We start from the raw sequence: 144179 nt of genomic DNA, 5'->3' as shown, positions 1-144179 counted from the left end.
TGAGTTCGGTGGGGCAGGAGCAAGCTGAGACAATAGGTCGGCCAGGACAGGCAGGTTTGTGGATCTTGGGTAGGAGGTAGAAATGGGAAGTGCGGGGTGTGGGAACTATAAGGTTGGTAGCAGTGGATGGGAGATCCCTGAGCGGATAAAGTCGGTGATAGTGTGGGAGACAATGGCCTGGTGCTCCTTAGTGGGGTCACGATCGAGGGATAAATAAGAGGAGGTATCCGCGAGTTGTCGCTGCGCCTCGGCAAGGTAGAGGTCAGTACGCCAGACTACAACAGCACCCCCCTTATCAGCAGGTTTAATAATAATGTTAGGATTAGTGCGGAGGGAGTGGAGAGCAGAGCGTTCCGAAGGAGTGAGGTTGGAATGGGGACAAGGTGCGGTGAAGTCGAGACGGTTGATGTCCCGTCGGCAGTTAGCAATAAAGAGATCCAGAGCAGGCAGAAGACCAGAGCGGGGTGTCCATGAAGAAGTGGAGGGTTGAAGACGAGAGAAGGGGTCATCGGTGGGGGTGGAAGAGTCCTTGCCGAAGAAGTAGACTCGGAGACGGAGACGGCGGAAGAAAGCACAAATGAGTTTTTCTGCTTTTAGTGCTTAAAGTAAGAAATATATTTTTATCTATTTATGGAGATTAGGCCCGTCCATCTACACTGTTCAACAATCCTCCCCCCAATGTAATCTTAGCCTAGTCACAGGACAATTTACAATGACTGTGGGAGGAAACCGAATGTGCTTCTTCACTTTGATGACGATGGAGGCCACGGGTAAAGCGATGGCTATTGCAGTAGCTCAAGGATAGTAACACCACTAGGTTCAAGGTTCAACTTCACTGATCACGAGTACAATGAAACGTGCAGATAAAAGCGACATTGGCGCTAACAACCAACACGCCCAAGTATGTGCTGGGGGCCACCCGCGCGCGTCGCCGCACATTCTGGCGCCAGCATAGCCATGCCCACTGTGCTTGGCAGGGCAGCACAGAGCACAGCAAACCACCACAGCGAAACGAGCTGTCTTCCTCCCACCCAGCCACGCACGTACATGGTCTTTTAACGCCCAAGACCCCGGGACAGACCGTATTCTATGGCCTCCAGCCTCCGTCAGGCTCGGATTCGGAATCACACACAGACGTAGGGACTTCGGCTATTTTGTCTGGAACACGCTGCGCCTGCTACGCACCCCAGGTGGGGAAAACAAATGTTTGGGATGGTGAATATGGTGTCAATCAAGCACTGAATGGAGTTGTGCTGCTTGGCAGGCGTTCAGGTGGAGAGCAGTTTCATCACACTCTAACTTGCTTCTTGCAGATGGTGGAAAAACATTTATTGTGTCAGGCGGTGAGTCACGGATATGAAGGGAAAAAATGAGACAAATATAATCAGATACTTGCATCACCATGTTCTTCGGACGGATTGAGCAGACGCAGCAGATTATTATAATCTTAGATATTTTTCCCTCTATCTGATCACTTTTTTATAATTTAGCAGAACAACGATTCCATGCCGCGCAGTTATACTCGTGACCGACTAACCGATTAACCTTCACAAATTTGAAACGTGGAAGGCAGCTGGAACACCCAGGAGGACATACAAACTCTTTGAGGACAGTGGCAGGATTGAACCCAGTTCACTGACGCTGTACTAGTGTTATGCTAACCTGGCTGCCCATTTTATACAGAGCCTGATCTCAGCATTAAATTACCTCTACCTTCATATTAGTGTTTGCATTAATTTAAATATTGTGTCAATTACTTTCCTGAAGTAAAACTTTAAGCACTAAAAGCAGAAAAACACATTTGAGCTGGATTTACTCATTGAAGGTCTGTTCCTTTCCTTTACTTTTTAACCCTCTTTTTTTACACCATTGCTTTTACAGCTAAATCTGTATAAAATTTCTTGAGAGTTGCTTCGCAAGTTTTGGCTTTATTGGAATTGTGCTACGTTGGTTAGACTGTTTGGAGCAAAGTTGCACATTGTACTTTAAGTAATAGCACGTTCCCCATCTTCTTCTGTACGTGCAATTGCCTAATCATCCAATACATTGTAAGGAATATTAAGCAATAATTGTGTCAAGATTTGCATTTTTGATCTGCATTTGGTTGTTGTGATTATTGGTATTTTTGATGTTTTCCCTGTAAACACTTATAGAGCTCCTGTACAGATTGCTTCATTACCATACAATATACAATTTTATTCTCTTTGTACAGATAACAGAGATAGCTGACTTATTGAATATTTCTGGAAGTTTCCGTACTTTTTTGCTGGGTGCTTTCCTCACGACCCTCACCGAGTAACGGGTCTAATCTGAAGGCTGAACAGATACAATCCCGTTCAGGCAGTATGCAACGATGTGAGAGAAAATCGGCTGATAAAGTCATTTTTAATATCTCAGCACTTTCCTTTGTCAGTTTTAAGCTAGATTTAATCCATGCAGCACAGAAAATATTTTTGCTTAGAATATTGGATTATTTATTTGTTGAGATAAAGCGTAGGATAGGGTCTTCCAGCCCTTCGAGCCACACCACCCATCAATCTCCTGATTTAATCCTCATCGAATCATGGGACAATTTATGATGACCATTTAACCTACTAGTCTGTAGATCTTTGGCCTGTGGGATTAAACCGGATCACCCGGAGGAATTGCATGCGGTTACGGGGGGAACGTACAAACTCCTTACAGGCAGCGGTGGGAATTGAACCCAGGTCACTGGTACTGTAAAGCGTTGTGCTAACCACTACACTACCATGCCGCCCCAATCATTATTATGGTCTTGAGTTAATACTTAGAGAGCATAACAGACACTCACATTTGTTTCGCTTTCAGACTTTCATCTTTGCTAATCAATACGCTTGCCACAAAGAGGGTTTACCCAGAATCAAGACTGTCTACCCACAATCAAATTTTGTTTTTACCAAATTTGGAATTTCACTTCCAGAGGAAGAAAAAATAAGAAGCCAAAAGTGTTTGATCTCATTGGCTAATTGTTTTATTTGTGGACATGTTGTCCTTGGCCTCGAACTGTTACAGGAGTGATGGAAAACCCTGAGTCCGTAGAAGCTGTAGTTGCTGCTCTAGGAATGTTGTGAAACAATAGAGACCACTGCCCCTAAGTGTAGTTGAAACCGCAATGGAAAATCACATGGTTCGGTATAACCCGGGGAAGGTGTGGCACAGTGTCAGTACACCTATGATTCTGGTTCTTCACTTGCAGCAGCAATGAAGCTCTCTGCAGTCCGGCAGAGCACCAGCAGTGACTGGTCTATGGCTTTTCATTGGCTTTCACTTCTTCAAAACAGAAATAATTCTACCTGGGGCGAATGGGTGAAGAAAAGGTCAGTATTGAACCTTTGTTAGGCATGATGCAACAATTATTTTTAAAAGGGGAAACAATGACATTGCACACAGGAAAACACTCATCTTCTCATGCATGTGTAATGGGGTTTCATATGACGTAGGATTTATGTCACTTAAATGAAATATTTCCTGGGTTAATGGTTGGGTTACAACTTTCGACCTCAAGTTACGTCATGAATTTTAAACAGTAATATGCAATGGTTATTCACTTCCTAGGCCATGGGATCGCTCCCTTCTCTTCTGCCAACCTCACCATAGCAGCTGACACCTCCAAAGGTCAAAGGGTTGTTTTTCAATACAATATTTCCAACCAATATTCTTTGTTTAGCTTCTGGTTGTAAACAGGAGCCAGTCTTCAGTTCTTAAAATGTGGATGGAAACCAGTAACTAGTTTGAAATTGAAAGCACAGCTTTGCAAACAGTCACACTATCTATAGCAGGGGTTCCTGGCCTTTTTTTAATGCCATGGACCGATAATATTAAGCTGGGGTTCCCTAGGCTATGATGATGATGTCAACTCAGGCATGAGAGACCTACGTCGGGCATTTTCATGCCTTACTAGGCGCGGATCGGAAGGCTGTGTGGGGCGCCACTTCTCGCACAGACAGTTCACGGTATTTTTCTTTATTTTAAGAGGTCGTGTTGTGAGCTCAACACTCAACCCGGCACGGATGGAAAGCGTACTCGGGAGCGGCCCGAACTGGATTCGAACCCGGGAACCTCCGTTCCGGAGTCTGGCGCTGATGTCACTGCGCCACCATGCGCTAGGAACCCCTGATCTATAGAAAGCAGGATGTTGGGTCTCAGCAGCTGGACTAATTTATCAAGAGAGGCAATATAATATAGTGGGTATGTTAGTTGGATTGTTTCAAAATCAGACAAGCTGGCTAAGTTATTAAGTTCAAGAAAGCTTGCAGAGCAGATTGATTATATCACTTAGCATATCAATTAACTGACACATTAATAGTTGAAAAGCATTAATTGTGGGGTAGCTGGGAACTCTGTATCTAATTTTAGACCATTTGTGTAAAAAGCATATCTGAGGAAATAAAATGTGAAGTCGCCTAAGTGGGAGAAAAAGCATTTATATGTAGGAAGAAGCTCAAGCTTTTTACAAATGGTTAAAGAACATCAAGAAAAATGGTAGAAACACGGGTGAACTTGAGTCCATTCCACTGACTTTGATCTCAGCAATGGACGATTTGTTCATCTGCAACTTGTTGGTATGTCATTTTATTTAATATATCTGTGTCTTGTAAATCCTTTGTGTTTTAAAAATGGTTTGTAATGTGGAAGGCTTGTATATGATAGAAATCTTCTGCAAGTTTTAAATGTGGTTCAAGAATGTTGTTTGGATTTAAACATGCATCACTAAAGATAAATGAACTGCGTTTAATCTACTTTGGTAGCTTGAAGTATCTTCACCTTGGTAGGGAGGAGGGAGCCACTGGTCAATTAGTGGGTATTAGCAGCTAAACTCATCATGGAGGATAAGCAGGGAAGTAAACTAGTTTTTGAAGATTCGGTGTTTACTGTATAACCTCCCTTTAGTGAGGGCACCCATATCGGGTAGGGCCTAAGGTCTTTGTTTGAGTTTAGAACTTCATGGACAGCAAACCCAACACCATCGCCAATATGCCCTAAAAGTTATTAAGCTTGTAGTGATCCATCTACAACAAAGGATGTCCAAGTAGTTTATGATATCGTGCTGAAGTTCATCGATGGAAATTAAAGTTTCCGGTATCACGAAGTGGTGAGAATCAGCTCTACAGATTTGACTGTGGAGGTGGCCATTTCCCTTAGCAGATCATTTTTGGACTCCTCTTTCACATTTCCTGGGGTAGAATCCGCTCAAAGAAGTGGGGATGCAAAAAGAACACAGGGTTTGTGGGAGGTAAGTAAAGCCTTAAAGTGCAGAAAACAGTGGTCCAGAACTGACACATCTGAAAATGCATTTTATATGACAGTTCCCCTTATAAAACTGGAGTCCCCTGAAAGGAATGGAGATACTGTCACTGACATCGCAGGCAGAAGGGCCTGTGGTTGGGCTGTGCTGTTTCATACGCGAACTGATGGAGGCTGTGTTTCAGAGTTTGAAGGGATAAGTGATTACCGCAGAACACGGGCTACACTGACGGTGCAGTGGGACCTTCAGCGGGCTTCACCTGAGTGTTTCAAGGATTCAGGGAGACGCTGGCGATCTAAATTTAAAGACTTCGCCTACTGGCTAATGCTCTCTTGCACGAAGTAGGGAAAGGATCTCCTTGTAATGTATTTCAGTATTTCAACGCTGCTTGCAAGATTTTGCTCTGTGCAAAATTCTTCTGGCTCTGTAAGAGATGAGTAGAAACACATCTGTAAGTTTTGTGATGTTATTAGAAAATTACTTAAAAGTATATTCATCTCAGAATGCTATAGTCACTCCCAATTTTGCATTTAAATTTTCTGCTGTGTTATTATGTACTGTGTGAATCATGAGACACTCTTAAAGTCAAAGTTGAGTGTCTTGTCATCTGCACAAGCACATGTAGGGCACAGGTGCAGTTGAAAACGCACTTGCAGCAGTGTTACAGACACATAGCATCATATAAGCAGCATTCACAAGAGAAACATTAATTAAGTATGTTACACAGAATTTTTACAAGAGAAAACTACAATTAGAAGAGACAAAACACAGAGGCAACTTTGGTGTAAAGTGGCCAAAGTGCTGCGAAACTGTTGTGGTGATTGGGATTTTCATGGCCAGTTCGTGAACCAAATAGTTGAAGGGAAATGGCTGTTCTTGAGCCTCCTGTACTGATGCAGGGGAGGGATGTGTCCGTGATGTATTCAGCAGAGTCCACTGCTCTCTGCAGCTTGTGTTCCTGTGCACTTGAATTTCTACAGCATACCATGACGCAACCAGTCAGGACACCTTCAATGGTGCACCTGCAGAAGTTTGTTAGAATGTTCGATGACAAGCCAAACTCTCTTAAACTAAGAAGGTAAAAATGCTGGCATGTTTCCTTACAATTACATCTGTGTTCTGGTGCCGGGACAGATCACCAAATCTGTTAATGGCCAGGTATTTAAAGTGATGACTCTCTCTACCAGCGATTTCCCACCCTCCCACACAGACTGGCTTTTGTTTGCTCTTCTTCCTCTTCCTAAAGTCAACACTTTAGTTGTGCTGACATTGAGACAGGGGTTAAACTGGTTCATTGCCACCTGTGATTTGCCATTGACGAAGTTGAAGAGGGTGTGGGAACTGTGTTTAGCCATGTAGAGAGTTTGGCCTTTCACCCATGTTCATTCTAATTCCATCTTCCCTGGCTTTACACACTATTTTTCTTTTTCGTGTGGTATCAAAAGACTTTTTTTGTTAATTTATCAGAACTAACAGTGTTCCACTAGAACAATGTCTATAAATAGTTAATTTTTGACACTTGGTGTTAATTGGCAACGAACACCCTGTTGTTACCAATTTATAGAAGCAGGGGATTATTGTGACACAGATTGGAGCTCTTTGTCTGTCGATTATGTATCTGTTCCCTGTCCAGTAGGGAAACAAGTCAGAAGTTTTCAATGTTATCCTTCCAGTAAAATTCTTCCTAGTTAATTTTAACTTTGATTTCTCCAGTAAATATGGTCCTAATTTTCTTAAGCCTCTTATCGAAGCCATCTCCTTTCCTCAGTGTCTTCACCTCAATGTGTTTCCAAGTTATTGTACAAAACTGCTTGCAATTGTCACCTAAGAAAAGAAAATCTAGCATCCCTATGGCATCTTTCATGAATCTGGGACATGTCTAGGTGTTTCACCAGCACTGAGGTACTGTAGCATTTTAATTACGGTCACTGTTATAATATCGGAAACAAATGCCAGTTTGTACACAGCGAGTTCCCACAAACGGCAAAGTGATCACGACCGGATATTCTGCCCGTGATGATTAAATTGGTGCATAACTATTGGCCAGGCTGCTGTGACTTTGAACGAGCCGCACGAAAGGCAGAACTCTGAAAGCAATATGCCTTTATTCAGCACTCGCTGTTATTCAGGAGGAGGTCTGATAGAAGAATCTCCTGGGAGAATCCCTCAGTCACACAGGTGCAATGTTATTCTCCCTTTCAAAGCATGACTGACTGTGATTCAGGTCAAATAGGGCTGTAAAGGCCCTTCACTAAGAATCTTCCCAAGACACCCAGACTGCAAAAAAAAAGCAGGTCCTTATATGGACGTGCATACAAACTCACCATTATCCTTCAGTGGTCATCTAGATAATGTGGGGAAATAACTCAAATCTGTCATCGATAGGGTCTTCCTCATCCTCCTTTGAGTGGGCTTCCTGAATATATTTCATTTCAAAGCTCAAAGTAAATGTATTATCCAAGTATTACAGTACTATGCAAAAGTCTTGAGCACTGGTGATAGCACAGGACAGTTAACATCTTAGTCCACGTGTATTTTCAGTTCTTTTGTTCTGGACACCAGTGACTACCAGGAATAGTCTGGTTGGCAACCAGGAATAGTCCGGTGACAGCGTGGAGAGACAGCGGACAGCCAGGAAGGACTGGCAGCAGGGGTGTTGGGATTGGCAGTATGGGCACCAGCTCAGAAAAGCACCCACCTCTTGAAGCTCCTAGTTTACACGGAGAAACATACCCTCGGGGTCCTCCGAGAGGGAGGGAGAATGATGGACCCAATCAGACTGATACAGTTAATTACAGGGAATGACTACGACCAAGAGCTAGGATAAGAGGCTCTGAGCATCCAGTGTGTTGGTGTGGGAGAGCATTTTCCAGCACTAAAGGCTTACGAGTCCACCAAGCAAAGTTGAAGTGCAATTCCATCTCAATGGATGAAGATGAGATTACTTCACCAAGCACAGATGATGTGGTCTTTTCAACCACTGATTCACAAGCCACAGCAGTTCGCTCTGGAGAGAGTCATCATACTCCAGGTCAGATGAGAGATAACCCAGGTCAGGTTTCAGACCACAGTACCCAAGTAGATCCTTCGTATGATGGCAGCGGTGTGGAGATAGAGAAGAAGAGGAAGGTCAAGTGGCCAGCAATGGCAGATGAGAAGGCTTGGTGTGTATTTGATGAGGATATCAGTATGAAGTTGGAGAACACTCTCAGGGAAACATCAAAGAGAAAGTTGGAAGTGATGGGTGATATGATTTACGATATTGGAAAGTACAGGTTTGGTTTGGTTGAGTTGAAGAAAGCAAAGCCTACACAGCAACCAAGCAGGCGCCAGAAGGAGATTAGTAGGTTGAGGAGAGAGCTTAGATCATTGAGACAGAGGTGGAAGGTAGCAAGTGAGGGTGACAAGCCAGGGCTTGCTGATCTCTGGGAGTATTTTTCGAATAAAGTTAGCATCACTCCGTTGTGCAGAGTCACAATGGAAAAAGAGAAAGAAGAGAGAAAAGGCAAGAAAATCATTCTTTGAGAACTCTCGCGAGTTCACAAAGAAACTGTTTGTACAAAGTAAGAGCAGGCAGCTTAACATCTCTCAACAAGAACTTGAGGATCACCTGGCAACGAACAGCGGGAGGCTCCTTTGCTTGACATTTCAGGGCTTGTGAAGCCTACCAAGCCAGGAGTGAAGTTCGATCTGTCAGAACCCAAACTGGCAGAAGTTGAACGGTTCATCAGAAAGGCAAGGTCAGGCTGAGTGCCAGGACCTAATGGAGTGCCGTATAAGGTGTTCAAGAAGTGTGAACAGCTGAGGAAATACTTGTGGAGATTGTTAAAGGTGGTGTGGAGACAAGGTGTTGTTCCTTTGTCATGGAATGAGGCTGAAGGAGTATACATCCCGAAGGAAGAGAATTCTTCTGCATTGAATCAGTTCCAACCAATTTCACTCCTGAATGTAGAGGGGAAGATTATGTTTGGCATTCTGGCAGAAAGAATATCTTCATTTGTGATAGAGAATGGATTGGTAAATACATCTGTGCAGAAGGCAGGAATACCAGGCTTCCCGGGATGCCTTGAACATTCTGGTATGATATGGCATACCATCCAGGAGTCGAAAAGGTTGAGAGGAAATCTGGCTGTAGTTTGGCTTGATCTGGAAAATGCGTATGGTTCTGTTCCCCATGTCCTGATTGAGTTTGCGATGGAATTCCTATGGATTCCTGCTAAGGTGAGGAACTTTGTTATGCAGTACTACAACGATTTCCAGATGAGGTTTTCCACTCAGCAGTTTACAACTAGGTAGCAGAGCTTGGATGTTGGAATCCCAATGGGATGTACAATTTCACCCATCCTTTTGTGTTAGCCATGGAGGTCATTGTGAGGGCTGCAGAATCAATGGGACCAGGTGTCGCACTGGATGGCGGAGGGGAGTTACCACCAAAATGAGCGTTCATGGACGCTTTCAGGTCCCAGCACGGAGGCAGGGGAAAGTGTACTATCTAGACTCGAGGAGTTAATGGATTGGGGAAGAATGAAGTCCAAGACCAAGAAGTCAAGGAGCTTTGTTCTTAGGAGAGGAAAGCTGGTTGACTTTCATTTCACCCTTTGTGGAGAGGACATTCTATCCATTCAGGACCAACCAGTTAAGAGCCTCGGGCAATGGTACACAGAAGAGCTGAAAGACACCAAGAGGGTTCAAGAGACAGGAGAACAGATCAGCAGAGGTCTGATGTCTGTTAACGAGTGTGGCTTGCCTGACAAGTTGAAGTTGTGGTGTTTGCAGTACGGACTGATGCCACAGATAATGTGGCCACTAACTGTCTATGAAGTGGCAATGTCCCACGTTGAGGCAATGGAATGGAAGATCAACAAGTATGTGAAGAAGTGGCTTGGAGTACCGAGCAGCCTCACTAAAGTTGCAATCCACAGCAGCCAGACAAAGCTTACCATCCCAGTGCAATCCCTTGTTGAAGAGGTCAAGGTAGCCAAGGTAAGATCAGTCTTGATGCTTAGGGACTCAAAAGACACCGTCATCAAGAACACCCAGCCGGATGTGAGATCAGGCAGGAAGTGGTCGGCCTGTGTAGCAGTTGATGAGGCAGAGTCTAGGTTGAAGCACAAGGAGACGGTTGGGGCTATCAAACTAGGCCGCCAGGGACTTGGGTGGACAACCCACAAGTGGTGGTCATCTTCTACAGGTAAGGAGCGCCGTGAGCTTGTAACACAAGGAATACGAGAGGTAGAAGAGGAGGCGAGGTTAGCTAAAACAGCTGGCCTGGCCAAACAAGGGGCTTGGACCCGGTGGGAAAGTGTTGAACAACGACATCTATCTTGGAACGTTCTGTGGCAGATGGAACTGCTCCACATTTCTTTTCTATGCAGAGCAGCGTACGATCTGCTCCCAACACCTGCCAACCTCAGCACCTGGTATGAAGATAAGACAGACAGGTGTGCTGCTTGTGGCGAGAAGGGAACACTTCAACATATTTTGAGTGTATGCAGAGTCAATCTTTCCAGTGGCATGTACACTTGGAGACATAACAATGTCCTCAAAGTTGTGACAGAAGTGGTTGAGCAGAGAGTACTGCAGCACAACTTATCTCATGCCCCACGCTGCACAGAACATCGCATATCATTTATGAAAGAAGGCTCCAAGTCAAGGGTGTACAGTGCAGGCTCATGATCAAGCATACTTTCTTCAGCCAATGATTGGTGAGTCAAGGCTGACCTGGACAGGAAAGGCAGTTTCCCGGAGCAAATAGCTTTCACCATATTGCGTCCAGATATAATCGTATGTTCTGACACCAGTAGAGAAGTGGTTATTGGTGAAATCACAGTCCCCTGGGAAGACAACATCGATGAAGCCCATGCGTGCAAAGTTAACCAGGTATGCAGAATTAAGTTCAGAGTGCAGAGACAGAGGGTGGAAGGTCTCACGCTATCCATTCGAAGTAGGCTGCCGTGGGTTTATTGCGTTCACTTTCCAGAAGTGGCTGCGTGACCTTGGCTTCACTAGAAGAGAGATCAAGTCAACCAGCAGGGCTGCAACTGAGGCAACAGAGAAAGGATCAGCATGGGTGTGGACCAAGTATGTCCAGAGGGGCAGATAGTCAGACAGTGTATACATATCTTGCAAACCCTTCAGTAGTTGCATAGACACCGGAAGAGCAGACTATCTGTTGGATGGAAGCAATCAACAACTCTGACAGAGGCAGATGCCAAGTTTTTAAGCTCACCAGTGGGAGGTGATGCTTTAGCACTGCTGGCCCACCACCTCGAGGGAGCCTTGATCATAAGCGGGCCGAAACTCCTGAAGACAGGTGGCAGATCAACTGATGATAGCACAGGACAGTTAACATCTTAGTCCACGTGTATTTTCCATTCTAGACAGGGGTGCCGAAAACTTGTGCACAGTAATATAACTTTAATTTACAGCTACGATTTCCAATTTATACTAAGAACACTGGACAACAAAGAGGTTGCTTCCTGAATACTTTTGGGTGCATCTTATGGATTTTGGGCTGCTGATTGTGAAAATCACCATGAAATTTCCCTATCACACACCATTTTTTAAATCACCTATATTTGTTATTTCAATTCATAATTCAAGTCAGGATAACTGATGCCAAATTTAGCGAAGGCATTTTTGTTGGTCCGCAAATCAAACAGGTCATCAACGACAGGCAATTCGAAGAACTTCTAGTGGGACCAGAGAAAATAACATGGAAGGCATTCAAAGATGTTGTTGAAAATTTTCTTGGCAACTTCAGAGCACTAAACTACGTGCAGCAGGTTGACAACATGCTTCAAGCATACAAAACCATGAAGTGCAATATGCCACTAAAGACTCACTTTCTGCATTCCCATTTAGACTCCTTCCCCGCAAATCTTGGTGCTGTCAGTGATGAGCATGGTGAAAGGTTTCACCAGGACATTGCGGTCATGGAGAAACATCAGGGCAACTGGAATCCATCAATGCTGGCTGATTACTGTTGGACACTTAAGCGAGAAGCCTCAGACACTGAGTACAAATGGAAATCATCAAAACATCTTTAGCTTAGTTGAACTATTGCAAAGTGTCAGCACCATTATGCAATTAAATTAATTATATACAATAAAAGTTAAATTCTTGCTTCTCCAAGTTCCTGCATGATACAAGTAGTCTGAGATTACACCTGTGTTCAGCTTCGAACGGTCTAACAAAAAAAAAATTCTGAGGAAGCAACAATTTTGAAAAAGAATGTGCTGTCCAGAGGAATTGAAGACTGGTTCTTGCTTCAATTAATACCTGCTACATTCACATAACTGCAGAATACTCCCTAACAGCAAGCACGAAAGGCATTGAGCTCATCAGGGAGTGAGGCCTGTTGACAAATACAGTACTGTGCAAAAGTCTTGGGTACCCTAGCTGTACATATGCATCTAAGACTTTTGCATAGTACTGTATGTGTTACCGTATACTGTACTACTTTCAGATTCATTTCTTGCAGGCATTTACAGAAAAAAAATAGAATTTACTAAAGACTATATATGAACAGACAAAGACTGACAAAGAACTAACGTGCCAAAGAAAACAAACTTCGCAAATAACAAAAGAATAACACTGAGAACATGAGTTGTAAGCTATCCTTGTTTCTGGCCAGCTTGTTGTGGCCATATTTTAGCTCAAGAGCTCCCAAACTTTTTTATGCCATGGACCCTTACCATTAACCAAGGGGTCTGTGGACCCCAAGCTGGGAACCCCTGATTTAGAGCATGGACAGACCCATGCTCTTGGAGGTGCCTACGTTGAAGATGGTGGCCACTTCCTTCATGATGTTTCATAAACTTTGCACCTGCGGGTTCTTTACTATGTATATTACATCCTTGCCTCTCATTCTTCCTCCAAGGAGACCACAGCCTTGTCATAGGGTCTGAAGGCTTGCTTGCCTCAGCGACCTGGAGAGCTATGTTGGCTGGAGTCAGGGCATTATGCTTCGGCTCTTGGTAGGGTCACCCATGCCAAACAGGTCAAAGGGTAGAGGCCAGACTAAGAGTGGTCCACCAGTCTTCCAGGTTCAGGGGTTCAGCTCAGGACTGACAACCCTGACTGGTCAAACAAAACTGTTTTGGAAATAGCAATGAAGAATCCTTCTACATCTGAGTGCGATGGTATTCCTGAGTCTCCATCCCCGGGTCTTGCATGACTGACAGATGAGAAAACTGAGAGGAAGCTACTGACATGATGAAGGAAGCCCTGAACACCGCCAGAGGTGGAGGACCTTCATTGCTGCCCTAAACGCCAGTGATGTAACAGGAAGTAAGTACCTCTCCTTCCTACCTTTGCCCGTTTGGTCCCAGAGTGACTTTGAGACCATCAGTCATGGCCTGTCAAGTAACTGCAATATGGGCAAGAGGAACCTCTTGGTTTCGCCATCACCTCTGTGAACAGAACCCACAACTACATTCAGTCTCTGTGTTTGTGTTTGCTTATAGGAACTAACAAGCTGACAACTGGAGTAACTGAGTACAGATGTGATTCAGTGGAATTCTATTTAGGCAGCGTTTGCAGTCTCCAACTGGGATCCCTCTCCAAAGCCAGGGTGAATGACATCAGAGCTGCACAAACTTGGTACCCTGATCAAAGAAGCAGATGCCAACAGCACAAATATGTAGCAAATGTGGGAAATGGGTTGCTGAGGAGGGAGTAGGAAAAGTCTGCTGTTCATTATGGCCCATTTAAACTGGGCTCCGAGTCCTTGGGGTAGGCATTTTCCCACCTTCCTATGTAAAGCTCTGTCAGCAATCAACCCTCCATACTATCTTACCCAATTCTAACCGTAAGCATCTAAACTCCCCCATTCCGATGTTGCCTGTGGTAAGGAGAAAGGGGCTGGTCGCATTAACATCAACTCTCTTGCACAAGTTCTTCCAGGATCTTCATTGAGGCCATCTACCTTCTCCACAACATTAATTAAATTCAGACTTGCCTTTTTGTTTCGTTGCAATCACTGGCCATACCTGTCAATGCTATTTTCACTCAGGATATTGGCCAGGTTTTACACTACAGCAGCACAGGACTAAAAGGGAAGTGTGTTTGGTGTTTTTAATATCCTTTTATGTAAATTCCTTTGAAAATATGAATAATACTGAAATATACCTACCATACCCATGGGGTATCAATACATTCTAACGTGCGTGACAACTAATCACTTTCATTATGTGGAATTCACAAAATAGACTGAGGACTGGTGCCTGAGAAAGGACACCCACCAATATTAAGGGAGCCCGTCCACCCAGGACATGCTTCTTCTCCTTGCTACCATCAGGAAGGAGGTACAGAAGCCTAAAGGCACACACTCAGCGATTCAGGAACAGCTTCTTTCCCCATGAACACTACCTCACTACTTTTTTTTTAAATTTCTGTTTTTGCATTACTTATTTAATTTAACTATTTAATACTTGCTGAAATTCAGTTTTTTTCCTCTCTGTAATTATGCATTGCATTGCACTCCTGCCGCAAAGTTAACAAGTTTCACAACGTGTGCCGGGTGATATTAAATCTGATTCTGCATCATGGTCTTCCAGTAGAATACATCACAGCGATCTTCAGCTACACTCCGCTCGGCCCCAGAGAGATTCAAGTAGCCAAGTTATATGGTTTTGACCAGACAGGCCTGTTGAGTTCCTGGCTGAAGTTGACCTGGAAGGTCCAGGGGTATGAAGATCAACCTAAGGGAAGAGAAGTGGGCAAGGGGCTGTTTTATGTTTGTGTGTGGGGGGGTGGAGGGAGGAAAGGGGGGTTGTTTTGCTGTTTTCGACTTGTTGGTTCTGCCGAGCATTGTGGGTATGCTATGTTGCCATTGGAACGCCAACATTGGGCGATTCGGTTGTTAAGGCAAACAATGCATTTCACTCCATGTTTCGACGTACACATAATAAATAAACTCTGAACTTGAATCTTGAATCATGTACTGACTTTCTGTCTTGGTAATCCTAATGCAAGCTGAACAACCAGTTGTTTCAGAAGACGCCAGAGATTCTGTAGATGATGGAAATCTCGTGCAAACCACACACACAGTGAAGAAACTCAAGGTCAGGCTGCGGAGGGAAATAAACAGTCAACATTTTGGTCAAGATCCCTCATCTGGACTCTGAAACAGTTGTTTCAGAAGTTTGAGCATTCTTTGTGTAGACATACTTAAAGTGAGGAAGGAGGCCAGAAAACACCCTTTCCCACTTCACCAAAATGCTGATAACAAATCTGTACCGTCTACAGAATGCACCATTGGCCTCGTAGCATTCCAAGCGGACATCTTTAGAAATGATAAGGCTTCAGAGAATGGACAAAGATCAATAGACATTGTCTTTTCATTTTTTTTCTCTCTTTGCTGTTCTTGAGAATCAAGCCTTTCCACAGGGAGATCTAACCTGGTTTTAAAATAAAATTAACATGCAGAAATGAACACAGATTAATCAATGATGCACCAAATTGATATTCTAGGATAGTCTAAATTAAACAGTTAATCAGATAATAGTTTCTAGAGAAAACTGCTAATTATGTTTAAGAGTGTATAATTTGATAAACCAAATAAGGTAAGTAAATTTTAGTTATCTTGTCTGAAACCACTGATAGAATCTTAAGGCTGGATACAGTAATGTTACCAGAACATGCAACAATAACAATGCACAATTTGGGGGAATAAGCCATCAACATTTCGGGCCGAGACTCTGGATCAGTCCTGTCAAGTGTCAACTGTTTATTCCCTTCCAAAGATGCTGCCTGATATTTCCTTCAGCATTTTGTGTGTGAGGTGCTCAAAGTTTTAAGCATCTGCAGAATCTCTTGTGTTTAATCGCAACTCTCCATTTACCCTCAAGTAAGTCGAAGCCAGAGTCACAGTCATACTTTCTGGGGTTGCAAGGTGCTTGAGCATTGCAGAAGGTCTCCAGGTGTCTTATTCAGTTCTGTGCGGAGGAGGAATGAGTCATTGGGTACATTTTCATTACTCTAATTCACCCTAAGTAACACTGACTGTAACTTGCAAATCATTGGTCCAATATGAGTTTAAATTGCATTCATGATATCCAGACAAAAATTTAACAGCTATAGAAGTACCCAAATTGAAAATTATGACTTGACAAACCACAAAAATTCCAGTTATGAATAAATGACACAAATGAGGCTTGTAGTTTGGCTGAATTTGATGAGTTTCACCTCACGCTTTTAGTTTAGTAGCACCTGTATCTTGGTAGTAAGGCTGATATCAGATTAGAAAAACAGTTGTGCCAACTTAGTTTAAAAAGCATGAAATGGAAGCAGAAAATACTGAAAACATTCGGCCCATCAGGCTGAGGGTTTCTGTACTTTTGGCTTTTATTTCTGATTTTCAGAGTTTACACTTGTTCGCTTTTCAACCAAGTATCTACTGTGTTAGGAGCTCGAGGAGATTTGGTATTTTACCAGAGACTTGCAAATTTCTATAGGTGTAAAGAGGAGAGCGTTCTGACTGGTTCCACCACAGCCTGCTGTGGAAGTTCCAGTGCCCAGTTGCTAGAGTCTAGGACCCTGTTACAGGATCACAAGAGGCTGCAGAAGGTTCTGGGCTCAGTCAGCTCCAGCACAGCCAGAACCATCGAGGACACCTTCAGCTGGTAGTGGCTCAAGAAGGCGGCATCCTTCACGAAGGACCCTCACCATCCGGGAGATGCCCTGTTCTTGTTACAACCATCAGGGAGGAGGTACTCACTTATAGCCTGTTACGCCTCTGGCGTTTAGGGCAGCAATGAAGGTCCTCCATTTCAGTGGCGGTGTTCAGGGCTTCCTTCATCGTGTCAGTAGCGTCCACGCGGTTTTTACTACTTTCAGTCATGCAAGTCCCAGATGGAAACTCAGGAATACCGTCGCACTCAGATGTAGAAGGTTTCTTCACTGCTGTTTCCGTAACAGTTTTGTTTGACCAGTCAGGGTTGTTAGCCCTGAGCTGAACCCCCGAACTTGGAGGACTGGTGCACCAGTTTTAGTCTGGCGTCTACTTTTAGACCTGCTTGGCATGGGTGGCCCTACTAAATGCCAAAGCATAAAGCCCTGACTCCAGCCAACGTAGCTCTCTGTGTCACTAAAGTACACAAGCCTCCAAACCCTACGACAACGTTGTGATCCTCTTGGAGGAAGGAGGAGGTACAGGAGCCTGAAAACCAACACTTAACAATTCAGAACTTCTTGCCTTCTGCCATCAGATTTCTGAATGGTCCATAACTACCACCTCCCTATTGCTTTCTTTGTTGTAACTTACAGTAACTTTATGTCTGTGAACTGTGGCACTGCCACAAAATGACAAATTTCATGTCATGTAAGACAGTAATAATAAACGATTCTGATTCTGAAGTAAGCAGACACCATCATTATACAGCTGATTCAGAAGGGTTTGCATTCAAAAGGCCCACTCACGTTTTGTTGTAATGCAGGCACAGTCCCAGGCTGAAGAAGTGAGACTTTGTCGCTGGAGCGATCCTTCCTGTTCAACAATGATAGCCCATCCGAAACGTAATCCAAATCGTGCCTACCGGACCCAAACTGCACGGGATTCAACCTCAGTGGCTGGGTTCATGTCAGATCAACTATACAGTACATTGTGCTCCTCTATAATATCTGGATTCAGGATAGGTCAGACAGAAACAGTTGGAACAATGCTTTATAAGCAACCTTTAATAATAGCTAGTTGTCAAAATGGTTGCTGTGATGTGTCTAGTGTGGTAGTGCTTGCCGCTGTCACTTTCAGTTTCCTCCGCTGGCTAGCAGTCTTGTGAAAAGGAGAGCTGAATGTTCCAACAGCAAGCCTTGTGTAGTGCCTCCTCTCTGGTGACACACAGAAACTGAGCTCCTTTTGGACTCAGGTTGAACTACAGAGGACGGGGAGGAGGTCTGGCCCCTGCACACATAGCACGCAGGCAGTGTGTGGACACGCCCTAGTGCTCGTGAACCAGATCCCCAGCTATGGGTAAATAGCCCCACTGCCTTGTGGGCAGCCTTGGGAGAGGCCTAGGCTTGTGATGATTACCATCACCCATTGTCCTGCAAGACAGACGGGTGCCAACCAATAATAGCTAACCTCTTTCCACTTTTTTGTAAATTCCTTTCAAGCTTACTGCTGGCCATGGCATAACAACCCCAAGAGGATAATAGTTTGTCTCTCATATACACAAGTGGTTGGATCTGGTTTGGATGGGTATGAAAATATTGTAAGTCCTTAGGCCCTGGTCAAATTTAATTTCATATTTGAACAAATCATTAATTCATTACATTCTAAGGTAGCAAAAGACATCGTATTGTTATGATACGCATCCAATCCCACCAGCTTCTGGGGTTTAAATGCTTCAACTCTCCGGAGTATGGATAGCTGACGCGGGCCTTTCGAAGATACAAGCCACCCCACTAATTGGCGGCCATGTTTTGGCACCAGGATTTTAATATTTAAAGAGCACCTGAACTTTGATTCGGTGCTCAGTCATCAGCTCAACTTTGGAACCTCGCCTAGCGTCTAGTTTAGAACCTTGTCCTCATCTCAGTCTCGTATCGTGTCTCGATTCTCATCTCGGATACTCTAGCACGTGGATCCTGACTGTCCGCGCCTGGATCTTTTCATCACCTGTACAAAGTCCTCCTTGTCACAAGCTTGCATTGAAGTTAGAGAGTACATCTTTCCAAATCCACCCCCATTGCAACTGAAGTGTCAAAGAGATATTTCAAAGACTTCACTGCAAAAAACCAACACAATCAAGTTTGTGCTCCTTTGCTCTGCAGTACATAGACTTGTAGGTTCCTTATCAGTGAGATTGACAGGATGCAGAGCTGGGCTGAGAAGTGGCAGATAGAGTTCAACCCAGAAAAATATGAAGTGATTCTCTTTGGAAGGCCAAATTTGAATGTAGAATACAGAGTTAATAGCAGGATTCTTAGCAGCGGCAGAGGGGCCTTGGTGCCCACAGCCATATATAACTCAAACTTGCCACACAAATTTATAGGGTTGTTTCGAAGCCGTATGGTCTGCTGGCCTTCACTAGTTAGGGAATTGAGTTCAAGAGCCGTGAGGTAATGTTGCAGCTCTATGAAACAAGAGTTAGACCACACTTGGAACACTGTCACAAACAAGAGAAAATCTGCAGATGCTGGAAATCCGAGCAACGCACACAAAATGCTGGAGGAACTCAGCAGGCCAGGCAGCATCTATGGAAAAAGGAACGGTGGACGTTTTGGACCAAAACCCTTTGGAATATTGTGTTCAGTTCTGGTTGCCTCATTATGGGAAGGATGGGAAAGCTTTAAAGAGTGTGCAGAGGAGATTCACCAGGATGCTGCCTGGATTAGAAAGTATGAGGATAGGTTAAGTGAGCCAGGGCTTTTCTCTTTGGAGCAGCAGAGGTAATTTGACAATAGTATTTGACGATAAGAGGCATAGATCGAATGGATAGCTGGGATTTTTTTCTCAGGGCAGAAATGACTAATACAAGAGAGCATCATTTTAAAATGACTGGAAGAAAGTACAGGGGAGTATAAGAGGTAAGGTCTTTACATAGAGTGCAAGGAATGCCCTGCCAGAGATGATGGTAGAGGCAGATGCATTAGGGGCATGTAAGAAACTCTTAGCTATGCACATGAATGATAGAAAAATGAGGGCAATGGAACAGGGAAGGGTTAGATCTTAGACATGAGAAAGTCTGCTGACGCTAGAAATTCAAAGCAACACACACAAATTGCTGGAGGAACTTGGCAGGTCAGCATTTTGTGTGTGTTGCTTAGGGCTAGATCTTAGAGTCAGTTAAAAGGTTGACATAACATTGTGTTCCAAAGAGCCTGTACTGAGCTGTATGTTCTTTGTTCATTGTTAAATTTGTTGCATGCATGATATTATTAAATAAATCTCTAAGAATACCAAGTAGAAATGTATCGTGGTTCCAGCACTGGTCACCTGTAACAAACCTCAAATAATGAGACTGAACGTTAAACAGAAATGTTGGAAATCCGAAATAAAACCGAAAATGCTAGTAGAATAAAAGTGTGGAGAGCAAAATAGAGTTAATGTTCTACATCCAAGACTACGTCACGTTGAGCTGGCATACAGTAAACAGTCAGTTATTGTAACTAATTTTGTGTCTGATCTGGAGCCATGCACATCACTCCAGTAGCCACAAGGTTTAATTTGCAAAAATCCGTGTGATTCCCAGTAGATCTTGTAAGGTTAGATCCAATGGGCTAATCCTTGCATCCAAGTGAAACTCAACAAGGGGAAGAAACAATATATTTTTGTGTGTGTCTGTGTTTTACTGCCATCGTTTATGTACTATGTGTACTTTGTGCTGTGTATGACTGTTGGTACTGTGTTTTGTACCTTGGTCCCAGAGTAACGCTGTTCCATTTGGTTGTATTCATGTATGGTTGAATAACAGCTAGACTTGAAATTGAACCTGAAGCAGAAACTCCAATGAACTAGAAGTTCCTAAAAGACACTCCCTCCTGTCAGTTCCTCCTGTCACTTCTCACTATTCTGAGTTGAACTCACTGGGATCCTGACCTAGGACACCTCGAGGAGAACACAGTGCCACAGCACATAGGGCTGCTGTCTCGTAGCTCTAGTAACGCAAGCTCAATCCTGCCCTTTGGTGTTGTCTGTGTTGCGTGTGTTATACTCTGCTGGGTTTCCACCTGCTGCACTGGTTTTACCCCACATTCCAGTGATTTCTGGGCTCATCAATTGATAGCTATATCTTTACCTCCCTCCCTCCACCCACTTTCTGCAGAGATTGCTCCCCACCCCCCGCAATTCCATGGTCCATTCATCCCTCCCCACTAATCTGCCTCCCAGCACTCACCCCAGCAGGCACCAAGACTGCCATACCTGCCCATTCACCTCCTCCCTCACTTCCACTCAGGGTCCCGAACATTACTTCCAGGAGAGGCAACACTTCACCCGCCAATCTGCTGGAGTCGTCTGTTGTGTCCGATGCTCCCCATGCGGCCCCCTCTACGTTGGTGCGAGCCATCGTAAATTGTAGGACCGCTTCATCGAGCACCAACACTCCATCCACCAAAAGCAGAACCTCCCAGTGGCCCAGCATGGGAATTCCAATTCCCATTCCAACTTGTCAGTCTATGTGCCAAGATGGTGTCACCATCAGGGTGGAGGAGCACCATCTTATATTCCACTGAGTAGCCTCCAACCTGAAGGTATGAATATCAATTTGTCCCCTCCCCCTCCCCTCTTCCACTCTGCCCTCTTACTTCTTCTCAACTGCCTATCATTTTCCTCCTGGGTCCCCTGCTCCTCCTCATTCTCCTATTATCCCCTCCTATTTCTTCTCCAGCCCTTGACCTTTCCTACCCACCTGGCTTCACCTGTCACCTTCTAGTTATTCTCCTTCCCCTCTCCCCCACCCCGCCCCAGCTTTTTATTCTGGCATCTTCCCCCTCCCCTTTTCCTTTCCAGCCCAGAACATTTCTCTAGATGCTGCCTGACCTGCTGGGTTCCTCCAGCATTTCCAGCAGCGTGTTATTGAGTCGCCCTGCGTGTGGAGTTGAGCGGTAGACTCTAAGAGGGGGAGAACTGTTATTAGGAATAAGGGGAGAATGAGGTAGGAATAACACAGGTGTGTTCTTGATGACTGACGTGGATTTGATAACTGAAGGACTGTTACTCTTGTGATTTAATGTCCCTGCTTAAAGGACAGGTGCCCTAACCCTCAAACTGGACAAAGGTTAAAGCAAGCTACGTGGAGGTTTCAGATGCTGTGAATAGAAACTCCCAATGAAAGAACTTCTATTTTCAGACAAACCTAAGTGTGAATGCAGCCACCCATGCGTACAATACCACACGACTGAGGCTCCACTTCCACAGAAGTACTTCAGAAAACCCAAGGGCACGCTTTTTGTGCAACACGCGTGGGAAGGAAAAGCTCTGAGGGGCAGCTAGTGGTGATTGCGACCATCTCTGGAATCCCTCATCTGATCTGATCTCATCTGCGTTAGTTTTGTCCCTGGTGTGATGACTTCCACTCTACTACCAAGAAAATCTGCACGTAATCAAGGAAGTCATTTTGCAAGAGGCAGCTTGTCAGTGAACCGTACTGTTTTCCTGCTTCACGACGAAGTACCTTAGCGCGCTATCTGCTGAAGTATCAGGAGAGGACCTGTTTATAGGTTTACAAACAATGGCGCGGGAATCCCAGGTTACTGCATCTAAATGATTCTTGATTTTAATGTAAATAAGCAATGGGACAGACAGCAGTGAATGTTGGTGGTTAGATGTTTTCTCTTATCAAAGGGCAGTGTCCAACAGCAGATTGCACAGGTCAGTGTTGGGACCATTATATATACTGATTGCTATCTCCAAGGAAAGAGGAAAAGGGGACATCCCAAAAAACACGTGGAGGAGAGACATCAAGGCCAAAATTAGATGAGGGGCCCACCTGATCCTCCTTCCAGAACCTGTCTCCGAATAGAGGGTGATGGCGACAGGAGGCCATCGATGACCTATGCTCCGTTGGGAGTCAGGGGCCCAAGAAGAAGAGAGGTGCCCAAGAACTTCAGAATCTTCAAATCTTGCAGAAAGCACTCAAAAAAAAACAACTTTAATAAGAGAATTGCATAATCCCAATAGGGAAAGAAATGGACGTGCCTTTTATACAGATCAAAGGGTGGGATTACCTGCACAGCTCTACCACTAAGCCAGCACAGGCACAATGGATCTAGTGCCTTCCTGCTGTGCCATTTGAGTTGCCCAGTACACGTATTGCTTCTGGCTACACTGTGAGGCATTTAATTGCTCTTATTTTCTGGGCGAGTTCTGCGAATTTCTGGCAGTTGCTATCATCGAGTCGAAGCCACACCAATCTTTCTGGTCACAGCAGCAGAGCCTTCACCTCCTGCTCATTCTGCACTGCGACACCAAGAGCCTCATATTCACTAGTTCATTCACCTTGAAATTCCTCTGCCTGCAAATGACGTCAGTGGTCTCCCTTTCATTCAGTCAACGTTTACCCATGTTGTCACAAGATGAACATTGCACATAGCCACAACGTAAAGCCACAAGAGAAGTAAAGCCGTAAAGCCACAACGTAAAGCCACAAGCGACCACTGCTTGTTTTCTTTGTCCCTCTCCCTCCCCTACCCCTTCCCTCCCTCTTTCCCCTTCCCTCCACCTCTCTCCCCTCCTCCTCCCTCTCTCCCTCTCCCCCTCACTCCCTCCCTCTCTCCCCATCTCCTTCCCTCCATCTCCCTCTCCCTCTCTCTGTCCCTCCCTCTCTCTCCTCCTCTCTCTCTCCCCCTCCCCTCCCCCTCCCTCTCTCCCTCACTCCATCCCGCTCTCCCCATCTCCTTCCCTCCGTCTCCCTCTCCCTCTCTCTGTCCCTCCCTCCCTCTCCCTCTTTCCCTCTTGCTCTCTGTTCCTCCCTCCCTCTCTCTCCCTCACTCTCTCTCTCCTCCCCCTCCCCTCCCCCTCTCTCTCCCCCCCTCTCTCCCCATTTCCTTCCTCCCCCTCTCCTCCTCTCCCTCTCTTCCTCTCCCTCTCCTCCTCTCCCCCTCCCTCTCCCTCCCCCATCTCTCTCCCTCTCTCTGTCCTCCCTCCCTCTCCAGTTTGCTGGTTCTCAAGTCGGGTGAGCTCAAATAAGCGTCGTGTCAGACTGTAATATCAAAACAACAATCCCGTCACACTGTGGAAAGGGTGACAGCTCTCTGTCCCTTGTTATTGAGAGAGAGAAAGACAGACAGAGAGACAGAGAGAGAGAGAGAGAGAGAGAGAGAGAGAGAGAGAGAGAGAGCGAGCCTGGGGCATGTCGAAGTGCTGGGTTATGGACTGTAGTTCTTGTTGGGCCTTGATCATAGTTTCTTTGGGGCTTTCCCATTGCTTGCTTGGTGGGCGCTGGTTCTTCATGCTGGAACAAGTGGGGGGAGGGAGAGGGGAGCTCTGGGATTATAAGATTTTTCCATCACTCATCCTTTGGGGTTTTCTTCCATTTCATGGATGTCTGTGATGAGTAAGAATTTCAGGTTGCATACTGTATACAATCTCTGATATTAAATGGAGCCATTGAAAGTAGATATCAGGGAGCAAAGTCATAGATTGGATGGGACAGATAGTTTGAAGTGTGTGTATTTTCATGCAGGGAGTATTATGGGTGCATCCAAGAGGGTTTCTTTACTCATACGGTCATAAGATGAACACTGCGCGTAGCCACAACAGGAGTTCCAATAAATGCCTCATAATCCCTTGGCTCAAACAATTCTGGCATCCATTGAACATTCTGTGGTTTGTTCATCTTCCCAATGGAAAAGTAATGAAGACTTTACTATAATCTTCTACAGCAGGGGTTCCCATCCTTTTTGATGCCATGGACCAAGCAAAGGATCGGAGGACCCCCTGTTCTACAACAAAAGGCAAAGAGAAAGTTCCACTTACTTCTTTTTGTTTCAGGCGATTGTCAGAAAGATGCACACTGGAAGAACAAATCATTTTTAATTCCTTAACTGGCGCACTGCGAGAAATATTGTGGTTAATTGAACAGAGCATGTGGTGCACAGTGAGTCAGTCACTGCTGATGGTTGAGAGTGTGCTGGATTCACTCTCAGCCTTCAACACGGTCCACAATATCATGATTATAGAGCTCACACACCAGGGTTTAGAGGCAGCCTTCAGCTTACTGCTCGCAAGCACACTTTCCACACAGCGTCAGAGCAAGAGTTGTAAAATTAGTCAGCTCCATCATGGGCACTAGCCTCTGTAGTATCCAGGACATCTTCAAGGAGCAGTGCCTCAAAAAGGCAGCGTCCATCATTAAGGACCCCATTACCCATGACATGACTTGTTCACATTTCTACCATCAGGAAGGAGGTACAGAAGCCTGAAGGCACACACTCAGCAATTCAGGAACAGCTTCTCCCCCTCTGCCATCCGATTTCTGAATGGACATTGAAACTATGAACACTACATCACTACTTGTTTATTTCTGTTTTCGCACTATTTATTTAATGTAACTATTTGATATACATATCTATGCTTACTGTAATTCAGTTTTTTTCTATATTATTACGTATTGCATTGTACTGCTTCAAAGTTAACAGATTTCACGACATACGCCGGTGATATTAAACCTGATTCGGATTCTGATTCCGACTGAAATGATTGTGGAACCTATATTGTCTTTTTAGCTCAAAGTGCAGAGTCTAGATATGTATGATTGGCATTCACTTATTCACTAAAATTAGAAGAAAATTTGAATGCCAAGCTGTCAAAGATAGAAGGTGACAGTCATTATAAAATTGTCTAGGGCACAGCTCATGCACTTATCCTACAGGTACAGTCCTATGCAAAAGTCTCTCACACACACACACACACACACATATGTATATAGCTAAGCTGCCTAAGACTTTTGCACAGTAATGTATGTCAATGTGGAACGGAGAGCCAGTTTGTAAATCTGGCGGGTGCAAAGGATGCTGGGAAAAGGCAAAGGTGGAGCACAGCGGGAGGGGTGTGGGACAGGCAGCAGAAAAAGACTGCCAGGGGCAGGGACCGACACACCCAACCCTGAGACACCAGGCAAGGACACTGGATTCCAAACAATTGGTTTGTTGATCACTACAGAGTATCTCTCTGGTCCTTCCCACTGCCTTCCCCTTTTCTCAACCATGATTCCCCTCTCCCTGCCCCCTTCCCACTCTCAGTCCACAACAGAGAGCCACATCAGAATCAGGTCTCTCATCGTTCACATATGTCATGTTGTTTTTGGTGGCAGCAGTACAGTGCACGTGTTGGCGCGTGGCCAAGTGGTTAAGGCGTCGGTCTAGTGATCTGAAGGTTGCTAGTTCGAGCCTCAGCTGAGGCAGCGTGTCGTGTCCTTGAGCAAGGCACTTAACCACACATTGCTCTGCGACAACACCAGTGCCAAGCAGTACCGGCCCTAGTGTCCTTCCCTTGGACAACATCCGTGGCGTGGAGAGGGGAGACTTGCAGCATGGGCAACTACCGGTCTTCCGTACAACATTGCACCCTGGAAACCTTTCAAGGCGCAAATCCATGGTCTCACGAGACTAACGGATGCCTATGTAAGTACAGTGCAATACATAAAATTACGACAGTACTGTGGAAAAGTCTCAGTTAGGCACCCGAGCTCTCTGTCTCATAAATATATGTGCCTAAGACTTAAGAACAGTACTGTAGAAGAAGGATAAATCCAGATATAAGTAATAAGAAAGGTAGTAGGCCAACATAAACAAGAGAAAAATCTGCTGCTGCTGGAAATCCAAGCAACACACACAAAATGCTGGAGGAACTCAGAGGCCGGGCAGCATCTATGGAAAAGAGTACAGTTGACGTATTGGGCTGAGTATTGGTCCTGGAAGGCCATTGGGTCTTTTGAGCTTGCTTCCCTAATCATCTTCTCAAATCTTTTTATTGTTATATTAAATGAAATCACATGAGTACATTGAAGTAACAACACTTACAATGTCTCAGAAAAAAAACATTATCTTAAAGATTGAAATAAAAATTTGTGATAACAGAAAAAACCTACTAAGCAGAAAAAGTGGGAAAAAACCCATTAGGTGTACAACCTCGGAGCCATGCGTCATACAAAAAGCCTCTAAAAATAAACATCAAACCGCAAACAAGAAAAGAAAATATACCAAAAAATATACAGTTAGATCGTGGAAAGAATCTATCAATTAGCTCAAATGATAATAATGAGCAAATGAGCCCCATCTTTTCTCAAAATCAAATAAATGTTCAAAAATTCGACTTCTAATTTTTTCCAAACTAAGACATAGCATCACTTCAGAGAACCATTGTGACAAAGTGGGAGCTGATGTATCCTTCCACTTCAACAAAATGGCCCTCCTAGCTATCAATGTAACAAATGCAGTAACATGTTGGTCAGACACAGAAGTACCATAAATATTTTGAGGAATTATTCCAAAAAGCAGAGTTAATTTATTAAGTTATAGGTTAATTTTAAGTGCTTTAGAAATTGTTGAAAAAACTGACTTCTAGAACTGTTCCAATATACAAACCCCATTTCCAGAAAAGTTGGGATATTTTCCAAAATGCAATAAAAACAAAAATCTGTGATATGTTAATTCATGTGAACCTTTATTTAACTGACAAAAGTACAAAGAAAAGATTTTCAGTAGTTTTACTGACCAACTTAATTGTATTTTGTAAACATACACAAATTTAGAATTTGATGGCTGCAACACACTCGACAAAAGTTGGGACAGAGGCATGTTTACCATTGTGTTACATCACCTTTCCTTTTAATAACACTTTTTAATCGTTTTGGAACTGAGGATACTAATTGTAGTAGATTTGCAATTGGAAGTTGTGTCCATTCTTGCTTGATATAAGACTTCAGCTGCTCAACAGTCCGTGGTCTCCGTTGTCTGATTCTCCTCTTCATGATGCGCCATACATTTTCAATAGGAGATAGATCTGGACTGGCAGCAGGCCAGTCAAGCACACACACTCTGTGTCTACAAAGCCATGCTGTTGTAGCCTGTGCAGAATGTGGTCTGGCATTGTCCTGCTGAAATAAGCATGGACGTCCCGGGAAGAGACATCGCCTTGATGGCAACATATGTCTCTCTAAAATCCTAATATACGCCTCAGAGTCAATGGTACCTTCACATACATGCAACTCACCCATGCCGTGGGCACTGATGCACCCCCATACCATCAAAGATGCTGGCTTTTGCACCTTTCGTTGCAAACAATCTGGATGGTCGTTTTCATCTTTGGCACGGAGAACTCGACGCCCGCTTTTTCCGAAAACTAGCTGAAATGTGGACTCATCTGACCACAGCACACGGTTCCACAGTCTTTCGGTCCATCTGAGATGAGCTCGGGCCCAGAGAACTCGCCGGTGTTTCTGCATAGAGTTGATGTATGGCTTCCTCCTTGCATAATACAGATTCAAGTTGCATTTCTGGCAACTTGAATCTGTATTATGCAAGGAGGAAGCCATACATCAACTCTATGCAGAAACACTGTGTTGAGTGACAATGGTTTTCCGAAGTACTCCCGAGCCCAGGTGGCTATAATTGTCACAGTAGCATGACGGTTTCTCAGGCAGTGCCGCCTGAGGGCTCGAAGATCACGCACATTCAACAGTGGTTTCCGACCTTGCCCTTTACGCACTGAGATGTCTCTGAATTCTCTGAATCTTTTTACAATATTATGTACTGTAGATGTTGAAAGACCTAAATTCTCTGCAATCTTGCGTTGAGAAATGTTCCTTTTGAACTGACTTACAATTCTCTCATGAATTTTGGCACAAAGGGGTGAGCCATGACCCATCCTTACTTGCAAAGACTGAGCCTTTGATGGAGGCTACTTCTATACCCAGTCATGATACCTCACCTGCTACCAATTAGCCTGCTTAATGTGGAGTCTTCCAAACCGGTGTTACTTGAATATTCTGTGCACTTTTCAATCTTATTTTAACTTTGTCCCGACTTTTGTTGAGTGTGCTGCAGCCATCAAATTCTAAATTTGTGTATATTTACAAAATACAATTAAGTTGGTCAGTAAAACTATTGAAAATCTTTTCTTTGTACTTTTGTCAGTTAAATAAGGGTTCACGTGAATTAACATATCACAGATTTTTGTTTTTATTGCATTTTGGAAAATGTCCCAACTTTTCTGGAAATGGGGTTTGTAGAACAAGACCAAAACATATGCGTCAGTGTAGCTATCTCAGTGTAGCCCCCCTGGCCAGCCTCAGGGTCGCTCGGCTCGCTGTCGTCTAGGGAAACAGCCTCGGCCCCGCCAAACTGGGTAATCAGTCTGTGTGGATGCTGTGTGATGTACCCCACCCCGCCCAAATAACAGACAATACACCAGATATGATTAAATGATTTACAGTTTATAGATATTACTGGAACTATATAATTAATAGAGAATAAATTGTAAAAGGAAAATAAAAGGCGCCACACTTATCAAAGTTCAATCTCTTCGTGCGCAAACAGTTGGAGCTCAAGACTCTTCTTCACCCTGCGACCCCTCGGACCACCTCGATCGGCCACCTGGGACCAACAACGGTGGTCGACCAGACGCTCCACATGTGTCCCTCTCCGTCTCCTCTCCTCGCCGAACGCCCCGCTCGGGGTCCGACCCCGTTAGCGGACTCACAGCACCTGGTCCATCCTCTCTCTCTCTCCCAGCTTTTTCCCCCCAAACTCCGCACATACAATATCCTACAGACACACCAAAAGCATAACAACTATCCCAATTGGTTCAGAACATCTTCTTATCAGTAACGTGATCCAAACAAACTGCTAGTGGGAGGACTTTCTCAGCAGTTAACATAACAAAGAAGCCCTTTCAATTATAACATAACAAAGAAGCCATTTTAATTAGACTACGCAGTGACATAAAAAAAAGAAACCCCCTTACATCAGTTTTACACCTATCACAATAACTAACAACATTAGAAAATACTTTAGAAAGTCTCTCCTTCGTCAAATGATAACGATGTACAATTTTAAATTGAATCAGTGAATGGCTAGCACAAATTGAAGAAGAGTTAACCAACTTCAAAATCCGCGTCCAATCCTCCGTCATAGAAGTCAGATTGAGTTCCTTTTCCCAACCTTGTTCAATCTTAGATAAAGGACGCTTATTCCATTGTAATTGCTTCCCTAATCATCAAGATCGCCTTCGTCTTCTTCAGCAGCATTTCCCAGCGCTGTCCCAGCCTCTCCAGATTTCTTTTTCATTTCAGTTTTATTTAGAGGTACAGCGCAGTAACTGATATCTTCGGCCCAATGGGGCCACGCCGCCCAATTAGACCCACGTGTCCAATTAACCTACCAATCCTGACAACTCCGCAGCACGGGAGGAAGCCCAGAGGGCCTGGAGGAAACTCGTGTGGCCGCAGGGAGAAGGCACAAACTCCTTGCAGACAGCGGCAGAACTGAACTCAGGGAGCAGGCACGGTAATATTCTTACGCTAACCGCCACACCACCAGGCTGCCCCTCATACCCAGAAGTCTATGGAGGTGGCTCAGCCTCCGTAGGTTTCTGAGCCGGTGAATGTGGATGATTCATCACCTTCAACTCAGTTCAAAGTTCAAAGTCAATTTTATTATCAAAGTACATAAATGTCACTGCATTGAACCCAGAGATTCATTTTCCTGCAGGCATACTCAGCAAATCTATTGAGTAGTAACCATAGGACTATCAGTGAAAGATCAACCAGAGTGCAGAAGACAACAAGCTGTGCAAATGGAAATATAAATAAATAGCGATAAATCACAAGAACATGAGATAATGAGATAAAGAGTCCTTAAAGTGAGATTATTGATTGTGGGTTCACTTCAACGGTTGGACAAGTGAGTGTAGGTACCCCCTTTGGTTCAAGAGTCTGATGGTTAAGGAGTAGTAACTGTTCTTGAACCTGGTGGTGCGAGTCCTGAGACTCTTGTACCTTCTACCTGATGGCAGCAGCAAGAAAAGAGCATGGCCTGGGTGGTGAGGATCTCTAATGATGGATGCTGCTTTTCTACGGCAATGCTTCACGGAGATGTGCTCAACGGCTGGGAGGGTAAACCTGGGCTGAATCCAGTGCCTTTGGTAGCCAGAGGAAACATCTTCGCCACATCCAGCCTGGCAAGCATTCTAAGAATTATAAAGTTTCAATAAGGTTTTTTGTCACTACGCTAAACGCTAGGGAATAAATTTACAGTCTACTCAGCTACTCAATAGATAGTGTTACGTAACCCGTAACTGGGTTGCCAAACCAGCAGAAATAGATCACTCAGTTGGAGTCTGGATTACTGGAACTAAGAAAGTTTTATTAAAGAAATAAGCAACACAGTACTCTAATCAAAAGGATAATAAATGCAACAGTTCAGCAATGATAAACACACATGTACACAGAACTAGGATAACAGGATCAATCAAGCTCTATCGTCGTCTAGGGGTAAATGACCAGTTTCAAAGTGACGCAAAGTTCAGTTCAATTGAGTTCAGTTCAGTTCACAGTAATCACTGCCGTGGCAGTGGACGGGGGTGGGGGGGGGCGGGCAAGGAGAGAGAGAGCGAAAGAGAATGAATATTCAAAACGGCTTCCACACAGACCTTCGATATTCTTTGCAGTCAGCTTTCGGGCGAGCCCTTTAAAATGTCTTCTGAGGTCACCGACTGTGACCCCTCCGTTTCAGATACGATCGTTCCTCTGCAGGGAACATGGCACCCAGGCAAGGGCGGACACACACCAGGTTCCCGCCGATGGTACCCTTCCAGCCCGTGCGTCTATGGCTTGGTCCCGCGACCAGCCCTTCAAAAACTCCCACCGACTTGTGGGAGACGCACCGCTTCCAGGGTCTCGTTACCTTGGGGTGTCGTGTGTGTCCTGCCTTAGCGAACCTGTCCCTTTTTATACCCCTGCTGGGGTATCACCTGTCCATCTCACTTCAAACAGTTCAGGGTTCAAAAAGGAGCCGATCGTGACAGCTCTCAGACCGGGTCTCCTTCCGTTAAACTTTCCCGTCTCTTCATTAACATTTCCAAATGCTGCTCCATTGTCTTCCTTATCTTCTTTTCTCCTGAAGACAGGTGACAGATCAACTGCTGATTCCACTGGTGCCAGCACAGGACAGTTAACATCTTAGTCTATGTGTACTCTTTGTAACCCTCTTTCGTCACAACAGCAAACCCCACCATACTTGCAGAAAGTCCACTGAACCATCTCCAGAAGGCCTGTGCTAATTCATCTATTTTTAGGTAAGGAGACTAAAACTGTACACCATAGACAAGGCCTATTTAAATGCAGTAAGACACCTTTACGTCTGTACTCAAATCAGCTTGTAACTAAGGCAAACCAAGCAATTGCTTCCCTAGCTGCTTGCTGCACCTGTGCGTGGACTTTCCAAGTTCAAAGGAAACTTGTTATCAAAGTACGTATATGCCACCCTGTACAACTCTGAGATTCATTTTCCTGTGGGCATACTCCATAAATCCATTATAGAATAATAACCATAACAGAATCAATGAAAGACCGTTCAACCCATGTGCAAAAAGGCAACAGACTTTGCAAATCCATAAATCAATAAATAAATAAATAAGCAAGCAAGATCAAAAACATGAGATGAAGAGTCCTTGAATAGGATGTGGGAACATTTCAGTGATGGGGCAAGTGAAGTTCTCCCCTCTGATTCAAGAGCCTGATGTTTGAGGAGTAGTAACTGTTCCTGAACCTGGTGGCGAGAGTCCTGAGGCTTCTGTACCTTCTTCCTGATGGTAACAATGAGAAGAGAGCATGTCCTGGGGAGTGGGGGTCCCTGCTCTCCGTGTAGATGTGCTCAATGGTGGGGAGGGCTTTAACTGTGATGCTCTGGGCCGTATCCACTATTTTTTGTAGGATCTTCCATTCACCGGTACTGGTGTTTCCATACCAAGCTGTGATGCAGCCAGTCAATACACTCTCCACTACACATCCATGGAAGTTTGTCGAGGCTTCAGATGTCATGCTGGATATTCACAAACTCCTAAGGAAGTAGAGATGCTGCCGTGCTCAAGTGCAATTATGAATTATGTGCTGGATCCAGGACAGGTCCTCTGACTTTCACTGACTTATGTGCAAGGCAGCTAGAATCCGTTGAACATCAGTATTACCCAATCTCTTGCTAGTTAAAAAAAGTTCTCCTTCTGTTTTGTGCTCAGTAATGAATATTTTCCTATTTTTCCACATTATATTCTTGCAGCCTCGCTCAGCTTGCCTATACATTCTTGAAACCCTTTAACATTTTCCTCCCTATTCACAATTCCACCTGAATCCTCACCAAACTTGATGTTTATGACATTCAGGTGACTGAGGTTTGTTCCCCTCAGCTAAAGAGTTGATATTGATCTTGAATAGCTGGGGCCCATGCACCAACCCCCGTCAGCACTCTACTTGCACTAGTCTGCCAACAGGAAAAAATTCCACTTGTTCCCACCTTTCGCTCTCTGACCAATAACCAGCAAACCACAGCAGTACATTATCCCATCCTTCCTCCCCTGCCAACTAACCTCCTGTACGGGACCTTGAAAACCTTCCAAAAGTAATTCAACACACCCACTGACTCCTTCCTCTCTAATCTGGTCTTCTACTTCAGCAGGCCCTTGAAACTGAAGATGACTTTTTTTCCATGGACTCTGCGGTGGCTTAAAAAGTCCAACGTGGAACCATCATCCTTCCCACAGAGAGGACAGGAGATGACAAAGAGGATGAGTAGGTGGACACCTTCTATCGTTTACATAGAGTTTCTGTACACTTTCCACGCAATATCATTCCAAATGCTCCTTCTCCATCATGAGTCGTCAAAGAACTCCAGTAGATTAGTCAAACACAATCTTCCTTTCATGGGTCTAAGCTAACTCTCTCCAGCCCTCATCTTCTTTATTAGCTATTTTTTCATAGGTTCCAGCATTACCCCTACTACTGACACTAGACTAACATCAACAGTTCTCTGGTTTCCTCCTCTCTCCCTCTCTTAAATAATGCGGTCATTCATGCTTGCTAGCCGCCAATCCACAGAAACAATTCCAGATTCTGCAGGACTTTGAAAGTTGACAACCAGAGCGCAGGCCAGTCTAATTTTAATTCAACATCATTGCCACAAGGGCCAAGATTGCCTCTCACCACTCTAATGATCCCGTTGTCTATTAATAGTTTCACATCATCTCTTTGTCTATTCTGCTCATGTCAGACTTCTTTAAACCTACATTCCATGCTTCCATAATGACAATTAGATTACACCTCTTGGTTGCTACTGATGGTGTTCATTCATCTACCCGCTTGTGGACATAGATATAATTCTCATAACATAGGACATACTTGATGTTGTGCTGACATTTTAATCTACTCTAAGATCTAACCCTTCTCTACTACTTAGCCCTCCATTTTTCTCTCATCCGTGTATCTATTCAAGAGTTTCTTAAATGCCCCTAATGAATCTACATCTACAAGCACCCTTGACACCCATCCACTTTATAATCTCTGTGTTAAGAACTTGCCCCTGACATCCCGCCGATACTTCTCCCCAATCACTTTAAAATTAAGCCCCCTTGTATTAGCCATTTCCACCCTGGAGAAACAACTCTGGCTGTCCACTTGATCTATGCCTCTTATCAACTTGAACAGCTCCATCAAGTCACCTCCTTCATTCCAAAGAGAAGAGACCCAGCCCTATCATAAGGCATTTCCTCCTCTGCACTGTTTTTAAAGCTTCCACATCCTCCCTATATTGAGGTGACCAGAAATAGTAACACCCAGGAATTTAAAGTTTATAGAGCTGCAACATTACATCATGGCTCTTGAACTCAATCCCCCAACTAATGAAGGCCAACACACCGATACCTTCTTAACTAATAAAGGCCCAAATACCACATGCCTTCTTAACAACAATTTCCATTCTTTGACATCATTTACTGCTTACATTTCTTTCTGCTGCCTTTTCATTTGGCTCATTACTTTTCTAACATCAGCCCATTGCTTTGCCTTAGTCCTTCCTGTATTCCCATGGAGGTTCTCACTTCCGCGCCAGGCTAGCTTTAAACCATCCCCAAGAGGATTCCGAGCCCAGACCTGCTGAGATATAATCTGATTAGTAGAAGTCACACCTCCACTTAAATTTGTCCCAATGTCTCAGAAATCTACAGCCCTTCCTCCTGCACCGTCCACCCATCTCGATCCACGTATTCCTTTTCCTGCTCACACATGGCAGCCTAATTATCCTGATATTACTACCTGTTTGGGTCCTTTAATCTTTTTCCTAACTTCCTAAAATCCACCCACAGGAACCAAATCCCTTTTTTTTTGGTCTCTGGGCTTGGTGCCTATGAGGTGGGAGGTGGAACAAGAGGACACTAATTTAAAGTAACAGCAAAATTTTACATGAAATCATAACATTATTACATGCAATTACATCCACAGTGACGAAGTGTTTTGAGGAGCCAGTGATGAAGCATATCAACTCCTGCCTGAGAGGCAACTTGGATCGACTCCAATGTGTCTACTGGAGCAACAGGTCCACAGCAGGTGCCATCTCATTGGATCGCCACTCAACCTGGGAACACCTGGACAGCAAAGGTGCATACACCTGTATCAGGGTGCTCAGTTTACTCTACAGCTCCGCATTCATGCCATCATCCCGGCAAAACTAATTAATAAGCTCCAAGATCTCGTCTCAATACCTCCCTGCACAACTAGATGCTGGATTTCCTCACCTGTAGACTCCAGTCGATTCGGATTGGCAATAACATTTCCTCCATGATCTCCACCAGCACAGGTGCACCACAGGGCTGTGTGCTTAGCCCCTGCTCTAGTCACTTTACACCTATGACTGTGTGGCTAAGCACAGCTCCAATGGCGCATTCAAGTTTATTGATTACACCACTGTTGTGGGCCAAATCAAAGGTGGTGATCAATCAGCGTACAGGAGGAAAATTGAAAACTTGGCTGAGTGGTGTCATAACAACAGCATATCACTCAATGTCAGCAAGACCAAAGAACTGACTGTAGAGTTCAGGAGAGGAAAAACCAGAGGTCTATGAGCCAGTCCTCATCAGAGGATCAGAGCTGGAGAGAATTAGCAACTTTAAATTCCTGGGTGTTACTATTTCAGGGGACCTGTCCTGGAGATTCCGCATGCCATCTAAGACTTCGACAAACTTCTATAGATGTGTAGTGGAGAATGCATTGACTGGCTGTATCACAGCCTGGTGTGGAAACGCCAATGTACTTAAATGGAAAATCCTACAAAAGGAAGTGGATTGGGTCCAGTACATCACGGGTAAAACCCTCCCAACCATTGAGCACATCTACATGAAATGCTGTCATAGAAAAGCAGAGATCCTCACCACCCAGACCATGCTCTCTCTCATTGCTGCCATCAGGTAGAAGGCACAAGAGCCTCAGGACTCGCATCACTAGGTTCAAGAACAGTTACTACCCTACAATCATCGGTCTCTTGAACCAAAGGGGATAACTACACTCACTTGCCCGTCCATTGAGCTGTTCCCACAATCAATTTATATTTGCATTTTCACAGTTTGTTATCTTCTGCACTCTGGTAGATCTTTCATTGATCCTGTTATGGTTACTACTCTATAGATTTGCTGAGTATGCCCACAAGAAAATGAATCATGACACACGTGTACTTTGATAATAAAATTTACTTTGAAATTTGAACTTTCAAAAGCCAGAACACAGATAAGTCGTTGTTGAAACCAACATCAGATGTGTGTACCTTTACCCGGACTTCCGAGAGCGTGCTGCGCTATAGACTTGCTTTACATTTCAGAAAGCACACATTTACTCTATCTTTTCCTGATCAGTACAATTTGTTTTCTCCCTCCACACACCCTTACACCCTTTCTATTCTCTGTATTTCAACAGTTAAGGGAGGTCATCAGTGTTTAATAGCATTATGAAACACAACTAAGATACTACCAGATCCGTCCAGTAAAATCAAGGGGGAGAGTTTTAATATATATTTTGTTTATCCTACGAGGATGAAGGTTGAATATTTGTGAATTATACTTTCTACATTCATTTTATGGGAGAATTTCATTATGCTTCAAGGCAAATAACTGTACTTTAAAGCATCAAAGTTGCAGACTCAAGGTAGAGGGATCAGCATGAACTACAATACAATGTATACACTCACAACAGGCTGGAGGAACTCAGCAGGTCGGGCAGCATCCGTGGAAACAATGAGTCAATGTTTCGGGCCGGAATCCTTCCTCAGGTTCCAGCCGGAAACGTCGACTCATCATTTCCACAGATGCTACCCGACCTGCTGAGTTCCTCCAGCTTGTGAGTGTTGCTTTGACCCCAGCATCTGCAGATTATTTTGTGAATACAATGTATACGGCTCTGCTTGAAACCAAGACTTCAGCTGAGATAAAACTTGAAGTTATGGATCTGAAAGTCTTAAAAAAAAAGAGGACACTGCAGACACAGCGTAGCAGCTAATAAACCTGCTGCCTCACAGAGGCAGTGAGACGAATTCAATCCTGACTTCAGCTGCTGTTGTTGTGGAGTTTGCAAGTTCTCCCAGAGTCATGGAGTGATACAGCATGGAGATAGGGACTTAGGCTCCACAAGACAACGCCAGCCATAAAACACCGGCTAATTCGGTTTTCCTCCCCCGTACGCCCATCAACGACACACTTGGGTGCTGTTGTGCGGGTTAGTAACTGGTCCTTTCCGCGCCTTGTGGCATTTTTTTTTTGCCATTTCCGTGGGCAAAAAATGGCTTCGTTTTTTGCCATTTTTACGAGGCTGAGTTGCTAGCTGGATGCTCAACACAGCGCGGATGGAACGCGAGCAAGGAGACAGCCGGATTTGAACTCGGAACCATTCGCCTTGAAGTCCAGTGCTGATGCTGCTACACCACCCGTTTTCTAATAAGTTAATTAGTTACTGTAAAGTAGCCTGAGTGTGGAGGTGATTTGCAGAATGTGAAGTGGGGGCAGGGGGGAGATAAGAAAGAAACAAAATAATTAATGCAAAGGGTGATTGTTGATTGGCATGGATTTGGTGAGCCAAGGAGATTGTTTCTATGCATTATGTCCCATTGGAGCTCATTCATTCTCTGCAAGTGGAATATAAAATTTCACAGTAATACACGTCAAAGTCCTGACGAAGGGTCTCGGCCCAAAACTTCGACTGTACCTCTTCCTAGAGATGCTGCTTGGCCTGCTGCGTTCACCAGCAACTTTGATGTGTGTTGCTTGAATTTCCAGCATCTGCAGAATTCCTCGTGTTTGCAAAATTTCACAGTAAATTTATTACCAAATCATGTAGATGTTATCACATACAACCTTAAGATTCATTTTCTTGCAGGTATTCACTGGAAAAAAATAAGTACAATAGAATTTTACAAAATCTGTACATAAACGGATTATAAGTGTTTTGGAAACAAGAGAAAATCAGCAGTTGCTGGAAATCCGAACAATGCGCACACAAAATGCTGGAGGAACTCAGAAGCCCAGGCAGAATCTATGGAAAAGAGTACAGTCAACGTTTCAGGCCGAAACCCTGCGGCAGGAAGTTTTTTTTTTAAATGTATAGATTCACAGAATCAGAATCAGGATTAATATCACCGGCATATGTCGTGAAATTTAATGTCTTTGTGGCAGCAGTACAATGCGATACAGAATAAGAGAAAAGAAACTAAATTACAGTAAGTTATATATACAGGGCCTTAGGAAAAAATATTCACATACCCCCCCACCATAGAAATGTTCATGTTTTATTTTTCACAACATTGAATCACAGTGGATTTAATTTGGCTTTTTTGACACTGATCAACAAAAAAGACCCCCTCATGTCAAAGTGAAAACAGATCTCTACAAAGTGATCTAAATTCTTTACAAGTATAAAGCACAAAATAATTTATTGCATAAGTATTCACTCCTGCCCCCCCACCCACCCTTTAATATGACACAGCAAATCAACACTGGCTCGGCCAATTGGGTTTAGAAGTCACATAATTAGTTAAATGGAGATCTGTTTTTGGAGACCTGTGTGCAGTCAAGGTGCTTCAACTGATTGTAGTAAACAAACACCTGTATCTGGAAGGTCCAACTGCTGGTGAGTCAGTATCCTGGCAAAAACTACACCGTGAAGACAAAAGAACACTTCAAGCAACTCCACTGAAAGGTTATTGAAAAGCATAAGTCAGGAGATGGATACAAGAAAATTTCCATGTCACTGAATATCCCTTAGAGCATAGCTAAGTCAGTCATCAAGAATTGGAAAGAATATGGCACGGCTGTAAATCTGCCTAGAGCAGGCAGTCCTCAAAACCTGAGTGACTGTGCAAGCAGGGGACTAGTGAGGGAGGCCACCAAGAGACCTATGATTACTCTGGCAGAGTTACAAGCTTCAGTGGCTGAGATGGGAGAGATTGCATACAACCATTTTTGCCCAGGTGCTTGATGGGAGAGTGGCAAAGAGAAAGCCACTGTTGAAAAACAAAATCACATGAAATCTTGGCTAGAGTTTGCCCAAAGGCATGTGGGAGACTCTGAAATCAGCTGGAAGAATGTTCTATGGTCTTATGAAACCAAAATTGAACTTTTTGGCCATCAGACTAAATGTTATGTTTGACGTAAGCCAAACACCACACATCAGCAATAACACACCATCCCTACTGTGAAGCACGGTGGCGGCTGCATTATGCTGTGGGGATGCTTCACTGCAGCAGGCCTTGGAAGGCTTGTGAAGGTAGAGGGCAAAATGAATGCCACAAAATACAGGGAAATCATGGAGGAGAACCTGACGCAGTCTGCAAGAGAACTGCGACTTGGGAGAAGATTTGTTTTCCAGCAAGACAACGGCCCCAAGCATAAAGCTAAAGCTACGTAGGAATGGCTTCAAGAAATTGGATGGCAGAGGGGAAGAAGCAGTTCCTGAAAGATGCAGGGGCTTCATTCCCACCTCACTGATATTCTATTGTTTAAAGAAAATGCAGATGTTTAGCAAAAGAGTGCAGGCAAGTATATCTGATAAAGTTACAGCAGGGGTTCCCAACTTTTCTACGTCATGGTCTAATATCATTAAGCATGGAGTCCATAGACCCCAGGCTGGGAGCTTCTGGTTTATAAAGTTAAAATTGGAACCCACAGTAGAAAATAATCAATATTACTAAAAGAAAATCTATTTAAAAGGAACATATTAAACAAGAGATAGGTACTATCCTATCTTGTGACTGCCTCACTGCATATTGCCTGTGGGAGATTAACAACCAGCATTTATCAGGTAGTAATTACAGAAAGTAGGGAGCAGGACGTCACTATGCTTAAATGCTAAAATTAAATACTTCTCAGTCCAATTTGATAGAGTCTTCTGCTGCAATGAATGTCTAAAGACCTGGTGGGTGTAAATAAAAAATGGACAGGGAGTTGACATTGTCGTCCCCAATTCAAATACCACAGGAAAAACTCTTGCAAATGAAATTCATCAACTACAGAGATGCTCGAGGATACAAACGAAGAGTCATTCTTACTCAGAGATAATATAAAGTGTCGATTATGCCGCTTGCATGTTCTATCTGTAAGCTGATCTGAAGTGCTTGCTCAGCTTGCACGATAGCATATTGCCTTTCATCCTCTATTAGAGTCGGAAGTGGAGTGGGAATCCGATAATCATTTCACCACAATTCAGCAAATCGAAGATAAAGGCTTCAGCTTGTGTGAGACACCATCAGTTTGAGATAAATGTCTTTAACTTGTCCTTCATCAATTTTTTTTCTCTGTTCAATGCCATCCTTTGAGCTTTTGATAAAGTCCTACAATAGGATTAGTTTTCTTTTTCATTAATATCCATGAGCGACAGCAGCCATTAATCTAACAATGATTTAGCTTATTATATTCATACGTTTACAATTTCATGAATGCTACCAACCACAGATTTTGGTTAATAATCTGCAGATTTCAGCATAACCACATCTGAGTGGGACCTCTTATGTAGAGAAAAACATTTAATGCTATCTCTCGCCAAGGGCTCAGACAATCTAGAGATTATGACCAGAACATTTTAAGGGCAGTAGGGTTTCCATGGGAGCCATTCAAAGAAAACAATGAACTCCCAATGCGCAATAAAGATCAAATCACGCAAACGGCAAATAACGAGCGGATAGTGCACAGAATATTAAACATCAAACCACGAAGTCCTTGAAACAGCCCAGGAATGTTCAGTGTAGCTCAGTTCATTTCAGTTTGGTGCTTCATCGTTCACTGACTGCAGACCACAGAGCCAATCTACCCCGATCAAAATCGCACAAAATAACAATAAAAAAAGGATGTAACCAGAAGCTCATAATACATGAACTACAGAGTCCTCTTAAAACAGGTCCAATCCACAAACTGTGCCAGTCACCCATCTCCAGCGGCAGTGAGTGAGAGGGAGACTGGTCAAACATAGGTAGATAGCGTTGAACATCCTCTCGCCTTCCGCTCTTGTCCTCGTAGATTTCAATCTTGATTGGTGCCTTAATCAGCGAGATTTGTAAATAATGAAGCTGATCGTGGGTTTGCGGTCCACCATTAGGCCGTGGACTCCATTCTCTTCTTCACTCTCAATCACACCGAATTCCCTCGGAGGCAGCAAAAGCACCAGATCACTCAGTCGGCCCCAAAACATGTTACCAAAAGGTAAGTTACGGGCTCCAATCGCGCACAGATTAGTAGTAGAAGTATATTTAAAAGAAGAAGAATTAGCTTCGTGAGCTGTCTGCAGGAAGTCACCATTAGTTGCGTTGATTGATGGTGCCATCTTGAACAGGAGGTTTTAACAGTGAAAGTGTTAAAGTTTACCAACAGTTGGCCCATGAGATTGAAACCAGCATCTGGAGTTTCCTTGCAATTAACACAGAAATGCAGTGGGCGGTACCTTTGAAAGCTTGCTTCTCTACTTGACTTACTTCAGTGATCACCATTTGAGAATTCCAACATTTAATGCTGAATTCCTGAAGTAAAAACTCTAGAAAGACTTCTATCTTCTTAGATTAGGTGTGTTTGAGCTTCTTTTTTTTAAAAAAAAGGTCCTAATGTATAAATGTGAACAAACAATCTCTCCAGCCCTGGACTGCAATACCTTCAAAATAATTATTTCAATGATACTGCTTAAAAAATTAAATTTTAACAATGTTTTGATATCAAATTCTACATTACTCCCACATGCATGTCTCAATTGATTTTATATTCTGGGAAATGTTTTAAAAATGATTTGAAATCGCAAACATTTTTTAATTTCAGTTTTGTTGTCCATGATAATTCTACAACGTAACTGGCTGTGCATCTGAGTTGATATCCTCACCACAGAAAAGTGTCAGAAATTAGGGTCAGGAAGGAGGGGAAAAATGCACACCACAGAATGTACCAATGTGAGCAACTTTCCCTCAAGGTCAGTAACTTTAATACTGCCACTTCTTTGCTAGGGCCAAATACTGGCTCATTGCTTATTCAAACCAAAGGGCACGTTTTGATTATGTTTCATTTGCAGCAACTTCTGACTTTGTTTGCAGGGAAAGTAACTTTCAGAAGGGAGCACTTCATTGATTTGGGGACACTACAGCTGAACAACTGCGATGGGTTCATCAGTCAGGAACAGAGATCCCCCGCAATATTCTGATGAAGGTTCTCGGCCCAAAGCGTTTCCCTCTATAGATGCTGCCTGGCTCACTGATTTCCTCCAGCATTTTGTGTGCATGCCTTGGAATACTTCTCACTCCCAATTGCAATCCATTTCCTTGTGCACCCATTACGCCTCGGCATCCAAGTTCAATAAATGGTTTTTCTTCAGTGAACAGGCACTTTCATTTTCTAACTGGTGTACCAAATCCCCTCTGTGTGCCCCTTAACCTGTGTGTGTTCCTGTCCATTCTTCCAAATTGCTCAACCGCCTTAGAGGAGTCATGAGACAAGCCCATGAAAACCAAAAAGCCGCAGACGCTGGGAGTCTGAAATAAAATCCTGGAAATACTCAGCAGGTCAGGCAGCATCTGCGAAGCGAGAAGCAAGATTAATGTCTTGGGTCAATTCAGGCAAAGCCTTTAAAACATTAACTCAGCTACATTCTCCACTGATGCTATCTGACCTGCCGAGTGTTTCCAGCACTTTCTTTGTGGGCCAAAACCACACGTTTAAAAGCTGGTAACATCCAATTCACTCTTATTCTTGTGTAGGAGGTTAGCAAGTGCAGAATGTTATAGAATAAGAGCCTTAGTGCAACAGATGATCTTCCTGGGGTTTCAGTACATCAATCCCCGGTTAATACAGTCCCCTCTCGACCATGAACATCAACTGATGTTCTGCACTCACCTCTGTTGAGAGAATTCCAAGTGCGTTTCCATTGTTTTCGGGGTAATAATCTCTACCCCGTGCAGAGAATGCTCAAACTCTGCAGGGTGGCCGACTGACAACACGCAGATCACCCACAGCACTTTGAAATGATCCAGTGCCCAAACTTCGTGACAGTGGTCAGGTGAATCCCAACAGACAGGATCGCTCTGGCTGTGGGGTGAGGCTGGAACTTCAAACGCGGAAGGTTATAGAGATAGGCAACTGGAAACCTTTAACAATAGGAAGCACATTTGCTGCCTTTAGAAATTATCTGAGCACATTAACCAATCAGTGGACATTTTCACATAGAACTTAACTGCACAGTGCGCGGTCTTCAGCTCACAATGTTGTGCCAACCTTTAACCTACTCCAAGGTCAATGTAACCCTTTCTTTGTCCAAAACCCTTCATTTTTCTATCAGCCACGTGCCTATCTATGAGTTTCTTAAATGTCCCTGATATATCTACCTCTACCACAACCCCTGGAAGGGTGTTCTTGGTTCTTGATTCTTGAACCGCCAAAATATTCCACACGGAATTTAGACTGGAGGTGGATTCTGTGTAAAGAACTTACTCCTGACATCCCCCTCCCCAAAACTTTCCTCCAATCACCTTAAAATTGTGCCCCCTTGTATTAGCCATGTCCCCACTGGAAAAAGAGTCCCTGGTTATCTACTAGAACTATGCCTCTTACCATCTTGTACACCACTATCAAGTTGCCTCCTTCACTCTAAAGAGTTCATTCAACCTACCTTCACAAGAAATGTCCTCCAGTCCGGGCAGCACCTGATGAAGGGTCTTCGCCTGAAACGTTGACTGCTTATTCCCCTCCATAGCTGCTGCCCTGACCTGCTGAGCTCCTCCAGCACGTTGTGTGCATCGCTCTACATTTCCAGCATCTGCAGTAGTCTTGTGTTACCTGGTGAATCTCCTCCACACCCTTTGATCGTTCTTGATTCCACTCACCACTGTTGCCATCGCCCACCTATATTGATGGCTATGTCTGTCCCAAAACAAGGGAGTGAACAGGGAGCCCAGGAAGTTTAAATGAGCCAGTCGTCCCATGAAGCAGGCAAACACTTCGAAAGGACAGAAAAATCTCAGGTCGTTTCAAATCTCTTTTTCCCACCAATTTGCCTGAGGTGATGGGTAGGACAGGGAACTGGAAACATGCTAACCTGACTTATCTAAATCTAATCTGCCCAAAGAACAACAAAATGCTCATTTTCAGGCTGACCAGGGTATATTATAGAAACATAGAGAAACCTACAGCACATTACAGGCCCTTCGGCCCACAATGTTGTGCCAACCATGTAACCTACTCTAGAAGCTGCCCAGAACTTCTTGCCAAATAACAACACAAATTTGCTGAAATTAAAATTTCTTCGTTTCATTGTGCTAACTATAGAACTACAGTGCAACTGAAAAAGAGCAAGAGATTGCATTCTACACGTTACTCTTTGGGTTGTTTCCAGGATCCAGACAACTGCTTATGTCCCCAGCATCTTAAATATGCTAGCCAACTTGCCCCAGCAGAATCTGAAGCTCGGAATTTTTCTCTCCAGGCTTAATCGAAGCTTGTGTGCTCTAGAGGTGTGAATGGTAGATAGATATTGACGAACAGGTCTCGGTGAGCTTGCGTACAGTGAAGATCCAAGAGGTCACCCAGAAAGATCTGGCAGAAACACAAGAAAATCTGCAGATGCTGGAAATTCAGGCAACACACATAAAAAATGCTGGTGAACTCAGCAGGCCAGGCAGCATCTATAGGAAGAGGTACAGTCAGATGCTGGAAGTCCAAAGCAACTGACACAAAACGCTGGAGGATCTCAGCGGGTCAAGCAGCATCCAATAACAAAGAGTCGATGTTTTGGTCCGAGACCCTTCATCAGGATTGAGGGGTCTCTGTAGCTATGAACAAGACTGGGAAGCTCATCCAAACTGAGGCGTTTGGCTGTTTCAAGATTGACGCCCATGTACTGATTTGGCTTGTGCTGAAAGACATCACACGATTGGTTCTGGTATCAGAAGAATCTGACCAATCAGCCTCCACTGTAAAAGCAGACATCACCCGCAGCTGATAGAGAGCCACTGATGCCAAAGGACATTCTACAGACAACAGGGTTTCATTTTCTTGGCCATCGGGCACCAGAATCCATGCTTTGAGTACAGCAGACAGTACTAAGATAACAGCACATAAAGTTACCAAGTTCAGGAACGTCCAACCCATTGTGTCCAAGCCCCAGAAATTTTCACCGTCTTACATAGACCTGATCATCAAGGTAGCTCTATCTTTCAAAACTCCACAGCCCCAAGCTCCTATCAAGCCCAGTAAAGTCCCAAGGAATGGTTGAACAAATGATCTAGAATATAATAAATCACATTTGAAAAGCCTGGATCATTTCAAAGCTTTCCTCTCAGAGTCAGCCTCCCACCTTACTTTCTCTTTAACCTACCTTCTATACCCACTTAATAACCCCTCACCCTCTTCCTCGGTGCCCCTGCACGCTATGGTAGAATCTACACTAGCAAACTAACCTACCAGGGCACCTAGGGGAAACCCACGCGGTCACGAAGAAAATGTACAAACACCGCACAGACAGCATCTGAGGTCAGGATTAAACTCAAGTCACTGGAGATGTAGATGAGTGATACAGTACCCCCTCTTTATACCTACTTACATTTATTGAAATTAAATCTTTTTTTAAACCGGGGGGGGGGGTGGGTGGAGCGAGAACTGTATTCTAGAAACATGCGCAGGGATCGGGACAGCCACAAGTGCGATGGCCCATCAAGTTTCAACAGGAACCACTTTCCCTCTCTCTTCAGCTGGAGTGTGTGAGATTTGTAGCAATGGGTGTGCATCCTGGCTTTTTTTTTTAAAAAGAGAGACCAATTCCGATAACCTTAGCAGAAATAATGCGAGGCAGAAGAGAGAGAAATCGGACAAGATGCAACTACAGCAATAGACGTATTTTGAAAATTGTTTAATGTGGGGAAAAAAAACGTCTAAGTACGAAAACCATTCAAGGAGGCTGAGAGCTTGAACTTCACTAGAAGTCATTTGGAGGAAAAATCCTCAGATAAAAGGGAGTAAATAGAATGGGTGTACCAGTACCCTGAATGGTTTAGGAAGTGAGTAACCACAAAGAAATGTGCTTATCGGGTCATTCAGTTACAAGGAATTTCATTGTGATAAATTAAAGTTAGCACATGCACAGTTGACAAAATTACTTTGTACAGAGTGACTTGGGTTCAGAGGAGGTCAGAGGAGAGGAAGAATATTAAAGTGTGCTAGTGTTGGCTCTCGTTCAGTAGGAGCACTCGTTCCTCTGATTTTGAGAGTTCCTGCTGAAGCCTCATCCTCGAGATTTGCCCCCAAGGTCTAGGCTGGTGGGTGCAGTGTTACTGAAGGCACTGGCATTTGGATGAAGCCCTTGGTACCTCCATAATGAGAAACATACACGTCCAGCCTCCCCGTCCAATCCAGCAGCTTGGACTGTCCGAAGTCTCTACCCATCCTGTCTGGAGCGTCACAGCCAAATGCCCCCAATCAGCTTTCCACCCTGGCCACGGTGCCACTGCTACAGGGGTTCCCAAAACTGGGGGCCCACGGACCCCTTGTTTAATGGTATTGGTCCATGGCATCAAAGAGGTTGGGAGCCCTCGCTCTAGAATAAAAATTCTAACAGTAACCATTACACCCTCAGTGAATTCCCCCTCACCATTCTACTGGCCTGTGACTTTCATGGGCTGAGCAAACCATTCTCTGCCAGTCCTCCCCACTGCTGTTCTTAGAGGGTATACTACACTGAATTGATTCCATTCCTATTTACCTAATTCTACACTGTTCCCGTTTCCTGCCACTGGGGTCACTCCTCCCCCCGCACCCCTGCCAAGGATCTGCCACAACCTCGCCCACCCACTGATGGCTATGCAGCTTCCCGACTTCACCCACACAACGGTGTAGAGCTGGGCTGTTGGATTAACATTTAAATGTTCTCCCTCCGGTTGCAACCTATATTTGCATTCTTGACCTGTTCCTTTCACTGAAGCCCAGTTCTCCAAAGCCATTTTCCTGCTTTGTCCCTGCACTCCGCCACATCCACTCCAGCAACCAGTTCGTGTCCAGCAGCAAAAATCAGGTTTACCATCGCTGACGTATGTTGTGAAATTTGTCATTTTCCAGTACAGTGCAATACATTACAAATTACTGAAGTTACAAAATATTAAAAACAAACAGTGCAAAAGGGCAAAATGGTGAGGTAATTACACGGGCCGTTCAGAAATCTTTTGGCAAAGTGGGTAAGGTTATTCAAGGTTATTTTTGTTGGCTTTGTGGAATATTCTATGTTCCGTGCTTATTCTGGTATCTGTCCCCCACTTTTCCTTCGCTACATCGACGACTGCATTGGCGCTGCTTCCTGCACGCATGCAGAACTCATTGACTTTATTAACTTTGCCTCCAACTTTCACCCTGCCCTCAAGTTTACCTGGTCCATTTCAGAAACCTCCCTCCCCTTTCTAGATCTTTCTGTCTCTGTCTCTGGAGACACTGATGTCTACTATAAGCCTACTGACTCTCACAGCTATCTGGACTATTCCTCTTCTCACCCTATCTCTTGCAAAAACGCCATCCCCTTCTCGCAATTCCTCCATCTCCGCCGCATCTGCTCTCAGGATGAGGCTTTTCATTCTAGGACGAGGGAGATGTCTTCCTTTTTTAAAGAAAGGGGCTTCCCTTCCTCCACCATCAACTCTGCTCTTAAACGCATCTCCCCCATTTCACGTACATCTGCTCTCACTCCATCCTCCCGCCACCCCACTAGGAATAGGGTTCCCCTGGTCCTCACCTACCACCCCACCAGCCTCCGGGTCCAACATATTATTCTCCGTAACTTCCGCCACCTCCAACGGGATCCCACCACTAAGCACATCTTTCCCTCCTCCCCTCTCTCTGCATTCCGCAGGGATCGCTCCCTACGCGACTCCCTTGTCCATTCGTCCCCCCCATCCCTCCCCACTGATCTCCCTCCTGGCACTTATCCGTGTAAGCGGAACAAGTGCTACACATGCCCTTACATTTCCTCCCTTACCACCATTCAGGGCCCCAAACAGTCCTTCCAGGTGAGGCAACACTTCACCTGTGAGTCGGCTGGGGTGATATACTGCGTCCGGTGCTCCCGATGTGGCCTTCTATATATTGGCGAGACCCGACGCAGACTGGGAGACCGCTTTGCTGAACATCTACGCTCTGTCCGCCAGAGAAAGCAGGATCTCCCAGTGGCCACACATTTTAATTCCACATCCCATTCCCATTCTGACATGTCTATCCACGGCCTCCTCTACTGTAAAGATGAAGCCACGCTCAGGTTGGAGGAACAACACCTTATATTCCGTCTGGGTAGCCTCCAACCTGATGGCATGAACATCGACTTCTCCAACTTCCGCTAATGCCCCACCTCCCCCTCGTACCCCATCTGTTACTTATTTTTATACACACACATTCTTTCTCTCACTCTTTTTCTCCCTCTGTCCCTCTGAATATACCCCTTGCCCATCCTCTGGGTCCCCCCCCCCTTGTCCTTCTTTCCCGGACCTCCTGTCCCATGATCCTCGCATATCCCTTTTGCCAATCACCTGTCCAGCTCTTGGCTCCATCCCTCCCCCTCCTGTCTTCTCCTATCATTTTGGATCTCCCCCTCCCCCTCCAGCTTTCAAATCCCTTACTCACTCTTCCTTCAGTTAGTCCTGACGAAGGGTCTCAGCCTGAAACGTCGACTGCGCCTCTTCCTAGAGATGCTGCCTGGCCTGCTGCGTTCACCAGCAACTTTTATGTGTGTTGCTTGAATTTCCAGCATCTGCAGAATTCCTGTTGTTAAGGTTATTCCTAAAATGTCCAAAAATCTTAGGCACGCCACATTTTTACTGTGGCTTCAGATGGTATGTCCTCCACGGAGTCCTGATCTCAACATCGAGGCTGGAGAGATGGAGTAAGCAAGACAGCCAGAGTCTGCAGAAGAACCTTATGAAGTTCTCCAAGATGTTTGCAACAACCTACCAGCCGATTTCCTTATAAAACTGCACAACGGATTACCTGAGAGAAGGTAAAGGGTGGCCGCGCCAAATAGCGTTTTGATCTATTTGTAACTGTTTACTGCTCTTTATAGTAATTTTTTTTTGATATTTAGAAACTTGTCAGTTCAGTATTTTTGAAAGCGGCCTTGCTTTACAGATTTTTTTTAATATATCCAACCCTAAGACTTTTCCACAGCACTGCAGAGAGTACACCTTCAGGCTCCTGTACCTCGTCCTGGATGGTAGTCATGAGAAAGTGGCATATCCTGAATGGTGATGGTCCTTTCATGATGGATAACATCTTCTTGTGGGATTGCCTTTTGAAGATGCCCTCGATGGTGGGGAGGCTAGTGCCCAGGATGGAGCTGGCTGAATCTAGAACCTTCTGCGGCTCTCTCTGATCCTGTGCACTGTCATCTCCATAATAGACAGTTGTGCAGACAGAGTGCTCTCCACGGCACATTTTAGATACTTGCTAAGGTCTTTGGTGAATGCATGGTGTCTGTGCATGGAGGCTCCAGTGCTCAGGATCAGAGACTGCAGAAGCTTGTAGACCAGGGTCTCCCACCCCGGAGTCTACGGACCCCTTGCTTAATGGTTCTGGTCCATGGCATGAAAAAGGTTGGGAACCCCTGCACTAACCCCTCTTCTCAAGATTTGTCTACTTCCTACTTGGACCATTCAAGTTAACTGCGCAATGATCGACATGACGAGCAATCGCAAGGCTACATTTATGGTTATTTGTCACTGCCGTGTGGTTTTCAGACACAGCGTACAAGGACGAAGCAATGTTATTTGATGTGAAGCCAGGTAATACCAGCACTGCTCAGATTAAGCAGAATTTAACGTCGAGGGAAACGATTCATATTTCACCTTGGCGACCATTCATTGTAACTGGTTGCTGTTAGAGATGGAGCTAGCTCCAGGAACGTGGAGGTAAAGAGGGAGAGAAGGGTAGCAGGGAATGTCCAATGAGGTAACAGAAGCGATTACAGTGCAGGATAGAAGGGGCAGCAATGGGCTGATTTCTCCATGTTGATTACATCAGGGTGGGTGGCGGGGTGGGGGTACATCTCTACCAAAGGAGGTGGAACGTGCTCCTTCCCTTTGCTAGCCTGCAGGTCATCCTTGCGCAAGATGTAGCACCTGCTTAGCCTCCCTGGTCAGGATCACGTGGAGCCACAGGAGCAGGTGGTGGATGATCATATGAGCAGCTGGTGCATATCACAAGTCCTGGTTATGCAACCACTGACGCAGACAGGCAATCTCTGAAGAGTATTGCTAATGGCTGGGGTCACCCATCTTGTAAAGACACTGCCCAGAAGGCGGCAATGGCAAACCACTTCTGTAAGAAAGATTTCCAAGAACAATCAATCATGATACAGCACATCGTGAGTGAATGAATGAATGTATCAGGAAAACGTCACAGAAAACAAGTCATTCTAAAGTACAAGTAATTACACTGCATTAGACTGCAGGGCCTTCTGCCACCAATGGCAAATACAATGTCTTAGAGAGCAGAGTAATGGTTGACCAAAATCAAAACTGCCTCTTCGTTACGTGGCAATAATACTTTTACTATAACAGGGTTTAATGGTGGAGGTCCATGGCATTTTAAAAAAACCTGCTATAACACAACTCCTTCTTAAAACCTGTGCCTGTGTGTCATATTTCAAGTTGAAGTATTCAACAACTAAGTGCCCAGCACTCTAAGGAAGATTCCAAAGACTCACAATTGTCGAGCAAAGTTCCCCACCTCAGTCCCAAACCTCTCCAGAACTATCCGGGAGGAGAAACGGTCTCACAGTAACAATTTGCTTTTCATGGGGAATTGGCCGGCTCCTTCAGACTGCCTCCAACAAGGGATCACGCCAGCTCAATTGGCCTTTTAAAATTCCTTGCCCTTTGCAATTTTGGACAAGCAGAGCCAAGGTAGGAACCAGCTCTGAAGGAAGCTCCAAACTCAAGTGTCAAACTGAGCACCAGCCATGTAATGTGGATCCCCAGCAGAGATAAGCTGTACCTTAGACAGAAATAGATTTCAGCAGTAAACATAAAGACCTATAAAACATCTTTCACCATTTTTCAATTTGGAACAAGCGTATCAATGTCCAATAAATTCTCTTATAATGTGGGACAGCTTTTTCCTCTACAGAATACACCCATGATAAAGTATTTTCATATACCTTTACAGAATTGTCTGAATTCTAAGAATTGCAGCATCCAAAGGAATACATAAACTTCTGGTAACATGCACTTTATCCTTTCCTTCACACAGCAACGATGATCATAAGCCAACGTTCTTATCCAAACTTTCTCTCAGTATCCCTTTACCAAGTTGTCCAAATTCTAGGAATCATTAACATCCACATGAATACCCAAGTAACTGTTACCAGAAACTTTATCCTTTTCATCAAGGATGCCTCATGCAGAAGTGATAAGTCACTGCTGTCATCCAGCCATTTTCAGTAATTCACTCCACTGTGGGAGGGAAAACATCAAAGCATGCTTGAGCTCTGTGTTGTGTCGATGACAAAAACTTAAACTCACCTTGCAGCATCCCAATACGATAAGAGAACTTAAAAATTAAGACATACAGTATTAAGACATACGATATCACAGAACAGCAACTAACACTGGCACACAGCCAGTGAAAACTGTCACATCTTCAAAGTTGTGAAAAGGTGCCTTAAAAAGTTGGAGAGTTAAATTGACTAATGCAAGGCATGTTCGTGAAAGCTGTTTTGGTTTGATTTTTAAAAAGCTGTAGATATCAAGAGTGAGTTAAGATGGTTGTAACCTACAGCAATGTTGCAGCTGTATTGGAAAATTAATGTTTTAATGCATCAACTTGCATTTATTTACAAGCCTCAGCAAATAAAAATTGTTCGAGGCATTCCCTTTTTCTGCCACCTGAGGGAGCTGCTGCACAAAATACGAGACCAGCTCCTAGCAAGTTCACAAAACTGCAAGTGCATTAGATGTCATCGCCTGCAGGTTCCACTGTCAGGAAGGTTTTTTTTTCCCCCAGTTGCAATTCATCTAAAATTCCCCAGTGTGAAAGATCAATAAATTTCAAACATAAATTATGCTCAATGTAAACAAACCTTTCTGCAGTCATTCACACCCATTTAAAAAGCTGTACACTCAAACTGGCCTAATCTCCAAATTAATTGGTAATTTTAAGAACAAGATTTCTCAGTCACAGAATTTAGAAATAGTCCTTAAAAGTATCTAATCAGTCATAGTACCTGCTTAAGCAAGTTAAGATCAAATTTGTACTTTTGTATGCCAAGATATTAAAAAGCATTAAAGTTTTAAAAACGTTATTTTTTTTGTTTTTGAATTCAGAACTCAGTAAACTTTATCATTTTTGTTCCAAAGCCTCATAATATCCAAATGAGTTTGACTAGGAAATCATGGGGAGGGGAGATTTCACTTAAAACCAGAGAATAAAATTATTGACAAGTTAAGAAAAAAATAAATTAAATGCTACAAGTAACTCAGAATATTAGTTAGACCAGTTAATGCACATTTCCAATCCTCGTACATTTACTTATTTGAGACAGCGTGGAATAGGTCACCCAGCAATCCTCCGATTTAACCCTAGCCTAATCACAGGACAATTTAAAACGACCAATTAACCTACCAACTGGTACATCTGTGGACCAGGGAAGGAAACTCGAGCACCTGGAGAAAACCCACACTGTCACGGGGAGAAAGCACAAACTCCTCGCAGGCAGCGCCAGGAATTGAATCCGGGTTGCCTGTACTGAAAAATGTTGCGGTAACCACTACACTACATGCTGCCCTAAATTTAGCAGGTGTCCAACTAAATGAATATTTAAGTCGTAAAGAGAAAAACAATGTAGGAAAGGTTTAAAAAAAGATATTATCCAGGAATGAAATTAACAGGAGAGGTGAATGGAAAAAAGATGAAATGAAAGGAGGTTTTTAATCTTCTCTCTTTTTCATTTCACCTTTATCAGTTAGAAAATGTGATACTTTACACGTTCTCTTCACAAATAGGCAGAGACAACTCTACATGAAATTACTTTTGGTTTCAATAGTGGGCAGACAAATTAATAATAGCTTGGGAGGCGAGCAGATGGAAAGATTAAACAGCAGGAACAGTTAAAGTAGGGTAAACCAAGAGCAAAATACCACACTAAAGATATGAAGCAAACTTTTCCCTGCTCTGGCAGTGTTACGAGGAAGCAGGTTCAAAGGTTTAGTAAGCAAGACAGAAGACACCTATTACGAATAAGCACACTCATCATTAAAAGATTTGACCAAACATCCAAGTCCCCCCGATTTACACAAACTGCAAAACCTAACGTTTCAACAGATACTTAGCTAAGAGTGCGTATGGGCCCTTCTGTATCTGCCCCATACTTTCCCACTGGTTCCTTAGCATGGGTTGCACCTCAGTATGAAGCGGGGCCTGGGGGTGAAAGGAAAAAGGCTGAGCTTCCCACATGTGCTATCCTTTTCTCCCCCCCATGAGGTGCCTGAAACCGGACACCGATGCCGTGGTACACGAGGCAACCAATGGGAAAGAGCTGCTGCGCACTTCAAACAGGCCAATCGACCACCGGCACGGTAGAAGCGGCTTTCGACCGACAAGCAAACCAGCCCCCTCACGACAGATGGCATCTGCTCATTCCAAAGGAAGATTGTTCAAGCAAGAACAGTGCCTGAACTGCTGCGTTACTGTAGCTACTTCTGTTTTATTTATAGGGATACAGTGTGGAAAAGGCCCTTCAAACCAATTCCCCAATTTAATCCCAGCCTAATCATGGGACCATTTACAATGCCCAATTAACCTACTGATATACTGGAAGTGTCCCCTTTCTTAGATGATGCATTTTGACATTTCTCAGACTGATTACATTTTCCAAAATAAAATACACACACACACACAATCCTTCTTTAGTAAATCAGTTCTTATTTTAATAAAGACTTAATCCCAAATATCAGTTTACATTTATCCAGCCAAAAGTCTGTCCAGCATTTTAAATCCCAATTCCAGGGCCACGCACTTCATAACATAAAAGAGAAACTTCCCGTCAGACTTTAGCACCCTGTGTGGCTAAAACACCAGCCCACACTCCAAGTAAAAACATTGAAGTCTAAAAAACGAGGAGAATATATGGAAACATGCTGACTTTATGCTTCCCTTTCCTCCTGAGAAAACCGAAGTGTATCATATGTAGATCTTTCACCGCTGCAATGCACATCTTGGAGAGTCATAATGGCAAGCATGTGATAACACCTCATGTCCAGGTATAACAAAATAAAACTTGTGCGAAAAATTAACAATATGATCTGTTAAAGACATACTTGGGACTCAAAGAAAAAACAAACCAGTACAATAACATACCACAGTAAACCTACAAGCCTCTATCACTCCCAACTGCACTTTTCTATAGAAGCCACTGGATCAGAGGCATGTAACAAATATTTTAAGCCTGTACCTTACTTACATTGCACAGTCTTCTACCTCTCTCAACAGATTGAATCTGCCCTCAAGTTACATTTGGGGCAATTCTGCAGGTCTTCCAAAATAAGACCTGCCACACATTCAAGGTGTAAGTGCAAAAACAATAATTAGAAATTATCAGAACTGCGCATAGGAGTTCAATCATTGAAGTAGTAAACAGATTTATTTTCCCGAAGAAAGTTAGCTGATCCTACTCTAAATAAACTGCTTAGCTACTAAATACTGCAGAAGATTGTTGGCATAAGTGTCTGTTTAGAGTTCATGGACAGAACGATTCCTGATCTTCAAATTTCACTCATCAACTTGATGACAAAGCCACTGTAAACACTGAATCAGAGGACATCTGCTATCTGTCATTGTTCTGACGTCTCTGCAGCATTGTGATTACATTATCAATATCTTCTTCAGGCACCTGTGGGAGAATAAAATCAATAATATTGATTAACCCGGCTTTAAAAAAATTCACATTTATGAAGGATATCGAGGTAGAGTTTAGTGATGTACTTTGCAATCAGTTATATTTGCATTTACTCAATTGCAAATCAAAGAAAACCAGTTCATTCGAAAAACAATGCAAGAGGGAATAGGAAACCAAACTGCTGTGACTTTGAACTAAATGATGCCAATTTTTCTTTAGAATTAAATAAAATGCAGAGAATTTTGTGCATGAACCGATTTGCGTTGTTTGTATCAGTGCAATCTCAAGACCTGAGGGGTTAGAGAATTGCACAATGTGTACCCTAGCTAGAAATGGGGCTGTCACTATAAACAGGTTTGGTTAAGACGCAATTTCCCAGATAATCTTCTCTTCAACACTGTTTTTTTCATTCCAGCCTTCCAATCAGCCTCCTGCCTTATCCAACCTTTAGTGGGAGCCTGCTCTGACATCTGGAAATCTTTAGTCAAATCATTGCCTTGCTATCTCTCTTTCTTCCTTTAAAATATATTTTACTTCTGACCATTGCTCTTACGAGCTACTTCTCATCCCCAAATCCTTTGAATCCTTCCAAGGATTTTGTTTAAATTTCAAGATACAGAAATGATCATATTCCGGTTAAGATTCCCGTATTATCAAAATGTATAATTTATACATTCTTTGAAAATTAATGTACTTTGAATCTTTAGTTATGTTTCTCATAGCAGTGCATGAACTTGGGAGTGGCTTCGCGTCAAAGGATGAGGTTGCATACTCCTACTTAGATGATCGGAAAAGGCCAGGGTCAAGTTCAAAAATCATGCAAGGAAGATATTTTTCCCCGGTTTCAAACATTCGACTCATTATTGTAGCAAGCGGTGAAAAGGCTTGTAAAAACAAGGAGAGTCTGGGCAAAACGGTCAGACATATTTCAGGTATAATTTAATGTGGAGACATATGAGCATTTCACATAGATAGGAAGGACAAGGAGAGGCAATGGAAACCAACCAATGTAATTGGAACAGAGAGACAAGCCTGTTTGCCTACAAGTCAGAGGATGCTACAAAAATGTGATTAGATACAAACATCCTTACCTTTACACACAGAAAGTCCAAAATAAGCAGCTTATGCATATACTGTAAGTTATGTTCCATAATGGGTATTACACTATAGGAATTAAAGATTCAATGAAGCTTTCAGGGTTTAATCTGTTCATCAGTTTGCAGAAGCAAGGAGCTGAGATTTTCTGGACTGAGCTTTCACTTTTCTGTGAGGTGTGAGATGTCTCTCAGCTTTAACAGGAGCAGATTCCAACACCATCACACAGAAAAATAAGTCCTGTAACCCACATTGAAAACTTATGACAATTCAGCAAGTTCGACTTCCTGCATTTGATAGAGTAATCTGTCGCCTTTTTCTTGTCAGTGTTCCATCTTTCTTGAGAGGAATCAGATAAATCAGTCAACATAAAGGTGTAGAGAGGAACAAGACATTTACCAGGGCATGGTCAAAGTTGAAGGTGCTGATGTAGTACGCAGAAATATCAGCATTCGCTAAAGGCTCAGAGATCTGTGCAACGATCCCACATTCATCTGGTGAGAGAGAGAGATTACAAGCCATCAGAGCAAGGAAGGACCAAATCAAATAATTAGCACTGCCCAATCACATCTCACTGCACAAACAAAAAAATTTAAAAATGTCTGTTACGCTTGGAATCCCCTTTTGTACTGGGCGTCTCTGGAAATGCCGCTCGTTAGCCCCTCACTAACAGCCACTGGATTCCGCAGTGAGAAACCCACCTTTCTCGGGCTTCATACGTCTAGGGTGTAGATGACTTTGGTCCCACCAAACCCGTGAGTTTGGGATATCTCGCCCTCCCAAACCCCGATTTGTATGAATGCTGTGTGATTTACTGCCCCCGGCAATCACCCATCAGCAAGAAATAACAGATCGCACACTGCATACAATTACAAAGAAGCATATTTATGAACATTAACTTAGAGTTATTAAAGAAAAAATAGGGCCCATTATACTTAAACAGTCAAATATGCACACAAGTTAGAGCTCATCTTGAAGTTGTCTGTCACTCACACAATGGACCCTCAGTCTGTATGAAAGCACACACCACCTTCCAAATGTTGCTCAAAATCCATCTCAAACAAACAGACTCCCCCACTGGAGTATTGGTCCTTTCTCCTTGAAGCCATTCATCTGCACAAAACACCTTGTGCAACAGGGACAGCAACCTCAGCCATCTTCCCTCCCGTCTACTCCCAATCCCCACCAAAAAACCTTGGCCTACACTTGTGTCCCTCACAAGACTTCTCCACCCAGCGTTCTCCAGAACTTTCTCCCAATTTCACCATCCTGATTGGCTGACACCACATTCCTAAGCTGGACAACAAAGCGCCTTATCTCAGCTCAAAGCCAAACAGGTTGAAAGCAGAACAGACTGCTCGTACAGAACTGCTAAAATGAAATACCTACAGCACATAGCAGTAAAAAAAAATCTTAACCAGGGTGTTGCGGATTGCTCACACCACTTAAATTGGTTCACCTTTGTAAACCAAGGAAATGACTGGCTTTCAGCTGCAACATTGGTCGAGAGAGAAAATGGAGGAAATTTCATTCAATGATTAAGCTAAAAACTACTCCATAGGCAGAAAGATCAACTTTTTTCCTAATTTGTAGCAACCTTAACTTCATTAGTAGCTCTTGGCTTTAGTTGCACAGAAAAAGTTTGTACAAAAACAAGACCCTGGTCTCGTTTGAAGGTAACCTACCTACAGGTCACCTACCGACAGGGAAGAGTAAAGAAGATTGTAAGAGTAAGAGAACGTTTACAATGGATGTTGCCAGGTCTGGAGGACCTGAGTTATAAGATTGAGTAGGTTAGGGCTGTATTCTTTAGGATGTAGAAGATTGAGAGGAGATTTGATTGAGGTATACAAAATTATGAGGGGTATAGGTAGGGTAAATGCAAACAGGCTTTTTCCACTGAGGTTGGGTGGGACAACCAGAGGTCTTGAGTTAAGGATGAAAGGTGAGAAGTTTAAGGGAATGTGAGGAGAAACTTCTTCACTCAGAGGGTCGTAAGAGTGTGGAACAAGCTGCCAGCACAAGTGGTGCATGTGAGCTCGATTTCAATGTTTAAGAGATACATGATAGGGATAGGTACATGGACAGTAGGAACGTGGAGGGCTATGGTCTAGGTGCAGGTCAATGGGAGTAGGCAGTTTAAATGGTTTCAGCATGAACTAGATGGGCTGAAGGGCCCATTTCTGTGTTGTACTTTTCTATGACTATAACTCTAAAGATACTGGAAATCTTAAGTAGAAACAGAAATTGCTCAAAACCCTCAGCAAATCAAGAGACAGCAATGGGACAAATTTTTCAACTCAGGTGTGTACTCAAAGCTGGCAAAATAGCCTTCTAACATTTTTATATCAGATCTATTTGGAAGAGACTAGATAAATAAGGGACCAGAACCTAGCAGGACCGTGCAATAGCATTTTTCTGAGATTAGCAACGAGCAATAATGGTTAGTTCTTTCCATGTTCAATGTGAGAGGGATGTCTATGGACAATTGCAAAACATCATATCTCCATCTTGAACTTTTGAGACAAATTACACAAAAACTATTATATACCATATAATGGGAATTCAGTTTAATTTTTCTTTGATATAGAAGGCAGCCATTGGTCTGGAGTCTCATCAAGCTCTTGGAGCAATCCCATTCTCCCCTTTATTTCTCTATAACCTACTCTCCCCGTTGCCCATGGGCTCTTCTTCGATTCTCCTGCCATCCACCTACACTGCCAGTAATTTACAGTGGTTAATTAACCAGCCAACACACCTTTGGGAATTTATTTACTTAAATTGAATTAGAGACACAGCACGGAATAGGCCCTTCCAGGCCTTTGAGCTTCGTCAACCAACAACCCCCGATTAACCCTAACCTAATCACTAGACAATTTAGCAGGCCAGGCAGCATCTCTGGAAAAGAGTAAACAGTCAACATCTGGGGCCGAGACCTTTCATCAGGACTGGAAAAAAAAAGACCAATTGTCCTTCTCATCTCTTTTCCCCAGTGCTGATGAAGGGTCCTGGCCCGAAACGTCGACTGCTTACTGTTTTCCGTAGAGAGACAGGGTGAGTGTGTGTTAATTGGATTTCCAGCATCAGCAGCTTTTCCCGCATTCGTGTTACTTATTATTTTGATCTTTTGAATTTAATAAAGCCCCCCCTTGGACAACTTATTACAAAGACCAAATAACCCACTAACCAGTATGTTTTTGGACTGTGAAGACACTCGGGGAGGACGTACAGACTCCTTAGAGGCTGGTGTTGAACTCTGACCCCCGTTGCCTGAGCTGTAATAGTGTTGTGCTACTGTGGGACCCAGCAGGAGACAGAATGGGTGGAAAAAAAAGCAGCCCCTGGCTCTTCAGTCATGGGGAAAACCTGCAAACTCCACACGGAGAGCACCCATGTTCATTCCTGCACACTTGCTGCAAGCAAACAAGACCACACTAAGGAACGGCAAGACGGTCTGATGAACATTTGTTACTTATTATTTTTGATGTTTTGAATTTAATAAAGCCCCCCCCACCCCAAAACAGCTCACGAACGAGCAAATTTGCAAACACCCCCTGTTTTGCCTTACAGGCAATTGATTCATGTTAAGCCCATCCAGCTTATGTTAACGAGCGGTGTCAGATCTCTATTAGGTCACTTGCTGTGCGGTCAGGGAGTCGTGCAAGTATAAAAGCACGTTGACTTGCAGTAACCCAGAGTTTGGTTAGGAGCCAATGAAGTTTCTATCTAAAGCTGTCCTCTTGTTTCCCCAGAAGCATTGCTTGCTCACTGTGCTGACCTCACTGAGGTGTTGCAATATTAACTAGACAGTCAGCCAACCTCCATTCAAAAATGTCATGAGAGTCAGGGTATCGCCTCCTAGCCCCTCATTCACGAATCTGCAATAACCCCAGGGAGCTACAAAGTTAGATCCTGACTCCCATGACAATTTTGAATGGAGTTTGGCTGACTGTCTGGTTCATGTAAAAAATACCTCGGCAGTACACCCCCCCGGCTGGGGCTATTCTGAGTTGTAGGCTTGCACGTAGAATGGTTGGGTCATCTCTTGAAAGCACTGATGACTCCCCAAACCGATTGCACAAAGCATGCAGTGACTCTGGAATCAGCATGGTAACAAACACAGGGCATTCATTACTTGGAAGTGGAAAAGAGAATTCTGTGATGTTGCAACACACACACACAATGCTGGAGGAACTCAGCAGGCCAGGCAGCGCCTACGAAAAAGAGTAGAGTCGATGTTTCGGGCCGAGACCCTTCAGCAGGACTTATCTCTATAGATGCTGCCTGGCCTGCTGAGTTCGTCCAGCGTTTTGCGTGTGTTGCTTGGATTTCCAGCATCTGCAGATTGCCTCTTGTTTGTGAAGTTGCCCAGACTGCCTGCAATGCACTGCATTCTATTCTTCAGTGGTCAGCACAGGAAAAGAATTCAAGGTCTCGCTGCTCATTGCCGGATCTGATGCACCACAGCAAAAATAACAGAGCCCCAATTCTGTCTGCCACAATCACCCAGGCTCCTTGTCCTGGCCTAAACCTTGTGCAGTTGTTTTCCCCGATACAAGTGTTCTCTGGACAAGGTCAAATCCTCATGGCTCACATCCCAGAGTACTGGATGATCAGCGAGCAGAGGGCCTTGTAATTTAGGAAGGACCAAGGGAGAGACAGGGGGCCAGGAGACTGGAATCAATGTTGAGTGAGTTAGGCAGTTATTGCATGGAAGAGAATTAGGCAGAAGCCCCAAGCTTCAGTGGTGCCTTAAGGAAAACAGGTAAATAAACATATCAAATAACATTAACAACACCTGATATTGTGAATAGTGAACACCAGGATGTATTTCAGTGGGTGGTAATCCACCCAGACCCTGTCTTTTCAGAATTTAATTGGTTTTTTTTTGTGTCCATGTCTGACTTTTAGCATCTTCTTAGAGGAAGCCTTCATCTACAATACTGTGCAGATGTCTTAGGTATATTAGATAGGGAACCTCAGAGCTTTGCATAATACTGCAGTAATTTTATGTAACACACTGTACTGCTGCCACACAAAACAAATTTCATGACATATGTGAGTGATGATAAACCTGATTCTAATATGGGTTTCTTTTGTGGACTACGAGTGGAAAGAGGGCATGGAGAGAGGAATCATGGCTGGGAATGGGGGAAGGGAGAGGACAGGGAGCAGGGATTACCAGAGGGATATTCTGTAATGATCAATAAACCAATTGCTTGGAATCAAAAGAGCTATAGATGGCGCCAGAGGGCAACTTCTCCCAGCCCATCAGTGCAACATTTAAATTGTCCCTCGTCTAATGTCTCTATTTTCCTTTTCACGGTGGCTGTGATCTACCGCTGCATTCAAACTGCGGTTCTGCACAGCGGTGTGCTCCCGTTCTTGGAGCTCGCCAATCGGCCGTGTCGTGATATATCCAGGTTCAGCCTGAAGTCGGGTGCCTTCAGGGTGCAGCCCCGCGCGGCCCTGTGGACACGAATTCTCGCCAGTGTCGTGAACTGAAGCGTAGCGGGAGCCGGAACACTGGGACAGCGAAGGTGGCCGTCAGAGGGCTCTGCACGCAGGTCGTTGACCAGTCACTCGTTCTCTCTCCCTCAATGGTGAGTGACAGTTTGCTGCCGATTCTCGAGTCGGGGTACTTGAAATAAAAAGCAACGCTTCCCACTCTGACTGTAACACCAAAAAAGTGACTGTTACCTCCCCTCTTGCTTAGTGAGATGCAGCCTGAGGGATGATGAATTGTTGGAATGAACAATTAGTTTCTGATGGACTGTAGACCATGGTCACTCTTTGGGGCTTTGCTGTTGCTTGCATGGTGGGTGGTGGGAATGCTGTTGCTTTCTGCTAGAATAAATGGGGAGGGGGAAGATTGGTGCTGCTTGTGTGGGGGAGGGTGGCGGGGGCTTCAGGTTCTTATGTTTCTTTCCTGTCATTCATTCTTTGGGGTTTTTCTGTTTCAAGGATGTCTGCAGAGAGTAAGAGTTTCAGGCTGCAAACTGTAAACATTCTCTGATATTAGATGGAACCATCAAACATCGCCTGGTGTTCCAGGGCTGGATGGGTCTGCACCCGCACCACTCCCACCCCCCCACTCCTGGCATTCCTTCTCTGCCATCTGCCCCACACCCCTCTCGCGACGCTCCACCCTCACCATCCCCAACATCCTTTGCTTCCCTCAAGATTTACACACCCGCTCTCTGCTCCATATTGGCAAATACAGTACTGTGCAAAAATCTCAGGCACCCTCGCTCTATATATATGCCCAAGACTTTTGCACAGTACTGCAGGTAGATGACCTACTTTAAACATGTGACTACAGGCAAGTTATCTTTCCCTTGCCACAGGACAAATGCTTCAGCATCTAATTATTGATACACATGGACGGACGAACAAGATTCACACCGTTCCCTACCCACCATCTAGCAATACTACAGTTAAGGGAAGGGACTTGGTTCAATCAATGGAGAGAGAAGACCCTGTTGAACTTGACTCTATCCAGTACAGTGTTAACAAAGAGAGGTGTAGAATAAGTGGGAGGTTCTCTGCCATCCGATTAAACGGGATTCTGAACCGCTGCACTGATCATTTTGCCATAAGCCCCGAGGGGCTCTCGCTTCTGGTCAGAAGCGGCCAGAGACGGTCAGGCGGGGAGTTTGCACCTCCCACCCGATCTGAGGGAGGACGGAAACCTCCTGTGGAGCAGAAAGGCAAGGCGTTTGATTGACCTTGATTTTCAGTACTAACATGAGCCATGAAAGTGGGGCCTCACAACCCTGCAGTGTTAGAAAAGTTACCACAGGGACAACTGGCAACACAGCATCCGTAGCAACGTCACTCCTTGATCCTCCGATGTCAGACCTTCTCATCGCTGCGAAGCTGAATTCCCCAAGTGTTGGACTGTTCACCCACAAACAGCGAAAGTGAGCCGGGTTCAGACCATCAAGAGACAGGCTAGTTTTGCTCTATTATTGATGTGTTCTCGTACTGGTAGCCAGCTCAATATGAGAGGAACATAGGTTTGGACATTTAGATCACAATTCACTGAGCCAGTGGTCCAAAGCTACTATCTGCTGGATTATGACCGAGTGCCACAACTCCCAAGTTTTTATTTAAATTGATATATTTCTCAATTATCACAGTGATACCTGAGTTTCTAGATTAGGACCCCTGTCCCTCATCGCAGAATGAAGCAGCCCATCATTCACACACTGGGGAGCAGATCGCCCTAACAAAGTTTCCAGTGGCCTCATCAAGTTTTACAAAACATTCTGACACCTTTCATTTAAAATTAAAATGCAATGAAAACAAAGCAAGTTTTAAAGAGCTCCAGTTTTCGGGTTGGCTGAAACCTAACCCTGAGGAGACTTTCACCCCACCCCGAGTTTACCACTTCACTCACAAACCAGCAACCAACCGAAGGATTAATCCTGTCACGCAGGTTCTTCACTCACTCACCAGGGCCAATAAAACTAACTTTAATTTTATTTTTGTAAAGAGAGGGGGAAAAAAGTTGAATACCTTAAAATGACTGAACTTGAATTCCTGATTTAAAAAAATTAAAACCCTTCAACCTATTTATCTGAAGCTAGAGACACATTTTCTAAACCAGCCACACTAGGTTCTGCCACAAGAGGGCGATGGTTAGCTGACTCCCAAGCAGCCTCTCATCTCGGACTTGGTTGCCAGCATGTTGAAGATCAAATTTTCTAACGCATGAAAATGGTGAATTTGCAGCAATTTTCTGTGTTTTTCTGTTTACTTCCACTGCTGGCCCTTGGAATGAAGAGCTTCTGCAACCAGTTCAAGCTGAGTCTTAGGAACCCGAACTGGTCGGAGCAAAAATGATTACCTATCTCCTTTACATGCTCACAAGGCCGTTGGGGATCATGGATCAGAGAACCAAGAGCATGAGCCAAGAAAAGAGCAGAGTGATCTGGTAAAGTAAAGCAACCAATAAAATCCCAGAGGGATATTCCCTCTCGGTTGCAGGAGAGAACCCCATCGAGGGGCAAGAGGATATAGATATTAAAGCAATGAGCTGGCTCACACCCAGCACTCCGTCTCATGCAAAACCAAGCAAGCACACGTCCAGAGGTTAGAGTTAGGATTAATGTCACCAACGCAGTGTTCATTCTAATGTCCACCCCGGTGTGTCGTTGCATCAAGCTAATGGCAGACCTTGGATAGGCTAGAATCAAGTACCACTCTATGCTGATGCTCCCTCTGTCCCTAGTGCTGAAATGTTCTGGTTGCTTTGCTGCAAAGCACTCTTCCCAGCTGGACCGTACACCCGTGACCGACGAGACCACGCAGAGCCACCGCTCCAGCTGCATTTGCCAAGGCCATCTGGAAAGCAATGCAGAGATCCTGACCAAGTATCATTTCTCCATGATACAGGGTTGTGATCTGCAGGCTGTTCCCAGGTACATTACGACCAGCATTAACTGCCGCTGCTGCTAGTTTACCTAGAGCCGCCCTCCTAGTCTGACCAGAGCCTGCTGGAATTCCATTGCAGAGAGATATCACATCACAGTGCTGCAAACTGAAACCCAGCAAGGGGCGAGACGCACTGAAGTGTGGTGTAGCCACCACAAAACCTTTCCATGAGAAGGACAATGCACACTGAACTCAGTGAGAAACAATCTGCTCCAGCATTGAAAAGAAACATTTACCCCAAGTTGGTGTCATCAAAAAGAATGACGGACTGAACAGTGGCTTTCAAATGAGCTTTATTGGCAAATCTACTAGATCATTACATTGGGTATATTTAAAGTGGGGGTTGATATGCTTTTGATTAGTAAGGGTATCAAAGATTATGAGGAGAAGGCAGGAGAATGGGTTTGAGGGAAAATAAGTCGGCCATAACTGAGAAGTAAAGTAGACTCAATCAGCTGAATGGACTAATTCTGTTCCGACGTCTTGTGGTCTTATCTTTGAAATAAACTAATATTGGCCTTGCCATCTACGACCACAGCAAGTTAAAAGGGGATTCTCAGAGAAGATGAATCTGATCTTACAAAGGCAAAGCTACATGAATGGTCATCACTGTCTGTTTGCCCTTCACTATTGGCAGCCAGAATGTTGGCACTCTCAGCTTTCTCCGTAAATATCCTTTGCCTTTGTTTCATCTTCAACTTGGTGTGCAGCAAAAAAACTTCTTGTTTTGTATCTTGCAAGGATTTTAACAACGTGACTAAATCTTGGGCTGTGGTTGCTTATGTCTAACTAAATCCCAGCACTGTTCAGCTAGAACATTTAGGCTTTTGGGAGTTAGAGTATTACTAATTTTTCCAAGTCATTTTAAGCTATCCAGTGAATTCCGGTTAATTAGGACATATTGGGACCAGCACATTTTGGTCCAATTAAGGTATAAAAAAGACAAACAGTAACAAATTATGTATTTAAATGAAATACAGAACAAATTAGTATACTAACAATACTACTGCAGTACTATGAAACTAAGTATTAGTTCCTAATACTTATCGACAGAGGAATTCATCCAGGTTGCATTCTTTTGACTGTAAATGAACAAAATCAACACAGACATCTCGTGTAGATAATGTGCTGCCTTCATACAATACTATCAACAATTGCATCTTCCAAATCTTCACTTCTAACATTCGCAATGATTGTCGATACCTTCAAATTCTTTGTAATTCCTAACTTGTTGAAGTAGTGAAATCGATCCATTTTCACTCCCGGGTATTTCTGGCATCTCCAAGCCTAAATGCTTGGAACCATTCTGAATTAATTCTAACCGCTTACTTCTTGCCAACTATTCATGACAAAAATCACTGCAATTGATGCTACTTAAAAACTGTTCACTCGTAGCGCAAATCCCAGCTATTTTCTCGATTTGTTTTTGTTCTTTAAGCATTGTCACAAATAAGCGGCTATCCAAATAAACTGGAAACCCCTGTATAGGTGGCAGGGTGGAGATACGTCTTTACCAAAGGAGGTGTAAGGTGCTCCTACCCTCTGCTGGCCTGCAGGTCACCATTGGGCAAGGTGTAACACCCGCTTAGCCCCCCCCATCCCACCCCGATTAGGGTCACGTGAAGCCATGGGACCCGGTGGTGGATGGTCGTAAGAGGAGCTGGTGCATATCACAAGTCCTGGTTATGCAACCACTGATACCAGAGGTAGACAATCTCTGAAGAGTATTGATAACGGGTGAGGTCACCCGCCTTGGAAAGACACTGCCCGGAAGAAGGCAACGGCAAACCACTTCTGTAGAAACATTTGCCAAGAACAATCGTGGTCATGGGTAGACCATGATCGTCCATGCCATACGACACGGTATATAACGAACAAACGCACCACTATATCCCTTCCTCCTTACTACACAAACTCAAGGCCCTTTAGCACAAAACCTGTGATGTTGGAACAAGCACTTTTCTGGTATGGTGAATGATAGAACCGCTTGTAAGAAAGCAATGGCCCCACAGTTCATTTCTTTCAACATCTGGCTCCAAAACAAAGTTGAAACATGTCAAACAAACAAGAGAGAAGGCAGTGTTCTTTCAGAAAGTCCAGTAACAGTAGGGAAAAACAAGACCTCAGCCCAAATCCAATGGTGTGTGTGCGTGCACAAGGGAGAATTTGTGTAGTGATATGTCAAACTATGTGACTAACAACATCCTGCCCACATCTTCATGTGCATTATCAGCTGTACTCCAAACCTGCAATATCTCTATCAATAATTGCAACTTCTCTACAAGTTCGGAGTCGTGTGCTGAGATCATGCCCACAATGGAATGGAAATTACTCAACGGGAAAAAGAAAAAAAAATGCTTTTAAATAAAACCACTTATGGTAAAGGACCATCCAAGGATCCTATGAAGGGAGAACCTATTGCAAGACAAACAACTTTTTGAAACAGGTTCAAAGAAAGAGAAGGCAGAGAGATGAAAAATCAAAAACTACTACTGGAGATGCTAGAAATCAGAAAATAAAAACAGACAATGCTGGAAATACCTAGCAGGTAGTTGAAGGAGAAGACGCGGCTGTTTCGGGCATCTTTATGGCAGAATGATACATTTGGCAATGCTCTGCTATTCATGATACTACAGATACCCATAAGTATCCAGAGCAAACACCTCTATTAAAGATCCCACGCATTGGCAAAATTAAAAGTCCAAGCCATTCCCCAGTTATGAGTTGACTTATGGACACTCATGCGCATGAACAAACTCCATAATACTATTCACTGCGAAGTCCAACGTATTGTACATACATCTGTTCATTCCTATGAATATCTGACATAGCTCTCCCTGTCTCCACTTTCAATAACAGGTCTTTTTTTTAAATCAGTCTTGTGCATTTGATGCCAATATAGTTACCATTTAGAGTGATGATTGCGTTTTCCAACTTGAGAACAAAATCAACTCTTGGGCATCTGTAAAAATGAATCTATTCGTTACCCGGGGAGAGCCTGCAGATCAGGGAACCCCAACCTTTTTTAATGCTATGGACCCCCTACCATTAACCGAAGGGGTCCGTGGACCCAAAGTTGGGAACCCCTGCTGCAGGTCATTGAAAAGCTGAAATGCAACAAATGATAAGTAAGATTTCAGTTACCAAATCCCAGTGGTTGACCACCTATCCGCACCATCCTCCATAACTCGCTCGATGCACTCGTGAGAAGCAGGTTGCTGGGGAATCTGTTGCGAAAGGAGGCAGCGGTCAGGTGAGCATCGAACAAGGAAGATTCCACCCAACCTCAGGCACGTGACCCTGCCACGCGCGACCTGTCCCATCATGCACGTGATCACAACGACTCCGACCACCGGAGGTAGAGAAAAATAATTTCTCAACGATAATCAAATTAAACTACAGAATATCCACACATCGGCATTGTTTAGCTGTGCTGTGGTGTCCTCTGGCAATCTACCACAACCATCAGCAGCCTCGAAAACAAGGAGTAAAAAGCTGAGGTTGCCTGAGCTTTTTGAAACAACAATATGCAGATAACTTTTGGGTTGAGAGAGGATCTTGGTGGGCAGCTAAATCCCTACTGGATTTGTTACCACAACTATAAAATATCAACGTTAACATCTTGGTTCACTGTACCCTTTTCTTCACATGGAATGACGCCATCACTGTGAATAACTCATAATTCAAATAGTCAACTGCTTCAAAGGTATTTCACACCTTAAAATGGGAGTGTATGAAGAATGGAGAGCGATGAACAGCCCAAAGGAACATATTAAAAATAAATTTTAAACTCATTTGCTTGCATTATTTTTTTTTAATTGAGATACAGTGCAGAATAGGCCCTTCCAGCCCCTCGAGCCACAGCGCCCCAGCAACCCCCGACAAACTCGATTAACCTGAACCCAATCACGGGACAATTTACAATGACCAATTAACCTCCCCTGGTAGGTCCTTGGACCGTGGGTGGAAACCAGAGAACCAGTGAAATCCCATGCATTCAAGGATGCTGGATATACAGAGACTCCTTACAGAACGGTGCTGGAATGAACTCCGAAATGCCCCGAGCTGTAATAGCATCGTACTAACCACTTTGCTACCGGAACACAGGAATTCCAGTTGGGAAACATTGCTGATGAGATCCTAAATGGTGCCAAACTATCAAGTTAAATCCCAGCAAGTTTCAGTCACATAGGCAGACCTCCAAACCCTACCAAACAATAATAGGGACCAAATATTTCAATGTGGTGTTCTGCTAGTGGCAGACTGACCCACTGATAATAATGGAATTTATTGGGTTGCTAGAAGGAAAAGGGAGTCATCCTTTGCATTTAATTAATTTTGTTTCATTTAAGGGTTTACCATTGCAAATGGTTAACTGATTTATTTTTAAATTTTTTTTTAGGCATCCGTTAGTCTCGCGAGACCATGGATTTGCGCCTTGGAAGGTTTCCAGTTGGCAGGCCTGGGCAAGGTTGTATGGAAGACAGGCAGTTGCCCATGCTGTAAGTCTCCCCTCTCCACGCCACCGATGTTATCCAAGGGAAGGGCACTATGGCCGATACAGCTTGGCACCGGTGTCATCGCAGAGCAATGCGTGGTTAAGTACCTTGCTCAAGGACACAACACACTGCCTCAGCTGAGGCACGAACTAGTGACCTTCAGATCACTAGACCAACACCTTAACCACTTAGCCACGTGCCAACGCATATATTTTTTTGTATATATACTTTAAGAATTATCAACCATGTTGAAAATTCAATTATTTAATTTTTCAAAACTTGTAAATACTCCCATTGTATTGTATTCAGAAACATCTAAAGTCCCCAAACGTTTTGAAAGTCAGCTCTAAGTACAAGGCTTCTTTGGTGCGATAGAAGCCTAACTGTTGCTAGTCAGCTATGTAGGGCAACTCAACCAGCTATGTTTAGTCACAGCCTGACAATAAGCAGTGTTGTGTTGCCAGCAAGCTGAGATCACAGGTTATTGGGAGAACTGCGTCTATACTTGGAAGGATGCAGAGACATTAGAACTAGATGCATTGCAACCAATCCAAGAATGGGCGATGGTTGACAGCTGTGAAGAGTTTTGAGAATCTGAGTTTGTTTTCCTCTCAACTTAAACAGAGTCCCGTGAGAGTTTTGGAGGAGGAGAAAAAGGCCAATTGATAGGTAGTTGCAGGAGATACTAATGGACAAATTTGCCATTGCTGCTGAGGAATCGGAGAGGAGAAACAGCTTTACCTTTGTACAATGATCTGGTATGCATTGGCTGAAAAGAAGTTGGGAGAAGATCCAACAGCAACTTTCCAAAAGGAATTGGATAAGAAAATTGAAAGCAAGTTGAAGAACAAAGGTGAAAGGAAAGCTGATTGAAGTGGATATCTCTTTCAAAGAATTGGCTTAGGGACAATACAGCAAAGAAAAACCTTACGTTATACAATCCCATGGGTATATGGCGCGGCATCCAGACTGGAGTCAGTGCCGCCCCCAGTATTCACTCAGCAGAAGACAAGCTGCATTGTGATCAACTGCAGCTCTCTGCAGCATTCATGGACCCAGGACCTGGACTAATTTTTTTGCGTGGCTGTATTGTACTGATTATCTACGTGCTTGCTATCTTGGCATGTACTCCGTGTGCTCTATGCTGTGTGTGACATCTTGGTGTTTTACATCTTGGCCCTGGAACAATGCTGTCTCATTTGGCTGTAGTCATGGGTATTCATGCATGGCGAATGACAATTAAACTTGAATTGAATCGAATAAGGCAGCAAAAATAGAAACCAGTATCATCTGGTTGTATATTATCATAAACTCAAGGGTAATTTCAAGCCCCATTCAAAGCTGATCTAAAACCCTTAATAGATAACATCAAAACATTCGAAAAGTCTCCAATTTGACAAGTATTCTGTAAACTCACCGTTTCTGTGTCTGTGTGTCAACCACAATGGAAATGTAGCCGTCAATCAAAGAGAAAGAAAAGAAACGGATGTAGTCAAGATCCTGATCTGCAGATCGAGCTTTCAAACTGCAAGGAAAGAACTTCTTTTAGACTGTACTTTAAAAAGCAACAATTACAAATTTGCGCAATGCACTGTTTAAAAAAAACACAAGGTACTCAGCACCTTGAACCTATAATTTACGTCGGGGAAAAGAAAGAAATATGAGCTTAATTGAGAATTCCTCACAAATTATTTGAGAACATGGGGTGAAATCAAAAGCAATATTGACTTAATAAAAGAGTTTTCAATTAAAAAGGAGAAAATAGGAACTTAAAAATAACAGCAGGGACAGTCACTCACACCATTAAACTGGCTTGATAAGTAAAGCTGCAAAGAAAATAGGGAACTTCCACGTCAGACATTGCAGGAAACAATTATTAAGTACCATATATCAAAGAGATTTGTACCTTGCAGAATAAAACATGACATCCATGAGAATAGTGGCAATGGTAGGAAGAGTATCTGGGCCCAAACTCATGACACAGAATTGGTTCTTGGGACTCAGCACTGGGTGAACTGTGGGGCTGGTAGCTGTCAAGGGAAACATATGGCAAGGGTTCTGGTTAGGCAGAGGATCAAGAATAAACTAAGAATATTTGATCCTCCTGGATCACCAACTATTATTTGCATTAGCTTCCTCATTCTCTTTAGGAGCATTGGGAGTTAATGCTTTTGGATTTGGACCCTCACTTTAAAATTGGTTCTAAAAGCAAAATTATTGTTTCTTCTCTAACAAGCTTCAGTGTCCAAATTTCAATGACCTTTTAATTCAAAATGCATTGTAGATATTCCTGTGGGAATAAACTAAGTTTAGAATAGAGTCCAATTGTACAAAACAAAAATCCTTTGTGCTCAAGTACAAACAGCTCCAGAAATTAAACGAAGCTGTCGCTGATAGCTGTGCCTGGTATGGGCCCTTTTGGTTCAAAGTATCAAGTGTACAGAGCACCATTCAACACTTGTAATTATATAATTAGTCATAAAATTGCATAGTTCCAAAGACAGAGTCCAGAATTACCCATGTAAACCACAAAATCTTTACATTTTATTCAAATAACGTTGAAAAAAAATGTTTTGAAGTAGTTCTTGTGGTGCCCATCACAAAACACAGTAAGGGCTGGAACATCAAGTCATCCATTTACACTGATCTAGTTACGCAGAAAGTGCTCCAGACAACATTGCCAAGGACAACAGGAGCTCTTGCGCACGTCAGTCAGAACAGTGGCCAAAATGGGATTAATTCTAATTAAGAATAAAAAATTATAATTAATTTATCACAAATGATTGATCTGCTTACACCTGATTAAGAACTTGTACAGTAATTTTATACATTGCAAAAGGGATAAATAAATTACCTGTGACTGCCTTCGTAATCCTATTATGACAGTTATTTATTTTAACAAGTACTGCGGTTTCAGATAACGTTTGAGTCCGGATTTCAGAAGAGGGTCTTATGGTCAAGTGATCCATATCTAACTTTCACGGCACACAAGCATTGCCTTAGCCTTTACACTTAAAGCCATCACTATACCCTTTCAAATTTTGTCCAATTCAGGCTTACATCAAGTTCTGCCAGGCTATTTGCCTTGACCATTCCCTGCAGGAACACAGTCCACAGTTTTATCATTCTTTTGGTACAATTGGGTCTCCCCGGCTCTCTAGCACATGCATTCCATTGTACAAGATAGGAGGACGACGTGCAGCTCCTCACACACATTCGACTTAGTAAGACTGTTCTATCTACAACTTCAACTTCCCTTTTTTCATGTACCTCCAGTGACCTTTCACCGTCCTCCTCCTCAAATATTTAACTTTGTCTTAAAAATATTACAGGGCTCTGTTTCCTCTGCCCTTTGAGGAAGAGCACCAAAGATTTATAAAACTCAGAACATCCGAGAGAAAGAGAAGTATTCATAACATCTCTAACAAGAGAAAATCTGCAGAAGCTGGAAATCCGAGCAACACACACACACAAAATGCTGGAGGAACTCAGCAGGCCAGGCAGCATTAGAGTCAGAGTTAGAAGGTGGGGTGAGGGGAGGAAGGATCCCCCTCTCCAGCCCTGCATCTCTTTCATCAATCAACTCCCCAGCTCTTTTCTTCACCCTTCCCCACCTCCACCCATCACCTTGTGCTTCTTCCCCCCTTCCCCCCACCTGCTAAGCTTGACTCCTCATCTTTTTGTCTCCAGCCTTGATAAAGGGCCTTGGCCCAAAACATTGATTATACTCTTTTTCCATAAATGCTGCCCAGCCTGCTGAGTTCCTCCAGCATTCTGTGTGTGTTGTTCACTTATCATCATCATCATCAGGTGCCATGCCCGGTTTGAGCTTTGACTGCCATGGCCCACACACTCCTGTTTCGGGTCAAGTGGATCAATTCATTGGTATTCATTTCCAGTTCTCTGGCTGCTGTTTCTATCATCATTTGTCTTTGTCTTCCTCTTGCTTTTTTCCCTTCAACCTTTCCCATAATTACTGTGCATTCTAACTCCTCTTTCATAATCACATGTCCAATGAAGTTACATTGCCTTTTCATGATCTCATACATTATTTCTCTTTTTGTGTTTGCTCTGTTCATGACATCCTCGTTAGATATTCCTTTCGTCCATGATATTCTTTCCATCCTCCTCAAAACCCACACCTCTGTTGCTACAATTCGTTTCCTCATGTTACTAGATATTGTCCAACATTCTGAGCCATATGTTGTTCACTACATTTGTTTTAAAGAGTAACTCAAGAATGAAATCATTTCACAATTTATTTCTCTGCCCATCTTTACGTCATCAGCATCTGATTTGGTAATGGCTGGCATATATACTTAAGATCTCTCAGTTTGGACTCAGGAACAACTTGGTCCCTTCCTCGTTCTGCCATGGTCCACTCTCCACTCCTATCAGATTCCTTCTTCTCCAGCCTTTGACCTTTCCCACCCTCCCATTTTTACCCATCACCAGCCAGCCAGCTTCCTTCCCCTTCCCGTACCTTTTTTATTCTGGCATCTCCCCCCTTCGTTCTCCGTGCAGGAGAATCTCGACCCAGAACGTTGACTGTTTATTCATTTCCATAGATGCTGCCTGACTTGCTGAGTTCCTCCAGCATTTTATGTGTGTTACTTTGGATTCCCAGCATCTGCAGACTTTGTCACGTTTAGAAGTGGAAATATAGCCTCCACGACAGTCCATCAAATCTTCACATTATTTAAAATACTTTGCATTAACTTTCAATAATCTCTACAGGAAAGACGCCAACCTATTTAAATCTCCTTGGTAACAATCGTCGCCTCAGGTTATTCTTTCAAACTACTGTTTTGTACCTTTCGTTCAAATCTTTTTTTAAATACAGAAATCAGAACTGTATATAAGTATGCCTAGTGGAGTCTACTAAAGTTGAACACAAGTTCAAATAGTTTCCATAACACTTCTCTATTTTACAATCATAGACCAAAAGCATTGAACACAAGTCGTTGTTATGCTTTTTTAAAAAAGTCATCAGTCACGTATGACCATGCACATCCAGATCTTCTTCCCCTTGGCTGCATTCATCCAGTTATTCAATCAATATGGTGCACCCTCAATTGTCCAGTCAAGCTGTACTCTTATATTTGGTTATACTAACACTCACTTTTTTCTTAAAACAAGCCCATTCTACAAATTTATTAAAGTTTTGTCACATTCTTCCTTTGTTTCAGTTAACATCCAATCAACAAGCTTCAGTAATTGCATTTCTATGTTAATTCTGTGGTTCATTCAATATTTATGAAGAACTAAATCTGGCAATATTAATTTACCATGTTTGGGCTTTACAAAGCCATTTGTGACACAGCCGCTGTCGACTGGGACTGATTCACCATTTTCCTCCTTGTAAATACTGAACTCTTCCGACAGAGTGCAAATGACTGCTGGTAAATCACTCTCCCTCACCTGGGGCACACAAAGTAGAGAACGTTAAATAGAAAAACCTCAGTGCCATTACACAGTAGACACTGTCTTTTGTGGAATATATTCACTCAAATCCACATTTTAGGCCTTAGCCAATACTACTCAGTTTTCTTCCAGTGATTGACAAGAAGTTATCTGTTTTACTCCTCAAAGATAATGATTAATGCAATCAAGCTTAAAGTTTTGGTTCAATGCAAAGTGGACCCAATTCCTCACCCTGTGAATATTCTTCCCAAACCTATACAGGCCATTCCTGGGCTATGAACATGTTCCTTTTTTTTTTAAAAAAAAGACATGTCCATAAGTTGATTTTGTCCACAAGTCAGAAAATAAACAAAATCATTCAATATAGTAACTACATCTTCAACAGTATTATACTGAATAGCATAAAAACATAAAATACTGATAAAATCAGGGAGAGAATGAGAGTGCGAACTAGTTCTGCCACCAGTAGAAACAAACTTATGTCCATCTAACATTTGAATTTACTAACATTATGACAGCATTTGTACGGGGGCCAAAGTAATGCAGGCAAAACTGCTTGGCACTGAGATGTCAAAGACTAATGCCCAAGCATAAATAGTAATGAACCGATATAAATTAATGCGACTGGAAAAATATTTGTGATTTACCAGCTTTCAATATTACAAAATATAGTAGATCATCAAAAATTCAGTGCTTGTTTTGAGAAATATCGGTGCTCGCCAACATTTTACTGTTTCACTTTGATGGGGGGGGGGGTTGCCTTTTTTTTTAAATATACAAGGAGAATTGTACAAAAATCTCCTCACTCCAGTTTCCCAGCAGGCTGTAAATTAGAATTCTGGACAAACTTCCATCCCACTGAAGCGTTATATTGCAACGTAAACACTCTGTTCTCAGTTTGGTTGCTTTCTTGGCCTAAACAGCCTCAGTTTTGGAAGGTCTTCTTCATAACCCACCACTTGAATAGAATCACACCTATGTTTCCCTTGGGTCATGGTGACAGGAACTAAACACAGGACATACACCATGATACAACTTCAAAGGAGATAAGTTACGTAGAACTGTCTTAAACTAAATAGCAACAAACTGCGGGGCCTGTTGTTCAGCGTATCACCACAATGCTGCACACGAGGCTCGGCAGTGCCGTTGTATAATTGGGCTTTTCTTTATCACCAAAAGGAAGTTCGCCAAATGCAAATTCAATAATAATCAGTGCTACTTCCTACAGGATGCTGCACAAGAATAGCCAAGGCAGGGAGAGGGTTAGAAGGCTTGCTCACCATTATGAAGTCTGTCTGGTACGTCGACAACATAAACACCGAAACGTTATGTTGGGCTAGTGGAGCAATCACGGATTTCGCTATCTTCGTCACGCCAACCGTCTGGGAGCTGGTTGAAGAATGACCATTGGACACGACATTCAGTGCCAGCCAGGTGGCTTCTCCTACTTGCAGAAAATCTGTTTGCGGCAACTCTGAAAACAAAAGTAATTGTTTTTTTTTAAATCACACAGAGATACAGTGAAAAGCTTTTGCTTGCACATTCCATCCGCACAAACCACTCTAAACAGAGGTAGAACAAAAGGAAAGCAAAACAGAATCCAGAGTAGTTTGTTTGTGTTGTTTGATTGTTTGTGGTTTTTGTATTGCTATATTTATGCTCTATTCTTGGTTGGTGCGGATGTAACGAAACCCAATTTCCCTCGGGATCAATAAAGTATATCTATCTATCTGTTACTGTTGAGGAGAAAGTGCAGTCAAGGTAGAAATACAATGGACAAGATCTTTTTCTGGTGCGGTTGAATCGGGGAGGCCCCTCCCAGTTTCACCCATCAAAGAGTGTTTCTCTCTCCCCATCCCCCCCAGCTTTTAAATCTATTCCTCATCCTTTTTTTGCCTCCAGTCCTGTCAGAGGCTGTCGTCCGAAACGTCGACCGCACTTTCTTCCATAGATGCTGCCTGGCCTGCTGAGTTTATCCAACGCTTTGTGTGTATTGCTTGGATTTCCAGCATCTGTAGTTTGGTATAGATAGATAGATACTTTATTGATCCCAAAGGAAATTAATGTCACAATAGCATTACAAGTGCACACATTTACAAATATTAGAAGAGATGAAAAAGAATAAAAAATAAGTTATCTCAAACAGTCTAACAGGAGGGAGTCATGACTTCTCCAGCTATAGGTTCACTCATTACAGAGCCTTTTGGGCGAGGGAAAGAATGACCTCATATAGCACTCTTTGAAGCAGCACAGCTATCATAGTCTATAACTAAATGTGCTCCTCTGTTCAGCCAAGGTGGCATGCAGAGAGTGAGAAACATTGTCCAGAATTGCCAGGATTTTTCCATAGGGTCCTTTGTTCTACAACTGCATCCAGTGAGTCCAGTTTGACTCCTACAACAGAGCCAGCCTTTCTAATGAGTTTGTTGATGCCAATGTCCCGCCGCCCCACCAAAAGAAGACTGTACTAGCGACAACAAACAGGTAGAACATGTGAAGGAGAGGCCTGCACATGCCAAAGGATCTCAGCCCCTCAGGAAGTAGAGACGACTCTGGCCCTTCTTGTACACGGCCTCTGTGTTGGTGCTCCACTCCAGTCAGTTATCCAGGTGCACCCAGGGAGTGCCCATGATGGAACCGACTGAGTTTACTACTTTCTGCAGCTTACTTTGATCCCGTGCAGTGCCTCCTCCCCCACATCAGATGGAGATGCAGCCAGATATGCTCTCCAGGGTACATCTGTAGAAAGTTACGGGTGCTGTAAAAGACATTCCTATGCTGCACTGTTGCAATCATACTGCAGAGACAGCCAGGTTGTTATACCAAATTATTTCTGTAGGCCTGACCATTATTTCAGTAGGCCACACGCATAATAGCAAGAATCCCAAAAGTAGCAAAGACCCAACCACTCTGTAACCACGTTTCAGCATTGCATTCAGAGTCCAGCAACAGAGAGTGACCTTCCTTCAATTTCCCAGCATTGTTAGTGGGATGTCTGCCCAGTGAATCTAGTCAGACCAGCCTTTTGTGACCCTTCGAATTCAAGTGGTCAGGAACAGCCAAGTTTCATGAAACCCTTTTTTTCAAAAATCCGCAATTCAACCAAATTGTATTCCAAAAAAATATCAAATTCTAGTGTTTCAAGCACTGCTTTATAATTTGATTTTTTTTAAGATTTGATTTCAAAAGGACCAATGAATTTTTAATAATTTGAATATTTTTCCACCACACCACAGGCATTCAATGTTCTATTTGTGACAGTTTGCGGCTGATGTACCCAGATGTGTCTCACAGCTGGGTGCCAAACCATTGTTGGAAGTGGGTTCTATGCGCTAGAGGGCTTAACCCTATTAGGAGCCAGCTTTGGAAATCAAGTTGCCACTACCGATGAGAGAAAGCAAGGAAGTATTGAGCATAGTTGCCTCAGGGTTCAGTAAAAGGGGGCCTGTTTTAGAAAAAATATATCACAAGCACTATATTTCATTATTATTCAGTAATGCTTTTACATTCAATCTTAAACCACATCATCAAGTTCGCCGATGACACAACCGTGGTGGGTCTCGTCAGCAAGAATGATGAGTCAGCATACAGAGAGGAGGTGCAGCAGCTAATGGACTGGTGCAGAGCCAACAACCTGTCTCTTTATGTGAACAAAAGAGATGGTTGTTGACTTCAGGAAGACACGGAGCGACCACTCTCCGCTGAACATCGACGACTCCTCCGTAGAGATCGTTAACAGCACCAAATTTCTTGGTGTTCACCTAGCGGAGAATCTCACCTGGTCCCTCAACACCAGCTCCATAGCAAAGAAAGCCCAGCAGCGTCTCTACTTTCTGCGAAGGCTGAGAAAAATCTATCTCCCACCCGCTATCCTCACCACATTCTACAGAGGTTGTATTGAGAGCATCCTAAGCAGCTGCATCATGGCCTGGTTCGGAAATTGTACCATCTCCGATCGAAAGACCCTGTAGCGGATAGTGAGGTCAGCTGAGAAGATCATCGGGGTCTCTCTTCCCACCATCACAGACATCTACACCGCAAAGCAAACAGCATTATAAAGGACCCCACGCACCCCTCATATAAACTCTTCTCCCTCCTGCCATCTGGAAAAAGGCACCAAAGCATTCAGGCTCTCACGACCAGACTATGTAACATTTTCTTCCCCCAAGCCATCAGACTCCTCAATACCCAGAGCCTGGCTTGACACCACCCTACTGCCCTCTACTGTGCCTGTTGTCTTGTTTATTATTTATTGTAGTGCCTGGACTGTTTTGTGCACTTTATGCAGTCCTGCATAGGTCTGTAGTCTAGTGTAGTTTTTTTTCTGTTTTTTTTCTTAGGTAGTTCAGTGTAGTTTTTGTATTGTTTCATGTAGCACCATGGTCCTGAAAAACATTGTCTCATTTTTACTATGTTCCGTACCAGCAGTTATGGTTGAAATGACAATAAAAAGTGACTTGACAAGCAATTGCTTATTTAATGCAAAGGCCAACACATTTGGGTCTTGGGCAAGATTGAATCGTCGTGGTGTGTGGATCAGACACTGTAGTTGATGTTATGATGAGTTTCTGGCCGTTCCTTTTTTGTTGCTATTTTATGTAGTTTTGACCAGGGCGAACTGGCTCAGGGGCCTGAAGTCAATGAACAACACGGGGGCTGGATTGAACTGAACGCTCCTGGACCTGTCTCGATGACTTGTGGTTTGACGTTTTATGAGCTGCGCCTTTTGTGCTATCTGCACGATCTGCTCTTTGCGTGTTGGGGGTTTGATGTTTCTCTGTGAATGGGTTCCATGGTGTTCCTTTGTTTCATGACAGTCTGTAGGAAGATGTATACTGCATACATACGTTGATAATAAATGCACTTTGAATTTTAGAATCATATAGTGCTAGAGGGGCTCTTTGACCCTTCAAGTCCACCCTGACCATTAAGCATCCATTTACACCAATCTCCAGACACTCCCATCAACTCTCACTACCCCTTAAACCCCACTGCCTCAGTTCTACCACTCACCCACACAAAGGAGAGGTAAATTTATAGTAGCTGATTAACCTGCGCATCTGCAGTAGATGGACGGAAATTGAAGCACTCGGGGAAACCTATACAGTTAAACTGAGAATGCGTTGTCCACAGACAACACCACAGGTCAAGACTGAACCGGGCTCACTAGAGCTATGAACAGCAGTTCTATAAAGAGCCACCCCACACAGAGTCTGCCCTGTGTATTATCAGCCCGACTGGAACAAAAAAAAAATTCTGTCATTCGTTTTAACCCAACCCTTTGAACCCAAGTAATTAGTCATGCTTTGCCACACAATAAAAAAAATCTTCAGATGATTAATGACTAAATACAAAAGGAAGTTCAACTCCTACTCATCTGCATGACTGGAATCATCTCCAGCAGAAACTAAAGACCTGTATAAGCCACAAGGGGAGATCAACATTTTGAATTGCAACATTTCTGCAGTGCAAAAGTAGAAAAATCTCAAAATCATCTCAGTAACTCTCCCTCGTTTCAAAATATCTTCAGTGTGGGCATTGCATATGTTTAGGGTGACATGGTAGCACAGTGGTTAACACAACGCTTTACAGGACCAGCGACCCGGGTTCAATTCCCGCCGAGTTTTCTACATTCTCCCCGTGACCACATGGGTTTCCTCCGGGTGCTCCGGTTTCCTCCCAAAGACCTACCGGTTCATACGTTAATTAGTCATTGTAAATTGTCCCGTGATGGGGGCAGGGTGGCAGAGGAGGGGACTAGAGAGACAAACAAATATTTAACAACACAAGTAATAGTGAGCTAATCCTCTATGCTTGCATTCCCAGCTGACTGGTAAAAGTGCTAAATGACATTCAAACAATAGCTCAATTCAAAAACTAAAAAAAAACAATTTACCCAATAATTTGAATTGGGTCAAACAAGTTCATGCATTTTTCATGTGTTAATACATATCATTATAGGTATCAAAATATTTGGCAAAAGTGGGGACAAAATTGTTTCAACAGCAGGCCTTGATTTCAATTACAATAATTAAAATAATATGGTGGATTCTGGCTAATTGGGCCATCGGTTCATTGGGGCAGCCACTTATTTTGGACAACTCTTAAAGAACAAAAACTTAATCAAGAAAATAGCTGGGATTTCCTTTGTCTATTTGGGACACTATGCCACTTAACTGGGCCAGGAGACTGGTGCTGAACAGTTTCTAACTAGTGTCAGTCATGTGACTTGTGTAGCCATTAGACACTACACTGTGTTTAAAGTGAACAGTTTTTTTTAAAAATAGCATCAGTTCCGTGCACTTGTATTCAAAAAAAAACAGCTATCTTTGTCAGCGACAGTAAGCAAGAAATAAGCAGCAAGATCATTCAGGACCGCTTTACTCAATTCAGTTTCAAGCATTCAGCCTTGGAGGTTCAAGAAACAGACAAAATGAAACGATTTCACTACTTCAAATTAGGAACAACAAATAAATTTGAAGATATCAAAGATCATCTTGAATGGTACAATGAAAATGAAGATTTGGAGGATCCAACAATTGCTAACCAGCGTCAGTTGTGTGCACTTGCGTTACGTTGTTCACTTGGGCAGACTAACACCAAATCAAAAAGCAGTGACTTTTGACATACCTTCCTGCATGAAGTAAATCCATTATCTGCCCCCAGTGCCTGCAGTGACTTTGTTCATTTAAAAGAAAAGAACAGCAGCATACACTGGATCAATTATTCCATTGATAACTATCGAGAACTAATAGTTTTATAGTAAACAAGAGGAATTCCACAGATGCTGGAAATTCAAGCAACACACATCAAAGTTGTTGGTGAACGCAGCAGGCCGGGCAGCATCTCTAGGAAGAGGTACAGTTGACATTTCAGGCCGAGACATTGGCTGTATTACAACTTGTTCTGCATTTTATTTAAATACATAATTTGTTACTCATTTAAATTGTAGTCGACCTGTTTTAAACTATGTCCACGTAAGTTCAAAGTAAATGTATTACCAAAGTACATATATGTCAACATATATAACCTTGAGATTCATTTTCTTATGGGCATACTCAATAAATGCATAGAATAATAACCAAGATAGAATCAATGAAAGATCACGCTAACTTGGATGTTCCACCAGTGTACAAAAAGGTAACAAAATGTGCAAATAAATAAAAAATAAATAAGCAATAAGCATCGAGAACCTGAGACGAAGAGTCCTTGAATTGGTTGTGGGAACATTTCAGTGATGGGGCAAGTGAAATTGAGTAAAGTTATCCCCTCTGGTTCAAGAGCCTGATGGTTGAGCGGTAATAACTGTTTCTGAACCTGGTGGTGTGAGTCATAAGGGCTCATGTACCTCCTTCCTGATGACAGCAGTGAGGAGAGAGCAAGTCCTGGGTGGGTGCAGTCCCTGATGATGGAAGCTTTTCCTGCAATAGCTTGTGGTGGGGAGGGCTTTACCTGCAGTGGACTGGGCTGTATACACTTTTTTTTAAAATAAAAGGACTGTCTGTTCGACAGCATTTGTGTTTCCATACCAGACAATATGCAGCCAATGAATACACTCTCCTCTACACAACTATAAAAGTTTTAGGTGTCATACCGAATCTTTGCAAACTCCTAAGGAAGTAGAGTCACTGCTGTGCTTTCTTTGTAATGGCACTTATGTGCTGGGCCCAGGACAGGTCCTCCAAAATAATAATATTGAGGAATTTAAAGTTGCTACGTGTGTGGACGTGGCCAAGTGGTTAAGGCGTTCAACTAGTGACCTGAAGGTCGTGAGTTCAAGCCCCAGCCGAGGCAGCGTGTTGTGTCCTTGAGCAAGGCACTTAATCACACATTGCTCTGCGATGACACCGGTGCCAAGCTGTATCGGCCCTTGCCCTTCCCTTGGACAACATCAGTGTCATGGAGAGGGGAGACTTGTAGCATGGGCAACTGCCAGTCTTCCATACAACCTTGCCCTGGAAAGTGAAGACTAACGGATGCCTTAAAAGTTGCTAACCATCTCCACCTCTGATCCTCCAACGAGGACTGCCTCATGGACCTCTGGTTTCCTTCTCCTGAAGTCAATAATCAGCTCCTTGGTCTTGCTGACATTAAGAAGCTGTCGTTCTGGCAACACTCAGCCAGGTTTTCAATCTCCCTCCGGTATGCTGATTCATCACCACCTTTAATTTGCAACACAGCAGTGGTGTCATCAGCAAACTTGAATATGACATTGGAGTTTTGCTTAGCCACACAGTCATAAGTGTAAAGCGAGTAGAGCCGAGGGGCTAAGCACATAATCTTGTGGTGCACCTGTCCTAATGAAGATCATGGTGATGCTGTTGCCAATCTGAACTGACTGGGGCCTGCAAGTGAGGATCTAATTGTACAAGGAGATATTGAGGGCAAGGTCTTGGAGCCTATTGATGAATTTTGAGGGGATGATGGCATGAATATGGAGCTGTAGTCAATAAAGAACATCTTGATGTTTGCCTCTTTGCTGTCCATATGTTCCAAGGTTGAGAAAAGACCTTCAGCTAATTAGAGCAGCCTCTTAATTGGGCCAAAGTGTACTGGTCCCAATATATCCCAACCAACCAGAATCTACGGTACTCTAAGAATACATCTGAAAACTTAGATTACAGCATAAATGCAGATGATAACTGCTGATCAACCTGGAAGAGGTGGGTCACAAGGCCCAGTTCAGTGCTCTATGTCTACGGCAAAAAAATCCATGCCTGAAAAGAATTGTTTTAGAAAAAGGGCCATGGAGCAAATTTCCACGCCAAACTGAGCCATTAAAAATGATAACATTGTCTCTAGCAACAATTCAGCTTATTTCGTAGTTTATAGCCCGTAAGTAGATAATCCTCTAATTTACATTCCCATCATAAAGATTTTACATTTACAATGAGAAAGATTTACAATGAGGTGATAACCAAGATTTGCTATGCTATGCAGATAATCCATGACATGGAGCCAAATGAGCCCAGACATTGTTATTATTTATCTCAGCAAGGACACACTAAACTATCAGTTCACGACATCAGGCCACAATCCTCTGACAGCAGACTTTGCACTCATTATCCTTGTAAATTCATGCTTTGCAGAATTTCTTTGCCAAACTCCAAGGTTCCAGCATCCATATTATTGTCAACTGCTCTTCAACCCAACTGCTTGAATTGTAGCTACAAAGATTTCATGATGTGTTCCTCCCCATGTCTTGAGGTGCATCGGGTGGCAACATTTAGCACTTGTCTGTTTTTTTTTTGGCAAGGCAGAGTTGCGAGCTCAACATTCAACTCAGCACGAATGGAAAGCATGCAAGGAGCCAGCCATATTCAAAACTGGGAACCACTCACCTCGAAGTCCAACCAGTGCAAATGCCACTACACCACTGGCCTGCTACAAAAGTTTTCAGGTCCCACGCAAAGACTTCAAATGTGCCTTATTTGTGTTTGTTTCTCTTATCCCTCGGCTATCCATGGAATGCCCTTTTCCAACAGGGCACAGGACTATTTACAATTAGCAGTGCTCATGTTTTCCTTACTGCATGCTTCATGACAATTTAAAAATCTTTCTCGTCTTTGGACCACCTGCCTTGTGTATGCAAGGACTTAAACAGGCAAATAAACATTTGTGATGAAGTTCATCTCTGTACAACTCGATGGATCACGTCTCCAATCAAGTTGTAACACACATCATAAAACACACTGGATGACTCTGCATGTCCTTCAATACACAACCAACTTCAGTATCACACTTTCCACATTAAACTTCGTTACTACCCATTACACTGCTGGCATCTCTGTCTGTTTAGAAGGATTCCTCATTGCTGTTCCCGTAACAATTTTTTTTTAAACCAGTCAGGGTTGACCGGCCCTGAGCTGAACCCCCAAATCTGGAAGACTGGTGGACCACTCTTAGTCTGGCCTCTACCTTTTGATCTGTTTGGCATGAGTAACCTTACCAAGAGCCAAAGCACAAAGCCCTGACTCCAGCCAGCCTAGGTCTCTATGTTATTGAGGCACACAAGCTTCCAAACCCAACGACAAGGTTGTGGTCCTCTTTATCCTGTGCTAGTCCCTTCCATCATCATTGGACAATGACCATTATCACATGCAAGTGTTTTGATGGGAAAGTTGAGTTTCTCAGCTTTTTAAGGAGCTGATGATCATCACTGGAACAAAACCCAATCTGCGTATTAATATTTCTGAAAGGTGTTTTGGGCTGAATCCAGAATTGAGAGAGCCAAGATTGCTGCTTACATGTAAAAATGCAAGTCTTATGAAGAGCCAAGTCTCAGAAATTCAGAGGAAAGGGTTATTTATACCAGCTAACGGTCAATTTTTTTTTTTTTTTTTAAAGAGTTTTTTAGTGAATAACTTGAGCTTCTCCCAGTATATTGAGATAAACATCAGAAGACTGAGTATTCAATCTGCTGTTAATGTTGGGCTTCTGTGTGCTCTCAGCAAAGGGACTCAAGGCGATGACCGGTATCCTGAATGTTCCTTCTCCAGTTTGAATAACCATGGGCCAGGGATTACCAGGAGTTCAAAGTCTAAAGTAGATTTTATTATCAAAGTACATACATGTCACCATATACAACCCTGAGATTCATTTTCTTGTGGGCATACTCAATAAATGCATTACTGAATGACAATGAAAGAGGACTGCGTGTCCTCATAATCTAATCTAAATCCATAGAATCGTAACTAATAAGGATTAATGAAAGTCCGCCCAACTAAGGAATTCAACCAGAATGCAGACAGAAGACAGCAAACTGTGCAAATACAAATATAAATAAATAAATAAGCTGTGAGAACATTTCAATGATATTTAGTGTGGTTTGTGAGGCTACATGGAGTGACGTACAATTCCAACTTCATGCGATTCAAGTTTCTGGCACATAGAGCAACTAATCGCTTAGATCCTTGGGGCAAACACAAAATGAAATATTACCTACAATGCAGCTATGATTAGAGCCACATGGTACCCTGAAAGCATCTCACGATAATAAAACTGATCTGGTTGAATTTTTGTTTTCAAAAAAAGAGAGATGGGCCAGCAAAGTAGCGTAGTGATTAGTAAATCCCTTACTCACTCTTCCTTCAGTTAGTCCTGACGAAGGGTCTCGGCCTGAAACGTCGACTGCACCTCTTCCTACAGATGCTGCCTGGCCTGCTGCGTTCACCAGCAACTTTGATGTGTGTTGCTTGAATTTCCAGCATCTGCAGAATTCCTGTTGTTTGTAGTGATTAGCACAGCAGTTTCCAGAGCCAGCAGTCAGATCGGGATTCAGTTCCCGACACTATCTGTAATGAGTTTGCACATTCACCACCACCCCCCCCCCCCCGACCACACAAGTTTCCTCCGGGTGCTCCAGTTTCCCCCACATACCAAAGGCATACAGTTAGAGTTAAGATTAACAAATTGTGGGCATACCATATTGGGTGTCAGAAACAAGGCAACACTTGCAGGCTTCCCAGCACAATCCTTGCTGACTTGATGTGATGGAAACAACACATTTCACTCTATGTTTTGATACACCTGTGACAAATAAAGTGAATGCATCCACCTTTATAAATACTGACTGACTTGATCCTCTTCAACAGAGCGAGCTACACAAAGTGTACACAGTTCATGTTTACACTGTCTCAGCTGAAATCTCAACTGGAAAAACTGAGCCTTTAATATCGCTTCCCTTGATCAAAGCTGGTTACCTAACTGGAGGATGACAGCTGGAGGTTGATTGCCCATGATCAGGTCTGCATTTTCTTTCACCCAGACAGACCTGACACTACTCTTTATTACAGAGCCAGTATTAGCGGAGTTGCTCAATTCTGTGCAGTGAGGCTCAAACTAAGAGCTTCCAGACCTGGAGAAGGGAACGGCGACTCCAAGCCAACACTGGGATTTGATACAAAGCAGTGCAACATTTGGGAAACTAGCACCCACCCAGTTACTTCAGATGCAAGCAGGCTAAAAGAGATGCCCACAAAACGCAGAAGGTACTCAGCAGGTCAGGCAGCATCTATGTAGAGGGTGCCATGCTGTTTCTTTGTTCTTGATTGCCTGCAGGAGGATAAGTCTCCAAGTTGTATTTATATACTTAGATCATCAATGTACTGTGAACCCTCGAAACAGTTGCCGTTTCAGGCGGCGACCTTTCATCAGGAATGGAAAGGAAGGGGGAAGGAAAACCAGAAGGGTTGACTGTTAATTCATCACCATAGACGCTGCTTGACCTGCTGAGTTCCTTCAGGTGTCTGTGTCTGTAGAATCACTTGTGTTTAAAATAAAGATGCTCATCAGTCTAACATGCTTGTTACCCACCTCTCCTGAGGGACCACAGACTGGAGGTTTCAGCCTCTGACTCAGGAACAGCAAGCTCTGGTGCAGGTTAGGACGAGCCACTTTGTGGCCACAATAGTGCCGTTTTTCATGAAGTGGACCAGGGTCACACTCACAGTACAGAAACCCAGATTATATTGTGGAACGAGGAGAGGTGCATGCTGCTTCTGCACCTTTAGAAAAAGATAAATAAATTCAATAATAAAATGGTCGGTTATTAACTCAAAATGTTAGCTCGGTTTCTCTCCCCAGGTATATCCTAGCCTGCTGAACATTTCCAACATTCCTGTCCTTGCACCTGTAAAATTGCACTAGTCTGTCTAACTATTCCTTGCAGACTACCAAAACCTCCAAGCTGTGCGGGTACACCGCCGCACAGTACCGGGAATGCTCACGCGCACATAGCCTTCGTTGCCACGCAGCAGCTGGAATTTTCTTTTATACAATGTGCTGCACAGCTTTCAGGCTATTTTCATTGCTCAGAGCAATTGTTTGTCCGCACAGCTGTAAAAAAAAAATTTAGAGCGAACATTGTTGAAGACTTAAAGTTTCTGTAACTTACACTGAATAAATACTGGTTTGAATTAAAGTTGACCGCAAGTTGCTGAATAGCATTAAAAATAATAATTACTTCTGGAAGCACCTCCCCCTATCCCTCACCCAGTGTCAGCTATAGTTCATCACATTCCTATTGCTGGTCTAAACCAGATGTACTCACAATCGTACTGTTGACCGTTGTTATGACTACAATAATCTAGGAAATTCAATACAAGCAACATACTTCATCTCTCTCTGCGCTTCTAAATCAATATACCTTGTCAACCAGTTTTTTTTTAAAAAGAGAGAAACCACTGACATTTTGTCAAGCTGCTAAAAACAACAGAAGCAGCTCAATAAACTGTCATCTTCTGATTACATCCCGTTTGTGATTTACAAATATTTCCTTATAAAATATCCATTATTTAAACAAAGCTGGATCCATCGTTCGGCAACTGGCAGAGAACCACACCTCTCCCTCTATTTAAATGGCAGCAGTCATTTGCAATGACGTTCGCACGCACTTAGGTATTTTGCAAAGTTGATACCAGAACCTTCTCCAAGGACCATCACCTTGTCGTGCTGGAGAGGGTTGTGAGCTCGAGATCCCCAGAGTAAAGCCGTCGGAATATTCGCCATTCGGCAATTGGTTCCTGGCAGGGTCACACATGGCAATAAGTCAAGGGGGAGGTTCCAGCAGTAAAGGGTCACCAGTGACCTTGCATTCCATGCCCGTGGGACCTAAACCAGATAGATCAAGAACTGTGTGGTAGCCTCCTGTGCATCAACCTCCTCATGTTAGACAAGGTCACGCAAAGACCGTCATTAGTCAGGGAATTGAATTCAAGAGCCATGAGGTAATGTTGCAGCTCTACAAACCTTTGGTTGGAACACACTTGGAGTATTGTGTTCAGTTCTGGTCACCTCATTATAGGAAGATATGGAAGCATTAGGGAGGTCACAGAGAAGATTTATCAGGATGATTTCCTGTTTAGAGAGCATGTCTTGAGGATAGTTTGAATGAAGTGGGGCTTTTCTCTTTGGAGCAAAGTAGGATGAAAGGGTACTGGATAGAAGTGTATAAGATTATATAAGGCATGGATAGAATAGACAGTCAGCACCTTTTTCCAGGGCAGCAACAGTTAATACCAGCAGACATCTTTTTAAGGTGAGTGGAAGAAAGTTTAGGGCAGATGTCAAAGGTAGTTTTTTAAAAAAATAGACCAAGGGCGATGGTCGAGGCTGATAGATTAGGGACATTTAACAGACACGTGATAGGCACGTGGATGAAAGAAATATAGAGGGCTATGAAGGGGGAAAAGATTGGATTGATGGAGTAGATTAAAAGGACAGCACAAGATTGAGGGCTGAAGGACCTCTACTGTGCTGTAATGCCCCAGGATCTATGTTCTAAAGGAGGGGGAACAAAGAGAATATCTTTATGTTTTTATGGCCATGCATAAAACACATAGAAGCAGCCGTGATTGTCATAGAACTGACTGTTTAACAATGTTTGAAGTTGGCAAACATCATGATCAGCAAGTTAGGAAGTAACTGTCAAAACTTCCTCACAGTTGACTACAATTATATATTAAAGCTCACAGCTTGCAGCCTTAGTGCAAAATTGCCAAATTGGAGCACATAAATCTCAAACAACTGTTAGCAGTCCAGGAAACGCTGACAGTGCAAACCTATAACCAAGTCAACTGCCTCAAGAAAACTCAATTTACATTCCTTTCCACTACATTGAACTTCAGGATTTTTCTTAAAGTGCCATAGATGAGTCTGGACTGCATAATTTGATTGCAGTGAACATCAAAATCAAGTGATCTTAGGAATGTTTCATTCCCAATCACCTCTACACATGAAAGGAGTGCACATTTCTGAAATGGAAGAACAATGCAAGGCAGCATCCATAAAAAGAAATGTGTCCACAAGTAACTACTCACCACCATCGTTATTATCCATATCATATGACGTAGGCGATCATGGTCTTGACCATGATCGTTCTTGGCAAATTTTTCTACAGAAGTGGTTTGCCGTTTCCTTCTTCTGAGTATTGCTTACAAGACGGATGACCCCCACTCCCCAGCCATTATCAATACTCTGCAGAGACCGTCTGCCTAGCATCAGTGGTCGCATAACCAGGACATGTGATATGCACCAGCAGCTCATACAACCTGCTCCCATGGCTTCATGTGACTCTGATGGTGGGGGGGGGGGTGGAGAAGAGAGCTAAGGAGGTGTTACACCTTGCCTGAGGCTGACCCGCAGACTAGCAGAGGGAAAGAGTGCCTTACACCTCCTTTAGTAGAGATGCATCTCCACCCCACCACCCAAACTACTAGGTTCCATTAAAAGGCTAAAAACTTTAAGGAGATGCCTGGGATTGTATTGTATTCCACGTTTAAAAGATAATCGGTTTATGGGTCAAGCAGAAGTCACAAGTAATGATCTGAAGAAAACTGAAAACAATTAATGCTCCATTTATTAAATTGGAACTCTGACCTCTTATTAACTAGAACTGTGAGGTTGGAGAGATAAAACACTTGCTTAATGATTTTAAAACCATCTGCATGTTTGAATATTAATGGCACTATTGATTCACCTTACAGCCTTATTTCAACCTTAATTCACCCCAAGCACTGGTTAGGCTGCATTTGAAATGCTCTGTTTGTGACTAAGTAATATGCACTGCTGGTCATCTTTAGTTGGGTCATAAATGGTGAAAGTTAATGCTGCATTCAGAAGAGATCACTTATTTGCAAATGTTCCATCAACTATTTATTCTCCTCCATAGATGCTGCTTGACTTCGAGTTCCTCCAGCATTTTGTGTGCATGCTGAACAATATAGTCTTGTTCTTTTTGTTCGTAAATATAAAATACCCCAGTTCAAGTACAGTACTTGATGCCGTTCTAAGAACGTTCTACAAAAATAGCAAGATCTTGTTCATTAGCAGAAACAACCAGATAATGAAGTCATTAAAAGCTCTTAACCTTGCCTCATTGCAAAACTGTGAAGAAATCATACCAAGTTAGTCTATACTTGCCATTTCACAAAGTATCTGCAATATTAGAGTTGACAAATGAAGCTAGATTAAGTGCAATGTTAAACCACAGCTTTTTTTAAAAAAAAACTACTTTTTGTTCAGTGAGATGTGTTCTGATCCAAGAGGTGTGTACAGGTAAAACCTCGTACAATTTGTTTCCTGAAATGCTCAAGCTGACTGAGCAATACATTTATGTCCAAACTCCTCAAAGATTACCAAGTCAAACTTTAATATCCCCAGCAAAGAAGGAGAATGAGAAAGGGTCGTAGACTGAACAGACTGCCAACCACTTCATTTAAATGTAGAGAAAATCATAGAGTATTGTTTAGGATTTCAGCAGACAGCAAAGAATAGCAACATTTAAAAAAACATCACTGATTAGAGATTTTCATTTGAGGTGGTAACGAAATAGATTTATGAAGGCAAGGTAGTAGACTTAATCTACTGTATATGGACTTGGGTAAAGTTCTGTGTCGCTCACCACGACATGTCTAACATGCTAAGGGATGTCATTGATGCGATGGGAGGTGAGGACATCAGAACAATTGCTGTCAGTAAAGAGGTAGTGATGAGCCCTAAAGCTTCATGGGATGCATCCCAGGCTACTGAAAGAAATGACAGCACACACAATGCTGGAGGAACTCAGCAAGTCAGTCCTGATGAGGGGTCTCAGCCTGAAACTTCTATTGTTTATTCCTCTGCCCAATTTGCAGAGCTCCTCCAGTGTTCTGTGGTGCTCAAGATTTACAGTATCTGCAGAATCTCTTCTGTTTAAGGGAAGTAATAGCTGATGCATTTATGATTATTTACCAAAAATTCTCTAGACTCTGGGCTAGTCCCAGCAGATTGCAAGACAATGTATGTCACACCACTGCTTAAAAAATGATATAGGCAAAAGGCAGGTAACTGTATGCCAATAAGCTTAACATGTGTAGTCAGGAAAATGCTTAAAGCTATTACTTAGGTGGAACTAGCAAAACATCTGGATAGAAGTAGTTCAATCAGGCAGAAATGGCATTGATCCATGACTGGCAGGTCCTGTTTGACAACTTACTGGAGTTCTTTGAGGATATAATGAGTGCAGTGGATAGAGGGAAACAAGTGGATGTTGTATACTTGGATTTCCACAAGGCATTTGGTAAGCTATCACATTAAAAAAAAACACATCCACAAGGGAAGAATGCATGGAGTTAGGGGTAATGGCATGAAGAGAGGATTAGTTAACCAACAGAAGGCAGAGAGTTGGGACAAATGGGTGTTTCTCTGGCTGACAGTCAGCAGTGAATGGAGTGCCACAGGGACGAGGGCTGACAATATACATTAAAGATTTAGAAGAGGACACCGAATGTAGTGTATCTAAGGTTGTTGATTGAGTGGAAAAGTAAACTACGGAGAAGACGTAAGAGATATAAATAGGTCAAGTGAGCAGGCAAGGATCTGGCATACGGAGTACAATGTTGGCAAATGTGAGGTCATCCATTTTGGAAAGAAAAATAGATCAGATTATTTAAATGTGAAAGATTTTGGCTCAGTGTCAACAGCAACAACTGGTATATTAAGTCATCCAATATTTCTATGCAAACCAAACCCCCTAAATTACTACTTCCATTGCCCTTCCCTACTCAGGACCCAAATGGTGCAAGAGCCATTGACTGGTACACCATGCCAATCAATTATGCAAGAACACCACATCTACTGAGCATCACTTCAACCATCCAAGCCACAGGCTCTGCTCCAAATCCAGCTTTCGACTCTTCCTCCCAAAATATTACTTCAGTCAGAAGACAATTGATTTCAAGCTACATGAAATACAAGCGCTGTTTTCCCAATTCAGGGGCATAACAAAAATGCAAGGGTAATCTCCAACCAGAATCAAACTTCATAGTTAATTTTGATGAGGGTTTGTGCAAGAATTGAACCAGCTTTTGAATCTCCTTTAGATTTTGAATATTATGTGCTCTCACCAATACAATTAAAGAAATGGTGGAACTTATAAATCCAAGAGCTACTTGTTGACACCTCACAATCCAGGCCCATCTAAAAAAGGTTAATTTTTTACTCCAGTAAACCATTAAATTTGTCTGACAGCCTATCAAATATAGAAAGGCTTAGAGAGAGTGAATGTGCAGAAGATGTTTCCAAGAGCAGGAGAGATTAGGACCCAGAGGTCACAGCCTCAGAATAGAAAGACGACCCTTCAGAACAGAGACTAAGAGAAATTTCTTAAACTGGATGGTGGCAAATCTGTGGAATTCATTGCCACAGACAGCTGTGGAGGCCAAGTCACTGGGTCTATTTAAAGAAGAGGCTGATAGGCTCTTGATTGGTAGGAGTGTCAAACATTATTTATTTATGTATTGAGGTGCTCTGTGGAATAGGCCTTTCCGGCCCTTCAGACCACGTTTCCCAGCAGTCCCCTCATTTAACCCCAGCTTAATCGCCAGACAATTTACAATTACCTATTAACCTACCAACCGGTACGTTTTTGGACCGTGGGAGGTAACCCACACGGTCACAAGGAGAACGTACAAACTCCTTACAGGCAGCAGCGGGAAGGCTGGAGAATGGGGTTGAGAGAGAAAAAACAAATCAGCCATGATGGAATGGCAGAACAAACTTGATGGGAGGAATGGCCTAATTCTGCTCCCGACTCTTATGGACACTTTGGTAAATTCAGTCAATAGCAGGTGTGTCCTACTTTGAGATTACCTGGAAACAAATGCTATTCTGGGTTAGTGGTTAGGAGGAAATGATCTCTTCCATTTGTGATCTAGAAAAAGAGCCAAATGCATTGATAAAACCACAGGCTATGCATTTTAATGGGTCTTCACTGAATTGGAGAAAACTGATTACACAGAAGAAAGCCAATTGTGAACATGCCAAGCTAAAATGAACAACCCAGATTAATTCTTTTCAGTAACACGTTCAAAAGTCACCCACATTCTCTCTCTCTCTCTCTCATCTAATCACGCCTTTTCATGCAAGATGGTAATCTAAACCATATACAATTCTCATTGTACCCTCACTTCAGAATCAATTGAAGATGTTTGTTATCTTAAATGGCATCTTAAAAAGAGAATTAATATGCCAGCATCTGGCAACTAACAAGTTGAACTTAACCACAGCATCCAGAATGAGACAATTCCTATGTGATTGCTTCCAGGACACAAGCCTCAGCAAATTTCATACAACACACATCATTGTGATGGAATTATTGCCCTTGTACCCCCCCCCCACTCCAATTCCAGAATGAATCCAGCCAAAAGCAATCAGGTCACCCTTCAGAGTTTGCAGTTTAAAAATAGGTGGACTAATCGTGCTTACCATTACAGATTAGTTATTCGGACAACATTTTCCAGTAACCAAACACATTTAATCTGAAGTATGTTAATATTAAACAATTTCCTTGACACTAAAATTCAGCCCTCAACATGTCAGTACTTAAAATTTTAATGTTGTTGAAAAATGTGCATCTTTCTACCTCAACTGTGTCTCCTATCATTACATTTGTTTGTTTTTAAGAAAAAAAATGGCATGTTGAATAGGTGATCATGTTGTTTCCATGACCAGATTATTCTTGGTAAATTTTTCTACAGAAGTGGTTTTCCATTGCCTTCTCCTGAACAGTGTCCTTACAAGATGGGTGACCCCAGCCATTATCAATATTCTTCAGAGATTGTCTGCCTAGCATCAGTGGTCACATAACCAGGACTTGTGATATGTACCAGCTGCTCATACGACCATCCACCACCTGCTCCCATGGCTTCATGTAACCCTGATCGGGGTGGAAACGCATCTCCACCCAGTCATCCAATATTGAATTACAACACAGCACATAATAAATGAATGACATGATGAATGATTCATCTAATAGTTTGTTTTATGCTATAGTTTAGCTAAGAACATTTCATACACACAAGAGATTCTGCACCAGGGTAACATGTCAGATCCATTAGGTTTCAGCATGCCTAAATTCACTATAATGGATGGTATACTCTTGTGCCCTAGTTATCAACACATTTAAGGCAGTGTCAGAGGGCTCTGTTACACATCCAACTTCTATACACAAAGGCATTTAGATCAGGGACATTTAATAGACTGTTGAATGTACAGTCTATTAAATGGGATATTAAACTAAATCACCACCTGGCTTCTCAAGTGCACAAAAGAAATTACCGAGTTAATTGTAAAGCAAGATGTCGCTTGTCTCAAGCAGAACACATATCAATATATTATAGTTGATTCCAGTTATTTAGGCAGTCGGTTAATCGAGGCAGCTGCTTATTGGGAAATCTCTTAAAAGGCAAAAATTAAATTGAGAAAATAGATGGGGTTCCCTTTATTTCGGACACTATGCCACTTAATTGGGGCAGCAGACCATTGCCAAACAGTTTCTAACTAGCGCCAGTCACATGCATTAGCGTGACCATTAGACACTACGCTGTGCTTAGAGCGAAGAGATTTTAAAATGGCATCAGTTGGGTGTGTTTGTGTTCAAAAATCAGTGATTTCTGTCACTGATAGTTGGAGAGAAATGAGCAGTAAGAATAATTAGAACTGCCTTCCTCACTGTGTTTTAAACATTCAGACTTGGAGATGCCAGAATCGGCCAGGAGTGAAAATGAAACGATTTCACTACTTCAAGAATTAGGAGGTATCAACAATCATTTTGAATGTTACAATGAAAATGAAGATTTGAAGGATGCAGTTGTCATCAGAACTATACGAAGCACTCCATTATCTGCCCTAGGTGTCTGTGCTAATTTTGTTCAATTGCGTACACTGGATGAATTCCTCTATCGATAACTATTAGGAACTAACACTGTTTTATAGCATTGTAGTACTATTCATAGTGTTCTAAACTGTTCTGCATTTCATTTAAATTCATAAGCCTTTACTCAGTTAAATAGTAGTTCGTCTTTTTTTTTTATATATATACCTTTTTCACTATTTCCATAAAACATCACCTAATTGCGGCAGCCACCTAGACTGAAATGTACCGGTCCAGATGTCCCAATTAACCAGAATCCACATTTCTGGGGTTTGCTATTCACAGCCTAACTGCAGCTTTTCCTGTGTGAAAACAGTGACCACAGATAAGAAAACACACACAAAAAAAAAGGCCAGTTGACCCCTCACATATTGAATCAATGTTTTAACTCAACACAGTACTCTTGATATACTACCACACACACACTTAAAGGAGGGTGAGGTGACTATGGCTGACAAGGGAAGTCAAAAACAAAAGTGAGGGCATTCAATATAGCAAAACTTAGTGGGAAGCTACAGGACTGGAAGGCTTTTGAAAACCAGAATATGGCAACTAAAAAGATAACTAGAGAGAAAAGATGACATATGAAGATAAGCTAGCCAATAATATAAAAGAAGATACCAAAATATTTTTTTCCCCCAAATACAGTGGATTCCAGTTAATTGGGACAACTGTTTATTTGGGACAACTCTTGAATAACAAAAACTAATTGAGAAAATAGCCAGGATTTTCTTTGTTCATTTGGGTCACGTTGCTGCTTAATTGGGACTGGAGACTGTCGCCACACAGTTTCTAACTAGTTTTAGTCACGTGCACTTTTGCGGCTGTTAGACAGTGCTTAGAGTGAATAGTTTTTAAAATAGCTTCATTTGCGAGTGCTTCTGTTGTTTTATTCATTGGGACCGATGGATGCCAAATCAAAAAGCAGTGACATCTGATCATTTTGTTTTGCTTTTGACTTGAAAAGAATTCACACCCTTGTCAAGATGGCACTAAAAGATTTGACACTAACCGAAAAAAAATTTATACAACTGGACCAAATTAAAAGTCATCCACCTAACACCACTCATCGTCGGCTGGCAGAGATAACTGGAGTGCCAAAATCTACAATTTCATGCTTGATACGGTATATCTGCGAGATAAACTGCAAGAAGAATGGGCACGGCACAGGAATAACATGGAGCATCCCAAAAACAAAAGCGCAAATATAGGGATCCGGATGTGGAAGAGGATCTCAATCAATGGCTTTCCATTGTAACTGGGCGAGGTGTACGTGTCATTGGACCAGTATTAAAAAACAAGTCAGAGGAACTAGCTAAGAAGCCAGTCACAAAGATTTTGTCTCGATGAAAACGTAGGCACCACATTAAATTCAAGAAAGCACACGACAAGAAAGGTAGCGCTGCTGTTGTAAGTGTAGAAACATGGAAACCCACAAAACTCCCCGATTTGCTTCAAAAAAAAATGTTGTGCAGATGATATCTACAATGCTAATGAAGCAGGCCTTTTGTTTTTTAAAAAAAGAAAGTGTGCCAAACGGTTCCCTTAGCTACAATCCAACAACACTCAGGTTCAAAGAATGCAATGGGTCAATTATACACACAAGATGTCTGCGCTGATTCTGTTCATTTACAGTCAATCAAAAGAACGTGGCAAAGTACACTGAATGAATCCGCCTGTCGAGAAATTTTAGGAACTAATAACAGTTTTATAGTACTGGAGTAGTATTACTGATGTTCTAATTTTTCTGTATTTCATTTAAATACATAATTTGCTGTCAGAGTTAGTGTGCGAAGGCAGTGTGCACTGTAACCATGAATGATTGTCTTGAAAGTTTCCCTTGCGATTGCAACACCCTATTGGATATTGATAGCGTAAGATGCTACAGGACTGTTTCCCTTTGGTGGTGAGACAGGTGGTGCAGGAGCTGTGTAGTCTTGGTTAGTTATTTTGAATGTGCTGTGTATGTTTTGCACCTTTGGCCCCAGAGAAACACTGTTGGCTGTATCCATGTATGGCTGAATGATAATTAAACTTGATTTAATTTTGATTTGTTACTCAGTTTAACGGTAATTTAATTTTTTTTTAAAATACCTATGTCCCATGAAACCGATTAATTGAGGTAGCCATTTAATTGGACCAAAATGTACTGATCCCAATGTGTCCAAATTAATCAGAATACACTGTATATAAAGAGTAAAATAAAAGAGGGAAGAGAGGATATGGGACTGCTGGAAAATTATGTTGGAGAGATAGTAATAGAGGACAAGAAAATGGTGGATGAATTGAATTAGTGGTTTTCTTAAGGGGAAATCTTGCCTGACAAATCTGTTGGAATTCTTTGAGGAATTACAGGCAGAATAGACAAAGAGTTAGTGAATGTTGTTTACTTGGATTTTCAGAAGGCTTTTGACAAGATGATGCGAATGAGGCTGCTAAACAAAATAAGAGCCCATGGTATTACAGGAAAGATACTAGCATGGATAGAAGACTGGCTGTTTTTTTTCTTGAGTCATTGTAAGTGTTGCTTACTTCAATGTACTCCTGTTAATTTTGGATAATAATAATAAAAAGATCTGAAAAGAAAAAGAAGTAAGACGACTGGCTGACTGTCAGAAAGCAAAGAATGGGAATAAAAACGCAAACAAGAGGAATTCTGCAGATGCTGGAAATTCAAGCAACACACATCAAAGTTGCTGGTGAACGCAGCAGGCCAGGCAGCATCTCTAGGAAGAGGTACAGTCGACGTTTCAGGCCGAGACCCTATAAAGAAGGCTTTTACAGGTTGACAGCCAGTGATCGGTGGTGTTTCTCAGGTGTCTGTGTTGGCTCTGCTACTTTTCACATTATATGCTAATGCTCTGGATGATAGAATTGATAGCTTCGTGGTCAAGTTTGCAGATGATACAAAGATAAGTGGAGGCCAGGTAGTGTTGAGAAAACAAAGTCTGCAGAAAGGCTTGGACAGAGTAAGAGAAAGGACAAAGAGAGGGCAGATGAAATACAGCGTAGGGAAGTGTATGGTAGAAGCATTAAAAGGTATAAACTATTTTATAAATGGGGAGCTAAATCCAGAAAATGGAGGAGCAAGGTGGTCTCAGGAGTCCTATTGTAGGATTTCCTAAAGATTAGCTTCCAGGTAAATCAGTAGTAAGAAAAGCAAATGAAACTGAGCATTCAGTACCAGAAGACTAAAATAATACAAAATCTAGGAAGCAATGCCAAGCCTTAAGGCATTGGTTAGACATCTGGAGCACCGCGGGGAGTTTTGGGCACTTTATGCAAGAAAGAGTGTGCTGGAGATGGTCCGGGGAAGTTTAATGAGAATGATCCCAGGAATTAAATGGTTAAATTACAAGGAGCATTTGATGGGCTCTGGGCCTGTACTCGCTGGAGTTTAGAAGAATAAGGTGGCTCTCATTGACACCTACACAATACTGAAAAGCCTAGATAGAGTGGATGTGGAGAGGATGTTTCCCATAGCGAAGGGGAGATTAGGACCAGAGGGCACAGCCACAAAATAAAAGAATATTCCTTTAGAGCAGAGATGGAGGAATTTCTTTCTTTAGCCAGACGGTGGTGAATCTCTGGAATTCATTGCCACAAACAGCTGTGGAGGCCATGCATGCCATTGGGTATATTTAAAAGAGGTTGATAGATTATTAGTAAGGGCGTCATAGGTTACGAGGAGAAAGCAGGCGAGTGGGGTTGAGAAGGAAACTAAATCAGCCATAATCGAATGGCAGAGCTGTCTCAATGGGCCTAATTCTGCTCCTGTCTTATGGACTCTCAACAATGGATACTGACAGAAAGGTAAACCTCTGAGGAGAAATTAACTTAATCTGTTGGTAAAAATATTGTCTTATTGGAGACTTTTGATTTAATGATAAAACCTCAAAGCAGTTACCAAATCAAATGCAAATTAGATACTTTAAAGAGAAAATAATGATCACAAACTTCTGATCTTTCCCAGATTTAATGTAAAATGTGGCACACTTTGGAAAGAAATTAAGCATCAATATGAAGTTCCAGTTTGTTCCCAACCATTGAAATTGGAGTTCTTCGCAAAAATATGACTTGGAGTATATCTGTAAAAATAGTTGAATAGCTTAATAAACGTCAAATATCATTTCTTACTTTTTTGGGACTAAGGTGGGGTAAAGAAAACCCCAAATTCTAGACTTGAAAATTAAAACTATCCCAGGGCTATGCAACATTATGAAAAGAGACCAATCAGAAGGCAACCTCCATCTAAAAAAAATCAGAAGGACTTTATTGAAAGGAAATAAAAAGCATTATTTATCTAGTTTTATTATGGAAACTCCATTTCATGGAATCCAAATCAGAAAAAAAAACAACTGTTTAATTATAAACGTGAGAAATTCTGCAAATGCTGGCAATTCAAACAATACGCACATGCCAGGGGAAACTCAGGTCAGGCAACATCTATGGAAATGAATAAACAGCCGACGTTTCAGGCTGACACCCTTCTTCAGGACTGAGAAGGAAGGAAGATGACAGAGCAAAAAGGTGGGGAAAGGGGAAGAAGGATAGCTAGAAGCAGGAGAGGTAAAGGGCTGGAGAGGAAAGAATCTGATAGGAGAGGAGAGTGGACCATAGGGGAAAGGGGAGGAGGAGGGGACACGGGGGAAGAAATAAAGAGATAGGCAGGTGAGAAGAGGCAAGAGACCAGAGGTGGGAATAGAAGGGGGGGGGTAAAAAGAGGGATTTTTTCTTAAACTGGAAGGAGAGATCAATATTCATACCATCAGGTTGGAGGCTACCCAGATGGAATATAAGTGTTGCTCCTCCACAAGGGTGGCCTCATTGCGGCACAAGAAACAGCCGTGGACCAACATGTTGGAACGGGAAATCAGAACAAAAAAAGTCTGGCCAGCAGGAAGTTCCACTTTTGGCAGATAGAGCGGAGGTGCTTGACAAAGCGATCCCCCAATCTATGGTACATGTGAATCTGGACCAGGCGTTCGCTATTCAGATTTCTGATCCTTCACTTTTCAGCTACCTTCCCATAATGTCTCTGATTCCTTTAAATCGGGGCTCCCAATCTTTTTTTTAGGCCCTGGACCCTTACCACTAACTGAGGCCCCAGGTTGGGAAATCTATAAATCCGCCTTGAATAGGTTCAATGATAAGCTTTCAATGCCTCAAGGGTAGAGAATTCATCACCTTCTGAATGAAGAAATCCCTGTCCATTTCAGTCCAAAATGGCCTACCCCTTACTTTGACACTTTGAACCTTGCTGTGGAATTCTCAGCCAGGACAAGCATCCTCTGCAGTTCAGCTGCACATTTCCATGTGATCACCTACTATTGTTCTAAAGAGAATATACTTCTCCTACGCAGAAGATCCCACAGCACATTAGTGAGCAACAAGCCCTGTTTTCCTTCTTTAGTCAACAGAATTAAAACTGTTTAAACAATCGTTCATTTCCATCGCTGTCAGTGAAGCTAGAAACTGCCTGCCAATGACTGCAATTTCACAGAGCTGTCAGCCACATGCATGCAGCTTGGAGCAGAGGCACTTAAACAAATACTCATTGTTTTACTGTTACGCAAAAATTATCTGAAGGTCATTTTTAAGTGCAGCTGTTAACCCATTTAAAGATGATTAAAACAAGATTCAAGATTCAAAGTACATTTACTATCAAAGCACATATACAATTCTGAGATACATCCTCCCACAGACAAACACAAAACAAAGACAGACCATAGAACCCATTCAGGAAAACTGCCAACAGCCAGTGTGCAAAAAAAAACAAATTGTGCAAACAGCATAAAGCGAGCGAACAACACAGACTATCAAACCAGTAGTATTCAGTTTTGTTCCGTACTGCTAGCCAGTGCAGGTCATAGGGCCATTGTTCACTGAAGCACCCTAGCCCACATCCATCACCCCAATCAAACTGCACAAAAAGAACATTTTTTTTTTAAAGTAACCAGAATTTAGTACACATACCACATGAACCTCAAAATGTCCCCCAAAAACAAGTTCAGGCTGAAAACATTCACAAATGCTACAAGTAGAAAAGAAATTGAACAAACAATTGACAAAAGTTCATGAGTATGTTAAAACAGATCACAAGGGGGACAAGTTAATCAGTATGAATAATGCGATGAAGAAATTCATAGCCATGTAGGATAAGAGACCAATTACAATATGGGAGTACTGGTGCACCTGCGTTTCAAATGATCCAAGTCAACATTGTTCGGCACACATTCATAAAATGCAGGAAAATAGCATTGTACCTTTAAATCCCTCTTCGTCTAATACCAGTGTGTAGTCATCAGTCATTTCCGTCAGGCTGAAGAACTTACACCTGCAACACCAAAATAAGAGGGAGAGATTAGCACAGAGTGTAAGATGGGCTGAATGGCCTGATTCTGATCCAGTGTCTGATGGTCTTTCAGGGAGAATGGGGTTAAGGGGGAAACCGATCAGCCACAATCAAATGGCAAGCCAGACTCAGTGGGCCAAATCCTGCTCCAATGCCTTGTGGTCTAAATGATGCACAGTTTTGGACATTTTCCAGCTAGATGATGAAGAAAAGAAAAAGGTCAGTAATTGCTCAATTTGATTGTCTATGTATTATTCCAGTGGCAGGGTGGAGATGTGTCTCTACCAAAGGAGGTGTAAGGTGCTAGCCTGTAGGTCACCCTTGATCAAGGTGTAGCACCTGCTTAGCCCTCGATCAGGGCGACATTAAGCCATGGGAGCAGGTGGTGGATGGTCATATGAGCGGCTGGTGCATATCGCAAGTCCTGGTTATGCAACCAATGAAGTCAATCTCTGAAGACTGTTGAGGTCACCTGTCTTGTAAAGACACTGCCCAGAAGGCAATGGCAAACCACATGTAGAAAAATTTGCCAAGAACAATCATGGTTAAAGACCATGAACACCCACATCATACAACACAGCACATGATGATGATGAATTATTGTTATTGCAATCAGCACCAAAAATCAAACGTGGAGGAACTCAGCAGGTCAGGCAACATCTATGGAAATTAGTAAACAGTTGACATTTTTAGCTAAGACCCTTCTTTAGCACCAAAAGCATTTAGGAGTTAAGGAATTGTGGAAAATGGAAAAAACATTGCAGGTGCTGGAAAACTAAAAAAAAATAGAAAATATTGGAAATACTCAGCAGGTCATCAGGCCACTCTGTGGGCAGAAAAACAGAGTTAATGTTGCAATTTGGATCTTTTGTTGGAAGTGGGAAGGAGACAAAGGCAGCTCAATTACCTTCAGCGAGAGGGTGATGCACTGGTAGGATAAAAACCTGTTCTCGGATGGGGGGGGCGGGGTGGAGAGATAGACTTTAAACTGCTGGTCAAAGAGTGAATTGGAAAATTAAAGCCTTACTTATAAGCTTCCTCACTGAGATTTTTAAAAAATATATTTTCTGATTTATTGCAGATTTTTTAGCACCTGTGTTTTTTGGCTTTTGTTTTTATTTGAAGAGTTATTTTTTTCCTCGTGGTAGAACAACCCAGTCATTGGTGCAATACATCAGCAGATTTTAACTTTAAACTCATACTCATGCCTTTAAGAACATTTCATTGCTGTCTGAATAGTTTGAATTGCACAAGGTTACTGTTATGAGAATTAACTGTATAGAAGCTTTTGCCTTATTTTACCTACAACTAACCCATCAGAATCAGGTTTAATATCACTGGCATGTGTCGCGAAATTTATTGTTATGCAGCAGTACACTGCAATACATAATAAAAGCTGTAAGTTACAGATAATGTATGTTTTTAAAAGTTAAATTAAATGAGCAGGGCAAAAGAGAGAGAGAGAAAGTAGTGAGCTGGTGTTCAGGGGTTCAACGTCCATTTAGAAATCAGACGGCAGGGCGAGGGGGTGGGTGGAAGAAGCTGTTCCTGAATCACTGAGTGTGTGCCTTCAGGCTCCTGTACCTCCTCCCTGATGGTAGCAATGAGAAGAGGGCACGTCCTGGGTGATGGATGCCGCCTTTCCTTGAAGGCGTCCCGGATGCTGAGGAGGCCAGTGCCCACGATGGGGCTGACCGATCTCACGAGTTTCTGCAGCTTATTTCGATCCTGTGCAGTGGCCCCTCCATTACAGGTGGCTGATGCAGCCAGTTAGAATGTTCGGCATGCACGATCTGTAGAAATTTGCAAACGTCTTTTGTGACTCCCAGTTCTCCTCGATTAACACTCCTAATGAAATATAGCTGCTGTCATGCCTTCTTTATAACTGCAATAGACCTTCCCAGATAAGTTTCATATTGTTTTATTACACATGCTGACTTTTATTAATTTATTGTGATACAGCACCGAGTAGGCCCTTCGAGCCGCGTTGCCTAGCAACCCTAGCCCCATCACAGGACAACTTACAATGACCAATTAACCTACCGACTGGTACATCTTTGGACTGTGGGAGGAAACTGGAGCATCTGAAGGAAATGCACGTGGTCACGGTACAAACTCCTCACAGGCAACGGCTGGGATTGAAGCCAGGTCACTGGTACTGTAAAGCGCTCTGCTGACCACTGTGCCACCGTGCCACCCCAGGTGACTTTTCAGCTTCACTATTTGAGGCTGGGGGGCAAAAACAAAATGAAGTGATGCTGTTTCTCTCCTTGTGAATTGTTTAAAAAAATAAAACCTGCACTACCTGATTAAATAAGAGACCACCTACAAAATGGATCAGAGTTCCTCCACTGTATAGCAATAAATTGGCCCTAAACTATTCTAAATTGTCTTCAACTAACATTAAAGAGTGGTCCATACCTTTCTCAAATAATCTATAGACCAGTGAGAATGAGCTGATCTTTCACACCTAAAATGGTGCTCTTGATGTTTGGGCTCTGCAGTTCTGGGAAACTGAATGTACCTATTGTACCTTAAATGTCAGAGAAATATATACAATATACATCATGAAATTCTGGTATACCTGCTCATTAATGCAAATATCTAATCAGCAACTCAAAGCATAAAAGCATGCAGACGTGTTCAAGAAATACAATTGATGTTCAGACCAAATATCAGAATGGGAAGAACTGACTTTAGTAAATGTTGGTGCCAGACGTAGTGGTTTGAGTATCTCAAAAACCACTCATTTCCTGGAACTTCCACACACAAACAGAGAATGTTACGAAGTAAAAAAAATCCTGTGAACGACAGTTCTGTGGGTGAAGATGCCTTGTTAACAAGAGGCATTGGAGAATGGCCAAACTGGTTCAAGCTGACTGGAAGGAGGCAGTAACTCAAATAACCATGAGTTACAATGGTGGTGTGCAGAACAGCTCCCCCAAACACACAACATGTTGAACCTTGAAGTGGATGGGCTACAGCAGCGGTCCCCAACCACCGGGCTGCAGACCGGTACCGCAAGAATATCGCCAATATTAAACCGGTCCGTGGTGCAAAAAAGGTTGGGGACCCCTGGGCTACAGCAGCAGAAGACCACAGACATACACTCACTTTAATTAGGTACAGGAGGTCCTAACAAAGTGGCTACAGAATATATATACTTGCTGGCTAACTCGCCCATATCTTTCTTCATTCCAAGACAAACCATAGCTTCAGCACTCTAATTCCTATTTAAACATTTTGCATTAAATTCTACTGCAATCCTCTTCCTTCATAGCTCTTTGGATAATTACTTTATGATCTGACTTAAAGCGACACCAGCTTATGGACAGTTTGCAGCAATGATGCAAGCACATTCCTATCTGAATCTATCTAGCTTTTCAATATTTCAAAACCAGCCCCATTCACATTGTCTTCACTGCAAGGACATCACCCTGTAAAGCAAGATTCAAGATCACTTATTACCAAAGAATGTATAAATGATACAACTGAGGTTTGTTTGCTCATTGGTAGCCACAAAGCAGGAAAACCGAAAGAACCAATTAAAAAAAAGACTAAAAATAAGAACAACGCTCGATGTGCAAGAGAAAGAAAAAAAAACATGCAAACAATTGAAGCGAACAACAGCATTCCGAATCAAAATTGAGTCCTCAGATCTGAACCCCAGAGCAGCCAAGAGCAGGCCCAAAGTCTCGCTAATCAGTCCGTTGTATTAGCAAGCACAGAGCACAACAGATAGGGCAGTCTTCATAGCTTCACCATCATGGAAAGAGGAGTGACAATCATGGACAGCAAGTGAAATCAGCTCCTGTCCTGACTGACGTACTGTCTTTTCAGCCCATCTGGGCCAGCGTTTGAATGGACTCAATAGAATAGCAAAGGGTCCACGCCCTGGAAAGAGGAGTGAAGATCACAGACAATGAGTGAAATCGGCTCTTGCATCCGATCTGGGCCAGAGAATTGTACCTTGCACTAGATCCAGGCGCAGTCAAAGGCTCCAGGCCTAGACCATGCCATCCAACCACTTGCTCCAGCCCCAGATTTCTGTTGCCCAGCCCAAAGACGCACTCAAGCTCTTCAGCTCAGCTCGGCGCCCAGAGCAATTCAGCCTCACACCTGGGCCAGTTGAAGGAGCACCAGAACCCCATCTGCAACAGCCCATGAACTCGCCTCACCAGCACTCACCCCTTCACTGTTTGCTGCAATATCGCTAAGTATTTTTAGTGATATTTGTGCTAACTTTTACATAAAAACAATTAGTAAAGCATCGGGAATGTTCTGTCTGGATGGCACACAAGCAAAAGGTATTTAATTGTATTTCAGTACCATAAATTGCAGCATAATTAGGCCATTCAGCCCATCAAGTCTGGTCTGCCATCCCATCATTTATTATGATTTATTATTCCTCTCAACCCCATTCTCCTGCCTCCTTCCCCTCACCTCTGATGCCGACTTACCAAAAACCTATCAACGTTCGCTTTATATATACCCAGTGACTTGGCCTCCACAGTTGTCCATTGCAATGAATTCCACAGATTCACTACCCTCTGGCTAAAGAAATTCCTCATCTCTTCTAAACAGACTTTCCTCTATCCTGAGAGTGTGCCCTCTAGTCTAAGACTTCCCTACTATAAGAAACACCCTCCCTACATCTACTCAGTCTAAGCCTTTCAATATTCAGTAGGTTTCAATTCGATCTCTCCCCCCCCCCCCCAATTCTTCTAAACTCCAGCAAGTACAGGCACAGAGCCATGAAATGCCCCTCATATGTTAACCCTTTCGTTCCTGGGATCATTCTCATAAACCTACTCTGGACACTTACAATGCCAGCACACCTTCTTAAAAAAGGGGTCCAAAACTGCTTACAGTACCTTATTTGCAGTCTGACCAGTAAAGCCTTCGCATTACATCCTTGCTCTTATATTCTAGTCCTCACGAAGTGAAAACTAACATTGCATTTGCATTCCTTACCACCGACTCAACCTGCAAGTTAACCTTTAGGGAATGCTGCACAAGGACTCCCAAATCCCTTTTGCATCTCTGATATTTGAATTTTCTCCCCATTTAGCAAATAGTCTATGCCTTTATTCTTTCTACCAAAGTGCATGACCATACACTTCCCGACACTATATTCCATCTGCCACTTCTTTGCCCATTCTCCCAATCTGTCTGAGCCCTTCTGCAGAATCCTTGCTTCCTCAACACTACCTGCCCCTCTACCTAACTTTGTATCATTCATCAAGCCATCAATTCCACCATCCAAATCATTGACATTGATATAAGCAATTTTTAAAACCGGCCACTGAGGAACACCACTAGTCACCAGCAGCCAACCAAAAAAGGCCTCTTTATTCCCACTCTTCTGTCTCCTGCCAGTCTTCTACCCATGAAGATAAATCTTCCCTGTAATACCATAGGCTCTTACCTTCTTAAGCAGTCTCATGTGCAACACCTCAAAGGCCTTCTGAAAATTCAAGTAAACAACATCACTGACTGTCCTTCATCTAACCTGCCCATTATTTCCTCAAAGAATTCCAAAAGATTTATCAGGCAAGATTTTCCCCTTAAGGAAAGGGGTCCATGCTGACTTTGGACCACATTGTCATGTGTCTCCAAGTACCCCAAAATTTCATCCTTAACAATGGACTTCCAACATCTTCACTGAAGTCAGGCTAACTGACCTATAATTTACTTTTTTTTCCGCCTCCCCCCTTCTTAAAGAGAGGAATGACTTTTGCAATTTTCCAGTCCTCTGGACCCATTCCATAATCTAGTGATTCTTGAAAGATCATCACTAATGCCTCCACAATCTCTTTACCCCAGGGTTCTGAAAGTGGTAGCTGTAGTCCATCAGGTCCAGGTGACACATCCATCTTCAGTCCTTTCAGCTTCCCAAGGATCTTCTCCTTAGCAATAACAACTACACTCACTTCTGTCCCCTGACACTCTCGACTTCCAGGCATACTGCTTGTGTGTTCCTTGGTGAAGACCGATACAAAATATTTAAGTTCATCCTCCATTACTACTCCTTCAGTGTTATTTTCCAGAGGTCCAATAAACACTCGCTTTTACTCTTTATATAGCTGGAGACAAACTTTTAATATCCTCTTATATTATTGGCTAGCTTGCATGTATATTTCGTCTCTTCTCTCTATGGTTTTTTAGTTGCCTTCTATTGGTTTTAAATGTGTTCAGTAATTTTTGCTATATTGTATGCCCTCGTTTTTGCTTTTATGCTGTCTTTAACTTCCCATCAACCACTGTTGCCTCATCCTCCCTTTAAAATACTACTTCATCTTTGGGATGCATCTATCCTAAACCTTCCGAATTGCCCTCAGAAACTCCAGCCACTGCTGTTCTGCCATTATCCCTGCTAGTGTCCCCCTCCAATCAACTTTGGTCTGCATATTGAAGTCCCCCATGACACTGGCAAGGATAACGGCAGGGTAACATTGCCCTTTTTACTAGCCATTTCTATCTCCCATTGTAATTTGTATCCCACATCCTTGGCTACTATTCAGAGGCCTGTAGAAAGCTCCCAAAAGAGTCTTTTTACCCTTGTAGTTTCTCGACTCTACATCTTCTAATCATACTTCACTTTTTTCTAGGAAATTGATTCATTTTTTACAAATAGAGCCACCACACCCCTTGGCCTACTTGCTTGTCCTTTCAATACAATGTGTATCCTTGGATGTTAAGCTCCCAACTGAGATCTTCTTTCAGCCATGACTCAGTGATGCCACATCATACCTTCCAACCTCTCACTGCAATACAATATCTACCTTATTCTGTTTACTGCGTATATTCAAATATAACACCTTCTGTCCTGTATTCATCACCCTTTAAGATTGTGCCATGTTACACTTTAACTCATCACACTGACTGCAATTTTGTCCTATCATCTACACACCCTTCCTAACAGTCTCACTACATACCACATCTAGTCGTAAACCAACTGCCCCATCCTCAGCCCTATTCCCATCCCTTGTCACATTAGTTTAAACCCTCCCCAACAGCTCCAGCAAACGTGCCTACAAGGATATTGGTCCCCCCTCGGGTTTAGGTGTAATCTGTCATTTTTGTACAGGTCATACCTTCCCCAGAAGGGATCTCAATGATTCAGAAATCAGAAACCCTGTCCCTTGCACCAATTCCTCATGACAATAATAAACTGATATTTGCCCAAACTAGAAATAATCAATATTCACTGACATTTTCAGTGTTCCTGGTTTGGATTAGTATTTCTACCATCTCAGACTCTAGATACGGACTATCTACATTTACTTTCTGGCCCAAGTAAATTACTTCCTTCTGCACAAAAGAGATATTGATTTCTCTCAAACTTGCCATTGTGCTGATGTCTCAATACTGTGGCCATTGCTATTAGGATACCATCTGTCTGTGTAAAGAATGAACAGCTCTCCGCGGTGTCCTATCAAGGGTTGCCAGAGCGTTTCTCATAAGGACATCATAAAAGTGCACAAATACAATGGGTTCTAGGGAATAATTATTAGATACAGTTGATTAGTTACATCTACATTCTAAGCTTGCACCTAGCTGAATAAGTACAACTTTATGAAGATCTTGACCTACAGATCTGAAAAATGGCCAGAGAGGATTGTTTATCATCCAAATATAAAATTTCCATAGCACAACTAACTCTCCCCTGCTTTAGGCACTACAGTAGTGGATGTCACCAATCGTGGGGTATTGTCTACCACATCATTAGATTTGTTTGCTTTGCCTTCACACATACCTTCTGTATAGCAACAGCTCAAATGCCATCTATAAATTTACTGATGTTGATGGAATCTCAAATGATGACAAGGAGGCACACGAGGGCACAATACTTGTAGATCAGCCGGTTGAGTGGTGTCACAACGACAATCTCAAACCCAACAGCACCAAGACCAAGGAATTAAGTGTGGATCTCAGGAAGAGGAAGTTGAGGGAACACCCACCAATCCTCATTCTGGGTGTCAACATCTCACAGGACCAAGCTGAGCCCAACAAACATTGCAATGATGAAGAAATCACATCAACGGATTTACTTCATTCAGATTTTGAAAAGATTCTGCATTTCACTGAAGACTCGCAAATTTCTAAAGATGTACAGTGGATAGCATTCTAAATGCTTGTATCACAGCCCGGTCTGGGGGCTCTAATGCACAAGAATGCAAAAGACTGCAGAGCATTGTAAACTCAGCCAGCTTCATTATCGGCAAAACCCACTCCACCATCAAGTACATCTTCAAGAGGTGGCGCCCCAAGAAGGTGGGGTTCATTACTAACATCTGGAACGCATGCTGATTCCACCCAATTCTTCTTCAGCTTGAATTTTAGCTTCGGAACCATCTGTTCCTGTCCTCACTCTGACATCTTGAAGTAACCTCCTGAATTTCTTGGATATACAGACGTAGTCTACTTGGTTCTCTGTTATGTGGTCAAGTGACACCCAGGTGTTCTTTGGAGTTCTTTTGTGGGGAAAGCGATGGTGCCTCAGATGACCATGTTATTCAACGCACACATCAGCAAAGAGCTCTCTGTTCCCATTCATCACACCGTTGTAACCAATATCATCTGATCCTAATTTTGCATTGAAGTCTCCCATGAGAATGTTAACATCTCCCTCAGGATACACTTCTAGGATGTTCTGGGGTCTGTTGTAGAAAGCATCCTTGGTTTCGTTGTCACTGTCATTAGTTGGTGCATGACACTGTACAACACTCAACTTGATCCTTTTTATCTTCGTTCTAAAGCAGTGGTCCCCAGCCACTGGGCCGCAAAGCATGTGCTACCGGGCCAGGAGGAATCGATACGAGTCAGCTGCACCATTCCTCATTCCCTTTCACGCACTGTTGAATTTGAACATAGGGTTGCTAACTGTCCCGTATTTGCCAGGACATCCCATAGATTGGGCTAAATTGGTTTCTCCCATACAGGATTGCCCTTGTCCCGTATTTCCCCCGCTAAGGTAGAGCGTTCCTATGAAACCTTTCGTGCTGAAATGGCATAAAGCGAAGAAGCAATTACCATTAATTAATATGGGAAAAAATTTTTGAGCGTTCCCAGACCCAAAAAATAACCTACCAAATCATACCAAATAACCCATAAAAACTAAAATAACTCTAACATATAGTAAAAGCAGGAATGATATGATAAATACACAGTCTACATAAACTAGAAATAATATACGTACAGTGTAGTCCGGAAGATTAAGCCAAAACCGATTTGTGGGGGGAAAAAAAATCGGCACGTACGCGCATGCACACGAAGGTGCCCACGCAAGGCTTCATGGTCATGGTAGTCTTTCTTGGGGTAAACACAAGTGTCCCGTCAACACACAAAAAATGCTGGTGAACGCAGCAGGCCAGGCAGCATCGACAGGAAGAGGTACAGTCGACGTTTTGGCCCAGGACCCTTCGTCAGGATTTGACTGCTACTTTTGTCCCTTATTTGGGAGTGAGAAAGTTGGCAAGCCTCCCTAACTGTAAAAGACATGTTGAGGTGAGTTTAACCCTACTTGAACAACCCACCCCCCTCCCACCCGGTTGACCGGTCCACAAAAATATTGTCAATATTAAACTGGTCCATGGTGCAAAAAAGATTGGGGACCCCTGTTCTGAGATGACGTGGGGACCATAGGCTTCTCATCCTATCAATACTTCCTGTACGACCTTTGATACACGAGTGCCGCTCCTTGTGTGTGTGTGTGGTGCATCGTCTTCCTCATTCCCCGAATAAAGCTGTCATCAGCCACCTCTCCCCAGACTGTGTCCATCTTGTCTCACTGATGCTGAGCAGGCTCAGATTGACGGTTTTCCCATCTCGGCCGCCACTTGCGTTGTCTTTACACTTTCATACGGTCTTTACATTCCACCTTCCAATGGTGGCGAACTGGATGATCGGCCCTGTGGCTTCCCCCACGACTTCATACATCTTCTAGGCAAAGGTCCTTCCTCTCTCAGAGGCGAGGTCTTTGGAGCTTCTGTTGGGTTTTCTGTAGCTCTTGGTTTCTACGGGATGGGGTTGCTAGCCCCATGCCCAACACTCGTTTCGCTGCAGTCCATGCCAGAGTTCACAAATAAAAATGACCCAGACTATTGAAAAAAACATTCCATCAGCCAAGTGGCCGATTAAAGAAAAAACCCTAAACTTGATTATAATTTTCCTTCAAAAGTCCCAGCTGCTATTTGTCCCCCATTCCTAATTTGCAGATATTTTAATATTAACTGCCCTCCAAATGATGATAATCAACGAAGGATTCCCTCAGAATGCATGCTCTCAGGCACACATTAAAGGCACAAAATTCAATCATTCAACACAAAATGGACAATGCATTATTTCCAATACAGTATTTCACTTGTCAGATTTACAACTCGTAGCACAGCCAAGCTTAAAATTAATCAGTTACGCAAAAAGAGCTCTTCTATAAAGACTTGTTACCTATCCTCAAAGAGGAAGTTTGGTGCAGTGGTTATACCACTAGACAAGTAATCCAGGTGATTGGACAAACAGTCCAAAGATCAGAGTTCAAATTCACCTTGCAATTGTAGAAGCCAGATAAATCTACCCGCAGGAAGATGGACCAAAGAGTTTGGTCAAACAGGGCGGGTCGTGGCCCATAAAGAGCACAAACACCAGTAATGACCAGCTAGACCAATAATCAGTCCTGTCAAACTCAAAATTAAAGTGAGATGTTATGTTCTATTTAAGCACCAATGACCCTTCATCTTATTTTATTGCAATTTATAGAGCCCGGTGTCCACAAGTTAGCTGTCACCATTGTCCACGTAAATTGTTTTTAAATTGCCTTTGTAGACTTCAGCAAGGGGAATACGTACCCGTCCTTATTGAGGGTTCAGAAGCAGAAAGGGTATCAATGTCTCTGAAGATCTATCCTGGGCCCAACATAATGATCCAATTAGAAAAAAGGCACAACAGCAGCTATATTTCCATTAGGAGTTTGTGGAGATTTGGTATGCCTTGCAAGACTCTAACAAATTTCTACAGAGCATTCTGACTGGTTTGCATCACCTTCTAGTATGAAGGGGGCCATGTAGAGGATCAGAAAAAGTTGCAGAGGATTGTAAACTCATCAAGCTCCATCATGGGCACTAGCCTCCTTAGCATCGAGGACATCTTCAGAAGGTGAAGGTTCAATTGTTAAGGCAGCATCCATCATGAAGGAGCCCCACCACCCAGGACATGCTCTCTTCTTACCACTACAATCAAAGAGGTGGTACAGGAGACTGAAGACATACACGGTTAGTTATGCAGGTACAGAAAGCAATTAGGAAAGATAAGAGAATGTCATTGTTTGTTTCATATTTCTGACAACATAGGAAGCCATTTGGCCCACTGAGTCTATGCCACCCCATCAGTTTCATTCACCTATGTACGGGATCTTTCTTTTTTGTATGTTAAATTTAAAATGGCTTCTTTGTTATGTTATACTTGGGAATGCTTCTTTGTTATGTTAAATGTTGAGGAAATCTCTAGCTAGACATTTGCTTGGGTTAATACAGATAGCAGCGTGCTATTAGCCAATGGGTATTCATGTTATGTGATAATGCTGTATCATATGACTGGGGACGGGGTTTTTGGCGGGGAGTCGGGGGAGAGACGGGGAGTCGGGGAGGACGGTGGACGTGCGGAAAGGCTCCGGTCGATCACTTCGGGTGGTCCCGAGCCGTGAGTCGACAGGATTCGGGTGGTCGTCAGGAATCGATTGAGCTCCAACGGTTGTGCGCGAAGAACTTGGACTTTGATAAGTCTGGCGCCTTTTTTTTCATTACTTCCTTTTCTGTATCAAATTTATATTAATTTCATAGACTTAGTAATATCTATAAAGTGTACTTGGTAAAACGTACTGGGTGTGCTGGCTGATGATCGATGTTTGGGACTGATTTGGGCGGCAGTGGTGCAGCGACCGACTCAGTGGGAAGCGTTCAGGCAGGTGCTGGGCGGGATTTCCCCTAGACATATACGAGCCAATATAACAGCGTTACATCCAATGGACCTCCTGTCCCATGATCCTCTCGTATCCCCTTTTGCCTATCACCTGTCCAGCTCTCGGCTCCATCCCTCCCCCTCCTGTCTTCTCCTATCATTTTGGATCTCCCCCTCCCCCTCCCACTTTCAAATCTCTTACTCACTCTTCCTTCAGTTAGTCCTGACGAAGGGTCTCGGCCTGAAACGTCAACTGCACCTCTTCCTAGAGATACTGCCTGGCCTGCTGCGTTCACCAGCAACTTTGATGTATGTTGCTCCCTTGTAATCTGGTTTCTCTTTCTCACATGCCAATTAACTCGTCCAATTCTCCAATAGCTAAATAACCCACCAACCAGCAGATATTTTGAACATAAACACCCCGGAGAAACTCATGCAGACACAGCAAACACATGCCAACTCAACAGACCTGAATTCAATCTGGAAGATTGAGCTGAGACACAGCAGCTCTAAAACCATGGCAAGCGGATTTGAAGACCAAAGTTGGAAGGTAAGTCTTCAGTAACACAGAGCAATGGTGAAACTACATCTGAAGTACTCTGGGTTAGTCTCCTTTTTGAAGGAAGGATGTAATGTGTTAGAAGTTCAAAAGATTGACTAGACTGATCTGGAATACATGGGTTATTTTTAAGGTAAAGGCTGGACAGGATCCCCAGCCAAGAGGGGATACGATTGAAGCAGAGTGGATATGGAAATGCAGCTCCCTCTTATGGAAGAATCAAGAAGCTTGCCTCATTTGTTAATCTTAGAGGACAAGGCTCAGAAGTCAAAGACTAAAGGGCACAAAATCTGAAAGTAGAGACTGTTAAGCAAGAAGGTGAAACATCACCAGGGGTGGGCAGGAACACAAGATTATAGAAACAGAATTTAGCTATTTGGCCCAGAGTCTGCTCCAGCATTTCATCATGGCTGATCCAATGTTCCTCTCAGCCTCAATCTCCTGTCTTTTCCCTGTATCTCTTCGTGCCCTAACCAATCAAGAATCTTTCAACCTCTGCCTTTCAAATCATGGAATCATTTCTGAACTCTCCAGTTTCAGTACATCCTTTCCAAGACAAGGGGCCCAAAGCTGTTCACAATACTCCCACTGAGGCCTCACAGGTGCTTTATACAGCCTCAACATTACATCTTGCTTTGATATTCTGGTCCTCTCTCATTAACTGCTAACATTGCATTTGCCTTGCTCACCAAAGACTCAACCTGCAAATTAACATATAGGGAATCCTGCACAAGGACTCCCAAGTCCCCTTGCATCTCTGTTTTTTTGGATTTTCTCTCCATTCAGAAAATAGTCAACCGTTTCATTTCTCCTACCAAAGTGCAGGACCTTACACTTTCCAACAATGTACTCCATCTGGCATTTCTTTGGCCATCCTCCTAATCTAAGTCCTTCTTAGCCTCTCTACTTCCTCAAAACTACCTGCCTCTCCACCCATCTTCATATCATCTGCAAACTTTGCAACAAAGCCATCAATCCCATCATCCAGATCATTGACATAACATAAAAAGGATCAGTCCCAACACAGACCCCTGTGGAACACCACTAGTCACCGGCAGCCAACCAGAAAAGGCTCCTTTCATTCCCTCTCTTTGCTTCCTACCAATCAGCCACTGCTTTATCCATGCTAGAATCTTTCCAGTAATACCAGGGCTCATAGCTTGTTAAGCAGCTTCATGTCTGGCAACTTATCAAGGGCCTTCTGAAAATCCAAGTACACAACATCAACCAATTCTGTGTCTGTCCTGCTTATTATTTCTTCAAATAAACTTCTTGATAATATGGGATATATTATAATCAGATGGGATATATTATAATCAGATCAGTCATAATCTGATTGCATTCTTGAGGGGATGAGTGTCCTGTTCTTGTCCGTAAGACAGGAGCAGAATTAGGCCATTCAGCCCACTGAGTCGGCTCTGCCATTCGATCATGGCTGACTTACTATCCTCTCAACCCCATTCTCCTGCCTGTAACTTATGATATCCTTATTAATCAAGAGCTTAGCAACCTCCACTTTAAAGATACTCAATAACTAGGTCTGCACAGCCATCTGTAGCAATGAATTCCACAGATTCACCACCCTCTGACTAAAGAAATTACTCATTTAAAGGAATATTCTAGTATTCTGAGGCTGTACCCACTGCTCCTAGGCCGGGAGGAGGGGAGGGGGGGCAGGAGGGAGAGGGGAAGGAGGGAGGGGGGAAGGAGGGAGGGGGAGGAGGGAGGGGGGAAGGAGGGAGGGGGGAAGGAGGGAGGGGGGAAGGAGGGAGGGGGAGGAGGGAGGGGGGAGGAGGGAGGGGGGAGGAGGGAGGGGGGAGGGGGGAGGGGGGAGGGGGGAGGGGACAGTTCAGGGGAGAGGGGAGGGGACAGTTCAGGGGGAGAGGGGAGGGGACAGTTCAGGGGGAGAGGGGAGGGGACAGTTCAGGGGGAGAGGGGAGGGCCGGGAGGAGGGGACGGTTGAGGGGGAGAGGGGAGGGCCGTGCAGGGGGACGGTTGAGGAGGGAGAGGGGAGGGCCAGGAGGAGGGGAGGGTTGAGAGGGGGAGAGGGAAGGCCGGGAGGGGGGAGTTTGAGGGGGAGGGGCAAGGGGGAGAGGGGAGGAGAGGGCCGGGAGGAGAGGGATGGGGGGGGGGAGGGAAGGCTGGGGGGGGGAGTTTGAGGGGAAGGGGGAGGGCCGGGAGGAGGGGGCGGTTGAGGGGGAGAGGGGAGGGCCGGGAGGAGGGGGCGGTTGAGGGGGAGAGGGGAGGGCCGGTTGAGGGGGAGAGGGGAGGGCCGGGAGGAGGGGGCGGTTGAGGGGGAGAGGGGAGGGCCGGGAGGAGGGGGCGGTTGAGGGGGAGAGGGGAGGGCCGGGAGGAGGGGGCGGTTGAGGGGGAGAGGGGAGGGCCGGGAGGAGGGGGCGGTTGAGGGGGAGAGGGGAGGGCCGGGAGGAGGGGGCGGTTGAGGGGGAGAGTGGAGGGCCGGGAGGAGGGGGCGGTTGAGGGGGAGAGGGGAGGGCCGGGAGGAGGGGGCGGTTGAGGGGGAGGGGGGGGCCGGGAGGAGGGGGCGGTTGAGGGGGAGGGGGGGCCGGGAGGAGGGGGCGGTTGAGGGGGAGAGGGGAGGGCCGGGAGGAGGGGGCGGTTGAGGGGGAGAGGAGAGGGCCGGGAGGAGGGGGCGGTTGAGGGGGAGAGGGGAGGGCCGGGAGGAGGGCGCGGTTGAGGGGGAGAGGGGAGGGCCGGGAGGAGGGCGCGGTTGAGGGGGAGAGGGGAGGGCCGGGAGGAGGGCGCGGTTGAGGGGGAGAGGGGAGGGCCGGGAGGAGGGCGCGGTTGAGGGGGAGAGGGGAGGGCCGGGAGGAGGGCGCGGTTGAGGGGGAGAGGGGAGGGCCAGGAGGAGGGGAGGGTTGAGGGTGGGGAGAGAAGGCCGGGGGGGGGGAGTTTGAGGGGGAGGGGCGAAGGGCGAGGGGGAGGAGAGGGCCGGGAGGACGGGAGGGTTGGGGGGAGGAGAGGGAAGGCCGGGAGGAGGGGAGTGTTGAGGGGTGGGGAGACGGAAGGCCGGGGGCGGGGGGGAGTTTGAGGGGGAAGGGCGAGGGGCGAAGGGCGAGGTGGGGAGAGGGCCGGGATGAGGGGACGGTTGAGGGGGAGAGGGGTGGGCCGGGAGGAGGGGGCGGTTGTGGGGGAGGGGGGAGGGCCGGGAGGAGGGGGCGCTTGAGGGGGAGGGGGAAGGGCCGGGAGGAGGGGGCGCTTGAGGGGGAGGGGGAAGGGCCGGGAGGAGGGGGCGCTTGAGGGGGAGGGGGAAGGGCCGGGAGGAGGGGGCGCTTGAGGGGTAGAGTGGAGGGCCGGTAGGAGGGGACCGTTGAGGGGGAGAGGGGAGGGCCGGGAGGAGGGGACCGTTGAGGGGGAGGGGAGTTTGAGGAAGATGGGAGGCCGGGAGGAGGGGAGAGTTGAGGAGGAGGGGAGGGTGAGGAGGAGGGGAGGGTGAGGAGGAGGGGAGGGTGAGGAGGAGGGGAGGGTGAGGAGGAGGGGAGGGTGAGGAGGAGGGGAGGCCAGGAGTGGGGGTTTAGTGGAAAAGGGGAGGCCGGGAGTGGGGGTTTAGGGGGAAATGGGAGGCCAAGAGGAGGGGAGGGTTGAAGGGGACAGGGATGGTCGTGCGGGGTGGTTTGAGGGGGAGAGGGAAGACCAGGAGGAGAGGAGTTTGAGGGAGAGAGGGATGGCCGGGGGGGGAATTTGAGGGGGAGAGGGAAGGCCGGGAGGTTTGAAGGGGAGAGGAAAGGCTGGGGGGGGGGAGAAGGATGGCCGGGAGGAGGGGAGGGTTGAGGGGGGGGAGAGGGGAGGGCCGGGAGGGGGGGGGAACGGTGGAGGGGGAGAGGGGAGGGCCGGGAGGGGGGGGGAACGGTGGAGGGGGAGAGGGGAGGGCCGGGGGGTGGAACGGTGGAGGGGGAGAGGGGAGGGCCGGGAGGGGGGGGAACGGTGGAGGGAGAGAGGGGAGGGCCGGGAGGGGGGGAACGGTGGAGGGGGAGAGGGGAGGGCCGGGAGGGGGGGGAACAGTGGAGGGGGAGAGGGGAGGGCCGGGAGGGGGGGAATGGTGGAGGGGAGGGGGACGGTGGGGGGAGGGGGGGGAATGGTGGAGGGGAGAGGGGGGAACGGTGGAGGGGAGAGGGGGGAACGGTGGAGGGGAGGGGGGAACGGTGGAGGGGGAGGGGGGAACGGGGAGGGGGAGAGGGGGGAACGGTGGAGGGGGAGAGGGGGGGAACGGTGGAGGGGGAGAGGGGGGAACGGTGGAGGGGGAGAGGGGGGAACGGTGGAGGGGGAGAGGGGGGAACGGTGGAGGGGGAGAGGGGGGAACGGTGGAGGGGGAGAGGGGGGAACGGTGGAGGGGGAGAGGGGGGAACGGTGGAGGGGAGAGGGGGGAGAGGGGGGAACGGTGGAGGGGGAGAGGGGGGAACGGTGGAGGGGGAGAGGGGGGAACGGTGGAGGGGGAGAGGGGGGACGGGGAGGGGGAGAGGGGAGGGCCGGGAGGAGGGCACGGTTGAGGGGGAGAGGGGAGGGCCGGGAGGAGGGCACGGTTGAGGGGGAGAGGGGAGGGCCGGGAGGACGGGAGGGTTGAGGGGGAGAGGGGAGGGCCGGGAGGAGGGGGCAGTTGAGGGGGAGGGGGAAGGGCCGGGAGGAGGGGGCGCTTGAGGGGGAGGGGGAAGGGCCGGGAGGAGGGGGCGCTTGAGGGGGAGGGGGAAGGGCCGGGAGGAGGGGCGGTTGAGGGGGAGAGGGGAGGGCCGGTAGGAGGGGACGGTTGAGGGGGAGAGGGGAGGGCCGGTAGGAGGGGACGGTTGAGGGGGAGGGGAGTTTGAGGAAGAGGGGAGGCCGGGAAGAGGGGACGGTTGAGGGGAAGGGGAGAGTTGAGGAGGAGGGGAGGGTGAGGAAGAGGGGAGGCCAGGAGTGGGGGTTTAGTGGGAAAGGGGAGGCCGGGAGTGGGGGTTTAGGGGGAAAGGGGAGGCCAAGAGGAGGGGAGGGTTGAAGGGGAGAGGGATGGTCGTGCGGGGTGGTTTGAGGGGGAGAGGGAAGACCAGGAGGAGAGGAGTTTGAGGGAGAGAGGGATGGCCGGGGGGGGGAATTTGAGGGGGAGAGGGAAGGCCGGGAGGGTTGAAGGGGAGAGGAAAGGCTGCGGGGGGGAGAAGGATGGCCGGGAGGAGGGGAGGGTTGGGGGGGGGGGAGGGTTGAGGGCCGGGGGCGGTTGAGGGGGAGAGGGGAGGGCTGGGGGGCAAACGGGGTAGGGGGAGATGGGAGGGCCGGGGAGGGGGAAACGGTGGAGGGGGAGAGGGGAGGGCCGGGGAGGGGGGAACGGTGGAGGGGGAGAGGGGAGGGCCGGGAGGGGGGCGGAACGGTGGAGGGGGAGAGGGGGGGAACGGTGGAGGGGGAGAGGGGGGGAACGGTGGAGGGGGAGAGGGGGGGAACGGTGGAGGGGGAGGGGGGGAACGGTGGAGGGGGAGGGGGGGGAACGGTGGAGGGGGAGGGGGGGGAACGGTGGAGGGGGAGGGGGGGAACGGTGGAGGGGGAGGGGGGGGAACGGTGGAGGGGGAGGGGGGGGGAACGGTGGAGGGGGAGGGGGGGGGAACGGTGGAGGGGGAGGGGGGGGGAACGGTGGAGAGGGAGGGGGGGAACGGTGGAGAGGGGGGGGGGGGAACGGTGGAGGGGGAGGGGGGGGGAACGGTGGAGGGGGAGAGGGGGGGAACGGTGGAGGGGGAGAGGGGGGGAACGGTGGAGGGGGAGAGGGGGGGAACGGTGGAGGGGGAGAGGGGGGAACGGTGGAGGGGGAGAGGGGGGGAACGGTGGAGGGGGAGAGGGGGGGGAACGGTGGAGGGGGAGAGGGGCGGGTGAGGGGGGGAACGGTGGAGGGGGAGGGGGGGGAACGGTGGAGGGGAGAGGGGGGGAACGGTGGAGGGGAGAGGGGGGAACGGTGGAGGGGAGAGGGGGGAACGGTGGAGGGGAGAGGGGGGAACGGTGGAGGGGAGAGGGGGGAACGGTGGAGGGGAGAGGGGGGAACGGTGGAGGGGGAGAGGGGGGAACGGTGGAGGGTGAGAGGGGGGAACGGTGGAGGGGGAGAGGGGGGAACGGTGGAGGGGGAGAGGGGGGAACGGTGGAGGGGGAGAGGGGGGGAACGGTGGAGGGGGAGAGGGGGGAACGGTGGAGGGGGAGAGGGGGGGAACGGTGGAGGGGGAGAGGGGGGGAACGGTGGAGGGGGAGAGGGGGGGAACAGTGGAGGGGGAGAGGGGGGAACGGTGGAGGGGGGGAACGGTGGAGGGGAGAGGGGGGAACGGTGGAGGGGGAGAGGGGGGGAACGGTGGAGGGGGAGAGGGGGGGAACGGTGGAGGGGGAGAGGGGGGAACGGTGGAGGGGGAGAGGGGGGAACGGTGGAGGGGGAGAGGGGGGAACGGTGGAGGGGGAGAGGGGGGAACGGTGGAGGGGGAGAGGGGGGAACGGTGGAGGGGGAGAGGGGGGAACGGTGGAGGGGGAGAGGGGGGGAACGGTGGAGGGGGAGAGGGGGGGAACGGTGGAGGGGGAGAGGGGGGGAACGGTGGAGGGGGAGAGGGGGGCACGGTGGAGGGGGAGAGGGGGGGAACGGTGGAGGGGGAGAGGGGGGGAACGGTGGAGGGGGAGAGGGGGGGAACGGTGGAGGGGGAGAGGGGGGGAACGGTGCAGGGGGAGAGGGGGGGAACGGTGCAGGGGGAGAGGGGGGGAACGGTGCAGGGGGAGAGGGGAGGGCCGGGAGGAGGGCACGGTTGAGGGGGAGAGGGGAGGGCCGGGAGGAGGGCACGGTTGAGGGGGAGAGGGGAGGGCCGGGAGTAGGGCACGGTTGAGGGGGAGAGGGGAGGGCCGGGAGGAGGGGAGGGTTGAGGGTGGGGAGAGAAGGCCGGGGGGGGGGAGTTTGAGGGGGAGGGGCGAAGGGCGAGGGGGAGGAGAGGGCCGGGAGGACGGGAGGGTTGAGGGGGAGAGGGGAGGGCCGGGAGGAGGGGGCAGTTGAGGGGGAGGGGGAAGGGCCGGGAGGAGGGGGCGCTTGAGGGGGAGGATTAAGGGCCGGGAGGAGGGGGCGCTTGAGGGGGAGGGGGAAGGGCCGGGAGGAGGGGCGGTTGAGGGGGAGAGGGGAGGGCCGGTAGGAGGGGACCGTTGAGGGGGAGAGGGGAGGGCCGGTAGGAGGGGACGGTTGAGGGGGAGGGGAGTTTGAGGAAGAGGGGAGGCCGGGAAGAGGGGACGGTTGAGGGGAAGGGGAGAGTTGAGGAGGAGGGGAGGGTGAGGAAGAGGGGAGGCCAGGAGTGGGGGTTTAGTGGGAAAGGGGAGGCCGGGAGTGGGGGTTTAGGGGGAAAGGGGAGGCCAAGAGGAGGGGAGGGTTGAAGGGGAGAGGGATGGTCGTGCGGGGTGGTTTGAGGGGGAGAGGGAAGACCAGGAGGAGAGGAGTTTGAGGGAGAGAGGGATGGCCGGGGGGGGGGAATTTGAGGGGGAGAGGGAAGGCCGGGAGGGTTGAAGGGGAGAGGAAAGGCTGCGGGGGGGAGAAGGATGGCCGGGAGGAGGGGAGGGTTGGGGGGGGGGGAGGGTTGAGGGCCGGGGGCGGTTGAGGGGGAGAGGGGAGGGCTGGGGGGGGAAACGGTGGAGGGGGAGATGGGAGGGCCGGGGAGGGGGAAACGGTGGAGGGGGAGAGGGGAGGGCCGGGGAGGGGGGAACGGTGGAGGGGGAGAGGGGAGGGCCGGGAGGGGGCGGAACGGTGGAGGGGGAGAGGGGGGGAACAGTGGAGGGGGAGAGGGGGGGAACAGTGGAGGGGGAGAGGGGGGGAACAGTGGAGGGGGAGAGGGGGGGAACAGTGGAGGGGGAGAGGGGGGGAACAGTGGAGGGGGAGAGGGGGGGAACAGTGGAGGGGGAGAGGGGGAGAACAGTGGAGGGGGAGAGGGGGAGAACAGTGGAGGGGGAGAGGGGGGGGAACGGTGGAGGGGGAGAGGGGGGGAACGGTGGAGGGGGAGAGGGGGGGAACGGTGGAGGGGGAGGGGGGGGAACGGTGGAGGGGGAGGGGGGGAACGGTGGAGGGGGAGAGGGGGGGAACGGTGGAGGGGGAGAGGGGGGGAACAGTGGAGGGGGAGAGGGGGGGAACAGTGGAGGGGGAGAGGGGGGGAACAGTGGAGGGGGAGAGGGGCGGGCCGTGAGGGGGGGAACGGTGGAGGGGGAGAGGGGCGGGCCGGGAGGGGGGGAACGGTGGAGGGGGAGAGGGGCGGGCCGGGAGGGCGGGGAACGGTGGAGGGGGAGAGGGGTGGGCCGGGAGGGCGGGGAACGGTGGAGGGGGAGAAGTGCGGGCCGGGAGGGGGGGGAACGGTGGAGGGGGGGAATGGTGGAGGGGGAGAGGGGCGGGCCGGGGGGGGGGGAACGGTGGAGGGAGAGAGGGGGGGAACGGTGGAGGGGGAGAGGGGCGGGCCGGGAGAGGGGGGAACGGTGGAGGGGGAGAGGGGCGGGCCGGGAGAGGTGGGGAACGGTGGAGGGGGAGAGGGGCGGGCCGGGAGAGGGGGGGAACGGTGGAGGGGGAGAGGGGCGGGCCGGGGGAGGGGGGGAACGGTGGAGGGGGAGAGGGGCGGGCCGGGAGAGGGGGGGAACGGTGGAGGGGGAGAGGGGCGGGCCGGGAGAGGGGGGGAACGGTGGAGGGGGAGAGGGGCGGGCCGGGAGAGGGGGGGAACGGTGGAGGGGGAGAGGGGCGGGCCGGGGGGGGGAACGGTGGAGGGGGAGAGGGGCGGGCCGGGAGGGGGCGGAAGGGTGGAGGGGGAGAGGGGCGGACCGGAAGGGGGGGGACGGTGGAGGGGGAGGGGGGCGGAACGGTGGAGGGGGAGAGGGGGGGAACGGTGGAGGGGGAGAGGGGGGGAACGGTGGAGGGGGCGAGGGGCGGGCCGGGAGGGGGGGGAACGGTGGAGAGGGAGAGGGGCGGGCCGGGAGGGGGCGGAACGGTGGAGGGGGAGAGGGGCGGGCCGGAAGGGGGGGGGACGGTGGAGTGGGAGGGGGGCGGAACGGTGGAGGGGGAGAGGGGGGGAACGGGGGAGGGGGAGAGGGGGGGAACGAAGGAGGGGGAGAGGGGGGGAACGATGGAGGGGGGGGATGGTGGAGGGGGAGAGGGGTGGGACGGTGGAGGGGGAGAGGGGTGGGACGGTGGAGGGGGAGAGGGGGGACGGTGGAGGGGGAGAGGGGGGACGGTGGAGGGGGAGAGGGGGGACGGTGGAGGGGGAGAGGGGAGGGCCGGGAGGGGGGGACGGTGGAGGGGGAGAGGGGAGGGCCGGGAGGGGGGGGACGGTGGAGGGGGAGGGGGGAACGGTGGAGGGGGAGAGGGGAGGGCCGGGAGTGGGGGGAACGGTGGAGGGGGAGAGGGGAGGGCCGGGAGGGTGGGGGAACAGTGGAGGGGGAGAGCGGAGGGCCGGGAGGGGGGGGCGGTGGAGGGGGAGAGGGGAGGGCCGGGAGGGGGGGACGGTGGAGGGGGGTACGATGGAGGGGGAGGGGGGTGACGGTGGAGGGGGGGACGGTGGAGGGGGGGGACCGTGGAGGGTGGGGACGGCGGAGGAGGAGAGGGGAGGGACGGTGGAGGGGGAGAGGGGAGGGCCGGGAGGGGGGGGACGGTGGAGGGGGAGAGGGGAGGGCCAGGAGGGGGGGACGGTGGAGGGGGAGAGGGGGGGACAGTGGAGGGGGAGGGGGCACGGTGGAGGGGGAGGGGGGAGGGCCGGGAGGGGGGGGACGGTGGAGGGGGGGAGGGGAGGGCCAGGAGTGGGGGGAACGGTGGAGGGGGAGAGGGGAGGGCCGGGAGTGGGGGGAACGGTGGAGGGGGAGAGGGGAGGGCCGGGAGTGGGGGGAAACGGTGGAGGGGGAGAGGGGAGGTCCGGGAGTGGGGGGAACGGTGGAGGGGGAGAGGGGAGGGCCGGGAGTGGGGGGAACGGTGGAGGGGGAGAGGGGAGGGCCGGGAGTGGGGGGAACGGTGGAGGGGGAGAGGGGAGGGCCGGGAGTGGGGGGAACGGTGGAGGGGGAGAGGGGAGGGCCGGGAGTGGGGGGAACGGTGGAGGGGGAGAGGGGAGGGCCGGGAGTGGGGGGAACGGTGGAGGGGGAGAGGGGAGGGCCGGGAGGGTGGGGCAACGGTGGAGGGGGAGAGGGGAGGGCCGGGGAACGGTGGAGGGGGAGAGGGGCGGGCCGGGAGGGGGGGATGGTGGAGGGGGAGAGGGGTGGGACGGTGGAGGGGGAGGGGGGACGGTGGAGGGGGAGGGGGAGGGGGGGACGGTGGAGGGGGAGGGGGGAGGGCCGTGAGGGGGTGGACGGTGGAGGGGGAGGGGGGAGGGGGGAGGGCCGGGAGGGGTGGACGGTGGAGGGGGAGGGGGGAGGGCCAGGAGGGGGGGACGGTGGAGGGGGAGGGGGTGACGGTGGAGGGGGAGAGGGGAGGGCCGGGAGGGGGGGGACGGTGGAGGGGGAGAGGGGAGGGCCGGGAGAGGGGGGACGGTGGAGGGGGAGAGGGGAGGGCCAGGAGAGGGGGGACGGTGGAGGGGGAGAGGGGAGGGCCGGGAGAGGGGGGACGGTGGAGGGGGAGAGGGGAGGGCCGGGAGGGGGGGACGGTGGAGGGGGAGAGGGGAGGGCCGGGAGGGGGGGACGGTGGAGGGGGAGAGGGGAGGGCCGGGAGGGGGGGGACGGTGGAGGGGGAGAGGGGAGGGCCGGGAGGGGGGGGACGGTGGAGGGGGAGAGGGGAGGGCCGGGAGGGGGGGGACGGTGGAGGGGGAGAGGGGAGGGCCGGGAGGGGGGGGACGGTGGAGGGGGAGGGGGGAGGCCAGCGGGGGGGGGTGGGTTGAGGTGGAGAGGGAAGGCCGGGAGGAGGGGAGGTTGAGGGAGAGAGGGAAGGCCGGGAGGAGGGGAGGTTGAGGGAGAGAGGGAAGGCCGGGAGGAGGGGAGGTTGAGGGAGAGAGGGATGTCCGGGGGGGGGTTGAGGGGGAGGGGGGAGGGTTGAGGGGGAGAGGGGAGGGCCAGGAGGAGGGGAGGTTTGGGGGGGAGAGGGATGGCCGGGGGGAGAGGGGGGAGAGGAGAGGGCCGGGGGGAGACGGGGAGAGGAGAGGGCCAGGGGGAGAGGGGAGGGCCGGGAGTGGGGAGGGTTGAGGGGGAGGGGGGGAGGTTTGAGGGGGAGAGGGATTGCCGGGGGGAGGTGGGACGGGGGTCAGGGGGGGACGGGGGGGGAGGGGGGGAGAGGGGAGGGCCGGGAGTGGGGAGGGTTGAGGGGGAGGGTTGAGGGGGAGGGTTGAGGGGGAGGGTTGAGGGGGAGGGTTGAGGGGGAGGGTTGAGGGGGAGGGTTGAGGGGGAGAGGGATGGCCAGGAGGAGGGGAGGTTTGAGGGGGAGAGGGATGGCCAGGGGGAGAGGGGATGGCCGGGAGGAGGGGAGGTTTGAGGGGGAGAGGGATGGCCGGGAGGAGGGGAGGTTTGAGGGGGGAAAAGGAGGCTGGGAGGGGGGGTTGAGGGGGAGAGGGGCAGAGAGGAGGCTGGGAGGGAGGGTTGAGGGGGAGAGGGGCAGAGAAGAGGCTGGGAGTGGGGGTTGAGGGGGAGAGGGGCAGAGAGGAGGCTGGGAGGGGGGGTTGAAGGGGAGAGGGGCAGAGAGGAGGCTGGGAGGGGGGGTTGAGGGGGAGAGGGGCAGAGAGGAGGCTGGGAGGGGGGTTGAGGGGGAGAGGGGCAGAGAGGAGGCTGGGAGGGGGGTTGAGGGGGAGAGGGGGAGTGGGGAGGCCGGGGGGGGTTGAGGGGGAGAGGGGCAGAGAGGAGGCTGGGAGGGGGGGTTGAGGGGGAGAGGGGCAGAGAGGAGGCTGGGAGTGGGGGTTGAGGGGGAGAGGGGCAGAGAGGAGGCTGGGAGTGGGGGTTGAGGGGGAGAGGGGCAGAGAGGAGGCTGGGAGTGGGGGTTGAGGGGGAGAGGGGCAGAGAGGAGGCTGGGAGTGGGGGTTGAGGGGGAGAGGGGCAGAGAGGAGGCTGGGAGTGGGGGTTGAGGGGGAGAGGGGCAGAGAGGAGGCTGGGAGGGGGGGTTGAGGGGGAGAGGGGCAGAGAGGAGGCTGGGAGGGGGGGTTGAGGGGGAGAGGGGCAGAGAGGAGGCTGGGAGGGGGGGTTGAGGGGGAGAGGGGCAGAGAGGAGGCTGGGAGGGGGGTTGAGGGGGAGAGGGGCAGAGAGGAGGCTGGGAGGGGGGGTTGAGGGGGAGAGGGGGAGAGGGGCAGAGAGGAGGCTGGGAGGGGGGTTGAGGGGGAGAGGGGCAGAGAGGAGGCTGGGAGGGGGGGAGGGGGAGAGGGGGAGAGGGGGAGTGGGGAGGCCGGGGGGGTTGAGGGGGAGAGGGGCAGAGAGGAGGCCGGGGGGGTTGAGGGAGGAGAAGGGGGTTGAGGGAGGAGAAGGGGGTTGAGGGAGGAGAAGGGGGTTGAGGGAGGAGAGGGGAGGCCGAGAGGGGGGGTTGAGGGGGGAGGGGGGGTTGAGGGGGGAGGGGGGAGGGGGGGGAGGGGGGAGGGGGGTTGAGGGGGGAGGGGGAGGGGGGAGGGGGGAGAGGGGAGGCCGACAGCGGGGAAAGAAGACGGTTGAGGGGTGTAAGTATGCGCCCTGCCGGCGAGAAGGAGAAGATGACCAGCCCGAGGATGGGGTGTGAGGACGGGGACGGTCAGGAATGCAACGGCCGGGAAGTCGGGCTGGGGGTTGTGCGTCGCGCCCGCCCGACGGCAAAGGCGGCGGCCGATGGCGCCTGACAAGCCGGGACGCCGCGGCCGAGCCGCCGCTGACGGCTCCCTTACCTCGTCCTGTCCCGCAGGAAGAGCAGCTTGATGAGGCCGTGCGTGTAGCGCTCTAGCCCGGCTTTGCTGAGGCTGGTTACCCGCAGCCGGTGCTCCAAGATGTGAAGGTCCATCTCTCACACGTACACCGAAGCAGAAGGAAAGAGAGCGGCCCGCCCACCCAAATGGCATCAGTTTACTTGAATTTCCTATTTTTTAAACCAAAAAGTAACAGACAGCAAATGGTTGGCCTGAGTTGCAACAAATACAAACGTTGTTGCATTAGACATAAACTGAGTCCAATCCTGTATCAACCCCTTAAGCCAACTGCAACAGCATTTACCATTTAAACTGGCAATGCCTCACTTCCGAAACACTTTTTTTTCGGAAATGCTCCTCCCTCTAACCTTTCTTTGTCTTGGTGTGAACTGAGGAAGAAAATCAAACTACAATGTGCTTAAAGCTCCTCCCAAATAAATTCTTCGACTTATTCCAGCCGACTCGTTTCCATTCTATTTGGCCGGAATGGAGTTAACCTAATTTTAAAATTTGACCACAGGGCTGTACTGAAAAGAGCTGTCATGCGAATGATTGGGCAGAAACTTGTACGCGTGTACTTTCTTGGCTGTTTCTGGATTATGACATCTCCTTGGAGATCAGAATTTTCAACCGATGATTATCAAATGTTCCTTTAGCCTTCGGGCTTGTTTGTTTTGAGCTTTACCAAGGGTCTTATACAATTGGACTGCCTCGGGCCAATTTTCAGAATATGGTTGTCTTCAGGGTACCAACCATTCAGGAGTCAATTAATTAATTAATGAGAGATTGATTTCTGCAAGAATTTGGCAGGAAATATCATAAGAACCGCTGTAATTGTGGAGGTTTTTAAGGTCGTTCTGTGTTGGATCTGGAGTGGGAGGTTGTTTGACAACCAAAAGACATTCTATAGGGCAATCAAATTCTCTTCCGCTCTCTGTTTGACAGGGAAAGGCGGAGTGTTAGAAAGACACACGTGTCAGATAGCAAATGGTAACAGAGCTGGGGCAGAGACAGTGGGAGGCAGGAGGTCATTAAGTAACCGATGCTTAAGCAAAGGAGAATTGTTCCATGGGGCAACGGTCCTAATCATTCTCTAATACTGCTCTTCTAGGTAGTCCTACTGGTCCCTATAATAAACTCAATCACCTACACGCTAGCTTCAAGACTGCCAATTGTTTCCTTTGTGCTCAAGAAATGAAAAACAAGAACCGTTATTGGGCTTTATTAACCCATTGTATGCCTGAGATTATTTTCCTGCAAAGAGAATGGAAACTGGCCACGATTTCACAATTCAGTTTTCCTGAATGCTGGAAAGTTGCCTTGCGGGTCCCCCCAACCCCCGACCTCCCAACTGGACATTTAGGATCTGAAAGGGCACGCTAGCCTAGTGGTTAGGACAACGCTTTACAGAACCAGCGACATGGGTTCAATTCCCGCCGCTGCCTCCCTGATCTGGATTCCTCCCACAGTCCAAAGGCGTTCCGCGATTAGGCTAGGATTAAAATCGGAGGTTTGCTGGGCTGGGAGGGCCTACTCCCGCGCTGTATGTCGATAGATGAATAAATAAATAACATCCTGCTCTCTCTCTATGACTAATGTGTGATGCAGAAACTGTCTTCCATTTTAAATATGCTCCCGCAGTGGCCAGTGCAACATCTTCAAAGGTGCTGTGTACTGGGTATGTCTAGTATGGAAGGGGATGGGGTGCAGATGCACAAGATCGTAAAAAGGCTTCAGTGGGTGGAAGATGCCGCCAGCTCCGTCACTGACAGGAACTCTCCACCATCGAGGACATCTTCCAAAGGTGGCACCCATCATTAAGGATTCACCATCTGGGCATATCCTCTTCTCGCTACTACCATAGCACAGGTGCCTGAAGAACCAAACTCAAAGTTTTAGAAACAGTTTCTTCCCCCTTCTGTCATGGTACTTCTAAACAGTCCATGAACCTATGGATTTTATCTTGCTATTACTCTCTTGCACTATTTATTGATTCATTTTTCAAAGTTTGAAGTAAACTTATTAATAAATTACATATATGTCACCATATACAACACTGAGATTTATTTTCTTGCAGGCATACTCAATAGGTCCATAATAGAATAATAACCATAACAGAATCAATGAAAGACCGCACCAACTTGGGCGTTCGACCACTGTGCAAGAGACAACAAACTGCAGATACAGAAAGAAAGAAAGAATAATAAATAAGCAATAAAGCAATAAGCAATAAAGATTGAGAACATGAGACAAAGCATCCCTGAAAGTGAGTTCAGAGGTTGTGGGAAATTTTCAATGATGGGGCAAGTGAAGCTGAGTGAGGTTATCCCCTTTGATTCAGAGCCTCAGGGCTGAGGGGCAGTAACTGTTCCTGGACCTGGTGGTGTGAGTCCTGATGCCCTTCTACCTTCTTCTGGAAAGGCAGCAGCGAGAAGAGAGCATGACCTGGTTGGAGGGGGTCCCTGATGATGGATGCTGCTTTCCCGCGACAACGTTTTGCATAGATGAGTTCAACAGTGGGGAGGGCTTTAGCCACGATGGACTATCTTTTGCAGGATTTTCTGTTCAAGGCCATTGATGATTGCATTCCAGGCTGTGATGCAGCCAGTCAACATACTCTCCTTGCACCTCTATAGAAGTTTGTCAGAGTTTTAGATATCATACCGAATCTTCACGAACTCCTAAGGAAGTAGAGGTACTGCTGTGCTTTCTTTGTAATTGCACTGATGTGCTGGGCCCAGGACAGATCCTCCAAATTAACACTGGGGAATTTAAAGTTGCTAACACTCTCCTCCTCTGACCCTCCACTCTCTTGGCCTTGGAAGTTCAGGTCCAGTGATACAAGTAATTGTCACAAACTGGGGTCTTCCTTGGTTGCAGTGGATGGCCATGACTTCTGCCCCTTTGCTCTCCAGGGAGCATTGCAGAACCACCTTCCTGGCCGTCGGATCTCACTGTTGATCTCATCCGCCCTGTCCGCCAGAGCTGACTTCACATGCTAAGGCAGGTATGTCTCTATCTCATTGTAGTGTGAGGCCTGCCGGCTGCCCTCACCTGGTTTAGCCCACCAGTCGAAGCGGTGTACCGGGGTGTGGCTGCTGTCGCATGCAAACAGCTACTGGGAGCCACAGGAGAGAGCTGAGTGTCCGGATTGGGACCAAAGGTTATTGAGCTGCCCCGGAATGAACACGACGTGCTCCTTCACCACAGGCGCTACCCCTCCCTGGACACCCCATACCCTCCTAATGGAGTTTTACTGCATTCAATAAGCACCGCAAACATTACAATAAACATAGGAATTAGGAGAGGGACTAGACTACAAGGCCCCTCGTATCTACTTTGTCCATCTTTTAAAAAGATCATGATTGATCCGATTGTCACCTAAACCTTGCATTGTGCAAACCTGTGGCAAACTTTCACCCCTTTTGCTTATCAAGAACCCATTTCACCGTGGACCGGCTAGTGGCGCAACGAAATTGTGCCGGACCTGGGAGCGGAGGTTCCCGGGTTCGAAACTAGTTGGGTCCGCTCCCGAGTACGCTTTCCATCAAGTGTCGAGATCGCAACTTGACCTCGTAAAATAAAGGGAGAATACTGCAAAAATGTCTGTGTGAGGAGTGGAGGCCACACAGTCTCTCTCTCTCTCTCTCTCTCACTCCGCGCCTTGTAAAAGCCATGAAAAAGGCATCATCACGGGCGCACGCATGCACATGCCAAAAAAAAGAACCCATTTCACTATTTTCCTCATAAAACCCACTTGTCATAATCTTTCTCACTCATTTAAACTATATCAAATTGCATGCTCTTTGTGTCCTTCTCACAATTAACTTTCTTTGTGTCATTAACAGATTTGGCCGGCCAGTGGTGCAGTGGCATTTGCCCTGGGCTATGAGGCGACTGATCCCAGGTCTGAATCTGACTGGCTCCGTGCTGGATTGAGTGTCAAGGCCTTGTAGAAACAGACAAGAATGCTAAAGAAATGGCAAGGTTGTGACCTGATGCACCAAAAGACGTGGATAAGAACAACAACTAAAAAATTTTAGTAATTATCCCTTTGGTGCTTTCATCCAGATTATTTATAACTGTGAGATATACAAGGCCCTTTGATTCCTGTGGCCACATATTACATTTTCCTGAAACAGACCTGCTTATCGCTACTCCTTGTTTGTCAGGCAACCTTTTATCCATTTCAATATCTTACTACCTCCGGTATTTGCTTTTATTGTCCACGATAACCCTGATGAGGCACTTCATCAAATCGGCCTTCAAGAAATTTAAATATAGTATAAACGTACTCTGTAGCACATCCCCTCTTCAAAAGGCAAACTTCAGTGGTTACTTGAAGACAAAGCAAGACCGCTGAGGGGCTGAGTACGGGAGATGAGAGGCTTCAAAGTAAATTTTATTATCAGAGCACATATATGTCACCATATGCAATTCTGTGAACATACTCAGCAAATCTAGAATCATTCTAGAATAAAGGAGATGTCCTCATTTTTCAAAGAAAGGGGATTCCCTTCCTCCACCATCAACGCTGCCATTTCACGCACGTCTGTTCTTACCCCATCCTCCTGCCACTCTACCGAGCATAGGGTTTCTTTTGTTCTCACCTACCACCGCGTCAGCACATAATTCTCTGAAACTTCCGCCACCTCCAACAGGATCCCACCACCAAGCACATCTTTCCCTGCCCGCCCCCCACACATACTGCTTTCTGCAGGGACCGCTCCCTACGCGACTCCCTTGTCCGCTAATCCCTCCCCACTGATCTCCCTCCCAGTACTTCTCCTTGCAAGCAGAACAAGTGCTAGACCTGCCGCCACCCCTCCTCCCTCACTTCCATTCAGGGCCCCAAGCAGTCCTTCCAGGTGAGGCGATACTTCACCTGTGAGTCTGTTGGGGTCATATACTGTGTTCGGTGTTCCTGGTGCGGCCTCCTGTATATCGATGAGACCCAACGTAGATTGGGAGACCACTTTGCCAAGTTCCTACACTCCGTCTGCCAGAAAAAGCAGGATCTCCTAGTGGCCACCCATATTAATTCCACTTACCATTCCGATACGTCCAGCCATGGCTTCCTCCACTGTCATGATGAGACCACAGTTAGGTTGGAGGAACAACACTTTATGTTCTGTTTGGGTAGCCTCCAACCTGATGGCATGAACATTGATTTCTCAATCTTACAGTAATGCTCCCACTACCCCCCCTTCACCATTTTCCATTCCCTTTTCCCTCTCTCACCTTACCTCCCTGCCCGCCCTTGGCCTCCTTCTGGTGCTACTCCCTCCTTTTCTTTCTTCCATGGCCTCTGTCTCTTTCACCAATCAACTTCCCAGCTCTTTACTTCATCCCTCCCCCTCCAGGTCTCACCTATCACCTTGCGTTTCTCTCTCCCCTCTCCCCACCTATTAAATCTACTCAGCTTTTTTTCTCCAGTGCTGCCGAGGGGTTTCGGCCCAAAACGTCGGCTGTACTCTTTTCCCGGATGCTGCATGGCCTGCTGAGTTCCTCCAGCATTTTGTGTGTGATACTCAGCAAATCTATAGAATAGTAACTGTAAACAGGATCAATGAAAGAACAAGTAAGAGCATAGGAGACAACAAATTATGCAAATGCAAATATAAATAAATAGCAGTAAATAATGTGAGTATGAAATAACAAGATAAAGAGCCCTTAAAGTGAAATCATTAGTTGTGGGAACATTTCAGTGATGGGGCAAGTGAAGTTGAGTATAGTTACCCTATTTTGTTCAAGATCCTGATAGTTGTGCGGTAGTAACTGTTCTTGAACCTGGTGGTGTGAGTCCTGATGGCAGCAGCAAGAAAAAGAGCGTGGCCTGGGTGGTGAGGCTCCCTGATGATGGATGCTCCTTTCCCTCAAAAGTGTTTCATGTAGATGTGCTCAATGGTTGGAAGGGCTTTACCCATGATGTACTAGGAGGATTTTCCATTCAAAGGCATTGGTGTTCCCGTATCAGGTTGTAATGCAGCCAGTCAATACACTCTCCACTACACATCCATAGAAGTTTGTCAACGATTTTGCTGTCATGCCGAATCCCTGTAGACTCCTGAGGAAGTAGAGATGCTGCTGTACTCTCTTTGCCATTACGTTCAGGACAGGTCACTGTATGACGCACTTCCAAAATAACTAAGCTCCAAGTCGAAAAAATATGTTTGATCCTTTATTACGAAACCATTAAAGACGAATGATCTTATAGCGATAAAAAAAAGTTAATGATGTAGCGAAATTAATGAAATAAGCATTCCAATTAGCGTAATAGAGAAGTTAATGATCAACAAAAAAATATTAATCCCCCCAGCTCAATCCCCCTCAACTAGACTGAACTGAACTGAGACAAAACGTGCATACTGTACTCACTTGCTTCTACCACACCCCAACCCATGTGACAAATTACCCATAATAAGCACGCAACACAGAATACAATACGTTGAAACATAGAAAACCTACAGCACAATACAGGCCCTTCGGCCCACAAAGCTGTGTCAACCATGTACTTACTTTAGAAATTGCCTAGGGTTACCCACAACGCTCTTGTTTTTCTAAGCTCCATCCACCTGTCCGGGAGACTGTTAAAAGACCCTATCGTATCCATCTCTACCACCATTGCCGGCAGCCCACTCCACGTACTCGCCACTCTCTGTGTAAAAAACTTACTTCTGACATCTCCTCTGTACCTGCTTCCAAGCACCTTAAAACTGAGCCCTCTCGTGCTAGCCAGAAAATAGACATAAAATAAAACATACAGACAGACAGAAAATAGATACAGGGTTTCTACACAATAAATTGGTCAAATATGATTTCCCTCTTGTAAAACTAATTTGCTTTTGCCTAATTACCTCTAATTCTTTCTGACAATCCCACTATACTATCGTTAATCTTAATGCATGCATTACTAAATGACAATAAAAGAGGACTGCGTCTCCTCATAATCTAATAATCTAACCTAATAGTGCTTCCCTTGAAGTTGGCTGGTCAAACAAACTCAATGCTTTCACACCTGCTCCACTTACCTTCAATTGTCAGTTATGTATTTGCTTAAATAAATGTCTTATTTATTGATTTACAGCGGGGGTTCCCCACTTTTTTATGCCATGGACCAATACCATTAAGCAAGGGGTTCGTGGACTCCAGGTCAGGAACCCCTGGTTTACAGGGATGTGGATGTTGCAGGATCAGTCGGCTTCTCGTCTCCTTTCTAATTTCCTCTGAACTGAGGAAGCGTTGAAGAGGAAATCATCTTGGTGGGTCCCAAGTCATATATAGACCAGGCCAAGGAAGGATGGCAGATTTTCTTCCCCGAAAGGCGTCAGGGAAGCACAGTCTTCAATCGTTCAATGTTAGAATTTTTCTTCCCGTAAGTATTCTACCTAACTTTTTGTCTCAAGCCAGGAGTTTAAGTTGAAAATTTCATTTGGTCATAAAATTAATGCTATTGGCTATTAAATGCATTATTAGACTTGGTTTAGATTTGCTTGGAGATCTAGCACGGTGAAAGTCCCTTCCAGCCCAGTGATCCTCACCGCCCAATGACATCCACGTGACTAGTTAATCTACTAGTTAGGCACATATATACAGTCTGTAACTAAGGTGACTAAGACTTTTGCACAGTACTGTAGTAATGTTACGTACTGCTGACACCACAAAAAAACAAATTTCATATGTGATTCTGATCTGGGTCTCCACTGTGGACTGAGAGTGGGAAGGGGGCAGGGAGAAGGAAATCATTGTTGGGAAAAGGGGAGGGGAGAGGGGAGGGTGCAGGGAGCACCAGAGGGGCATTCTGTGATGATCAATAAACTAATTGTTTGGAATCAAATGACCTTGCCTGGTGTCTCAGGGCTGGGTGTGTCTGCACCATGCCACCTCCTTCCGGGCACTTGTTCTCTGCCACCTGTCCCATACCCCTCCCACGGCGCTCCACCCCCACCATTCCCAACATCCTCAGCTCGCGCCAGATTTACAAGCTCGCTCTCCACTCCACGTTGACAAACACAGTACTGTGCAAAACTCTTAGGCATCCCAGTTATATATGTGTGCGAACACTTTTACACAGTCCTGTGCACCTTTGGAATGTGGGAGGAAACTGAGCACCAGGAGGAAAGCCACATGTCTCGGGGAGAATGTACAAACTCCTAACAGACAGTGATGGGAATTGAATCCTGGTCACTGGTACTGTAAAAGCCTAATCCTAATCACTATGCTGGCTTCCTCTACGGCATCCAGAAGGGATGATATAGATAACCAACTAGAAGATGTTCCATTAACAATGACTGGACTTGAAACTATCTAGTTTTACAGCAAGCTTGCAACTACAACAAGGTCACAACAGGGAGAATAGTTTATGTATTGATGAGACCCTGCTGAAGGGTCTCAACATGAAACGTTGGCTATACTCTTTTCCATAAATGCTGCCTGGCCTGCTGAGTTCCTCCAGCATTTTGTGTGTGCTGCTTTGGATTTCCAACAACCTCTGCTTCTCATTATGGGCCCCATTGCTCCCATATTTCTAGTCACAGCCCTGCTCATACAGTATAAATATTTGCAATATACCCTTAAGCTTTCACTCAGACATACAGGTCTTACCAAAACTTCCATCTTTGAAACCAGTCATTCGTAATGAGCTGCCAACTCCTTGGCCGCTTGAGCCAGAACTGGGATTGGGCCCATCCCAATTCTCACACATCCTTGCTTGGAAATGTGAAAGTCTTCATCGTCCAGCTTTTCCCAATGTGTCCTCTCAAGGCAGCTATATTTGGGAAGACCCAGGTGCTGTGCTTATTCTCGTTGGGCTGCACTGTTTCTAAACATCTGGGAATTTTATTTTCATGGTCAACGCTGCAAAGTGTAACTGTTGATAACTAATATCTATTTATTGAGATACAGCACTGACCTTCGGGGCACATCACCTCAGCAATCCCCTCGATTTAATCCTAGCCTAATCACAGGACAATTTACAATGACAAATTAACCTACCAACCAATATGTCTTTGTAATGTGGGAGGAAACTGGAGCACCTGGAGGAAACCCACGCAGTCACCGGTAAAATGTATAAACTTCTTACAGGCAGCGGCAGGAATTGAACCCAGGTCACCTGTACTGTAAAGCGTTGTGCTAACCACTACGCTACTGTGCTGCCCCAATTATTAAGGATACTTAAATTTACACTTTGCCTTTCTAAGGTAGGAAAATGTCCCAAGAAGTTTCACAAAAGTGTAAAATTGGAAAAAAATTAACAGCAAACCAAATATATTAGACTGAGTAATTGAATGATAGGTCAACAAGGAAAGCTTTAAGGAAGGGCAGAGATTTGAAGATAAGGAAAACAGAATGAAAGGGAATGGTTGAGAAGAGGGGTGGTAGGGGTACGGACAGTAAGTGAAAGAGTTAACCTTTTTGTGAGTTTGCTGCTAGCAGATTATGAAGCGCACTATGTAAATTAATATATTTTTATTTCTTACAATACTGGGCTGTGATTTAACATCACAATAGACATCTGTGCAGGTCATGTAAATTTGCAATAAAGCAATGGACAGAACTAGCAACCAATGACATCATTTCATCTCCCTTCGCAAACACCTGCTAGGAAGAATTGTAGCGTGCTAAATCCGAAATAAATTACGTTTATCTATGTGATGACATACTTGGTTCCTTAAGGATGTTATAGCCGAGGGTGGTAATGTGGATAAGCTCCCCCTACCTATTAGATGTTCTCAATGCTGTGCACCTGAAATAGCCTCTGACAACCAAGTCCAGCTCCCGGCCTTTACGTGTGGCTTAGCTATGAAGCTTGGCTGAACCATTTCTACTAACAGGAGAAGAGGCAAAGCTGGGTTACTGGGGCCTTAAAACCAGTCGCTTCAGGCTGATGGGACTCGTCAGCCATGGTTGGCAGCTCATCTAGGAGAAGGAAATCTCTAATCTCAATCCTCCGCTGCCTTGCGTCTGGACCCACTTGCGGTGAAGGCTTTGGGAGTAACCCTCAAGGGAAAATCCGGAGCTGGAGTCCCTAAGGCAGTCCTACGTTGAGCTTAAAGCTGATTGGCAACTCCTGCAATACCACTGGTGCCAAACAGTATCCGTCTCTGCCGTTCCTTTGGATTCATCATCTGCATGGAGAGGGGAAGCCTGTTCTCCAGATTGCACTGCCCTGGCTTGCGTATTACATAGATAGCTGGGACGCAATCCCCATGGTCAACTCAACCAATGGAGGGCCTCAATGACATATTTCAAGTTTAATGAGGCCTACAGTAACATTTCTTTCATTAGAGGCAAACATTTGTCTGAAGCAAAACCAGATTCAATTAATCTAATTGGCCAAATTCATTATTAGCAGTGGCTAGTGTGTAGTTCTGCCTACAACTCCCAGCATTCTCACTAGAGAAATTCCCATGATCCCTTGGTTTTTATGTATATGTTTTTTAAGTCTGTAAATGAAGCCAGGAAATTATAATCAGTAATTGAGCTATTCCACCCCCCACTCCCACCCAAAACAACTCAAATTTAAAGCATGAACATTCAAAACTACTTTCAAGGTGGTTTTTAAGCAAACCCTTTTTCGATTTAGAAGGTGGCAAAGACTAACTAAGTTGATGTAAGGCATTCTGCAGCCACAGGGCAGAATGTATGATGTTGATGGTATCTAAGTTACTTATCAAATGGACATCTTTACCTTAGATGTGAAACATTTTGAATGCTGAATAGCACATGCTATTTTCCTACTTGAATACTCCTCCATAGACACTACAGCTTTGTGCCTTGTAGATGCTTAGTGAGGGTAGAAGTTAGTTACTGCAGTGGAAGCACAGTCTACAACCAGACGGCGTGAACTTTGAATTCTCCAAGTGCTACTCTGCCTCTTTTCTCTCCCCTACCCTGATCTGCCCAGTTCTTCACGGGCTCAACCCCAACCCCCATCACCCTGTTTCTTTCCCCTCCTCTGCTGGGTCCTTTCCCCATCACCTATCTGCTCCTCCCACTCCCCGTTCCGTCTGCCCACCCCACCTCCCTCACTTGCTCCACCTTGTTTTCCTGTCAGATTGCACCCTCCTGCAGCCCTTTGTTGACTCTGCCTATCACCTCCCGGTTCCTGTCACCATTTCAAAGTTCAAGGTGAACTTATTACCAAAGTACATATACACCCCTGAGATTCATTTCCTTACAGGCCTACACAGTAAATCCAAAAACCATAATAGAATCAATGAAAGTTCACACCCAGAAGGGCAGACAAACAACCAATGTTCAAAAAAAAACCTCAAATACAAAAGAGAAAAAATAGTAATAATAATAATAAATAAGCAATAAATATGGAGAGTCCTTGAAAGTGGGTCTAGGGTTGTGTGAACAGCTCAGTGATGGTGTGAGTGAAGTTGTCCCCTCTGGTTCAAGAGCCTGATGGTTGAGGGGTAATAACTGTTCCTGAACCTGGTGGTGTGAGTTCTGAGGCTCTTGTGCCTTCTTCCTGATGGCAGCAGTGAGAAGAAAGCATGACCTGGATGGTGGGGGTCCCTGATGATGGATGCTGCTTTCCTGCAATAGTGTTCCATTCTGATGTGCTCATTGTAGCTTTACCCATGATAGAGTGGGCTATATCCACTCTGCCCACCTCCAACCACTCATCCTTCCCTAGGTGTTCCCCCCACCTTCTTAAATTAACATTTCCCCTCCATCTTTTTAGTCCAGACCTGAAACATCAATAGTCCATTTCATTCCATAGATGCCACCTGAATTCTTCCAGCATCTTGCTGAGTAATTACTACAGTGGTTGGTCTAGTTGATATTCCAGTCAGTGGTGACATATTCTGTGCCAAATAAAGTGGCCACTGAGTGTAAGCTCTTGGTCTTCTGCTGCTGTAGCCTATCTACTTCAAGGTTCAACATGTTGTGCGTTCAGAGATGCTCTTCTGCACACCACTGTTGTAATGCCTGGTTATTTGAATCACAGTTGCCTTCCTGTCAGCTTGAACCAGTCTCAAATGTTCATAGATTAATTTTATTATCAACGTATGTATGTAGAATACAGCGTCTGCCAATCAATGTTTCAAGCTTCCTCGGTGCTTTGATCAACAAGAAATGGAGTCGATCTCGGTCTCTGGTCTCACCTCAAACCAGCTCGTCCTTGCGGTCCTCTCCTGGAATTGTTTCGGGGATCGCAGAGTGCTGGATCACTCAATCGAACTCCAAACTGCAAGCCACAGGCTCTAACATTTTCCAAAACACATTCAAGGCAAAAAGAACAAGTAGAAGACGTAGAAAAAGTGAAATAATTGACTATCTGGAAGATGTCGCCTGAGGGACTGTTATTCGTTGGCACCATCTTGACCCAATGTCTGGCCATTCTCCTCTGACCTCTCTCATTAACAAGGCGTTTGCATGCACAAAACTGGATGTTTTTTGTTTCTCGCAGCATTCTCTGCAAACTCTAGTGTGTGAAGTGTGTGTGTTGAGACTGTGTGCTCGAAAATCCCAGGAAATCTGCAGTTTAGATAGTCAAACCACACCTTCTGGCACCAACAATCATTAAATGGTCAAAGTTGTTTAGATCACATTTCTGCCCCCTTCTGATGTCTGATTTGAACAACAACTGAACCTCTTGACCATGTCTACATGCTTTAACGCATTGAGATACTGCTACATGATTAGCTGATTAGATATTTGCTACAGAAGTGTTCCGTACCTAATAAAGTATCCGCTGAGTTTATACACAGTGTCTTGTAGGAGTATTCGGCCCCCAACCCTTTGTTCACAAAAATGAGCATTATAACCAGGGATTTTGATAAACTTAACTGCGAATTTTTATTTGTGAATCACATGCTCCTTTTTTCACAGTAGAGCCCAAAAATCAGGGAAAATTGTAAAGCATGAAAAACGGAATATGCCAGCTGTTTAGAAGTATTCATTCCCCTTTGCTCAGTGTTTAGTTGAACCACCTCTCACAGCTATTACAGCCAGTAGTCTTTTTGGTTAATTCTGTACTAGCTTTGCACAACGTGAAGGAGCAAGATTTGCCCATTCCTCCTTGCAAAATTGCACAAGCTGTGCCAGGTTAGTTGGGGAGTGGTGGTGGACAGCAGTCTTGAGGTCTTGCCAAAGATGTTTGATCAGGTTAAATGTCAGAACTCTGACTGGGCCACTCCAAAACACAAATTTTCTTCATTTGAAGCAACTCCGTGGTTGCTATGGCAGTGAGCTTTAGGCTAGAAGGTTCATATCCAGGATCTCTCTGTATTTAGCAGCATTCATCTTCCCATCAATCCTGATAAGATTTCCAGTCCCTGTTGCTGGAAAGCACCCCCATAGCATGATGTTACCTCCACCATACTTTACAATAGGGGCAGTGTTTCCAAGCTGATGCACAGTGTTAAATTAACTCCACATGTACTGCTTAGTGTTAAGGCTAAAAGTTCCACTTTAGTCCCATCTGACCACAGGTTCTTCTTCCAAATCTTTATAGTATCTTCTAAGTGACGCTTTGCAAAGTCTTTGCAGGCAAAGATATGTTTTTTTTAGCTAGGGCTTCCTTCTTTCACTATTCCATAAATATCCTTCTTGTGCAAGGCCTTAGAGATTGTGGAGCCATGAACTTCGTCTCCAGTTGCAGGCACTGACCTGCAGCTCACTCACAGTGACTGTTGGCATCGCCGTAGCCTCTCTGACAGGAGAGGTCTGACCTAGGCAGTGTAGCTGAGTTTCATATTTCTTTCTACTTCTTCATGATGGACTGCACTGAGCTCTGAGGTATGTTCAGTGCCATTGAGATGGTCTTGTACCCTTCCCCAGATTTGTGTTTCCGATTTCCCTGATTTGTCTTGAATGCTCTGTTGTCTTCATTTTGGTTTGGTCTGTTGAAAATCTACCATACCGTTGGACCTTACAGAGAGAGCGAGGGGCATTTATTCTCATGAATTCAGTGAAAACGGGTGACTCTCCAATTTTGCACCCCAACACACTGGTAAGGGATTCCGCCTGAGGAAAGTTGGCATCGTAATTACAAAGGTGATGAACAATTTTTTAGCCTCACAAATTTGGTTTTTAATTTTTAGCAATTTGGTGGCAGGTTTTAGAATTTTTCTTTCGATTTGACATGATACACAGCATTTTGTAGATTAGCTCAAAAATCCTACTTCAAAAAATTTTGAATTTAGAAAGTGAGACAGTAAAATGTGAAAATTGATGTGCAGACTGAATACTTTTTCAATGTATAACCTTGAACCTGCAGGCTTTGAATCAGACGTAGCAGACAGCAGCTGCATCATTAGCAATCAAAATAAATTAAGACATAGTTCCAAAAATGACTACAGGAATGGAAACTTTGATTAATATTGGATCCAGGTGTTTGATTAGGGTAGATTTAAAAATTACTTACATCAGATAAATACACAGTAGACTATCGGAACCATTTGCTCATGTTGGATAAGCAGCTTTGAGCCTCAGATAGATTCTTGGCAGAGTTTGTACCACAAACTAAAACATCTTCTAGAGAAAACAAAAATACTTTCCAGATGCAGGAAGAAGTTCTGAAACATTAACTCTACTTTTCTTTACACAGATCCTGCCTGACCTGTCGAGCTTTTCCAGCATTTTCTGTTTTGTTTCAGATTTATAGCATCTGCAGTTTTTCCCTCTGTCTCAAATTGAGCATAATATGCAAGTTTCAAAGCCCAAGCAGATGTATAGTACTGTACAGAAGTCTTAGGCACTTATATATAGCTGGGATGCCTGAGACTTTTCCACAGTACTGTAGATAATTTTATGTATTGCACTGTACTGCTGTCACGAAAAAAACATGACATATGTGAGTGATGATAAACCTGATTCTGATAATGGGTCTCTATTGTGGTCTGAGAGTGGGAAGGGGGCAAGGAGAGGGGAATCATGGTTGGGAAAAAGGGAAGGGAGATGGTTGGGAGCAGGAAGCACCAGAGAGATATTCTGTAATCACGAACACTAGGGAATCTGCAGATGCTGGAAATCCAAAGCAACACACACAAAATGCTGGAGGAACTCAGCAGGTCAGGCCATCTAAGGGAAAGAGTATGTAACGCCCTGGTTAAGATTTCTACTGCAATGCTGTAGGTATTTCATTTTAGTGGTTTTCTGCAAAAGCAGTGTGTCCCTGCTGACAGAGTACCTTGTTTTCAGCTAAAGGTAAGACTATAGACCATAAGACATAGGAGCAGAATTAGGCCATTTGGCCCATCAAGTCTGCTCCGCCATTCAATCATGGCTGATCCTTTTTTCCCTCCTCAACTCCATCCCCCAGCCTTCTTCCCCTAACCTTTGATGCCATGTCCAATCAAGAACCTATCAATCTCTGCCTTAAATACACCCAATGACCAGGCTTCCACAGCTGCATGTGGTAACAAATTCCTCAAATTCACCACCCTCTAGCTAAAAACATTGCTCTGCATCTCTGTTTTAAATGGATGTCCCTCTACCCTGAGGCTGTGCCCTCTTGCCCTAGACTCCCCCACCACGGGAAACATCCTTTCCACATCTACTCTATCTAGGCCTTTCAACATTCAAAAAGTTTCAATGAGATCCCCCCTCATTCTTTAAGTTCCAGTGAGTACAGACCCAGAGCCATCAAACATTCCTCGTATAATAACCCTTTCATTCCCAGAATCATCCCTGTGAACCGCCTCTGGACCTTCTCCAATGCCAGTACATCTTTTCTTAGACAAGGAGCCCAGAACTGTTCACAGTACTCAAGGTGAGGCCTCACCAGGGCCTTATGAAGTCATGTTGTTCATTCAGTTTAGGAATGTTTGTCAACCAATCAGGATGGTGGGATTGGGAGGAGGTCCGGAGAGAGCTGGGGAGAGAGATTTGTGATGGACATTAGTAGGGGGAGGGGGGAAGGGGAGGATTGATGCTTTTGCTGGAGCAAGTGGGGGGGTGGGAGAGGGTTGATATTTTTGCTGCAGTTTGCACACGGGAAGGGGGGACCTTGGGGTACTAGTATTTTCTGTCGTTCATTCTTTGGGGTTTTTCTTCTGTTTAGTGGTTGACTGTGAGGAGTAAGAATTTCAGGTTGTAGAGTGTGTACATTCTCTGATATTAAAATGGAACGTCGGACTAAAACCGTATGGGGGTGGGTGAGAAGAGTGATCGTGATTGTCACTTACGTGGACTTGGTTCTTAATGGTTGTTCTAGCCGGGGAGGGGGGGTGGTAGTGGGGATTGTGAGTAGTGGCCCAATGAACTGGAATCTACTGTATTGCCTATCCCATGAGGCTATCTGTAAGATATAGGAGCAGAATTAGGCCTTTTGGCCCATCAAGTCTGCTCCATCATTTCATCATGGCTGATCTATTTTCCCTCTCAGACCCAATCTAGCCTTCTCCCTGTATCCCTTCATGCTCTGACTAATCAAACCTCTGCCCTAAGTATATCCATGCCTGTAATTCATCGAGCATATTTAACACATTGTGTATGTTCATATACATAGTTAGAAAATCATAAGGTTGTTATAGGTGGGGGGTGGTAATGGAAACAAGCTTCCACCACCTATTAAATGCTCCTAGTGACAAGCATCTCAAATAACCTCTGATAACCAAATACAGCTCCTAGCCTTCATAAGGACTGATGAAAGGTCTCGGCCCGAAACATCAACAGTACTCTTCTCCATAGATGCTGCCTGGCCTGCTGAGTTCCTCTAGCATTTTGTGTGTGTTGCTTTGGATTTCCAGCGTCTGCAGACTTGCTCTTGTTTTGTGCCTGGCCTTAGCTACTAAGCCCAGTGGAACCATTTCCACTGACAGGAGAAGGGGCAAAGGCAGGTTATTGGTGCCTTAAAACCAGTCGCTTCGGGCAGAAGTGGATCTTCTGCTGTGGCTGGCAGCTTATATAGGAGAAGGAAAACCCAGATCTCAAACCTCCGCTGCCTTGCGTCTGGACCCACTCATGGCGAGGGCTTTGCGAGTAAACCCCAAGGGAAAAATCCGGAGCTGGAGTCCCTAAGGCAGTCCTACGTTGAGCTTAAAGCTGATTGGCAACTCCTGCAATACCACTGGTGCCAAACAGTATTGGTCCCTGCCGTCCCTTTGGATTCATCAGCTGCGTGGAGACGGGGCCGTGGGGGAGCTTGCTGCATGGGCAACAGCCTGCTCTCCATATCGTACCCCCGGCTCGCATATCACATGGTTGACTCCGAACAATGGAGGGACTTGCAAAGCCTTTAATGGGGGCGTCATGAAAGATCCCGAGTGTGAAACAGAAGTCTGATTGTGACCTCCAGTGATGC

The 144179-nt window shown here is 45.6% G+C and overlaps 1 protein-coding gene across 1 annotated transcript; it reads right to left on the bottom strand.

Annotated features, from left to right (window-relative positions):
- Positions 1-54137: 54137 nt before the first annotated feature.
- LOC134338593 (cytosolic arginine sensor for mTORC1 subunit 2-like) lies at positions 54138-127407 on the bottom strand. Its single transcript, XM_063034553.1, has 9 exons — positions 126899-127407; positions 101535-101605; positions 75857-76050; positions 74441-74573; positions 71059-71182; positions 70570-70677; positions 67798-67880; positions 56614-56708; positions 54138-55113 (listed from the first exon to the last, which is right to left on the bottom strand). Exons 1-9 carry the CDS (start codon positions 127009-127011, stop codon positions 55048-55050), a joined length of 987 nt encoding a protein of 328 aa, XP_062890623.1. The 5' UTR covers positions 127012-127407; the 3' UTR covers positions 54138-55047.
- Positions 127408-144179: the final 16772 nt, after the last annotated feature.

The sequence above is a fragment of the Mobula hypostoma genome, chromosome 27 (assembly GCF_963921235.1).
Source record: "Mobula hypostoma chromosome 27, sMobHyp1.1, whole genome shotgun sequence".
NCBI lineage: Eukaryota > Metazoa > Chordata > Chondrichthyes > Myliobatiformes > Myliobatidae > Mobula > Mobula hypostoma.
Note: the sequence above shows the minus strand (reverse complement) of the source record. Positions and strands in the feature narration are given on the sequence as shown.

Excerpts from the sequence above, each read along its gene's own strand:
- LOC134338593 (XM_063034553.1), bottom strand. The coding sequence starts at position 127,011 with ATGGACCTTCACATCTTGGAGCACCGGCTGCGGGTAACCAGCCTCAGC. Across the intron at positions 101,606-126,898 it reads TTCCTGCGGGACAGGACGAG|GTGTAAGTTCTTCAGCCTGA; the intron begins GTAAGGGAGCCG and ends TTGGTGTTGCAG. Across the intron at positions 56,709-67,797 it reads TGGTCAACCACTGGGATTTG|ATGAATGTGGGATCGTTGCA; the intron begins GTAACTGAAATC and ends CTCTCTCACCAG.